The sequence below is a fragment of the Trichoplusia ni genome, chromosome 5, assembly GCF_003590095.1.
Source record: "Trichoplusia ni isolate ovarian cell line Hi5 chromosome 5, tn1, whole genome shotgun sequence".
In the NCBI taxonomy this organism is placed as follows: Eukaryota; Metazoa; Arthropoda; class Insecta; order Lepidoptera; family Noctuidae; genus Trichoplusia; species Trichoplusia ni.
In genome coordinates this window covers 870768-1014946 of record NC_039482.1, presented here as the reverse complement: position 1 = coordinate 1014946, position 144179 = coordinate 870768, and the positions used below count along the sequence as shown (strand labels likewise).

At 35.2% G+C, this 144179-nt stretch overlaps 4 protein-coding genes and 1 long non-coding RNA gene across 11 annotated transcripts; 3 read left to right on the top strand and 2 right to left on the bottom strand.

The window, feature by feature from the left end:
- Positions 1–11629: 11629 nt before the first annotated feature.
- Positions 11630–18368, top strand: LOC113493959 (transcription factor 25-like). 6 transcript variants are annotated; one of them, XM_026872009.1, is made up of 13 exons: positions 11630–12126; positions 12242–12369; positions 14243–14392; positions 14463–14626; positions 14711–14802; positions 14881–15062; positions 15148–15258; positions 15339–15654; positions 15735–15876; positions 15966–16107; positions 16340–16453; positions 16576–16706; positions 17025–18368. In XM_026872009.1, the coding sequence occupies exons 2-13, from the start codon at positions 12247–12249 to the stop codon at positions 17308–17310; spliced, it is 1953 nt and encodes a 650-aa protein (XP_026727810.1). In that variant the 5' UTR covers positions 11630–12126; positions 12242–12246; the 3' UTR covers positions 17311–18368. The 6 variants fall into 6 exon arrangements, with proteins under 6 accessions (XP_026727810.1, XP_026727811.1, XP_026727813.1 ...); XM_026872010.1 differs by having other exon boundaries at positions 11875–12126; positions 14714–14802; XM_026872012.1 differs by having other exon boundaries at positions 11876–12126; positions 14487–14626.
- A 5839-nt stretch (positions 18369–24207) lies between these two features.
- LOC113493961 lies at positions 24208–25004 on the bottom strand. Its single transcript, XR_003400617.1, has 2 exons — positions 24813–25004; positions 24208–24537 (listed from the first exon to the last, which is right to left on the bottom strand). It is a non-coding gene; the product is annotated as an uncharacterized LOC113493961 (long non-coding RNA).
- Positions 25005–26294: 1290 nt separating this feature from the next.
- LOC113493958 (solute carrier family 15 member 1-like) lies at positions 26295–72536 on the top strand. The gene is made up of 15 exons (XM_026872008.1): positions 26295–26536; positions 27540–27681; positions 28891–28977; positions 29704–29788; positions 32860–33049; positions 33700–33782; positions 41356–41535; positions 43589–43825; positions 44178–44423; positions 49030–49133; positions 55265–55411; positions 56481–56724; positions 57566–57673; positions 67687–67830; positions 70421–72536. Exons 1-15 carry the CDS (start codon positions 26455–26457, stop codon positions 70604–70606), a joined length of 2265 nt encoding a protein of 754 aa, XP_026727809.1. The 5' UTR covers positions 26295–26454; the 3' UTR covers positions 70607–72536.
- Positions 72537–72769: 233 nt separating this feature from the next.
- Positions 72770–107485, top strand: LOC113493957 (trypsin beta-like). Of its 2 annotated transcripts, XM_026872006.1 has the most exons (8): positions 72773–72883; positions 74982–75148; positions 75665–75798; positions 77332–77493; positions 78496–78589; positions 83967–84089; positions 105002–105198; positions 106943–107485. In XM_026872006.1, exons 1-8 carry the CDS (start codon positions 72859–72861, stop codon positions 107409–107411), a joined length of 1371 nt encoding a protein of 456 aa, XP_026727807.1. In that variant the 5' UTR covers positions 72773–72858; the 3' UTR covers positions 107412–107485. The 2 variants fall into 2 exon arrangements, with proteins under 2 accessions (XP_026727808.1, XP_026727807.1); XM_026872007.1 differs by lacking the exon at positions 77332–77493 and having other exon boundaries at positions 72770–72883.
- Positions 107486–108841: 1356 nt separating this feature from the next.
- Positions 108842–133567, bottom strand: LOC113493956 (protein scabrous). The gene is made up of 6 exons (XM_026872005.1): positions 132924–133567; positions 124292–124457; positions 123166–123333; positions 112274–112729; positions 111796–111996; positions 108842–110747 (listed from the first exon to the last, which is right to left on the bottom strand). Exons 1-6 carry the CDS (start codon positions 133088–133090, stop codon positions 110034–110036), a joined length of 1872 nt encoding a protein of 623 aa, XP_026727806.1. The 5' UTR covers positions 133091–133567; the 3' UTR covers positions 108842–110033.
- Between the last annotated feature and the right edge of the window lie 10612 nt (positions 133568–144179).

Genomic DNA, 144179 nt, shown 5'->3' with positions numbered 1-144179 from the left:
CGCTATTATGTCATACAACCAGTCCATCCATTCAACTACCGGTCTAACACCATTTGAAGTAGTTTTCGGTCATACGGATGCTTCAAGCACCTTCGCTATTGATTTTCATAGAAATTACACCCAACAATTAGTAAGCGATCACGCTAAACGAACCAAATACTTATATAACGCCCTAACCGATAAAATGTTGGAAAATAAAATAAAAATCAAAGAAAAGCGAAGCGGTGAAAAACGTTTCAACATTAAACCCGGCGATAAAATTTACGTTAAAGGAAGTAAAGACAAGCCTAGATATGAAAAGGCAAAAGTAAAGAAAAAACTTAAACGAAATACAGTTACAATGGAGACAAGCAAAAACAAAATAACAAAAAAAAGTACCCGTTAAAGACATAAAACGTCCTTCACAGGCTCGTCCTGGTGATGGCAGCGCAGTCAGTGCTAAGCTTGGCCCTTCAACTACAAAGGATTGAAGACAATCCAGGAGTTCTCCCTGTACGGGAAGGTCAAGCGCCTCTTAGCCTCTATAACTGGCAAATAATTAAGATTTTAGATTTAGAATTGATACATAGAAATTTAGACTATAACATAGAAAAATATTTGAAATGGTAGCTTATATGAAGGATAAAATTAGTACTTACATGCTAGATGGAAACCTTATCGATACTGAGTTACAAACTCAATATACTATGAATATTACTATCCAAAGATAAAACCAATTAATTTCAAACATTCGATTAAAACGAGGTCTTATCAACCCCCTTGGATCAATTATTAAAGCTTTAACTGGAAATATGGATAATGACGATGCAGTTAGATATGATAATTTAATTACTGACATCCGATCAAACCAGAATGTAATGTCAAATAAAATTACTTTAATTTCCGAAATGGTACTTAGACGCTTTTGTAAATGTTACCAATGCCACCAGAAATAACATCATTATTTTAGAAAAAACCATTAAGGAAATAGAAGAAATTTTAAATAAAACGCAATTACAAAGGACCAAGAGTCTTATCTTTCATACCTTTCATTTGTTAACGCATAACTTCCAGTTATTATTAACCCGCTTAGATGAAGTGGATACAGCAGTTTCATTCAGTAGAGTAAATATATTACATCAGTCTATCCTAGACATTAACGAATTGTTTAGCATATTAAAAAAACATAGAAAAATCGGATAATTTACCATTTCCCGTCACTATGGAAAACTTAATTAAAATAGAACAATGCGTTAATATTAAAGCCTATGTAAAGGGTAAACAAATAACTTTTATTGTGTCAGTGCCAACAGTCCAAGGAAATATTTATAATTATTATACCTTACATCCTTTTCCCATGTACCATAAGGACCTCAACCTATGTTTCCTAATCACTCACTTCCCAATTACATTCCCATATCCTTGCGAGAGGGTTGAAAATAGTTTCACTCTCCCAGCCTTGCAGAAAAGTAGACGAAGGAAAGTTCCTTTGTTACGAGAACGTCGTGTCCTTCGAGGAGAAGACCAACTGCATCAAGGATCTGATGACGTTCTCCTCAAGAATAACGTCTTGTCGCCCTCTAACAGTCGACGCATCAGATGTAAGAGTTAAATATATCCAGCCAAACTCTTGGCCTATTTATGCAGGTTTTCCTATTTCTAACTGAATACTGCGACAGCGAGACGAGCCAGCATGACATCTTGGGTACCTATATAATTACCCTAGACAACGCCTGTGAAGTAAAGATTGGTAAAATCACCTTAAGGCAACGTCGCCTCCTAGTCACCAAAGCCAGCTTTCGTAGCACACCCACCATACACTTACCGAGCATCGTAGCACCAGAGCACATTAAGCTACGAAAAACAATAAATCTGGATAATATTGACCTAGGCAGCCTACAGTTCCTGTCTCATGCGTTGCAGGACACCAGTGCAGTGAATAACAGTGAAAAAATAGTGAATGTGCGTAGTTTTAGCTTACTTATAATTGTACTTAATCTTATCTTAATTATATCATTAATTGTAATTGTATATCGCAACTGACTTACCATTTTTCATAAATTATGTCAAAATCATCAACCTCATACTAATAATTCGGTTGATGATTTTGAACTTATGGAGGGATGAGTTACGCGTCCTCAAACCATACCACCGTCATGGTCAATAGGATGGCCTGATGTCACCCATAGCTTCCGCGAATATTAACAATCTTTTATCACTTAACGACACCTATCCTATATCACCTATCTTCCGCGGAGGTCTGTTGATGTTTTCGCAAACGATTCCTGTAAAACTACGCATGTGTAAGTGCTTATACGGACACACACATGCATACGATATTTTAGTATTTAAGCCCTTGGTTTATCATATATAAGGTTCTTGTTGTTCTCGTTGTTCTGACTGTTTGTACTGTATAACGCTCCTGTAGAGCGCGTGTATTATTAAATAAATATATTTTTAAAATACATACATAAGTGCGTTCATATTTGTCTAGATACAACATGCATAACATTATACAAAAAGTTTGGCTTCGTAGTTCCTGTCCCGATCGAATTTCTGGAATTTCGTTTGTAGAAAAACGCTGTAGGTACATCCTAAGAGACCTACGTACCAAGTTTCATGGTTTTATCTTCAAAAACGACAAACAGCCATACAAACCTCCAAACCCTATTTCACCCCCACACTGGTAAAAAATTAACGGGATTATGCCTCATTAAAAGTTGGCGTTATTGTCACTGACTTCGAAAGTATTCTGACCCGGAGCTGTGGCCAGTATATGTAGAAATTCGTGAAAGGATTAATTTTTTTCGTTAATCGAAACCCGAATGCAGACATAATGTTCTCAGTTTTAATAAATATTATACCAGAACGTAAGAGGAATTCGGACAAAAACTATTCAATTTCTATCATTGTTAGAGTCACAGCAACTGGACTGAATGCAGCAATTAAAGATTCGGAGATCGCCATGCCAGGATATCAAGTATTGCAATGTGATCGCGCGGACGGCCGCAAGGAAGGAGACGCGCTTTTAGTGGCCGCACCGCGATTTGAGTTGCGGCGAGTGGCGATTCCAGGCGACGTTAACATAGACAATCAACAAGTTTGAATTATCGTGTGCAAGCGTGTATAAGGAGAAACGGAGTTTATTTCCATTTTGTGTAGTATATATTATAGGTATTCCCCCACAGACCGATAAGAATGAGTACATGGTGATGGTTAAAATATTAGGAATTATGTATGCAAAGATAAGAGTGTAGTTCTAGGCCATTTTAATTTGTATTCGCGATCTTTATATTGTAAATTACTTTGAGCATTTTATGGAATTTTGTGAGTTCATTCAGTATAATGAGACACCAAATTCTGATGGGAGACAGGTTGACCTAGTCTTCGGCGCGGATGAGGCGCTGCTGCCGATCGATGCCTTCCATCCCGCGCGGCACGTGCATCTCGCGAAAAGCGCGTGTCCCGCGACCCCCGCTCACCTCGTGCCCCTCACCTCGAGCCCCTCACCTCCCCCTCGCCTGTCTATTCGCATACGTCGGATGTACGATACCACCAAGCTTTGTCGTCCATATGCCGCAAAAAGTGGAATTGTAATAAAACCGACTTTCACACTTTGTATCAATCTTTAAGCGAAATAGACTGCACTGATTTAAATCTATATATACAAATGAAATGCTGTTCGTTAGTCTCACTAAAACTCGAAAACGGCTGAACCGATTTGTTTTTTTTTAGTCTTGAAATATTCGTAGAAGTCTAAGGAAGGTTTAAACGGTGAGAAAATACGAAAAAAATGCGAAGAAGACGAAAAAAATAACAAATTTAATTTATTAAGGTAAAGGCACCATGTTCCGATGTATTTAGAAGAAAGGTGTTATCAAAGCAATTTACAAGTTGATTTTGTCTGCACGTTACATTATTCAATTAGTGATTTAGCTGTTCATGTTTATATGAGCAAACAATGCTTTAGTGTGAGTTTTTTTTAGGTTGAAATATTGGAAAGGTTATATTTTTTATCATTACATTTGAGTATTTTCTTCACAAATTGAGGAGAAAAAGACTGATTTAAAATGCAAAGACTTAGAATTTTTAAATCGAAATAAGGTGCCGCAGACTCATATTTAATCTTTTTTATAGTCTGACTATGACTATGAACTGTGACTATAATTCAAAATTAAGATAAATAACACTTCTAATAAAACAACCAATTCTAAAAAATGATACAATAAATACTCAGTTTTTAATGTTCTTATAAGTTATAATGAAAACACCGCGGAATTAGGTGCCTTTTGTACCTACTTTCCTGTCAAACGTTTGACGTATTTTGATGCCTGTCATGTCATTTAGTTTTGTCTTTTAATTTAAATGTAAATTAAAAGAAGTCTTTATAGTTTCACATACAATAAAACCTACGTAGTACGTCAAGTCACTTATCAGATTTTAATTGATCAAGTATCTTATCAATAAAACTATAACCATGCCTAGAAAGAGGTCAATCTTTCCCAACGTTCCAAAGGAGTTAAAGGATTGAGGATCATATATTATGATCCCAAGAATCTACCATCAAGCGTCTGGAGAGACTTGATGCTGTTTGAGAACATCAGGCTGCAACTCGCTCCGTAGAAATTGCGTTTGATTTCTCGGCGTATCTTTGCATCTACTTCTAGATCGCTAGAGACAAGTGCAAAACATGATGCGCGACTGTCAGCTGATCGTGAACGTCACGCATTCTATCGTGAGTCGGACGTTGTTGTTGACTAAAAGAGAATTATACTTCAGTTCTCAGCGAATTCGTACATCTACTAACAGGTCCTTTTAAACAAGTGATGAACGTCATGCACGACTAACTAATGCCCGAGATACAAATTGTACCCAACATTCACACAACGAAATATTCATAATCAATTAGTAAGTGAGAAAGAAAGAATTCCTGGAGAGAGGGAAAAGGGCAACGTTAGTTAGAATTCTGATCGCCTTAGACATTCTCTGAATACTGTTGAAATCATCTGACGTATCGGATGTGTCTCAAAATCTAACTTTTATCACAAGACTTGCTGACATGTCCCCACTTCATTAGACCATGTTTTTTGGGTATATGCAGTGTGTACAACTGACGGTGAACATGCGCGTTGAAATCCTTCAGGTTCCATCCATCCATCCGCTGAAACTTCCTCTAAAAAACTGTGAGATATTGGCAAATTACAGGTAGGCTTCTGCACAATGACACACATTTTTCCCGACTACATACACAATATGCTAAACATAAGTAGTACATAAGCAGAAAGAGCGATCTTGGCAGCTAAATATCTGACATCAATGGGTTAAATTTAAGGGTACAAAATATATTGCCTGGGGACTTGGTGTCATACTTACAAATCTATCGATGCAGTTTGCGATACATCGAGCCTGTGAATTATCCCATTGAGTTTTTAAATTTATTGAACTTGCCAGCCATAGCCATACCACCACATCATTTGAGCTGAAGTTTGGATCTCCGATTATTCTGCTTCGTAGCATAAGCCCACGACGGCTTTGTAGTGGCGCACGATTAGTCATAACAAAATTAATGAAACACGTGATTGAAGCCAGCATCTTGAATGGCAGGTTTGACAATCATTGTCTGTACATGGCTTAAATTTAGAAACACCGTGCTTTCAAACCTAAGCCATGATTTTAAAACCACCCAGTTTGTTTTTATTGGCTAAAGACGGACTAAGAATATTGTACACTCTCTTGCGCTATTTTTTTTTTCAACTGCCGTAATAGTAAAGTTTTGTTGTTTAGATAGCATTTTTTTCTAGATATCATCATCATCATCATCTCAGCCTATCGCCGTCTAGATATAACATAATATATGGCAAAACAACGTTTGCTGGGTCAGCTAGTAATTTATATAACTTAGTGTAGCATAGTCTATGCCTAGCATAATTATGGAAAAACGAAGAGGAAAGTGGCCAGTCACAAGAGCAATGGCGTAGCTTGGAAAACTAGCGCGGGCGGATTCCATACCCAGGGCGGATTCACACCTTGGCGCCAAAAAAAAGCTCGCATAATTTGTCACGAAGTAAAGTTGAGAGAGAAACCTATTTATTCGTGTTTTGTTCGCGCGGGGAACACCGAAATTTTAAAAGATACTTAATTTGCCGCGTTTTCTAAATTTTGCCGCCCTCCTATAGTGGCGCCCGGGGCGGGCCGGCCCTCAACCCCTCGTCGCTACGCCACGGCACAAGAGTCATGTTGCGATGGCTGTTTTACAGAAGTGCACCAGTAGTCACCCTCCCTAAAGTCCAGCTTTTACCCTTCCGATTATTAGTTTTACCCGAAGATGAAAAAAGGAATTCGTACAAAAGAATTCACCGATGATGAAGAAGTCAAGTCGGTAATTTCTGCCTATTTTGAAAGGCTTGAAAAAAGTAATTGTACAAGCTATAAATTAATTAATAGAAAAAACTCAAAAATGATTTGGGGTTAATGGAGAATATATTGAAACAGGAAAATAATTCCTTTTCATTTGATGAACTTTTTGACCTCCCCTCGTAAATCAAAGAAAAATAATAATAACTATAATAGCTGTTCTTTCGCGTACGTCAGTGGGAGTACTAGATATCAATAATCTATACATTTAGCGAACCTCGAAATCCATTTATGTTTATCATTACCTCTACTAACCAAGAGCTTAAATATAAGTACATAATTATGGAGATACATGAAATTTCTGTGGTAACTACTCAGAGTTCCTTATTTTCTGAGTTGCGCTACATCTCTGATTCACTCTCACAACGACTTCATACAGATTAGTTAAAGCCAGTAATTTGGGACTAGGACTCTCGATCCGGAAGGTAAATACGCATTTAATTTGCCATCCCACTATCATCTCCCATCACTCTAAACGAGTACCTAAACCCATCATCAGCCATGTCTCTTAGGAAGGTGCGGCAGCTAAAAAACGAATACATTTTTTAATTCATGCACCGTATCGAGGTTATTCCTACTTTATTGATCACTAAATCGATAACACACAACTGCAGTGGATATTTTATTCAGAGAGAAATTCAGGTCACTTTCAGGTCTATATCCATTAGCGTCTTACCTAGGTTTTTCATTTTTTTGCAAGGTAATGTGATAACTTCAAATGAAAACCATGCATGCTGACATAGTAGTTAGTTGTTAAACAGGAGATCGAGTTCGATTCCCGCCCAAGACCAATGTAGGTAAGTGTAATGATGAGCATTGATGCTGTTTTGTGTCTGAGTTATATTTTTTGTTGAGCGTATGTATGTGACAATATATCCCCATTTCTTTGCCAAACCATATAGTCCAACTGGCACTACCACCGTGTTAGGAGGAAGTTTCTTTAGGAGAAAGGGTCATCGTACACGGGCCACCAGACACAACTACAAACGCCGCTACAGGTATAGTTACTGTTGCTAGTGGTCGCCACACGCTAAGAGACACTGCTCGCTCTTTTATATAAACTGCGTAAAATGTGCAGGAAATATGCCAGTAGTGGCGTTTTGCCCGTGTGCGAACTCTAAAGAACTATTTAATTGTGCAGAAAAAAAATTGAAAAATCTGAAGAGTTGTTTTTTTTATCCTCACCCCATCAATATGGGTTTCAAATGAAAGTCACATACCTATTTCGCCTGACCCACCTTGTAATAATGGCAAATGGCTAAGAAGTATTGTTCATGCTTATACAGAACTAGCGATCCGCCCCGGCTTCGCACGGGTGGACATTTATTTTTTAAGCCTCTGAAAATATTTTTTTTTTGTATGTATGTTTTTTATTCGTCTTACATTTCTATACTAATATTACATTAGTAGAGAGCCGACCGCGCGAGTGAGCCGGGCGGCAACCTGCTTCATAGATGTGCACCCCTCTCCCCTAAGGTTTCGCCGTGCGAGTCGTGCGACACTAATCGGCCGGCGGCCATCATTCATTTTACTACCAATTACAATTTTAAATTCGTAATATCTTTTGAATGGATTGTCCGATTTCAATAAAATAAAAAGCAATTTATAGCTATTGAAACAATCTTGCTCAATAAATAGTATTATTAGTTATATTAGTATTAATTTATTTGGATAAGGATTAGTATTTGTATACTTGGTTAATATGATCAATAAACATAGGCTAATAATTTTAATTACTTTTATTCTATGGAAAAGTTATAATGGCTAAAATATTAATGTTTGGTTTATACTATCGCGGACTTTTTTGTAGGCATTATTAAGATCTACAACTTTTCTATAGAAGTCAACCATACATCTCTAACCATTTAGGCAGCGTTCGCGAGAATCGTTAACGTACGGCAGGTTTTTAGACGATTTACTCCACAATTTTCACTATCACCAAAATCCTATCTATTTTCCGGGATAAAATATAGAGATTCGGAAGAATCCCTCTAAGTAATGGTAAAAGAAATTTTGAAATCGGTCTATTAGTTTTTGAGCCTATTTAATACAAAAATACAAAGGTTTCCTCTTTATAATATTAGTATAGAAATACCACATGATATCATGATTACGTAGGTACAAAATGGCGCCGTCCTGATCTTCCTGTCTACCACATTTTACCTTGTAACTAAGTACGTGGCCTTTTCATATTCGATAAAGCAAAATACACGTGTAACCTTTTCTTTAACTAACTGGAATTTTATTATCTTCCGTTTGGAAATCAATCTCAAACGGCATAATTTCTTTTATTCGGTTCTGTTTCACGTTTCATCGCTTCTTTTTGACCCCCGACGCAAAAAGAGGGATGAGGGATGTTAGGTATATGTATGTTTGATGTGTCTGCCTCCCTGTCTGCGGCATCAGAGTTCATACGAAAGCGCACTGAAATAGATAGATAGATTGAATATTGATTTTTCGTAAATTTGGCGGCTGAGGTTTTTAATTGTATTATTTTTGTCCTACTTTAGAGTGATCATTTATTTTATCTAGTAAATTTTCAACTAACTAGGCACTTAGTCGGAGGGGAGGCTAAAAAGGTAGACATCTCTCGTCTCGGCGTGCATTTGCTGTAGATCTTAATTAAAAAATACTAAAGGTATATGTAAAGCAATAGCAAAAGGTTACTGAATTAAACTGTCGGAATATTTCAGCTGTTTAATTAAGGGATGTGATTATACTTTACCTTTGTGTAAAAATACACACCAGAAGGTTTACCTTATGGGTAAATAATTTAACAATATGGAGTAGGTAGTGACATTGAATTCTTTAGATTTTTTTAAGCGGAATTATTTTAGATTTACTAAAATAAAATTATCCTGCTTGATACTTATCCCACAGTCATTTTATGCAACCATAAGCATATTTGACTAAAATATGCTTACTGACCTAAGTAGCGTTGTAATAGGTAAGTAGGTACATACAAGTAGTACATAGCTAAGTTCTAATTTCTAATATTAAATATAAGCAAGGTTTCACTAATATTTTGATAACTTTTCGTTCACCTTAATAATGTTAGAGATTATGAAGACTTCAGATTTTCCTTATTTTACTATACATTTGATTGGATATTGAAAGGAGACAGATAGGTGGCAAATTTCAATCATCATAACTTCAACATAATAAATTGCAAATGGACGATAGGTGGGAGGGAGGTCTATTCCCGTCTGCCTGTGGGGGGGGGGGGAGCATTGGATGGATGAGTATTGATCGTCCCTATTAATGTCTGGGGTACTTAATAACACACCCCAATACTCTGAGGGGTGGACAGACTTGTTTGTTTTTCGTCATTATTTGAATATCGGTACAGGAAGGGTGCGATATTAATTAATTTCAGATGTATCTGTATACGGGTAAATTTAATGTGTAAAAATAATTTAATTTAACGGGAAATTAATAATAAGTAGGTATTTAAAGTTGATGGTAATGAAATTTATAAAAAACCCTTATGCCTTAAAAAACCCTTTGGTATAGAATCTAGATACAGCCACTAGTCAACAGGAAGACGATTAAAGCAGGTTGACATGAATAATGATAACTTTCATTACGTTGTTTACAAATAAAAGATGCCTATCGTAGTGACCGGCCGCCGTTTGAATGCTGAGCTAAAGTTTACGACGAAAAGTAGACAAATATGTAGATTAGGTAGGTCTACCATAATTGGTCACGTGCGAGTCGGAGGCTGAGAGTTCAGTACAAATAGACGTACAACTAATTCTCTTTGATTTTTAATATTTGTCTATATTATTAGTATTTTTTTGTATATATCAGCTGCTGATAAGGTGCAGCCTCGTGGTACGGGCTGACAGCGGTGCCTTAAAGGGTTAAATTTTTACTCTTTAGGCACAGGACCCTAATAATCTAATCCGATTTTATTAATCAAGACTAAGTATTTATGTTTTGTGTAATTGAATGCAGAACTCATTATTTGTTATAACTGTCTGTTATTAGTTGACCTCTCTTTACACGAAAGCCTCGTAAGCGGGGAGGTCTAATATTTATACTGCGTTTAAGTTTAAGGAAGTACGAGTTGAATCATGGTTAAGCTTAAGATATATAAGTATCTTATTATATACTAGCTGTTGCCCGCGACTTCGTCCCCGTGGGTAGAAGATATAAGTTATGATTTATACCTGCCCGTTTTTTTCACATTTTCCATTGTATCTTCGCTCCTATTAGTCGCAGCGTGATGGTTTATAGCCTAAAGCCTTCCTCGATGAATGGTCTATTCAACACAAAAATATTTTTTTAATTTGGACCAGTAGTTTCTGAGATTAGCGCGTTCAAACAAACAAAAAAACAAACAAACTCTCCAGCTTTATATATTAGTAAGTATAGATTTGTATATTTATTTATGTGAATTAATGTAGTCTTGTCTTAAAATTAAATATATTAATAAGTTTCTAAAAGTAGTAATCCATTTGTCTTCGTATTCGACGTGTAATGCTTAATAAAATAAGTACATAGGCAACCCCGTTCTTTGTTACAACTGCCCATTATTGCTTGAACCCTCTGTATACGGAAGTTTCGTTAGCTCTGAGTTCAAGTCTGGCTAAAGAAGCACATGTTGAATATACTATTCTGTTAAAACGAACCAAGCGTGAATTAAGATTATTGAATACCTATTGGTGTTAATCAATGTAAGTTTGTTAAAAATATCCTTTTTCTAAATTAATTACCCAATTATCTGTACATTGTTATTTTGTTGTTGTTATTGCATTGACAATGTTTTATAACGTTTCATAATGTTAAAAGTAGGTAGGTAACGTTTTTTGGTAAACTTACGCTTACGCTTTATCACATTGACCATTATAAGCTGAGCCGTCTTTACACGAGCGACTCGTAAGCGGCGAGAGCAAGTTCCGCCTATAAGAAAGAAACACGTGTTGATTGTATCCGATTGTTTAGCTTTTAGCTAAGGATTTAGGGTAAATATACTTAATACTAATCATGTATTCGTATACCGAATGCTAAAGTATTTTTTGGACTTAATTGACTAACAAGCCAACGTATCGTAATTTTATAAGCTAATTTAAATTTACATCTACCCTCATTTTATTACTTCTACATCTGAAATTATATTACTTCTTGATTTTTTTTTTCAGGACTTGACTGCGGGCCTATGGCTATATTATTGATATCAAACAGACATTTATCTTAGATAACTCTTTACAATTGTTTTTGCACCAGTTGCATGTAGCGATTTCACAAAAAATATATTTGAGCGCCTTATAGAACATTCCGTGAAACTACTGTCCTGTGACTACTTGGAGTTTTTCAGTAAGTTTTCATTGTATTAAAGTTTGCCGTTCAGTATCATTTAAGATTGACCTTAAATACCTATCCCTTAATTAGTTATTGTTACATGTAAACGACGTCTACGATTTTTTGTTATCTCAATTTTCGTTAATACTTTGTCCTAGAAGCCATGCCTCAACTTTTTAATGTAAACAACATGCTCTCTTTGATTTGTATGTAAGTATCGCCAGACATCAAATTGTATTCCCACATTCAAATTATTCCAAACAGAATATTGCTTCAACCCCAACGCCAGGAAAGTCGTCCTTAGGCACCAAATTATTGATTGGCGTCAGTGCGCATGAATGTTCTAGACATAGCTCAAGCCGTTAGCCGCTGTGCCCGGGCCAGTTCGGTCTCGACGGTTGAGCTGTGAGGGCATTTTGTCAGTTAAAGGTCCGTAAACCAAATAATTTACTGTGAATTTAATTTTAATGGTTCTATTCATTCGTTTATTAGTCCCAGTGAAGTGTGTGATATTGCCTGTGTATTAATTGAACATATTTTTCAGACGAAATGTCTTCGCGTACGTTGCGGAAGAAGGTGGCTCCGCCGCAATCCCCCGTGCTGCTATATGACTCTGACGATGACTTCAGTGCGGCCTTCGCTCAGCCCAAGGCCAAGCCCTGCCACGAGCCTGTAAGTCGAAACGCAATGCATGCAAAGCCTCTCCCTGATCTCTGGCGACTCCTTGTAAGAATAGTTATGTGTGCTGCGCGCAACTGCACAACACCGGCCCCGCGACTTGAAGACTTCTGCGACGTATTTAGTATTAGGTAATGCTGGCGGCTGGTACTACTTCAAAGGTAATTAAACAATGTGATGTTCTATTTTTCATAAAAGGTCATAGGTGCAGCATGTAATGGCGGAGGTAGCGGCCACACCCTCGATTCTCCCCCCGCGCAACTCTGCAACCCCTCGGTCGCCCTCGTGACCTCTCCGTGCGCAGGATGCGCCCCCCGCGCCCATCCCTTGAGTCTCCATTATGCAATTCTGCGCATCTGCATAGAAATCGATTTTCTCTCGCACCCCACAAAATGGCTGCTGTATTAATTAGGTACTTACCTATTTGTATTATAGTTTTCAAACTTTGTTTTGGTTAAAAGCTAGCTTATGCAACAGGTTATGAGTTGATTATTCTCACTGCTTCGGAATTCAAGAATATAAAGTCGGAATACAATTCTTATCGTTCGAATTTGTTTTACAAGAACAATATTTTGGTTTTAAATGATTATTTGAATGCTCTTAGCATTCAAATAAGATGATATGATCAAAAGATATGATCATATAAAGATAAAAATTTAAGAATAACGTTACGTTTCAATTAAAATAAAAATGTGATGATAGGTACGTCATTCTTTGTTTGACATTGTTCTGCGACGCGTTTTCGAGACGATAACGATAAAGGAACGAGTTTTTTGAAATAAATAGTAATAGCTAAAATTATTTAAAACAAACAAAACGTGTATAGTCAGAGATTCGGAACTCACTTGGTGCGGCGCACATGCAACAAGTTGCGCGCGCATCGCCACAAACCCAAAGGCTTCTTTCAATCAAACTCATAATTCGGCGTTAATGATACCGTGTTTAATAATAACCAGTAGTCTAAAAGTAAATATTTTAAAGGACAGTTGTGGTAAATGATTAATAATCTTCGGTGCTGTTCAGTGTGTATGCAGCAAATAACGCGCGTCCCAAACGAGGTCAGTTTTTAATGCGCGCGTAATTACCGCGTTTCTTTCAGACAAACCATGAACACATCTTAAGTAAAACCTTTGAAAAAAAATCTGACAGAATGTTTATAAAACTAAAGATTAATTAAAAGAGTGGCTTAATAGAATATTAAATAGTATTTTTTTTGCGAGTTTCGCGCATCCGCAAGCAAGCTGCGCGCGCATTGCAAACCAAGCCATAGGCTTCTTTCAATCAATGTCATACGTATTTTGTATAATTCAATGAAGAGTATATTGCAATAATAAAAAAGTTTAATAAATTTAACAGTTATCTAATATAATAACAAATTGATTTATTTTCACTTAAATATGGTGGGAAATCGTAGTTCTGGTTTGCGCGTATGCAGTGTCTTTGCAAGTAGCTGCGCGCGCATTGCAAACTGAAACTTTACTGCATTTGCATTTGCCTATGCCCTATTAATATGCTTAAAATACGCGTTAAGTAAAAAAAACACACTTTTTATACAAGTCATATTGAAGATTAGTTAGAAAACATTTAAAAGGAAAGCCATAGTGAAACATAAGAGCAATGCGCGCATGTGCAGTGGTCAAGCTGCTCGCTTTTGCGCGTCGGTCCATGGGTTTCTTTCAATTAAAACCATCTAAGAAACGAATTACAAGAAATTACAATATTTCGCAAAAATATTACTTAATACCTACATTTAGAAAGTTAGACTCCAGTTGCGATGCTAAGCAAAAGTATAAAATTTATTAGGTACCTGTAAAAAAAAATAGTCTGATGGGTTCATGAAGTAAGATAAGATTTTTCTTGTTCACAGTTTTTTTTAAGTTCACCGTCTGATTCTGAACCTGGCTATTCTGAACGTAGCGAGAGCGAGGACCAGGAGTGTACTGGAGCCGTTGCCAAAAAATGCGTGGTTAAGAAAAAAAATCTCAAGAAGAAAGTTAAAGCCCTAAAATCGGGAGAGGTAATGTTAGCAATTCTAAAATATTTTACTTTTTATGTATGATGTTCCAGTTTTGTTCTGCAATTTCCAGGATTATGTTGACTGTTCTCTGAAGGAGGCAAATGCTCAGGCGGGAGCCGCGAAACCACCGAAGCGTGACAACTGGGCATATCGCATTCTACGCGTTGATGCCAAAAATCTCAATGTTGCCTATGAACTAAGGCGTTTATTTGGGCCTGAGGAGGACCCTCGCCGGTAATATACCTTATTTATAAAGTTCAATATTCCTACAAAATCATACATCATATTAATCAACTCGTATATTCTATTATGTTGCAGCAGGCGTCCGCAGCCAAATCGTCTTCTCCTTCTGCGTAGAATTGTGGTTCATCCGAGTAAGGAAACCATGCTTTACGACTACAAGATGCCCGGTATGTAAAGTACTTTTTTGATGAGGTTACTAAAATTCACAATTCAAAAATACTTAATACGATATTTCGAAATTTCAGGGTTGAGCATGGCCAAATTTCGCGATGTGAAGAACCGCATGTACTTCATCTTTAACCATTCTGAGGACTACAAGCATATGCATCGTAACTTCATTGCCATGTTCCCATTATCGCAGCCTTCTACCTTGCTATTGTATTTGGACGAAGCCCGCAAGAGGATGCATGTGGAAGCTCTGTTGGAGGCAAGACCTAGTTATTATGTGAACCTAGTCAAAACCTTGTTTTCGATTATGTTCAGTTTTTTTAATTACATTGATCGTGTTTCAGATTTCTGATCTCCTGTTTCGCATGGAAGAACACGCCGTGGGGAATGAAATCCTTGAGAACGTGGTCACGTTCATGCAATATGTTGCCCATCCGCTGTTTAATCTGGCGGCAGTAAGTTTTAATTAAATTTATTTATTATTTCTATTATAATATTGTAACTTTTTTTAAATTAAAATAATTGCTATTTACAGACTAACGTGCGACTGGAGTATAGGTATTTGGAGAACAGGCCCTTCCATGTGGCCATGCTGAAGTACATGTACTTACTGTCGAGCAAGGGCTGTCACCGAACCGCCTTGGAGATAGCCAAGATGTTGCTGTTGCTGGACCCCAGCGACCCGTTGGCTGTCTTAAACGTCATCGATGCCATGGCACTGCGTGCTCGTGAGCATGAGTGGCTAATCGAAGCAATCAAGTACTTTGATAAGCAACGCGAGGCTGGCTTGCTTTACAACATCAAGTATTCACTCGCTTTGGCGCACTTCCATGTCGCCCTCAAGAATAAGAGTAAGTGGAATATGCATGTAACGTAAACCATCATAACTTACGTTATGTTCTTAATTTTTCACATCATTTTTGTTTTACAGAGGACCTGGGAGACGCCGACAAATTCTTGAAGGATGCTATTCTGGCGCACCCCCACGTGATGGTCAAGATATTTGAAGTCCTCAATATCCCGAACCCTTACATCTATTGCCACCCGGTGTTTGCTAAAGATCCGGTGCATATGTAAGTTTATCCTAACACATAAAGTGCACAGTTTATTACGATGGACAAAATGCGTATTTCGAATAATTATGTTTTTTTCCTGTTTTCAGCGGCACCCCGGGGCTTAATGAGCTCTTCAATATCTATGGGCAGTTGACTGCATGCTGCTGGCGCGAGCGCGAAGTTCTCGATTGGATCACCCGCAACGCTAAGGATATCGCCGAGAGCTACAATAGGAGCAGCCGACTTCGGGTAATTAAATAATAAAAAAAATCTAGATACAAACTCACTTTCTTTCGGTATGACTGTAGTAAAATTTAAGGGCTTGGTCAGTGACCTTTCGCTTTAAAAACTACAGTTACTATTAAGCCGATAAAGCGACTAGTCGCAAGTTACAGTTCTGTCAGATAAAAAATCCATTGTAGTGTTTTTATATATGTCGCGCTATCTGTATGCTAAATGATAAATATTTTTATTTTTCAAGGCTGAGGTCAAGAGCTACAGCAAGGTCCGCCATGGCCTGTTCATGGCTTGGCCTCCGGAATATTTGCGCCACATCTCCGTTCTTAACGGCTTGTCTCGACTGGTCCTTGATGGCGTAAGTATGAATACTATAATAATTATGAATTAAAAATGCCTTACTTTGAAAATGTTTGTCTTGGACGCTTGAGTAAAATAAATGAATGTTTCGTCTAGTATCTAATGTTGACCTAATTACAGCCATTGACTGCGTTCTTCCGCCCTACGTGCGCCTGGGACCCTCTGTTTGATAAGAGTGTGAACCGTTATGATTACAAGTACCGTGTGGAACCACCACGTGCCGTTGGCGGCACAGGCTTGCCTGTGTACAGGTTGGTACCATTTAATACCGTCAGTAATTAAAGTTATCCAATTTGATATCCATTTCCATACTATCTTAAACTGTCAAGTATAAGCTAGTATGGGAATGGATTTCAAATTGGTTTATAAAAAGATATTTTCATTGTCGTAGCCTATCATTCACTGGATTATAAATAAACGAAAACACAACACATTTACTTGACAACAAAAAATCTAGTAGCACTTTATATAAAATAGAAAATGTTGCTAAATAGATTTTCTCCAAAACATAAGAGCGGCCTGCTCGTTTTGGAGAAAAAAAGTAACAAGTAATTATGTTTTGTTTTCAGCTACGACATTCGTAAGGAGTTCATGATTGTTCTGTCTAATATGTCTGACAACCCATCGTGCCTCCCCTTCCTTAGCCTTCACCCTGCCGACGCTGCGTCGCTCATGATGAACGAGGCGTTCTACGGGCTGGAGACCAACCCGGACGACGACGACGACGACGAGGACTACAACACCTACGATTACGACGACGACGCTGTTGCTTTCGAGCACTATGACAGGGAGATTGAAAGGCTGACTCAACTCAGCCGAAACCTTCGCTTCGACGCGGATTCTGATGACGATTAGATACAAGGCTTGAAATGTCCAAATTTTTGAGACTTTTTGTTCAATTTTTCGACTTCTTTATCTATTATAATTTGAAACTAAGACTCAATACTGTGATTTATAATTTACACGTTTTACTCTAGGTATTTTTGATATGTATTTATTGCATCAAGTTTTGGATTAGCTATATACATGTTTCAAAATTTATGGACTAGTAGGTATACAAAAAAAGTAGTATACAATTCATTTTTATTCCACTTTATATTATTTATTTTCTATATAATTTCATCTCTTCTTAACGTTAATTATCGTTTACCTACGTGTAATATAAAAATAATATGATATTCAACTAAATGTTTCAATCAAAGTTTTGAACCGTAGATTTCAGTCTTGATGTTTGGTGTTTTAGATTTCCAAGTGAAATATTCAAATCAATGTTCAAAATGTAATCGACTTATGTTGTCCGGCCTGTAGGATATGGTGTACAGTTATTTTGTAGTTGGGATGAAGCAAGGTAACGATAAGGTGATAGGCAGGCTCATGTGCCGCTGCCATTTTGAAGCATTTATATTGTGCGCTAGACACGAGTAAGGCAGCGTTCAAACCAAACGTGAGCGAGTGTTACGGAATTTAGAGTAATCCCCCACATAATCACTTTTTTCCTCTTCGTGTTATTGCTGTGCGTAGTAATTAGGCCACATGTATACGCTGGCGACTATCGTAGTTTATCTTTCACGCTGGGGCTGCCTTCTATCGATCGGCGGCTGACTAAACGTTTGGTTTGAACGTCGCCAAAGGCTGGCCCCGTAGTTCTTGTAGTGGGTAGGTCAACATCTAATGATGTGCCAAAAAAATTTAAAAATAAACAAAATGTAAAATTCTTGTTTTATTTAACACTGTCCTTGCCGCACGTTCCCCCAATTATCAAATTTAAAAAAATCCTATTACTCCTTCATGCAATGCGATACAGTATTTATATTCTTTCAAAGAAATTAGTTAGATAATATTCAAGAGAATCAACTTGTGGCCCCTACCATAATATGATATATGTTTAAAAAAAATACTCTAACTCAGGTAGATTTCTAAAAATTATAATGGACGTAGTAAATATTACAATTATATTATTAAATTTAGTCGGTCAAAGTAAAATAAGAAGAAAAAGTACTTCAAGGTTGTGAAATATTCTTTATAATTTATCTGATCTCCTGGAACGGATATGCAACATTACATACCCATGCAAAATATGCTACAAAACATCGGACCAAATTATTTTATCATATCAGCTAATTTAGTATGTATAATTGTAATAGTTTAGCTTCAGTAAATGCTACGCCCCCGCCGTAACACTTCTACGCCGTAGCACAAGCAATTTTTTCAGCTTGACGTTGTAAAGCTGTGCACTGACTTGGCAGAATTTCGTATTGTGATATTTTATCAAGCATCCAGTATTTCTTAATGATTTCGTTAGTTATCTGGGGGCACGGCAGCGCCCCCGCCAAGACGAGCCAAGCGAAGCGCACGGGCACTACCTACCTTTTCTCGAAGCGCTTCGTCGTTTTCTTGAACTCCTATAACTTGGGTTTGGATTATGCTAGATCAACAATTCCATTTTCGCCCGGAGTTTTAGTTCCCTTTGTGCATTTCCTGGTTTTTCTACGTCTTATTTCTAAATATTGGATGGTTCCTAATAGTTTTAGATAAAGATATAGCCACGACACTTATGCAGTTTGACTGCAGTTGAAGCCAATGTGTACTGAACTATATTTAAGTGTGAATGCTCTAGAGGTACTCACTCTTTTTTCTAGTCACAAATTAATACATCATGTTTCATAGCTGGCAATGTTTTTCTATATTCGTTTCGTTTCTAAGTTCGTTTATCGATTTCTGACCTAGAGAAAGCATTGCATACGAATAAAATAATGATAAAATACTAGTATCTTAGGGGAGGACAACCCTTAAAAAACAGGGGTCGTTTTCTAGGAGTATGGTTACAAACACGGTGACACGAATTTTTTATTAATACGTAAGATATAGTATACACTATACGATACTTTGAATGACATAGTTATCTTTTTAAAACTAGGTTTTGATAATATTTTATTAAAGCGCCATCTATTGAAAGTTGTCGGAAACTGACTCTCAGGATTTGCTGTACATTTGTCTCGATATTAGGGAGCTTACAGGGGCATTAAGATTCAAGTTATATCCACCAGGTGACGCTACCGTATACTATTTTAAGTTATGCTAATTCTTATTGTTTTTTCTACAGGGTGTCACTACCTATCAATACAACACAATGTGTTCAGCGAAATCTTCGGATTAACAGTTTCAAATAATTTTCCGCCAGTCTTTAAGTTTGTTGTACAAAACTGCCACATACATTTTTTTTCACCACTGTAGGTTAAACATAAGTGATAAAAAAATAGTTCTGTGCAAATTTAACCGAAAAATAGTATTTCTTGAAAACATTCTTGTCTTTGATTGAAGAAAAAAGACTTATTAGTGTGTAAAGTAACTACTTTACTCATTAATAAGTCTTTTTTCTCATTCACGAATAATATGATGTAAAAAAAGTAGTAGCAAAGGTTTTTTTCATTAACGAGATGCTTAGAAATCTGTTTGAAGGTAGAGATTTTGCGTATTTCGGAAAATTATGTAAAACTGTAAATCCGTAAGATTTCACTGAACATATTTTGTGTTGTATTGATAGGCAGTGACCCCAGCTATCACCCCCTGCAGTATGTCGTGCTTTTTACTGGACACCCTGTATAACCCGCTAAGATTATCTTATTAAACTTATATTTTATTTTAATGGAGATGAAGTAAGTTAAAAATCTTGATATAACTTTTACATGGTTATCTTATAAATAATATAGATATTGATTTGGTATTTTAATTATTGTCTTATTCCAAGTCTAAATTAAAAAGTCTGATTATAATATATTCCAAATATGATACATATGTATAATGCCGATTTGGTATGTACCTTTGTGACAAATATACATATTACAAAAATAGATATATTGTACATTTTCAAAACATCCTTGATAGTCTTGTCTAGGAATTTAATTAAACAAAACTGTTTGTACTCTCTTTAGCGTAAAGGTGAGTGCCGGTCGCAAGCTGGGCAGGCCGCCGCATCATTCTCGTACTGCTAAGCTAACGAATCTGGTAGTTTATGGATAAATTCCAAACCAAAATCTATTATCAGCGTTGTAAAGTCTAAATTCTAATGCCTAAATCTGCATCCCAATTTCCGTTGCTAGGTTACCCCAATGAACGTTTGGACAAAGAAAATCATGGAGTGGTACATTTTCTGTATCGCTGTTCAGCAAACCTAACGCAAACATTAGCTCCAAAAAAATTGTAAGCTTCAAGCATTGCATTTATTTTTCGGTTGTTGGTAATATATAATTTTAAAGCTCATCGGCAGTGTCATATTTCAAACGTAGAATGAAAATTAAATCTTTAAAAATAAAAATCAGAAGCGTTCACAGCGACTCCATACATTTTAATGTACCCTTTTGGGCGCGCTCGCGTTTGACGGGTTATCCCACATCCAGTCGGATCAGTTATGTTAGCTAAGTTTGTAATTAAAAGGTCTGCATTCGAATGTATTCGTTCGGACCGAAGTTGAAATGAACGTATTTTAAGAGGAATGTGTTTTGTTGCGGAATTTTGTTGCGTCCATATTGAAATTTCGATTTGCAAGAAACTATTCGTGTGATATTATTGATCATTGTTTCATCTCTTGTATTTGTTTAAGTAAAAATATATTTGGTTGGATTCGACGAAGATGCTGTGTTGTTCAACATGTTATATTTTGTGTAGAGAGTACTTAGTAAATATCGCTACGATTCTATGAATTGTTGATTTTTTGAATTGATCAAAACTTTCTATATCTGATCTATCTATTGTAGTTACTTCAGCAGATAGTATGACTAAAAAATGACAAGAATACTGTGAAAACCCCCGCATCACAAGAAATATAACTTGTCTGGTAGTTTGTCCTTCTGATCTTTGACTTTTTTTCCAGTCTGTACTTTAAATAATGATCGCAATAAATGCGGTTGGTTTAAGTCAAGCACCAAGATCCGATCTCTACATTCGAAGTATTATACCAGAACTCGACGAAAATTTAAATGAAGGTACTCTTCAGATATATTAATAAACTATATTATATCCGCTAGATAATATCTGAATGGCGAACTTTATTTCTTTGTTAAACATATTTTTTTTATAGAAATGGATCAGGTAGAAAATAAATATTTTTAAAGGCATTTGATAAGAATTCGGCACCCACTCAGATTCTTTTTCCTTTTTTTTTATTGGCTAAGTATTTTTAGATTCTCACCCATACTTTTTTTTAGCAGGTTTTTTGTAAACTTTTAAGAAATTTTCTTTGCCGTTCGGATGTTTTTCTAATTTTTATGAACATTTTAAGATAAAATATCGTAAATTAGATTTCTGAAAATCAAAACATACGTGTGCTTCTTTCCTCAAAATGTTTTCCTTCAACGTTTAAAGCAAGTGGTAATTACTATTCAATACGGACGTAAATTCGAAATACATTGAATATGAAGGTTTTTTATAAGGATTTTTATTGTACTAATTATTTTTTGTACTAATTATTGTATTGTCACCAAGTAAAACCTATTTTTGTGATGTGACTATGTAAGACCAGATAGATAACCGCGCAGAACAAGCAAATGCTTGTTCTGCATGGTTATTTGTGGGATCACAAATATTTGTTTTGAATCTAGGTTTCGGATAATTCCTAAACCTGCGAGAGTCGTTTAAAACAACAAAATAAATGAAAAGATTTGCCTATAACTGAACATAATATAAGTCATTTCGAAGTATTTCACTCAAGTTTTTACCAATTGTTATAACGACTATGAAACGTAACGTGGAAAGAAATCTATCATTTCAAATAAAAGGGATAATAGTACTAAAAAAGTTATAGAATTCTCAATTTGCATATTATAATAATAGGGGAAACTTGCCTTATTCGTACCCCCTAAGAGAATATGCTACTTATTTGGAAATATAAATAAGAAATGAACATTCAATTGGTGTTTCAAGAATCTTTATTTATTAAGTAATCAACAAAAATAACAAATGGAACTCAAACTTAGATAACTTCTTAGAAATAATTAAATAAAAAAAAAGTGGAAAAGGTACGATTTAGGCTTAAATCTTCCTAAAACGTACCTGTATATTCCTTAATCGTACCCGTATATCTCTATAACAAACTTAAGATCCTATGATTAATATCAGTCTCATAATCACAGTAATTGACATACATAAGTAATAGTAACTATATTGCTTAACTAATCTGATTAGTTTGTCGAGATCTGTGGTATAATTTCTAATATAAATTTAACATTTTAAGTATGCATAGCATATCTTATTGTTGTTTCTAATTCTTTGCAATCATCACAAATAAAATTACGTGCATTTTTGTCAACTCCGGCACAAAGTTCGTGAATCCAGGTTTCACACTCTGTGCACTGTATCATGTCTTCTTTTTTATTCTCTTTACAGAAGAAACAATACCAGCTTTGTTCTTCGTTCTCCTTTTCTTTTTTTGCTTTCTTCGTAACCTTTCTTTCTTCGGATTTCTTCCTCTTGACGACTTCTTGTCCACTTAAATTTTTACATACAGCCTTCTTTTTTGACTCGTTAGGTTTTTTATTTTTTGAATCTATTAACTTATTTTCTAATTCTTTTTTATAAGGACTTTCTGTAAGTACTTGAGATGTTGTTTTATTTTTTACTACCCTTTTTGGCTTATGTAGACTAATCAATGGAGAAAGGCTTTGTATGGTTGCTCGAATTGCGTTTGATTTCGGACTCTCACTGTCGTGGGTTGCATGTCACTGCTGCAGGGGTCTTCGTTGGTGTAATATCAGATGGCAATGCCGCTGGCTGATTCTGTACTTCAATTACAGATTCCGCTGCCACAGTCGAATGGGAGCTAACTGATGGCCCTACATCTAGTAGCTCTTCATAATTATCTTCCAGTATAACATATTCGTCATCTCTGATCTTCAATCGATTGCAAGGCCATAACCCACAAGATTCAAATCCGTGTATGGCTGTCTCCATACAGACAGCTCGAGGATAAGAAATCCCTAAAATTTCTGATATGTTTGCCTGCTTAATTACGGAGTCTGGGTGATTTCTCATCCATGATGAACAAGCAGCATTGAAATTTTGCTTCAGTGGCTTAAAAAATGACCGGTCTAATGGTTGAAGTTTATGTGTGGTGTGCGGTGGCAAGGACAGCATTACAATACCATAGTCTCGTGCAAGGTTAATGGCATCCAAGTTTTTAGTATGCGTGGAATGCCCATCTAAAATGAGAAGAACCTGTTTTTCTTTGGATATCTGCAGCTTTACAGACTTTATGAAATGCTTTAACCAATCGACGAATAACTCAGAAGTTATCCAGCCACTCTCAGAGCAAGTGTATACTGTATTTAGTGGTCCTCCTCTTTTAAGATCGTCCGTCATTCTTTTACGTTTGAATATTAGCATAGGTGGAATGAATTCTCCGGCAGCGTTCATACAGCAGATACATGTTGTGTTCAAGCCCCGATCACCACTAGTAACGGCACCAACTTGATGTTTACCCTTAAGAGCTAGAACTTTTTGAGGCTTATGCTACCAGTATTAGTGTATAATCTATGGCTTATGCACTGTACTCAAGCCAGTCTCGTCCACGTTGTAAATTTGCTGGGCCGTAAATTTTCCTTCATCAAGAAGAGCTTCGTATTTATCAAAAAACTCCATAACGGTTTTTTTGTTAAAGCCTTTGCAGCGAGCCATGCATGTCGGTTCTGGAGTCCTTAAAGATATTTGAGGATGGGTTTTTAAAAATTTATAGTACTATTTCCACCCAGCTAGTTTAGTTTCCGGATTAAATTTGTGAGGCAAACCATATTTTTCCGCTAATTGGTATGCTAAGTGGCGTAAATCACGTATGGTAACGCCAAAAAATCTGGATTCTAATTCCAATATATGGTTAACTAGTTCGTCTTCCATTGCTTTTGTTAAATATTTCGGACGTCCAATTCCTTCGTGCATATTCAATCCTTTTAAATGACGCCGAAATGTCGGTTTTGGAATATTAAATACACGACAAGTTTCATTAAATTTTAAACTTCCATCTTTATAAGCACTGAGGGCTTTTTCCATATCGTCACTTGACCAAGTTTTGTATCGTCGCTTAGCCATGTCGATCTTAAACAAAAAAAAGAAACAATTATTCCTAATTTGTACCGGTACGAAATAGAACAAAGTGATGAGTACGAATTAGGCACAAGTTAACTAAGGATTTCAAATTTGGCGCGTAACAAAATGGCTGTCAGGCTTAAACATAAATGTACAGTAATTTAAAACGCAATTATGTATAGAATCAAAAAAGATGCTTCGAAGTTACATAACCCAGCGTGAAGAAAATTGAAAACCTTATGAATGAACCAAAAATATTACTTGAAAACAGCAGAATTACTTACTTTTTGAATAATTTTAAAAGGAGCGGCAGCATGGAGTCGTTGCTCGGATCACGGAACAATGCCAACTAGTAGTTTCATTTTCTAGCACTTGCGTCGCCACTGCAGTTTCACGAAACGAGAACTCGATGGGGTACGTTTTAGGAAAAAGTACGATTTAGGAAAGTTTACCCTAAATGTTAAAGTTTTTCGTTAGAGTAGAGTTCGAGAGAGATAGAGTTACACTTTTGACGTGACAACGTCTTAAATTAGGTTGCGGCTGGGAGTCACTTATGAAAAAGTGTAACGCCCGGTAACGTTACGATGAGTCACCGAACGAGAGAGAGGCCCGCCGAATGCCTTGCGTCTCTCTCCCACTCAACTATGATTGGTCTGCCGCGCGCGCAGCACTAGAGAATTAGGCGCATTGAATCGGCGCTTACATGTACAATGTTTTAGTAAACAAAATATATTTCTTTAGTTAAAATTTGTGCAATTCTTATTTTCATTCAATTCCTTGTTCCTATTGTGCAATTTAATTATATTCATATCAATAAATATTCTACCGAGAAAAAGACGTTGTCACGTAAAATCTTCGCCCGTAAAACCGACTTTACACGCAACCATTTTTTTAGTAAGTTGTTCTTCTAGTGAATAAATCTAACGCAACTAAATAAAGAATTCACAACAATAAATAGATAGTTACCGCGTTGTAGTAGACAGACTTCTCTCTAAAATTTATAATTTACATACAACCTTTGGATGGGCTTCTTACTGAAAGGGTATCATTTCTGCAAGTGATCTGCAGTATAAAGTTAAAAATATAGTAAAACAATAACATTAAAACGAGATAATACAGATATAATTGCACAACATTGAACGGCGTTTTGTTCACTATCTACTGTCGAGGGTCTAGAGTCGAATAACTTAAACAGTTTTCTATAAATTCGTCAATTATTTATAAGTTTGTTCTCCATGTTGAATAACTGAATAGCGGAAAAATGCACAGGGACGCAGAGGGCGCCACCAGCGCATTAAGTAAACGAACCTACTACAATGTCTCTCTACTTTCCTTATTCCTTCAACAACAATGTATTTTGTGAAAATGTTTGAAACCTTATTTATTATTTATGTGAAGCTTATATGCATGTACTTTTTACACCTGCATATAAAATACCCACATTGTAACGAATTAATGAGGCAAAGCTGTACGATCGTTTATCTGCCACCAGGCTGTGAGCATCTCATGAACGGTGATAGCTAGACTGTTTAACGTTTCCCAGATTATGCATACCTATTCCCACGGTATCAACAAATACTGAAAAAAAAAGAATTTGTATGCAATATCGTTTTTCTTTGTCTTACTTGAACCCGCAGTTTCGTGTATTTTGTATTTTTATTTGAAGTTTTGTGATACCGAACGACACAAAGATTAAATTAGTTACTTCATGAGTCGTTTAAAAAAAACAACAAATTACGATTTCACTTACTTTACAAAATATTATAACCTATTTTCATATATGGCCGAAACGAAAAAGGTTGTCTATTCTAAAGAGGACAACGGAAAAAAGTAAAAGTTCTGTCACGACTAGTGTCACGGGTTGATATTAATACCCAATAATACTTGCCAAGTTTTTTAGGATTATATTGTTACGATTGATAAATAATGATTCATAGCCACCCGACCTCGATATTTTGTATCATAGCTACAGAGTTTTGTGAAAGATTTTCATTTTGTGGATTGAGAAGTATGTACTGATTTGATTTTACCAGTTATACGATGTAGCTTTATTTACAAGCCTAAGGTATGGTATGGTGTAGTCCAGACTGCTATACCGGAGGTCGAGGGTTCGATTCCCACCCTCAATAAGTGTTGGTGTGATGGGCGCAGTGATTTTGTTCAGTGTCTAGGTTTAATTCATCTATGATCTGTTTGTATTTAGAAATATTGAAGCTGTGAACACTATATGTTATATTTTAATTATGAACAGGTAATGATTGACTTAAATTATTTTAATTATTCATAAGAGGACAAAATCTTTGACTATCTTTACTGGAAAAGCTTATAAAGATTTGGTGTTACTATAGAACATTATGATAAAGCATAAAGCATACTAGAAGCTGAGCCAAGTTAGGCTCAGCTTCTAGTATGCTTTTGGTTTGAGCAGCCGAGTGCAGTAGGGAGCCATCGCAGTATTTCTTGACAACTACCTTCTTCATGCTAGAAACCTTTGTGACTTAACGAACTGAGGCAAAGAACGAGTTCCTACTTACTTCAAATGTTGCACAGTTTTCGTAAATCTTTCTGAAAATAGGTATTATTTTCTATGAAATTTAATATACACTTATATGCACATATATTTTAATATACGCATATTGAATGCAAAAGATCGAAACACATAAAAAGTATCTCTTTTTGTACCAAGATATATTACTGAGCAGACGCAGTGAAAGCTCAGGTTTTCTTAAATAGCAAACAGCATAGCATATTAGATTTCCGTTAGTAAAGAGACCAGCCCTTGTAGCCAAGGTAAACTTCTACGAACGCTAGCGTGAACACGAAACGATCGAATGTATGAAAAGGACAAATTTAATTCAAAATGCCATTTTCATACATTTTAGCGTTGCCTCTTAACGCTAACGGCTTTAAAAATGATTGTCGAAATGACATTGCGCACTTTCGCTGCTTACGTCATTAATTTGTTACTCTACTTTCAATATTTCTTTCACAATACGAAATTTCGTCCACAGCTATATTGTCTTTGTACCTGCGAAACGTGTTATGCCTTCACGAGAACGCGGCCACCGTAGTCTATCACATATTTATAATGATGTGCTACACTATGCCGCTTATGGGAGCCATCTTGGCCGATAATTTTATTGGAAGATACAGGTAAGGTTATATTAATTATTAATAATGTTTACTTTTAGAAGCGAGTGGTTTTGTTAAGCAAAGCCGCTAGTATTCTCTCAATTTTCACAAAATGAAAATCTTTGACGAAATTCTGTAGCTTTGATACATAAAGTCGATGTTTATATAGCCATCTGTCTATGAATCGTTGTTTATTATAAATTAAAACAAATCGTAATAATATAATCCTAAGGAACTGGCTAAATATTTATTTAAAATTTCTTTTAATCAGGCACTTAATAATCATAATCTTTAGAGAGACAGCTACGAATATCAGAACACCTACTTTAATTTTACAATTCAAGATAATAAGATGAATAAACTTATTATATATTATTTACTTAGCCTTAAGCCCAGTCTGTGAATTCAACTCATCTTTGCGTATAGCACCATGTGTGGGTGGCCAACCCTTGTAATTATACAGTGACGTCGTAAACTTTTCATTAGTGTGTCACTGTCACCCAAATTAAAGCTCCAATATTAAACGATTGTTGTAAATTACACGCACACATAGCGCTGTGCGCATAGGTCAATTGATTGAACTATATAGGCATAACATTATGCATCCAGTTTTTTTTCCTGTTACTACATTTCGGGCAGCGGCAACAAAAAATCTGTGTATATCGTGCCGAATTTCGTTAACGTTTTAGAGGAAGCAACAAGCAATTTAAAATAAAAACATCCGTAATGATAGGACCAGATATTTTTATAGAGGAATATCATTTATGTTTACTTTACTAATACTAAACACTAAGAATCTTTTCGAAAGTTCATGGAACAGTTTTTCATTGAGATTCTCAAAAAGTTTTTCACCTTGGTCCTTTGAGGCATACTGTTAAACGATATTGAGCAATCAAAGGCTTTGCTCATACCAGTCAACCAGCCAAAACTCTTTATGCTTACTCATAGAAGCTCACTAATAGGCACGCGTCGTTGGAGACCAAAGTTGTCTGGTATCGGTTACTTTGCTTACCTCGTGTATGAAGGGCTCTAGCCTATCGCGCATCTAAAGATGTTATTTCAGATAAACTGGTATTGTGTTTATCTATAAGGAAAATGTCAAATCGGATTGTGAACATTCCAAATCGGGGTTCGGCACCGATAGTAGACTAAATCGGAAAGTAGATTAAATAATTTAAAATAACGACTACTTATTACAGCTTACCTTATAAAAAAATAATTATTTTTCAGAGTGATATTATACTTTTCTATAATATACCTCCTTGGAACCGTGTTGACTTGTTGTTCTGCGATACCGCCGCTGATGCTGCCGCCAACGTAAGTTGATCCGCGAAACTTAATTAATTGTAGCTCCTGAATGAACTAATTATAATGGGTATGACGTCACGGTAAGTAGTTCTCACGTCTGTGAAATTCACCTCTATGTGTAGAGTCATTAGTTTTGAGACTTTAAAGACTTTACTCGTACCATATATAATTCCATTGTGTATGGTTTCATTCAAGACCTCTTTAAGTAATTGTCGTTTTACATGTTGAAGGGTAAATTATAAAACCGTAATAGTTCCTTGTAATCTTTACTATTTTTAGATCTGTCTGAAAACTGTATTAAGAATGTACCATAAGTATTCTTATCTATAACCCTTGAGTGCTAAACCTCATTATTTGTATCCATTACATTACAGCTTTCAGTATTTTGATTATACACTCAGTTGTTATCAATTAATTTGACAGCAGAAAAATTAAAAGCTTAAAAACCGGCTTTGGTTTATTCTATTCTCCATTTAAGATGTCTCTTACAATGAAATGGTATAAAGCGCATAAAATTGGGTTTTCCTGAAACGAGAGTGCTTCGTAAAATTACTTCAAGAAAACATTGTTCTCACTCCCTACTGAATGTAGTTACATGAAGTACGAACCTGAGATTTTACTCGCAGAACTTTGGACACTTGCTATATTTTTTCAACATATTTAATACAAAGAACCAGGATGAGAAACTGGGGCGAATAATGGAGTTGCAGTGTTTAAGTTTTATATTACTTTTAGGACTACGTCCATGATCGGGCTGTTGTTGATAGCGACCGGTACCGGTGGTATAAAGCCTTGTGTTGCTGCATTTGGAGGAGACCAGGTAACTAATTTTGCTTTTTTGGAACAAGTTTATCCTTGTAATGTAATTGCACTTAGCTTATCTGATATTTCTGTAGTCATGTTTACACTTCTTGTAGATTTACGATGATAGGCTTTTGTTTTCGATAGCTGCTTCTATCCTTTGTATATGTGATAATTAATTGTCACGCGCATTGACTCACCAGACTCTCTAGTTTAAACTTCGATAGTTCCATTTTACGAGATGAACAAGGGAGGAATTGATTATAAAAATAAGTGTAGTCGACTTTTTCAGAAGTAACCAAGTCAAACTCTACGTAGCTTTAATGATCGATCGACTAGTAGAGCTTTCACTTAAATTCGAACCCTCTCAAGTAAATAACCAAATTATGAACTGGTTATTACTTCTATTTAAATGTAAGTCCATTAGTCGCCTTTCACGATATTATAAATTTACAAGGTGGCCAATTTTGACTCGGCACGCTTTGAAACGGAAAGGTTTTGAAATTTAACGAAGTATAATTTCTGAAAACGGTCTATAGGATAATAGGAATGGGCACTTTAATTTAATTGTAATTATAGTTTGAATTGAGTCGAACTTGATACAAGTATCAAATAACATATGTTTACCTATACTCGATGTAAACAAAATTTGAAAGTCAATTTGTAACTTGATATTAAATGTAACAAAATGGGCTAAGATTACATGAGAATTAATGGGCTAATGGTATATTATATAACGAGGCTGGAATTTCCCACTGCTGGGCAAATGCCTGCCTACTTTTGTTTTGTTGTCTCCGTGATGAGCCGACAGTGACCAGGTCATCTCCGTCTAGGTCTGCCTCGCTGACGTCGGTTTTGTGTCAGTCTGACACTACCCATTTCCTCCCCCGAGGGAGTGGGTGTCCATGAGGATTCCCCCGCCTAAACAAAAAAAAAAAAAAAAAAAGGGACCACTTGGTGGTAATTTAAGACATTTTTTTCGAGTCGAAAAAATTTAACCGTTTTAGGATTCATATTTCTAAGATTAGATTTTAGCACACGTACACACGTCAAAATTGGAACCGTTGGAATGCCTTTATATCTGTGACTCACAGATACTACATTTTGTAGAAAAAAGAATATATCCATATCCAATATGAAGTCATTTTCAGGTTTCCGGAAAAGTCGTCGAATGGACGTGCAAAAGTTTACTAGTAAAATAAAAGTTTTTGCATTTCAATTTTTATTATCATTCATTTTTTTATTAGCTTCGTTGGAAATTTGCGGAACGGTACTTAGACCGGTAATCGCAATTACTTTCTTTTTGTAAAATAAAATATTTTTACGAAAATATATAATTGGCACATCAGCTATCTGCCAATAAAAGTCCCGTCAAAATCAGTCCAGCCATTTTAGAAATTAGCCGCAACAAAGAGAAACCATTTTTTTAAATTGGTACTTTAGTTTATGTACCGCAAGTATATAATGTATGTAATAAAACTTGTTTAGTTCAATATTACAAACAGACACTCCAATTTTACCTATAGGTTTAGATTTATCAGTTCGTCTGTAACTTTTGCATCCTATTATTTGACCTTTCCTTATGTTATAGAAAAAAAATAGCCTTCCATGATTGGCGCATTAGCTGGTTAAATACAAAAAAAAGTCTTATCCGAACATAAGGCTATACTTTCTACTTACTCTCACGGGATAAAAGTGAGTAAACTACTCTTCGCCTCGCACCACGAGGCCAATTTGTAAAAAGGGATTTCGTGTAAAAATTTGCCTAAATAATGCATAAAAACATTGCATAGTGAATGGATTTAGCCAACTTAATGGAATATATGCTGAATTCTAATCACTTTTGGAGGTATTTTAAAGATTTTCGTTTAAATGAACTGTCTGTATAGCTAATTACCACCTAAAGTTAAAAAACAAATTAAAATTCAAGTTTGAAAAAGTACAGACTTTGTTCTACTAAAACGACAATTGGCATGCATCAGAAAACACGAGAAATCCCTACTAATATTATAAATGCGAAAGTAACTCTGTCTGTCTGTCTGCCTGTTACGCTTTCACGTCTAAACCACTGAACTGATTTTAATGAAATTTTGTACAGAGATAGAGTTGACCTTGAGAAAGTACATAGGATAGTTTTTATCCCGTACTTTTGAAGAGTTCTCTTGAAATCGCGATATAACCGACATCGGCGCGGGCGAAAAGCTAGTATGGATATAAGTAGATCCACGTGTCAAAAATATGTATAAGTTCCATTCATTAGGAAGCTTTGTTAGGAACACACGGATAATAAAAACCGCCGTTGCCCATTTGCCAGTTTGCCAATTCCGATACCTGTTAAAAAGTCAGTTCACAATTTTTGACACAGAAATGTCTTTTTTTTAACCTGTAGTGGATGTTGGAATTGTATGTGACTCACGGCTGTTATGGATTCGTGGATTCGCAGTATCGAAACTGGTTTGTGCGTATGTCAAAGTTTTAAAAAAGCCCGATTCGCTTGTATTTGGTATTTGTCGAATTGTGTTGTATTCCAGTAGTTACAATCACGCTTAATAATGCTGATCTACTGAATATATTCCGTTTTTTTTTGTGGCTGCGTATCTTGGACAGTCCCGTCCATTTTAAGTCACTCGACCACATCAATTCATCACTTGTATCAGGGTAAGTTTCTTTAAACACTTTTGAAATAGCTTCAAGTAATCTGAGGGCCTATCACCACTGCTCTACTTAATATTATTGCTTTTATAAAAGCAAACAGAAAACTATAGATGATTTCTTTATTAATAATACTTTAAGCATAAGCCAGTCTTCGCCTTCAGTTCTTATTATGATCTTCTACCGACTGTCCTGTTGGTCTAGTGGTTAGTGGCCCTGACTGCTATACCGGAGATCGTGGGTTCGATTCCCACCCAAGACAAATGTTTGTATGTTGAGCACGATAATTTTTTCTGGGTCTGGGTGTAATTTTTTTATAATATGTATGTATTAGAAATATATAAGTATGTTTATCAGTTGTTTAGTACTCATACAAGCTTTGTAATCGCTGTGTGAAAGTTATGGAATATTATGATATAATTTCTACGTTTATTCCAGTTTCGTCTCCCCGAAGAGAACCAGCTCCTTCAAAAGTTTTTCTCCACGTTCTACTGCACGGTGAATCTGGGCGGGTTCATGGGCATGGTAGTGACGCCAGCCCTGCGCAGGAGTGTCATGTGTTTCGGTGATGACGCCTGCTACGCGCTTGGATTTGGATTCCCGGCTTTATTGGTGCTTATTTCTATTAGTAAGTAATTATTTAAATTTGTGAATTATTTATGTCCCACCAATTTTTTACAAACATTTCATAGCATAATACATTATGTCGGTATCATGTTGTTTGATTGACTTAGGCATATACCGATAAACTCTGCATCTATCCATATCTACTTATATTACAAAATGTATCTCAATCTGTCTGACTCGCTTTCACGACAATACTACTGAACCGATTGTATTGAAATTTGGTATACAGATAGTCTGATTAAGGATATGGGCTACTTTTTAAATGGAAAAATTGGTTGTATCGGGAACATCACAAGGGTTTTTGGGGGTTAAAGCCACATTTTATCTCGGCCTCCCCATGGATACGGGGACCACCGCTGTAAACTGAAGTCCACGCTTACGGAGTCGCGGCAACAGCTAGTTGTATCTATATTGACAATATATGTCATTACTATGATACGAGCAATTCCAATAAAATAGAACGAAACGAAAATTCACTCATTTTGATTTTCTTTTTTAATGAAATAATCACAATTAAAATTCCTCTGTTCATAATTCACATTTGTGGCTATACTTTACTATTCAACGTAGTTTTTAGTCACTCATGACATTTTGTTCGACTACAAATTAATGAACGTATTCTTTAGATAATAATATATTTTTTATTTTCAGTAATATTCGTGGCTGGCAAACCGTCGTATAGAATAAAACAGCCCCGTGATAACGTTACATTGAAGTTTATATCTTGTGCTTGGGTGAGTTGAGTTAAATATTTAAATATCTTCTAGCGCGTACAGCAACACTGTAAAAAGTATTTGCTTGCATCAAACTTTAAAAATGAAAAGCTGACATTTAGGAATACAATTGATTGAAACATGTAATCTAATAGGAAATGAGGTTTACTTAGAAAAAATGCAAATCGTCTTGTCAAGAATACGTCTGCAATAGACGCGTCCTTTTGGGCGTTATAACATAAGACCATTACGTCAAGAGCTTGACGCAATAATTCACACGATGACGACGGCAAACTTTTTTCAATTTTTTATTCTTGTGTGTGCAGTTTGCTTTAGTAAAAGATCTTTAGCGTTTCAAATGAAAATTTACTACCGGTCAAACAAGCCAACTTTGCCAATCAAGGTATCTTTGCCCCAAAAGCAATTTATAAACAAATCTTCTTACATAAGAATCAATTTTAGTTTTATGGTAACATTTATAATCAACTTTCCACCCAAATAATAAAAATTGCCATAAAACTAAAATTGATTCTTATGTAAGAAGATTTGTTTATAAATTGCTTTTGGGGCAAAGATACCTTGATTGGCAAAGTTGGCTTGTTTGACGGTACCACGTTTCAATTACAACGCTATCACACGTACACAAGGAAATGATAGCCTAGTGTTATGACTGTCGCAGGGTTGAATCCCGGCACACATTATATTCTTTAAATTCATAAGTTTTAAGTTAGCCGTTTTAAAAACGGTGAAAGAAAATATCGCGAGGAAAAAAAAGTTTCAGGTTGCGTTAAACCACGTCCTACGTGCGAGTCTTGAAAATAACATGACACCTACGTACCTATGATTTTGAGGGTTCCGAACCTTAAAAGGAAAAAAACGAACTTATGTAATAAATTTTTGTCCGTCCTTCATTAGTCTGTCTGCCAGTCATGACCCTTTCTCTCGAAAATTCTAGGTGAAAAGGTGTCATTAAAATCAAATATGTAGGTTTTGCTATCCCTTAAAGAGATGAATGTGAAGATCCATCCACTTACACCGCGAATTTCCAAAAGTTAAAACATAGATTCATTACTTAAGATAAATCACTACAACTTGAGCGTATTTACAGACACCCTTAGAAAAAATGTTTTTTCATTTCTGAGTATCAAGCTTGTTTGGTCATGTTTTTAATCAGGCGACGTGTGATAACATGAGCTTATTCGAACCACGCTTCAAAGCCATCCGCGCCGACCGAATGCAAGCTTACTATGGCCTACGCACGGCCGTAGATTAAAAAATCCTTTCTTTTTTTTATTCGTATTCGTCCCTTTGATCCTTGTCAAAAAACCGTATAGCTTTGGTTCGAATCAACTTTGACGAGTCCTTTTAATTTGCCTTGAGTTCATATTTGTAGGGTAATAATATCTTGAACATTTAAAAGGTTGTGTTGGCTAAGGTAGATTGAAGACCCTGCAACATGAAATAAATTACAGAATTTTCTTTAGATAAATTTAGTTGTAAAAATGTCATACTCCCAAGATATACTGTCCACGTTAATGATTTTAGCTGAAAAAACATTTGATGGTGTGTAATTTTTTTATGTAATGCCGTAGAAGCATTTGTAGGTAGATCATATGTGAAATATAGAATCCTGTTTTTCCTTAGCGAGTGCATACGTAATCGGAAAAGGCAAAGATTTTGAGCAAGTAAATACCAAGTTCACTAACCAACTGCGGTACCTATTGATAGTCGGTTTAATTTTATATGAAAGCTTAATTTAACACCATTTTAATTAAAGCCTAATGTAAAATTACTATAGAACCGTAACGTTTAATTACATGTTTTTACTAATTGGCTTTTGTCGTTGAAATATGTATTAATTATCATTCGATTGAACGATGGATGTGCCTATTTTTGTTTGTATTATAGCAGTTTCTTTTCAGTTGCAGTATTGAGTATTTTTTACATAAAAAAAAAACTGGCTTTAGCTCCTCGTGATACAGAAATAACCTCCATGCCGTCTTCAACTATATCTTCAGTAGCAAATGTTTAGGAAGAGGATGTCTGTTCTAGTATGGAAGGAGATGTCTGAGTATTTATAGTGCTGGTAATATTGGTAATTCGTTTAGGATTTTTTAAAGAGATTTTTAGGTTTTTTTAAGCTGACTAAATGTTTATTGGAACGGTATGACGTGTTGATACCTTTAGAATTTAGTGTGCAGGCGTAATTTACTCGAACGCTGGTAAAATACAGGGAATCAAATGTAAGTCCCAATGCCAAGTCCCAATTAAAAGATATTACTGAGTCTAGTTACGAAAAGTATGTTGCGCTGTGATATCTTGACTTAGCCCTTAAACTTTTTGCAAGATCTAAACTCAAGTTTTTATATGAAACTGAACAATAGAAATACGATTTTCGAATGCAACGCAATCCAACTGTGCGTACGAGTATGGATTTTTATGATACTATTTTCTTTTTAATCTTAACAGAGTTTATAATTTCGTCTTACTATTAATTATTCGATTAAAATTATTATCAAAAGGCGAAACCGACAAGACCTTAAACTTTAATATCTTAATACTATTTTCGCTGTTAGTCAAAGGCATTAATTTCTTCGAACAGGCAATGAGGTTGTCTATAGTGGAGATAAGACGGATATTGTCTGGCCGGATGCCGGATACTCGAGCCTTTAGGCAGTTGTGCCACCGTCGGCGAGTAAGCGACTAACTATAGCTATCGGTTTATTTCTCGATCGAGAAAATGCAATAGATAAACACTCCACATAGTCAAAAGTATTGCTTATAATAATAGTTGATCGATGACTCTTTACGCTGATAAGATTTTAGTTTAGAAATACTCGTTTAGCGTCAATAATCGTTAAAGTGTAGTTTTTTTTCGAATTTAAATTCTCTTAAATTTTAAAAAAGGTAAAATAAATATCTCGCAACCAGTAATCACAGAGAGTGAGAAAAAAGTAGAATTACACACTTTTGGGACACATTTTAGGCAAGCCTAAAAATATCAAGCGACTTGCGATACATTTTCGTCTTAGATCTAACAATTTCGAACTAACCAGAGCTGCGTCAAATTTGCAATGTATTACAAGTCTCATGAAAGTTCTCGGCTTCTCTATCCTTGTCTTTTACTCGCTTTTCGTGAGCGGTGAAGCAAGTATATCTTTGGCGGCGCGGTGGGACTAGCGCCGCGGGCCGGATAGTCGAATATCCGGCCGTATGTAGACTTGGAGTCCTGAACATGAGGCGTCTCGTTTATATCGACGTCTTTTGTGGCCCACGACAGATTTTGTACTTTTTGTAAAAATAATTTCTGTTTAAGAATTTAATATTAGTCGGTTTTAGGTTGATATTGGAATATTATTTATGCAAGACATGTATTATCGTTGGCCGAAGTGTTTTTTTGGATGTATTAGGACAAAATTATTTTCATTTTGCGTTTTTAGTTATAAGTATACTGTAACGGTACTTATTATTAAGACTAATTTGTGAGGTTACTTGAAAAAAGGTTAAGTATACATTAATAAGATTAGGTATACAATCAAATATTGAGTTAAATTAAATCTTTGATATTCGGTTGATCGTGGGGACGTGACGAAAACACATGCAACTAAATTGACTGTGGTGACAGGTAGCTGGACGGCTCGTCGGCTCTGCAACAAGCACAAAGCAATTTAGAACTTATTTCTTAGGGTATAGAGATTTATTTGACTTGGTGTGGTTAGACTTTGCATTTATAGATACGAATAAGATTTTACAATGCTCGATCAAGGAAGAGTTTAGTTTCAAATTGAGAATTTATTTTTATTATAAATGAATTTTAGCCTGTCGCTTTGTTTACACTGCACGCACGTGCACTGTAAATCAATAAAGATAATAATGATTTAAAACGGTCTGCTCTCGCTTGTTTATTGGAATATTCCGAGTAGTTTTCAATGTAACCGGAGTCCCTAATCTTGACCGGACAAGGCGACGGTGTCTGAGCTGGCCCAAGCACATAGCACCTTACCCGTCAAAAACTGCATCTACTTTGCATTCCGCATGTCCGTTCCTTCTTCAGAGTGGTGGGACGCTCTATCATTGTAGATTAAAGTTTTCAACAAGGCCTCTGCATGTTGCACCTGTGTCCCGTGCAAGAGAGGCCTGGGTATCTTCCCATGAAGTTATCCCGTGAATTTAATGAGATAAAGATTATAATTGTATGAGTATGTCTTAGCGTTTGTTTCACATCGAATTTGGATGGAAGAAAAAACCTTCGAACGACAAGGCGAGGTACATCACGGAAAGGTACTTTTTTTAGGCGTTGTTTTACTTCAGCAGTCAAATTGACCCTTCCCATACCGATAGGTACCTAACATTCACTATTTTCATGTAAATTTTACCTAGCTTTCTTGTATTTAACAATAGAATATCGAAACCCGTACGTACACCAAATACTCTTGAATTATTCCAAGATATCAGATATTGTTTGCGAGCCAAGGTGTTTGGGGCGTAGGCTTTGGTAGACAGGCTTACCTATTATCTGCCTAGATCCATATGCATAAGCCTACAGGGATATCCTGTATCAAACAGAAAACCGGCCCACTGTTTCCAGGTAGGTATATTGTGATTCCCGTTACTCTGGCTTAACCAACAGAGTTGTTTTTTGACGGGCGAAATCAAACATTGTAAGCCTTGCACTCGGCTGTTGTTGAAGCCATATGTGTTTCACCCCTACCAAAAAAACGAAAAAAGTTTGGATAATTTTCAAAAGAAATTCTGACTTTATGGTCGCATAAATTCGTTTTTTTTGTATGTAGTTTTTAGCAATGCATCATTTGTAGAAATAGCAACTGAAAAACTACTAAAATTCATGAGAAACAGCGGATATCGTTTTCATCCTTGAGGTACAAAACTTAATACAATATACAGTGATGAAACTATTATAATTAATACGTGTTATTTTATCAAACACAGGTCAAGAACCTGTAAACAAAGCGACCCAACAGCAGGTGTTGTGCTCTGTATAGAGGCTATCTCATGAATAGAGGCTTAAACCTGAATTCGATTGTTCTGTGTTCTGAAATTGGACAAATGCAACTGGATACCAATCGAGCCACGTGCCAATTACGAGTGTTGATGGATTTTGTATTTGAGTAAACAGATTTTAGTTTATGATTCGAGCTCCATAACCAACAGAGCGTGTTTCAGAATTATTCAGACAATAATGACTAGAATTGGACATCTACATTCGATGGCGCGGTAATGTATGAACGTTAGTCTACTAGCATCATTAGAGAAGCTTATATCGAAAAAGGAGCTTCTATGTTAGTTTCAGTTGTCCCTTGAGTTTGGTCGTTTCCCGGTTTTTAATGGAGCTGAAAATTTTCCACATATTATATAGTAGATAATATCACATTATTGTATAATATATGGAAATTTTAATAGATCATATTATGGAGCTATTCTCATTTTCAAGCTTGAAGATGGTCATAGGATCAGAGGTCATAGGATCTTTTGATTGGCAATAACTTTAATCTCGAAGCAATAAGTAAATTAAATAAGGTTAAAAAATGGTTTTGAGATGTAATGTTATTCAATAGTATTGATTCCTACCCGACCTTAAACTAGCACTGCATCGTAATGACAAAAAACCAAAAATACTTATGACTGCGTTCTATTTTAACAAAGAACTACATGAGCTAAATAGTTGCGGGCCAATAAAAACAATTTTTTAACGATGAAATGGCTTACTTATGTTGTTCAGGCAGACCATTTTCTATTGGAGAAAATAAGACCATTAATTGGGAAATCTATTGGAGAATTGGGCTGCTTTTGTAAGACGACTAAAAAATCACCGTGTATACCCGGTCGCTCTCGATCATTTGAAAAAATACAAAAATCTTTTTTCATTATTTCACCAGTAGGTCTCAGAATGTGGCAACATTTATCATGGTAATGTATTTAGTAGGTTCCATTACACAGCCACTTGCCTGCACTATGTTTCTCCTACAGGTAATTGATGACATCGGAATGTGCCTTATAATTCTAAAAAGAGCCATATTTGAGCTCATTCATCACGCCAATAGCATAGCAAGTAAGATGTATCAATCATCGCACTGCCGTGCACATCCTTTTCACAGGTTTTTTTGCGCAATAGACTGTAAAAAAGAAAATATCTGTTATGATTGATGTTCTTCGGTAATCTTTCAGGCCTTTCATCGTTGTATAGAGAGGGCATTAGTGCTAACTATTTGTGTAACCAGTCCGTCCTTGAATGGGCCCGTACATAGGGTTAACTAAAGGTTTTCTTTTGGGAAAACAATGTTGACCCCAAAGTATTAAGGTAATCTTATTAATGGTATAAGGCAGGTAAGTAATATTAATTATGAATGCCGTTTCTGTGTATTCTATTAGTATTAAACTTCCCTACGAACGACATATAGGACATAACCACTTCCAAATATTTTAATTGTGTCTTACAAACAGTCAAATCGCAAGCACGAAAACACCCAGACTCAGAACAAGAATTTGAATCACACACTTGTTCTATGCGGGGTTCGATCACGATGCACGTCAAGCACAGTTGCCTTGGCGTTGTGTCCTAAACAACTCGGCTATCAGTGCTGTCATATATTACATAGAATAGACGTACATACATTTGTGATAGTATTTTCATTGGCTTTCCTTTCCTACGTCTATTGCTAAGGAAAAAACAAAACAACACGTTTTTGTGCCTGCGTCATTTCGACAATTTACATTACTTTATAGCTTCGTAAAAAATACAATTCTAATGAGAATTCTTTAATGTTGTAGAGCATGCGCAAGAAATAGGCATATAAGAAATTCCTTAGATAAACATAACCCTTTTTCCGCTGCTGTTGGTGAAAGTGTACAACTGCACGTTGTGTTTTAGAGTTTAAAACCGTCAAAAGCTCATACTTATACAAAGGTTTAGTGTAGTATTCACAAGAGAATACAGAAATAACATTTTAATTTACATATAATTAAGAATGTTTTTATTTTAATCTGCTTTACATCATATCTTGCTTGATGAGATACTTCAATGCCCAAAGTGCAAAACATATACTTCATTTTGGGAGGAAATTAGTCAGATATTATTGTGCTATAATTAGGAAAATCATAATTTATCAGTGAAACAATACATCCCACACTTACAAGGAAGTCGTATTATATTTCAAATCTAGTATAGTATTATATTAGTAACCAAATAGTAACTGCTATTTATAGTAAATCAGTGATTAATCAACCGCATTTATATCCGGGTGCGAAATCATCGAATGATACCTCCTGTGTAAAACCCACTTATGTTCCTTACTTTGTATTTAGTGAGCCGGGGTTACCCTTCCGGGCCATCCCCTCTGGACACTTCAAATCAGACAATCGGTGTCTGTCAACACATCAGACTTATAAGTCGTTTGTGTGAGCAGTTGCTCGCTATTCCTACTAGACAGTTTTGTGTTACAGTTGACCTTGAAAGAGCATAATTATGAAAGCACCCAGTTTTGTCCCATATCTGCTGACTAACAAAATTGATTGAAGCATTAAACTCACTACTCCCCTATGAGTTGTCAGGTATTGAATGTATTAATTGTTACAGTACGCGATCACCAAACGCCTGAAATATAATCCGGAGTCAGATGGCATGCCGCGAGACCATTGGCTGGACTACGCCGTCGAGAAGTATGGAGAGAAACTGGTCGCGGATATGAAAGTCGTTTTCTCCATCCTCTACCTCTATCTACCAGTGCCTATATTCTGGTCATTGTTTGATCAACAGGTAAATAATATATTTGTTTTGTTATTGAGATTGTTGAAGGTGTTTTATGACATTGCAGTTCGGAAAAACATTTTAATGAAATCTGTATTCCGGATATTGGAAGCTAAAACCGTCAACCCGCATCAAGCGTGGTGATCATACTGCTATACCTTTCCTAAATGAGCGAAAGCCCATTCCCAGCAGTGAGATGTATGCTGGTATACAAGGACGGAATAACTTACAGACTTCTCACAACACTTTAATACTACTGATAAACTGTTCCTCCATTTATCGGGAAAAATATCATAATCTAAGCTATCCGGGGAGCGTTGAGCGCGCTGAGTGAACGCGTCACGAGTGCAACCTTCCATTAAATTAGCACTCGTTACGGTGCGATATACAGGTACTTCAAAGGCTTTATACGTTCTGCAACGTTTGCAGTTGTGCAGAACGAATATCATTTTAACGAGTCAGTTTATGATTTATGGATTCCTGGAGTCAATTCACAGTATCCTCCCTTGACAGTGGCTGCCACTTTTGCACGTTGCTCAATCCTCTCTACGATTTCCAGAACAACAGTGAACTAGGTTTAAAATGTAGCTCTCCACTTGAATTTACAAAGCAGTATGGTATTTAAAGTTGTTTTTTAGCGACGTTCCTTAATACAGCCATAAGCCTCAAGCGTGCTAAGCTGCTTCCCAAGATATTCTAGTCGTTGTTATGCAAAATAGTCTCATTAGATACACTATTAGTGTACTCGTAACCTTATGTTTTAAAAATACAGAATGGAAATGTTTACTACATCATTACTTCGAAAAATCCTTGAAAAGTTTATGAGAGTGTACTTTAAAACCTTTTTAAACTCCGACTACTAGACGTATACAAGATACACATTTGGTACTAAGTGGAATTTCTTCTGCTTCTTTACTTATTACGTACTTTTTATTTTTTCGAACCCAAAAGGTAAAAAGCGGATATCTATTACTTAGGCCCGCTATCTGTCTGTCCGTGTGTCCGTCTCCAGTCATCTTATGAGCCGCGTAAGCTAGATAGTTAAAACATTATATTCACAGATGATGATTTATCAATGATTGTTACGTTCATAAATTTGTTGTAACAAATCAATTTGGGTAAAAACTCACGTTTTTTTTGTAACCTTACCTATTGCTTCGCAAGCTGACAAGCACTTCACCGGTTATTTATTGATTCAGTCAATCTCTTCCATGACAAAAACCTTGACGCTTGCTAAACCTAGACGCAAGACGCTGACGTTCAAGTTGCCATGACCTTTGCTGGACACTGACACGGCCTTCTATTTTAGGAACATCTCAAGTTTTAGGTCAAAACGTAACATTTTCTAAAGATTCTCACAACGTCTCACCTTTGCCGTGTTTATTCAAAGTGAAAATGAAACCTCGTTTTTAATAACGCATGTTTGTTAAAACGATAAAAACGTGCAGAATTTTAACGTTAATTATAAAATCTTGATATGTATCTATCATATTTATTTGTGCCTTTCTATGAAAAGTAAATAAAAAAACGTTGTTTACTTAATAATTCATTTTGTTTGTTTTTTCGCTGATATGACTGTATTTCAGATGAAATTTATAACGTGACAATACGTCCAGTATTCCCAAAATTTATATTAAATACAAAGCTTTGAATATTGAATGAATTTCTGTGAACAAAGTGAAAACGGGATCTCAATATGTAATTAACCAATTTGTAAAGGCAAATATCCAGGTCAACAGAGCACAATAGAGTGCATTTTCTATGGCGTCAATATATATCATGAGAACTCGCTACCTCACAAACATGTTTTTTTATGGAAATGTGCCTTTTGTTATATAACCTTATTTATGATTTACTAAGACGGAAAATATACATATTTTTAACCCCTACACAAAAAGTTGGAGCGTTATGTATGTGCATCGGTCTGGCGCCGTAGCACTTAAACGGGTGCACCGATATTCAATGAATGACAAGCAATCATTTCATGATCAATATTTAGTTTACTGTCAAAATTCGAACCATGGTACCACTGTCCAATAAAAATCTCGATCATTAATGACAGGGATCCCGATGGACGTTCCAAGCGTCAAGACTTCGTAGCGAAGTGTTCGGTGTGACGCTGATGCCTGACCAGCTGCAAGTGATGAACCCTGCAATGGTGCTGCTGATGATCCCGGTCTGCCCTGGAGGAGCCTGGCCTCTCTTACCAGATATGCCTCCACTACAGAAGATGTTCATCGGCGGGATGTTGGCTGCGTTGGCATTTGTTTCCGCTGGCATCTTGCAAATTGGGATTGAGGTAGCGTGCATAAGCAATATACATACATTGGACATTGATTAACTATAGTCTATAGACGATACACAACACATTGTTATAACTTAGTCTTTGTGTTATGGAACAAAATTGAGCATCGAAAATCCACAGAGAATTTGCTGAAAACCAATATTGTAGAGGTTGCTGAACATTTATGGTACTCGTAGTTAGTAAATTTGAATTTGCTCAGCGTCGTTCGTAGCTGACCTAACAAAGAAATTGTTATGTCGAATTTTATTCGCCTTTTCATTTGGCAAATTGACCCCTGTGGCTTAAAAACTGCTTTGTCAAAAACGAACAAGGACAATTACTTTCAATGAAATATTGTCCTGTCCAGAGATCTACTCTGCAAGTTCCTGGTAATCGTCAAACGGGACTGGTTATTATGAATACCCTTGGTTGTCAAGTGGACGTGGCGATTCGTGGCGAAGGCATAGCATCGGTCGACCAGCACGGCACAGCTCTCATGACGCCGTTACCGCACCGCATGCTCATTGTGACTGCCACTAGCCCAGTCAACTGCGCAGGAAGGGTTATGAAGAAACACGTCGCTAAGAAAGAATTGATATCTGTGGCTGGAATGGTAAGAATAAAAATGGTAAAATTATCTCACACTCCAAACAATACGTAAATTGAACTAGTATTTTTGTTGCTTATTTTCATAACTAACAGCAAATTCGATCTCCACTATTATGCTGTTATTAAAATTATTCATTATGAAAATGGAAGTACAATCCGCACGTATTAACATTCACAATCCTGCGTTTCCATTAGTTTGCAGTTGTTTGATTAATATTTTATTCGATCAGGTATTCTAAAAGCTGCATACATAGTAATTAGATGATCTAATATGATACCTACATACCTTTAAAGGATGAGTGAGTGTCGAAATTGGTATGAGTTATGCACGAGTGGGATTGCTAATGTGGATATGCACTATAGTTAATTCGAGGGCTGTGACCATGATGGGTGTAATTAGATTCTGAAAGGATACTTTCCAAATGTGCCGAATATCGAAGCGCAAATATTTTAGCTGATTTAAGATTAAGTAATTGGGATCTCTCACCTCTTTGATTTACAGTGACATATTTTAGAATATTTGTTTGTTACATTCTCGTTGTTAAATCTGATGAAATACTTCGCACTCGTTATCATAGATAAATACATGAGTTGATATTATCACAACTTTATTTTCTAATCATTAATCCATAACTTTCTATGAGTGTCACGATTGTCATGCAGTTAATTTAGATGATAGAAATTGTCAGTGATCAACATTACCACGCTAAAATTTAGAGAAATATTAAATAACATCTAGAATTCGTAGTTGCTAGTCTTTGATTTAGGCAGACTAATAGCAGGAGAGAGCTACAGGAAACGTAATATTAGATACAGAAATGGAACGGCTAAATATATCCAATACCGAATATTGACCGACTTTAGACGTGTCTCAGGCTCTTGCTCGGTTACTCAACGTTGTAGAGTAGTGACAGAAAGGTCTCTGTCGCTATCCTTTAGCTTCAAGTAATGGCGTCCTATATTTTGCGCTCAGAGAAATTAGACGTAGGTACTCCTTACCCATTTATAATGCAAAATGATAATCAGAACATCGGTATTTAACTGAAAATTTTCTCCACCATATGTAGAACCGACCCAAATTCACAACGCAAACCTCCAGGAAATAAACGGAAATATGAAAATGTGTGTATAGGTAAAACGCCTCAATGAGTTTGGGTATTTGTAAAGACGCGCAAGTTGGGCTAACATAAAAGGGAATACGGTTTGGAGATGAACAGCGTTAAATAGTGTGCTGTGAATTAAAGCGAACGATTTATTCGCGTGAATAGCATAGGACGAAATTACGGTGCTTTCTAAATATAGTTCTAAGTAGGTATCTTTTTGGTGTCCGGTTTTTTCGATTTCATTTCATTACGATATTTAACATTTCTAACCCTTTATAAAGTTTACCAATCTTGTTTTTCAAGTCTTTGTCAAAATTGAGAGTTCATGAAACGTCCTCGAATAAGTTCCAACCTTTGATATGTCTTCAAAGGACTAGGTCGTCTTCATACCATCATTTGACCAGTCAGTATAAACAGAAGCAAGATATTAGGAATACATTCTGCAACTGAATACCAGTAAATACAACGCTCACTGTATGTGACTTACGCAACGTTGGTACTATTTGTTTAAGCCGCTCCGTCTTACAGATTTACCGGACGTTCGGCCCGAGCGCCCGAATTGCACATCACATACACATACGTAGGCTCTCGTAAGATCTCTCAGAATTGTATATTAAGTTTGTTCAAGAAGCTTGCATCAACATGGCGACTGGGTTCGAAGTCGCCATCTCTCGATCGCCGTTTACCGCAGGGCTATTGGCGCTCCTGTAGTTAATTCAATTTCTGATCCGACATGATATGTGGAACCGGACAGTAAAGTGGTATCCGTTCAAAAGCAAATTCAGTTATGATTTATAATGTATAAAGTAAAACTCATCCATAACATGTTGGAAAATTCATCTCTTTAAAATTTCATTTGCTTGATAATTGACGGATCGTTTGTGGATTATTTATGTCATATTTATACCTGTATTAGGACAGTAAATCATCTCAAAATTAGAGTCAAAATAAAAAAGAATTCCAGGTTTTCTTTTAGGCGTTACAGCAATAACTCTAGGTGCACGGAGTATATATTATACATTATCATTTGTGTATACTAGAACAGCGTAAAACATCACAACTAGGCACTGTTCATAATGACAAGCTAATCTAAAAAGAAGTTACCTACCTAAATATGATCGTGATAGTTAGTGTTAGCTGATTCTCCGTTATTTCAATATTAAAAAAAAAAACACCGAATTGCCTTCACATTTTTCCCAGTTGTTGTTCGCAGTTTTCGATGAACGTATTTTAAATAACTTTATTATCAGGTTTTTCCTGTAACGCTGTTATTATTTTGGGAACGCGTGAAAAAATATATCTGAGAAGTTATTTTTAATCTCTTAATCATCATACATGTACGTATTAGCCATTTACAAAGCATTTTAAAGGGCGGTTTTGTATTTCAAACTTTAAACCTGAAAATAAATTTCGAACACATGCAGTTTACACCCGTTGCGATATTCAAAGCGAGCACAAACACTAAGTTTAAATTGATTTCAGCACAATATTTGCAGATTAATCTAACTTTTTAATGGCCAAATCGCTTTGTGTGCATAGAATCAGCGTTTATACGTCGTAACTTAAATACGAGTCACTGATAAACAAAGCTTTAGATTGTTAGCCACCGTTTTACCACTTTTATTTTAAGCCTGATTAAGAGGAGACTCAGTGGGCGGAAAGTGCGGTAACTGTGCTAAACTTTGATGCCAAATAAACCATTAAGTTCAGACCGGTAAAACTTTAAACTCTCAATTTACTTTAAGTAGTACAAAATCTATTGCCTAGGCTGAATTTAAATACTAGCACTTGAGCTCCGGTTCGCCCGCGTGAATAATGAATTTGAACGTTTTCGATTCAGAATTCATTTAACAACTTTAATTACGAAAATCGAATCGGTTTCCAGTAAACGCTTTCGATTTGATAAATTGCTTTGAAATGGCGTGTGACGGGAAAATTAGTCTGTTTAGAGTTCGTTTTAGTAGTTAGTATTTAAATCTAGATGTAAGGAAATTACGTACAAACTGATTTAATACCTAATATCTTGTTAGATAGCTTCCTGCTTGTTAACATGAACAAATGTTATTCTTCAGAATTAAGTTTTAAAATTACACAAAGTGGCTGATTCTGTGGTTAAGTTGAGCAGTGATGCCGCGGTTAACATGCTCATTAGTAACTTTAGACAGGGGCGGCCCGAGTTTTGTGTGTTTCTTTGTTAATTTGGAGAAAGAGTATACAACCAGTACCTGACATAGAGTAAGTGAGGATTTACTGTTTATTAAAACCTCTTTTAGCTTAAGACGTCGCCTTTGTGCGGAGGTCTTGGTATGAGTAATGAGTGCTGCAAAGCTTGTTGAGTTTTCCTGCGAAGTGCACGTCGGTACCTCTTTTCCAACTATTATTGCAGCGGGAGTGCTGTACTTTTTCGATAGTTAAACGATTCCTTTCGTAGAATCTAACTTTCAGTGAATTACAGTTTTCTACTCTATATTAAACGTTACTGGAATTTGTTCCGATATTGACGCAATACTTGGTATTTGTACGGCATTGCTATATTTTATTAAGTAAATGTATCTGAATTTAATACAGTTAAACATGTTTCCATGAATATGATACATATGTGCTTTAAACTGGGCAACTCGTCGTTATTTTGCTCGTGTGATTACCGCTGTAGTACAGCAGTATAAAAAATGCATGAGTAAATTAATTGCTTTTTTTGTGACCTCTGATGATAGGTCAGTTGTCGTCTTGGGACGTACGATGGATAAATACAATAGTATAACGTTGCCCCCAAACCTGGTCTAAGTTGGTGCCCAGAGTCGGACAGCCAAAAGCCGTTAACTGGCGGGAGTACCTAATGAAAAAATGACAAAGCAAAACAAACACTCAAACAGCCTGTGTTTCTTGCAACTGATTATGTATATACGATCGTTAGTATAATCTACCAAATTGAACCCTGACCCGTTTTGTCCATAAATCGTTCGAAACCGACAAAACAACACGGCCATTTAAAAGTGCTAAGCTGCACTTTTTAAAATAAACCAAGCTACGTCAATACAGAATACAGGTTAAATATCTATACAATTTCAAACCTTGACATCACAACAGCAGATTACATTTCAGATAAGCGCATAAATTTTAATAAGTAATTTTATTTCAGAAAAAAAAAAATGTAAATTTTTCTTAAAATCATTTTAAAGATCCTATCGAATTGTCAAATACTATAATAGTCTTGTTTTTTTTTCTTACTACAACAGACTATTTCAATATTTCAAATGACAGGTAACGATGTCCTTACTATGTCCATGTGTGTTTACGCGAATGTAAACCTTATTGTTAATAAGAAATAACCTTAGGTGGGTCATGATTCAATTGTGTCTTTATTACGTCTAGGTTCATTCATTTCGAAAACGCTGATACCAGTTGAAATCGAAATAAAATGAATATCGTCAGTTGTTTTATTTACTGTGGCTGTATTCCATTCGTTAACACTAAAACCTCTGTTGACATTACCTCGTTCATTTTCAGTTTATGCCCGTCGTTATTGGCCAGAACTCCGACGATCAAATAGGGTTGTATTTTATGGACCCTAATCCGTTCGTGAAGTCTTTGACTGGGAAACCGAAGCTGAAGTTAGTACGAATGTTTCTTTTTTAGTTTTTTTTATTAAAGTACGCTCTATTTCGTAGACCAAACGACGTTTACGTAGTTTCTCTTTGGTATTTTTTTATTATTATTAGTAACAGGAGGAAAAGCATTTCCACGTTTTTACACACTGTTCGTTTGTGTTTCAATTTTGAGGCATTTCCCGATAAGCCAGCAGGCTGAAATTTGAAAGCTCCACAAATATTTTTTTTTGTTCTGTTAACTAAAACATCTAATAATTCTCACATTTTTTTAGTATGAATATCTTAGACACCGTAATACAAGACGGTGCAAGATGATAGGTGGCAAGAATTACAATGTAAGCGTACAACCTGTAGACAATATAAAAGATTCGATATACTATACGAATAAAGTAACAGAGCAAAGACAAAAGCGTCTAACAGTCTTTCAAATTGTCAATTGTGTATTTATTATACATGTTCAATGTCAATTTAAGACACACAAGAACATACTTTCCACATCGTGAACTCAATACGAAGACTGAATCTTTTCAGCATTCTTTGTTTTGAATACAAGGCAAAGTATTATTTTCATTCATGGTACCGTTACGAAACGTTGACGACAAATTTTTATTTAAAAGTTACACCGATTGTTTGTTAGTGCCTTGAGTTCGATTGTGCATTCACAGTTTTGAATAAAACCGCAGAAATTAATCTATGTTTTGTTATTGAAAATAATTACAGAATCTGCTTCTAACCTATCACGTTTATTTCTTTGACAAATTATGGCGAGTCCAATAATAATAAAGCAGTATTCCCGAAGCACAAAAAAACAAAAAGATGTAACAAGTGCCATTTAGACCGCGGCGGGATTCGAACCCACATCTTCCGATCGTTTATTCGGATGCCTTACCCATCGGCCACGCGGTCTTGTTGTATTCTGGCAAATTTAGCCATCGCATTCGGACCAGGCTCGCTTTATTTGGGGTTTTTCTCAATGTTTTTCTTTATTTCCACGAATAATAAGTGAAATTTAATACTTATTTCGTCAACATTTCAATAATAATTTGTAATTATTTAATGTAAACTTACATTCGTACACTATGAAGAGTCTCGCGAGTAACAGGTCAGTGGGAGCGATATCGATCCACCCTACAGGCCGCCATCCGCTATGACATGTTCGTGCGAGTTGTAATACATTGCGGAGCGGCGTAGCTCTGATATCAACCGCGACTCACAATCGCGGGAAATGTATAGCAACTTGGACGTTATTTGTCGCCAAAGTGAATCAGCTTTAGTGTGAAGGACTTTACTTGTAATAACTATAGTTCCGTTGCTTCGATGTCAAGCCTGTATGCTAACGGCTTTACAGTTGTTTAGCATATTCTGATTATGATTCTTTAATTAATGGATGGGAAGATTGTGTACATCTTTGTTCGAGCATTAAGCATTGCTACGGTCCGCATAAAAAAGTAAGACTCAGATATTCCCCAAATCTGCAACTCTTGGTTCGTTACACTGTGCACTGATCGGTTTACGAGTAATACCCCGTAACTAAAATTTAGCTATTTTTAATAGCTCTTGATGCACCTGTTTTGTTTTTCCACAGTTAGATACACTTCTGTACAAAGTTTCTCCGTTCTTCCAAACCTTTCCAGGTATCTATTCTCCTGTAGTTAGATCTTATAGAGATCTCGACGGCGTGCAATTGGGGAGGCCTATATTCAGTAGTGGACGAATATGGGCTGATGATGATGATGAGATCTTACTTATATCATAAAAAAATAATACAAATAGTCAGTCAGTAATTTCTACAGTGCCGTCTTATTGAGCGACAGTTTATGGTCGTATGCGTTAAAAATAAGGAGAAGGTTTGTAAAATGCATGTTAAAGAATTAGTTACACTCACTGATAATAAACAGTTGTATATTTTTTGTCTTTTAACTTTTGTGACCATCTGATACGTAGGTACTGTTCTGTTTGCTACGAAGATATTTATCAATGTTTTAAATTGGATATGACATCGTTGTTGTGTGAGAGACACGTCGAAACGACGAATAGTTCCTTCGTATACAATTAATATACATATAAGTAATTTCTCTGATTTTTCTAAGAGAACTAAAAGAAAACTGTCAGCTTTTTGCTGGTGTTGTTCTCAAATTCTAAGTGTTTTCTTTTCCTGGTAGCAAAGGAAAAGCCCATCGAACAACAAGTTAAGTTAAGTTTTTTGCAAGTGTAAAAAAATACTTTACATGCAGGTACATAGTCTCGCTATCATTTTTCGCTAAAAGCAGAATGTCCCTAAATTGTTAATTTTACCTCTCAATTGCCTCGAAACGGTCTTAAAAAGACTCCTAGTGCCTCATTATCGATGCACTTTATACCATCATTATGGGTCGCAGAAATCTTAAAAAAAATATTTGAAAAAGTACGATACTTACGTTCATTCGGCATTCATAAGCGATGAAAACTACGGTTGAACGGTATTCACTAGCTCCTTTCAGTTGGGCATTAAAATGTGGAACCATCTAAAAGATAATTGGACGACGGCAGCTAGTTAAATGTTAGGAGATGATTTTTCATTTCTCTAAGTTAGTCTGTTCAATTAAGTATTTACAAATCGAAACCCATATTGAAATTTAGATAACCTTTTCTATGTAAATTGATTGATTAAGGATCATATTATTTATTATGCCCAAAATGATCGAGATTAAATATCACGTTTTTCAAACTTTTCAGAATATGCATTTAAGTAGAATTTAACACAAATTCTGCTTTTAGATCTGTTTCTAGATCTTATTTTAAGCCTGAATGCACATCAATGAGACCGCATCTAAGGTTCACATAACCTTTACCTAAGGAGTAATATGCACTACGATTCTACAACTATTGGAAATGAAATATCAATTCATATTTGTCGGATTGCGTAATTAATGGATATAGTGATTGCAGTATAATTTGCTTGAGTTGACTTTGTAATTAATGCTGAAGTTCAGCGTTCAGTTATGTGAAAACGTGTTTGTAGGGAGAAGTGCCTATATTTATAAAGATGTAGTACTAAAACAAATGTTGCTAAAAACTTAATGATGGAATGCAAAACTTAATCTTCTTTTTAATCCTTACTCCTGCTTTAAGGAATTTAATCCTTGTGTTGTGGGGTTTTTCACAAACATTCAAGTCACCTACAAATAGACACCCAGACTCCGGAAAAGCATTCAATGGATCACGCGAAAGCTTGTCCTATGGGGGGATCATATAGGAACCCGCGACATGTCGCACATAGTGGGTTGGCGTGGAGACCTAATTCACTCGGCTCGGCTATCCGTGCGGTCAAATTACCGAAATCTCTGAGTGATTCAAATATTATTGGCAAGATTACATTACGGAAAAATGGGCCAGTAAAAGCATTTTAAAAAATTATAAAAACAAAACAGCCTCGTTATTACGACAAAATATAAATACTTCAAACCTGCAGATATGCAATCGTCTAGAGGAGAGTCGTTTGCACAAAATGGCCTCCTTGTGTATCGATGGCCACTTATAGCCAAGTTTAAGGGCAGTCAAGCACTCAACGGAACGGCTGACTGGCTATTTTATAAGGAATCCTACTTCATATTAAAAGAGTAAAATTGTTAGCGTCGACAAGATAATATGGATCGACGGGAAAATAATAAATTGGATGTTGTAAGAGCCTTTATTTTTAAGCGACTTCAAAAAGGAGGTTTTCTGTTCGATTGTTTGTATGTTTGTCCGCGATTATTAGACAAAGAGTTATCAATACCTATATGTTAATTTCTGTTATTCGATTATAATTATTAATAAACAGAGATATCAAATTAAAATCCCTAAAAAACTATCAATAATTCACTTAGATGAACTAATAGGTTAAGTAAATTAAGAACCTGTCACTAAAAAGTATAAAGTAAAAATTAAAAATAAAACAAAAATTCTTATAAAAACAAAGACACAATATACACTATTTTTTAGGTAAAAAATGAAGGTTTTGAAGTCGGTGCCAAACCAATTTTCATGACAAAGAAGAACGCTGCTTTAATAGATACTAGCTATTGCCCGCGACCTCGTCCGTGTGTTTGGTGATGTGAAAAGGAATTTTTAAACTCGGATTCAATTTTTATTTCACGCAATTTTTGCTCTATGGTTTACTATTTGATTCCCTGGCGCCTATACAAACCGTCACGTGCCCGCTATTGTCGTTACAGCGGGAATCGCTAAATTGTACTCTATGTCTAGGGTGCTACGTTCTATATTGCATTGCTGATTTCCGACAAAGTTCATGAGAAGGTAAATTTGAAAAATGGTTCCACAAGGCCGCGTAGCTCAGAGGACAGAGCGACCGAACCTAGATTCGGCGGTCGCAGGTTCGAATCCTGTCGTGGCCACCCAGAAGCATAAAACCTTTTGCTACTTTTAATATTATTATATTATCTTTCTAATATATAAAATTCCCGTGTCACGATGTTAGTTACCGTACTCCTCCGAACCGGTTCGAGCGATTTTTATGAAATTTTGTATACATATTGGGTAGGTCTGAGAATAGAACAACATCTATTTTTCGTACCCCTAAGTGAGAAGGGTTGCTCACACTAAAAAGAAATATTTTATTTATTGGACGAAATTTTTATGTTGGTATCTGTCCCATTGTAAGTTATCAAATTTGGCCCAAATTCATTATAATTGAGATGATATTTATTTGCATGCATTTTTATATTGCGTGACACTGCAATATTATGATGCCGTAGAAATTATCTGTTGATGGAGCTAGTTGACCATTAAACATTATGGAGTTTAGGCTCTTTTAAATTGTCTTGAAAAGTACTTTGATGGAAAGAAAAGAAAGCAAGCTAAAAGCTCCAGATATACCTATATATTTTTGATTGTTCCTTACATTAGCAGGCTCGGTTTGATGTCATTACAATTATGTTTCTCTAACAAAACAACAACTTTTGACAGAAGTAATTGTACAATCAAAAACCAGTAAGTATAGCGCGACTAAGATTCGGGACACCAAGTCGAGGAGGGTTCTGTCCGAAAAAAAAAGGTTTCCAAATAAATTGGTTGCTCATCAAGTTTATGCTGACGGGCATAAACTTGTGCAACTTGATTTTTTATTATTTGTTGTTATAGCGGTAACAAAATATTTATACAACTGTAAAAAAAACGACTCTTTGCCTTTCAATAATGTATGAGATACAGCAAATGACAACCGGACGAACTGACAGCGGAGTCTCAGTAATACAGTTCCAATTTTACTCTTTTTCTTTCTTACAAGATAAACATCGCTCTTAGATCTGTCGTTTCTGTAAAAGCTGCAATAAATCAAATATTTTATTTCAACAAAAATAATTGTGCATTTTTCTACAGCTTCCCCTTCACTCGGTTCTCAGTACCGCTCGTATATTTTATCAGATGTTAACAACTTGTTTATTGAACTCACCAGACTTCAGTGATATACTTTTCATTCCTATAGAATTTCATTTGCATTCCCCTCGAAGAGCTTCATGGTTGTATTGGTATTCATGATAATATTTTATAATTCCGTTTTCCGATAGTTCGCTGAACTTTTACTGAACGGCATGAGATTTTTCATAAACTGTTTCCCATATTAAATATCATGTTTGGTTGGATGAAAATGTTTACCGATGGAAAATACTTTGAGTCTTTTGGTAAAATAAATAATGCAAAAAAACTGCTGATCAAGTCTTTTTGTGAATTTGATTTAAAGTTACCATAAATGAATGCTATGTGGAAATTTTATTTGAGTGCAATATACCTACTTTTTATTGTACAAGAATATCTTTTTAATTCTTGTTTGTTTAAAGGGAAATTGCAAGCTAGGAATGTCTTTGAAGCTGGAACTTGTATTGAATATTCTCCTCTTATTCCTTTGAAAGCCAGACCAGAGTTAGAACAACCACAAATTAAAATCAAACAATCGCATTTCTATTAATTAGCTTATTATTTTCAATGGATTTCTAAGAGGAGGACGTTTTTAATTGAAATAAAGGTTTTAAGTTGAATTAAAGATTTTGTAGTCAACATTATATGGATTATTAAAGACAGTAATAATTAAATAAACCAAGAAAAAAACAAACTCGTGAAAAAATTCAGAAATTTAAATATCTCTTTTTTATTCACAGGGTGGTATATGTTGGAGAAACAGGGCCAAACAAAAACGTTTCGATTGCTGTTGAAACTGAGAAAAGACTGAGTGATATTTATTATGTGTCGGATGCTCCGGTCGATCATATCGGGGAGTCTGCTTACATGTGCCTACAGCCTGGCAAGTAAGTGCAGTACTCCTTAATGTAGCTATCAATGGATCATCAACAAAACGTTAATGTCGCTCAAAAGAGAACTGTCAATCTAAATTTAATAGTTTTCAGTGGATAATAGTGTAATGACCTTTACAAAACAGTGAACGTAATTTAGAATTTCATCTGATGATTTAATATATAAAGCAAGAGTGCCTGAAGAAGAGTATTTCTTTCGGATATTTTTTTCTAACATTTCACCAAAACAAAAAATCAATGCTTTTACGAATTTTGGTTAACTGACAATTTGTAACAATTTATTTTACGTGGTTTATGTATTATATAAAATTGAAAATAGTTGCTGAGCAAGCTATTTTCCAATTTTCTCAATCTTTATCGTGTATTTCAAGAATTTCGTATCGTTTGCTTACTATTGGAAGACAATATCAGTAGCTGGAACTTTAGATTTATCCGTAACGGTATAAGCCCTGCAATTCCTTTATAAAAGCTCTTTGATATTGCAAGTCTTTCATATGGTTTATGATTAAATTCTGGTTTAAAGGCATGCCTCCTTTGTTGGATAAAATGCACAATAGTTATACCATACCTAGACGTTAAATCGAAATTGAAATACCTGTAAATATTTAATAACTGTGCTAAGCTTTAATAAAAATCTTTTATTTTTCTTTTTTCTTGGCTTTTTTCGGAAAATCTTTTTTAGAAAAGTTAAACTAAGCCTTCGTCAGCTTGGCCTATTCTTATTTATACGGATTGAGCAATTTAAATTTAGTGAGTTTTCTACTAAAGGTGAGATTGATTAAGTGCGAGAGCCGCTTAAAAGTTTTCAGAAGAAAAACCGAATGACTGCATTTATAATCGAGGGCGGTCTCAAAAATAAAATATTGATTTAATAAAAAGAGTTCTTAGCTTCGTTTGATGAGAAAATTGGTGGTAGGAAAAACGGGATATTGAAATCCGATTGTCAAGTGAGAGTAACAAAACTCCATCAGTCTTTGCGGATCAGCTAAAAGTGATTTGCCATGTGGGTTACTGTCACGGGTTTTTTTTTCTCATTTTTAATTTTATCTCCTGGTTTAAAAAGGTTCAGATGGCGAGCATTAAGCGCGGATGCAGAAATGTCGGGCTCTGGTGAGGGCTACCTGCGCGCTGGTGGCGTGTATGTGCTATGTCTACGGGAACGCCTCGGGAGGCTCGATGCCGCGGTACTCCACGCGCCGAACCCGCCGAACGAGCTCCATCTTGCCTGGATAGTACCGCAGTACCTTCTCGTCTCGGTCGCCGAAATCATGTTTGCTGTTTCTGGACTCGAGTTTTCATTTACCCAGGCAAGTCAACTTCTTGGATACAAATGAAGCTGTTTGGGGACTTTAACATTTTGCTATCGATTTATATCGTGGTGATGAACCGATTTTATGATGCTTTGGATCTAGAAAGTTACTAAGCAATCTTGTTGGCCAGGTTTACGTGGTTGAGTGTGTCAATGAAATTGAATGATAGATAACCAAACCTAATGTGCGCAACATGTCGTGGGTTCGATAGGACAAGCTTTTGTGTGATTCATGAATGCATTCTTGTTTTGAGTTTGGTTGTATGTTTGTCAAACTCCCCGCGACCCATGGAGTAAATAACTCTTATTCTACATGATTCTTTATAAATTTTCAAATTTCCCCACAAGTTGTTTAAATATTTTATTCAAAAGCACTAGCTACTACTACTTTTTTCTTAAATTGGTTATTCTTAGGTAGAAAATAACACGAGTCTAAAACAACGTAATTTTCATTCAAAACTCTTACTTCACCACGTTCAGGAACTTATGCATAGTGAAGACAAGCTGTCAGATTATGTAAAGCATACTCCCCGTGAAGTTTTACTCAGGTGTTTAATTCAGTCAGCGTCTTTACACACTACTTGCATAACTTGTTATTAACATTCCCTTGCTTATCTTACCGCACTTCTGCGTAATTGAAATGTCCTTAATCTGCTGTATTATTGGCTGACAGTATCCCAATAACCACTTACCGTCGGCTTTGGATGTGTATCGATTAGATTAGAACAAATATATTGTTTTTGTTAGATGTAGGTTGTAGGAGAATGTTTTGATCAATGTTGGAAATGGAAGTCTTTTTCTTGCATTATATGTTTTTGAACGTTTCGTTTTAATTTTAGGCACCGAAAAGTATGAAAACTATTACGATCGCTGCTTGGTACGTTTCTGTGGCATTTGGAAATTTGATTGTCATCCTAGTGGCACAGACGAAGATATTTCAATCGAGGGTAAGTGCAACCTTTATAATGATATCTATGAAAATCACTTACGCACCCTTTAAAGCGTTTCAAAAAATAACCTAAAATGGACTTAGATGATTCGAAAATCGTATGTAATTTTTTTTAGGTTTCTTATACATATACAGATTTATGTTATTTCACATCACCCGATGACTGACTGATAAAGAATGTTTCAGGCATATTCATGTATAAGAAGTTTTGACTTTTTGTCGCACATTCTTTTAGTTTAACTGCCTAAAGATGAACATATGTTATAAGAACGTTTAGTGGTAACACAAAAGGGAGTAGCTCTGTAAAATGTTTTAGTTTATCACCTTTTCTCACACCAAACGTCGAACATGCTCGTCATGTTGTTGCAATCTAATTATACATTACAATCCGACAAGGGTATTGATGCAACATTTTGTCGGCTCTTTGTTCGATGCTCGGTTGACTGTAAATTTTCGTTTCGACATTGATTCACGTGTGTTTTATATGGAGTCTTGGGAAAACAATTTATAAGAAAAATAATTACTTGTAAAAATTCTTAACTCCAGCCTTTTTAAGTATTTATGTTTTTGTGTGCGTATGACCCACAGACAAGAGAATTGCCGGTATTATTCGCACTAAGCATATCTATCCCGCTTTAATTGCAATTTTGTTATAGACCGATCCCTATCAGCCTTCATAGTAACCTAGGAGAAGAAAAGAAAACATAAATTAAATAGTATTTTAAAATCGTGCTTTAAACCTGTATTGAATTGAATTTTTATTTTAAAAGTATACTCTAGTCACTGCCTTTGTTACCTCCCGGACGGGGAAGGTTTCTATACAAAATATTTACAAGCAAGTTTTTTTAGTCTTGCTGTTTTCTTAAGGACTATAGATGTAATTTATGAAGACTTCACTTTATGAGACTTGTAGACGGTTCTATATAAAATACCTGTGTTACCGAGGAAGGTAATAGTGATGTTATAATGAAATATCTTTTTTAAATTACATTTAGTATTTTGAGATTTGTTTAATATTGTCTAAGCATGTTGCCCCGGTCAATCACACGTGCTGTTGCTATAACTTTACTATACTTTATTAATGAGATATTTTTATATGCGACTGATAACGTAATAATTTAAGTGATAGTGAGACTGATCTTGTTTTTGTGATACTTGAGAAGATAGTGTACCTTGCCAGTCAAAGTTATGATGAATGATGAAATACAGACTACAATAAAAATAAAACATATACCATTAGATTTAAAACAATTTGGTTCAATTTAATAATACTTATTTTTTGTGCTTCTTAGACTGCAAGCCCATTTTATTGAAATTTTATTACTCAATCCCATGTAATTAAATTCTACGAGATTAATCTCAGTCATGTCCCTATCTGGACGTAACTCGCAAGTTCCTCGAAAGCGTTATTACAATGTTTGGTGTTCGTAAAGACAAAGCTTGTCTACGTGTTAACTAGTCGACAGCTGTCACTGCCCTTGCACCAGCTTACGTGAATATAATAATACCTGGTCATGCAGGGGGCATTATATTTAGTTAGTCAATGTTCTCTCTACCAATGCCTGTCGAAGTAATCCTGTTTTCACAGAGGAAGAGAGATGACGCTGTACAGTTTACAGTGTGCTGTTTCACTTCCACATTCCCAATAGTAAATATTAAGGGCTGGTGGTAGACTGTATAATATTATTAGTGTCCAATCTCTATGAATGATTACGTGACGTCATTGTGTTTGTCCAATGTCCACAGCGAAACTGTAGTGAATCTAACGGAATTTGAATGGCTGCCGCTGCCTCGATTGTTAGAGTCTTCGGACTAGAATACAATCGTATTGTTAAACCTAGAATTTGGTATTAAATTGAAGTGACCTCAGGCATTAGATGACAGATACATATTTAAACTAATATATAAAGCTGAAGAGTTTGTTTGTTTGTTTGAACGCGCTAATCTCAGGAACTGCTGGTTCAAATTGAAAAATTCTTTTTGTATTGAATAGACCATTCACCGACGAAGGTTTAAGGCTATATACCATCACGCTGCGAGTAATAGGAGCGAAGATATAATGGAAAATGTGGAAAAAACAGGGCAGGTATAAATCAAAACTTATATCTTCTAACCACGCGGACGAAGTCGCGGGCAACAGCTAGTTATATGTACCTATATATGACAAAATTAACGGCTACCACGATTAAGTTTCACTCACCGAGGGGGCGTAAAATTATGTAGAATAATTATGTCAAGACAGTCATAAACGTTTATTGCTTTCAGTATCAGCTAATAATACTAGAAATGAAAACTATAATGCCACAATCGAAAGGTCAGGCGTAAGTATTTTGCTTAAGCGCTGTTATTTAGTTTTAAGCCCCTTGAGTTCATGATAACAATTGAAAAAACAAAAATAGTGAAAGGTGAAGAAAAAAAAGGACTTATCGTACATTAAAAACATACTTTTTTGTTGAGAAGATATCTTACTAATATTATAAACGCCAAAGGTTGTACGTATGTATAATTCGATGTAAGGTTGTAAGGATGTTTGTTTCTCTTTCACGCAAAAACCACTCAACGGATTTAGACGGAACTTGGTAAACAGATAGATTATAACCAGGATTACCATAAACGATAGTCTTTTATCTCGTTTTTATGTTCCCGTGCGATTATTTGTAGCGGGCGGGCCCGAGGGCAAGAGCTAGTCTTATATCATCTTATATAAAATCAACAGCTGTGGTTATGTTTTGCTATCCAAAGGCAAACAATAAAAAATGGTTTACATAGGTACATTGTGAACACATACCTATCATCGCTACGTGAGGCTATGTTTTTTGAAAACCAATATAATTGCTTTATTTGTCTTACTTCGCTATGAGTCCGTGATGGATGGCTAGAATTACAGCCTTATGTCGGAACCTCAGGAATGTCGATTGAATTCATGAAGGATAAAATCGATAGTTTTTAGTGTTAGGAAACGTGCAAGAAATTATATGAGACTAGCAGGAGCCGGCGGGCTTGTCCGCTACAAACCGAAGATGATCCCACGACACCATAAAAAAACTGGGTTAATCCTGATTACAAACTATCTGTGTACCAAGTTTCGTCTGAATCCATTCAGTGGTTTTTGCTTTACAGAGGAACACACGCTTTTAGTTTCATAAGAACTTTCGCGTTCATAATATTAGTAGGATGAATGTCTGCAAAAAACAAAATAAAATGACAAGCAAAATAAATTAATTCAACGCCGTACTACCAATGGATTTTAATTAAAATGTTAAGTCCATACAAGCTTGTGTCGTTAATGCAATACATCAATAAGGAACTTTAAGAAAATTACAAAATAATCCTCTGTATCGAATCGTGGTCACGGCAACCGATCTCAGCGGGAAACAAGTTCTGCGTATGAGACACTTTAGATGACATGTTTGTTTTAACTTAGGTTCACTAACTAGAACCTTAAAGTTTTACCTACTATATAAAACGATAATTGAAAATGTAGCGAACTTGTAGAATGGTAAGTATGTACAGGAATAATTCAATATCAATTAATGAAATGTATGTTGCCCTAACTGCGCTCATTCTTTTAGTCTAGAGTCATAACTTATTAAAAGAAAACACCTCAACAACGCGATTAAAGTACACATTTTTGTAGATAATGTATTTCAAGACTTTAGAACGGCACTACAATCTTCATCCATTTTTAATTTTTATTTTCTATCCATTAATCATTCTTATATTTCATTTAATATAAGTATCGTTAGACGATTTTCACAAACATGAATATATTGATATTTACTAATCAATTGAAGTAAGTAATATCACTTGGCACTCAAATCTCGTTCTCTATTATACGCAATTTCAATTGGTTTAAAGGTCAATAGACTAGCTCTTTCAACAGAGTGACATGGCCGTCCAAACCCTCTTCATATGTAAACGGCAATGCAGCTTGCATGTTACATTGCTATATGTGACTTTGCAGGCGCTCTACGTGTGTTTGCTCTCCTGTAGACCCTTCTCGTGATGGGATGGTACAAAACTGAATGCAATTTCAGTAGAATTCCTAAGCTTTGATATCGATACGTTTGCTATACACAGCCGTCTTTATAAGTTACCGTCGTTACGGTATAACGTGTAACTGTCGGTGTATGTATACCTGCTGCGAAGTAGATGTAGTTTAGTAGGTACTTAATTAAAGGTTAAAATGGCTTAAAAAAAGGTCTCAAACTGGACTTGAACCTGCTACTCCTATGTAGGTCCAATTTAGCTTTTCCAACTCAGCTGTCTCTGAATGCTATACCACAATTTCCCCCTTTTTGCAAATTCCATGAAAATAATACAAATATATCTACGGAAAAAAAACTAGTCGAATTCAAGTCAGATAAGTTTTACTGAGGATTCTGCACTATCAGATCACCGATCACAGCCTCATGAGTGATGACGTATAGTTGAACACTCCGCACTGTTCTTACCCTTAGGCTACAAAACTCTAAAGATCAAAACAACAAGAGCTTAAAGTATGTTAGTGTCGTAATACAGTTCCGTGAGGTACCTGCTGCCAAGTGTGACACACGTGAATCAATAGACCCGCTTGTAACAGCGAAAATCTTAATGACGCGACAATCAGCGCCACAATCAGTCAAACAGTGTTGAACTAGGACTGCAAGTCTGGCTGAAAACATAAAAGTATTAAGTATTGGGATTTATAACACTTTATTTTCATAAGAACAAATATGAGAGAAATAAAATAAGTAATGTATCCAATGAGTCAATTAAATTACCTGAATACCAACAAGCACATGTCATATTATAACGGGTGATATTCGGATCTTTAGCATGATTATTATATGAACTTTTTTTAAGACAATGCGGCAAATGACATTTGTGATGTGCCACACGGGTAATACGTGCGACGATCGACGATGGTATCACGCAAATAAAAATGATGCTTCAACATGTTGGGTTAATGCTGAATATACTTCTTCAATATGTAGAATTAATATTGAACATACTTCGGTGTTTGAAACCAAGAGAATTCATGTTCATTTATATCCGCGATGCCTTTATTTCGACGGTACCATCACAGATTAAATGTAAATAAAGCGACGTTGTTTTGCCCTCCAGGCAGGATTTCGATCACAACCACGCAGTTTATAACAGATTTGTGCAGAAACAAAAGATTGTTTGTACGTCTTTATTCATTTCTTATAATGTAGGTATTTAATATTTTGTTCATAAATATATCGTTCAAAGCTCTCGAATAGTTTGTCGGGATGAACTAGTGTTGTTCTAAATACTTACCAACCGATAATTTTATTAACGAATATACTCTACTACCTACATACCTCTCAGCCATTTTTTTTTCAACTAACAGGTATGTGTGTACTCGTACAATAACAGAAATCCACATACTCTTTTATACAAATGTCAAATCTTTTTTCCGGTTTTAAAATGTCCATGATTAAACAAAATAATGTATAAAATCATTACACGCAAAATATGCGCGAAATTAAAAAAAATGTGTATACGCAAATGTCTGTTTAGGCGACTACCGACCGTATTGTATTTGAATATCTTTCAGAAATAAAGTTGTGGTGGGCCATGAATCAATTAAGTTGATGGAACCTACATCTTATAAATTGATCCGTCTACAATCATAGAACGAGACACCGTTCATTCACCAGCTTCCAGACTCTCCAGGTAGCAATCTGAGATGAGTGAGTGGCACAAAGTGACGCTCCGCGGCTGAGATTCAATAGAGCAGTCTTGGCCCGCCAGAGTCCCATTCAATCTTTATATAAAACCTCTAATAGTGGCCCCGTCTGCCACCAGAATGTTAGATTCGATTCATTTTATTCGCATCCTTAAAAGTGATTTGAATTTAGCTGAATACAAATTTTGAGAAAATCTTTTATATTCTATCCCCCTATTCACGATGTAGAAGGTTTAAGAAAAAGTACATCGATTTCAATTATCGAATTAGTTTTCTTGGAAAGAAAATGTAAGAAAATTTTACAGAAAATGTCTAAACGATATCTACTTGAGTGGTCCACTATTTTAGTATAAAATAATAAACAACATTATTTTATATGAAAGCTTAATCTATCTGTTAGTTAAATTGAACATAAATATTGCATCTAGCACTATGTGATACAGATCAAGATCTTCGGAATGAGTCAATCTAATCTATCATAAATCGTAATTAATAGAGAAACAAAGAGTAAATTAAATTTTAAAAGTTGTAACTAACACCGCGCTGGCTGGCAATATAACAAGTGTAGTGTTCTTGATTGCGGTTGGAAAGCCATTAGCTTTCATGTAACTGGCTGCTAGCCATGCATGAAATCATATGCTTGACTAGTAGTATCTTCTTAATATCACAACGGTAGAAAAACAAATCAGTGGGTTTTTCTCGATTAGAAAATTAAAATACTTTGGCGTTGTCTGTCAGGGCCGCGGGCTTGGGATTGGACAGTTTTGTTCTCATAATCATGTTACATATTATTAGTATTTGAAAAGTTACGAGAATGGTCATCGCGTTTTTTTTCGGTTGCGTAGAGGATTTTTATTAAGTATGAACCCGAGATTATGATATTGCCACCCTCGAAAAAAATCGTCTATCTTGAGATAAAGGGTAGAGATAAAGATCAAGGTTTGTTTTTCGTAATAAAACAAAAGGGTTTTTTACAAAATTTAATACTCTACATATTATTATCCAAAACTTGACTCACAAAAAAAAACAAGTTCTAGATATTATTGTATACGATACGAAATGAAAGGAAAATATTTTTCCTAATTTATTTAACATGTCAATTGACTTGTATGACAATATATTATCAAGAACATCTCGAACGTGATGTTTGGCTGTTGGCAACGCATTACGTAATAATTATGGCACTAATCAGGCTGTTTGATTATCAAAGACATAATGATGATTAATGTACAGGGATTCCACTGTTTTGGCAAACCGCACTGATAGCTCAAATTCTAGAGTAAAGGCGCATTCACACTACGTCGTGGAAAAAGATTACAGTATCGTAACTATGTAAAGCCTGTTGGCCGTATATTGTATAGTTTTATAATAAATTGTGTTACTATATTAAAAAAAAAATACGTAGTCTTTTTTGCCATTTCAGCTACCGACTGTAGCAATTAGATTTTAGCGGTCATCTTCACTAATGTGAAGATATAACTATCTCTTAAAATTTCGCATTTTCCATTCTCACAGAGAGATGAAAACCTTTAATCTACTGTCAACTTAAAGTCATTCGAATAATAATTGAAAATGCATACGATTCATTCGCAAAACTCCAGTAATTATGATACAGGCGACTGGGACAACTCTTCCTTTACTCAACACTTATTTTATTGAGACGTGTAGTTGTAAAGATAATTTCAAAACCCGCTGAACCATTTTTGGAAAACCTATCAATAGAAAATTCTGCGAAAACCACGTTATTTGTGACTATATTACCAAACAATTTCTGCCTTTTCGTATAAGCTTTGTGATGTTCAGGATATTTTGTTTCACATGAATACCGAAGCCGGTTTCGTTGCAGCGATATCGAATTGAACTCGACGTCAATGTTGCAACTTATTCAAAGGGACCAACAATATCGAATGCATAGCAAGCAATTATTTTATGTAGATTCACTATATTTGACGCGTACCCTTTTCCCAAGCTATGTTTGTGAATACCGAATTTTACATATAGTGATCTACTTTAAACTCCATAACCCATGTAACTGGTTCACAAACTAAAATTATGTTTTTACGGACTGTTAGTGTGACATGGATTTATACAGAGTATGCTTGCTAATTGTAATAAATTAATGGATATTTTTAATGCTTATTTTGTTATTTTTTTATTTATTTTGTATATAGATTTTTCAGATAACGGTAGCTCAAATATCCTCTAAGTATTGTTTATATATATTTAAACGGTTTGATTTTTATACTTAGTCTTAATCAGAAAAACAATAATAACTCTAAACTTGTCGTAAAATTTAGAGCTTAATGTTATCTACATATTTTCACACTTTGTTTGCAATCATTCAGCATCATTTCTTTGTCTTTGTTCCATAGAGCGGAGTGGGGGTGGATAATCCCTGATAACATTTTAGATTAAGAATGTGATCACGGCCTCTTTATATTTGACCTATATCCCCATGGATTATGGTTTTTGTCTATCAAGAAGATACTTTCCGAGAATTGCGAGAACAAAACATATGATATAATACGATATTATATTTTAGCTATTTATTTCCACTGGTATATAAATTCACAACATATTTTTAACAACCCTGTGACAAATGGCTAGCAGCCAGTTACATGAAAGCTAATGGCTTTCCAACCGCAATCAAGAACACTACACTTGTTATATTGCCAGCCAGCGCGGTGTTAGTTACAACTTTTAAAACTTAATTTACTTTTTGTTTCTTTATTAATAACGATTTATGATAGATTAGATTGACTCGTTCCGAAGATCTTGATCTGTAGCATATGGCCGTAGCAAATGTAGCTAAATATGTAGCATCTATGTACAATGTTGCTACGAAGACTCTGATAGTTATTTTCGTACCGAATCTGTTTTTGCAAAACTATAATACTTAGACCTTTGTTTAGTCCTAGCTACCGCATTAGGTTAAGTAACCTGTAATGGTAGATTAGTGTGATAATTAAATAAATAAACAAATGAAAAACGCTTTAGCTTTGCTATTTTTTGAAGCGGTAGGATTTTGAGTAGTTGCCAAATCTATAATAACATAATATGGGAAGTAATCTTTGGATATATTGAACTGACTTTGAAAATAATTTGTGGATAAAACATTTTGATAAATCGGTTTTCAATTTATGATTCTAAAAAGCATAGGTTTGACGGGCCTGTTGGTCTAGTGGTTAGTGACCCTGACTGCTATACCGGAGGTGGTGGGTTCGATTCCCGCCCAGGAAAAATGTTGTGTGATGAGCATGATCATTTGTTCTGGTGTCTGGGTGTAATTTATCTATAATATGTATGTATTTTGAAATATATAAGTAAGTTTATCAGTTGTCTGGTTACCATAACACAAGCTCTGCTTAGCTTGGGATCAGATAACCGTGTGTGAGTTGTCCCAGGATATATTATTATTATATTATATTATTGGTAGTGGAATTAAATTATAAGTATAAAATAGACTAGGACAACATCCAATTACACACGGTTCTCAAGTACCGCTATCCTTTCGAATATTTAAAAAAACAATGATGGACTTTACTATTATCAAACAAAAATAAAAATAAAATCTTTGAAAACGGAATGTTTTGTATTTGCATATACATTTGTGGACCTTTTAAGCTTTCAGTCCTCGCTCTCTGACAAAGATATTTAGCAGGAGTATTGTTACTTTGTATTTTTCAAACTGAAGCTGAACAATACTGAAAATGACGCCATTGTTGTATTCACGTTTCGGAAAAGTCTGTCGATGTCGTCGAAAACATTTTTCATACGAAAATGGAAGCGGCCATAATTTTGCATGTGATTTATTGAAACTGTAAATTAAAACTGTTTTAAGACTATGCCAATGAATAATTATTTAAATTAATTTTGACTTAAAGTTGATACATAATTATACTGTGAACTCTATCATTACTTTGTTAATATCATAAGGGTAGACCGCAACAAAAACCTTTTTGTTGGGTTTATGAACAAGCATTGAAGCAAAGCAGTTGCAATCGCTAGGGTGCAATATAGATTTAATAGAAACAAATACATTTTTTTCGAACTACTCGAAGCTGGAAACCAAGCTCTCCAAGCGTGTCTGGTGCGCATCCGCTAAAATCGCTATTTACACTGGCGAGCCTCTAAGTGTGGCAAAATGTGGGCTTAAACCCTTTTGGACTCATTTTAGCCAGCAACTTCAGTTTACTTAGCAAAGTTATGAGTTTGCCGGCTGCGAACACTGACTTCATTCAGCCCTCTGTGATTCTCGCTAAAAGTTCGTAGCGAAAACAAATTGAATTTGAATTTTATAGTGAATATTTTTGCAGGCGACGGAATTTTTCGTTTACGCGGCCATGCTGGGGATAGCCATGTTGATCTTCCTGAGGATGGCTCAAGACTTCCATTCAAGGAACATCGACGCGGACGGGTCTTCGTCCGAAAGCCGGCCATTGTTGCACCACCGATCTAAAGTTAGTCCAACCTTTTTTTATTCGACCTACGACAATTATTTTTCCGTTCTATTGTTTCAATCCGTCGGATAGTGTTCCAATAAAAAAAAAAAGAATTGTTCGCGAAATATTGTATTGAGTAATTAAGCATTGATATCGGGTTGCTACATCCCAGTAAACAATCAATCATATTTGTTTTGTATGTATGGTTATATGTATGGACGACCTGATACGCAAAATATGTGATTCGATGCGTATAATATTGATTTACACTTAATTCTATGCAATCGAACTATGTAGAAATTATATTCAAGACATTTATAAAAATAATAGAAAAGTGAAATGCTTGCTGCGATGTTTGCAAACGATTCCGTTTTGTTCTTTAATTCTACTCTGAACAGCTTACACAATTCTATTTCGGTTTAAATACTTGTATTAGAGTAGGCTTTACTTATCTAATGCTGTTTGTTTCAAGTTATTCGGTTCATATATCAGGGAGTCACATAAATTTAGAGAATCACTTAATTTTTATAAGAAAACTCTGTCCGAAGTCAGTTTTTCACGCGACCAAAGTTGTTGGCATAACTGGTCTTTTGTGAAGGAGTCTCAACACCTTTTAAATTTAGACTGTTGCAGTTGTGTTCGTTGTGGGAACGAGACAGTGCTCTAGACTTAGCAAAGTTTTGTTTTTATTCTGAAAACAGCAGAAAGTCTACCTTATATAAAGTCTACCTTATTTTATGTTACGCCTATTGTAATATTATTCTTTCAAACAAATGACTATACGATTCTATTTTACACCTGCAAAAGAATGACGTTTAAAAGTCATAGTTGGCCCCGTTATCTTCTATATTGATTTTCAAATTACGAAAATGGTTTTAAAGCAAAGTTATGTTTGCGATGCTATCCAGCAGTTTCAGTACACGCAATACCCGCGCCATCGCTCATATAACCTAACCTAACATTAGACACATGCAAAGTTATTTCAAGCCTATTAATAATTACAGCAATACTATCTATTGACTTGTACTAATGGTAAATTAGATTGGCATGTCGATAAATGCCATTAATATTAATGCACTGAGTATTTGAGGAACTAGGTTGCTGGTTTCGACTGCTTATTCAAACTGACTCAAAAGGTATATTGCAAACTATGAACTGTTGTATTAGTACAAAAGGTTTCGTGAAGGAGCGGTATTTCTTAAATTGCCGTAGCAATGATGTCAGAATATTGGCAGGTTGATAAAATACAAAATAATAATGATCTTGCTATGAGTAAAAATACCGATAAATAATGATTAAAACAAATAAAAATGAATATAATGAAAAAACATTTTTAGATAGCTTCGTTGGGTTATTATTGTTTAGTTTCGAAACTATTATACCAGCTTACCAGCCCCAGCAATTAAAAAAATACGACCGACTTCAGATTAACGTAACATTGCCCCATGTAAAATATATGCTCAGAATTGAGACAAGAGTCGGTTGAAAGTCAATAAAAGTCTTTCTTAAAATATTTTGTTTTCGATATGGTTAAATTATTCGCAGCAATCCACTTTCTTGTTAAGTAATACCGCAGTCGTAATAATATTTGTTATAAAACATGACCTTACGTTAAATTGTGAGCTAACAGTTTCAGAACACATGGCGGTGGATTGGAGAGTCAATATAGAAAGAGGCCTGTTGGAATTCAATTTATTACGAAATTAATAGTCTTTTGTAGTGTAAATTACATTTTGGTAACATGGAATAGTTGTTTCAACGTATTTGAGAAGTGTATATGACGTAATGAGGTTATTATATATTTAGAATAACTGGTCAAGTGCGAATCGAACTCGCGACATATCGGTTATAAAAAAAAGAATCTAAAGAAATACAACCATCAAATTTATGTCGTATCAATCGTTGCTTACCCTCTAGTTCGATTTTAAATATTTGCATCATCTGTAAATATTTGAACTGTCTAGCTGACACGGGTCATGAGATACAGACAGACGGACGGACCTACAGACAGCGACGTACATGTGAAACCCATTTATTTAATGTCCAAATTGTGATTGAACGCATCTAATAAGAATATTTTTTTCATTATTAAGAACAGCATTTGGGATATTTACTTAGTGAGTGCAGTTGAAATGGAACACGACATCCTGCAATGCAATGCCCTGACGTCATGAGGACCAAATCCCTTTGAATCGCTGTAATTATTTGAATTTACCTACAATTGGTATTTGTCATTAAAATCACATCGTTAGTAGGCATTTGAATAGCTTCACAAACAATATGATTTATTAATTTACACGAAAGCCGTGTCCAGCCTTTGAATATTTACTGTTTTTGCCTATTACGTTTATCCGCGGTATGTTTATTTTATTACTTATATATCCCGTACCTAAACAAACTCTTAAAAATAATTGTAGTACCCTGTTGTGTTGTACAGGGGGCTGTCATTTCATCTCTCGTTATCGATAAAAATCGAGATATTTTCGACATCAATACCTGTTTTCCATTTTATGATTTTTAGTCGATGGGAGTTTTTGGTATGAGATTGTTAGGACTATTTTTTAAAGTCTTTCCAGATTATACTCGAACGAACTACAAATTGTTACAGGTAATATCGGTGCATTCATTGTCGACTTCGAGCACCCGTGCTTTTGGAGGTACCGGCAGCAGTGCGGCCTCGTGTCTTGGGGTCATGGAGCGCGCTAGGCCCGCGGCCTGGCCCGCGCGGGCCTACGTGCATCTCGCCACGCCCAGCACCGGCGAACCAAAGGCCACTACTCTAGCACAGGAATAATAGAATCATCATCACCATCATTATAGACATAGACTCCCCAATAGGACGCCATCAAGATCTTTCTTCGGCTTCTCGCATCCAGCTCCTGTCAGCCATCTTGCACAGATCATTACTCCAACGTGCCTGAAGACGTCCTACACTATGTTAAAAGGGCTATGCTCAGCGTTTGTGTACGGGTCAGAATCAGAAATCAGGTGATCCGGTGAGCCCACTAGATCAGCAAACTGAAGTGGCAGTAATATAAGATTCAGTCAAAATTATTATGTTTTATTAGTGAGTTTTTGGAATGAAGTGTGGTTCGTCGAAATAATTATTCATAATGCCAGAATTATTTAGTAATCTATCCTCAGGCAAAATAGGCATAGGTTTATCCGTGTTCCAGCAAATATTTGGCATTACCTACTAGGTGCATTGGATTTGATAGTATATAAATACTAATCAAATTCAAATTATATTTCGATACCTATTTTATGCACTGACCTCATGGCCTGTCGCAAAGTTTTCCAACGTTAAATTGTCGAATAGCTGCTAATAGCCCAGAGAAGCTAGTGCTTGCATTTAGTGGCCGTGTTTTAATAATACTTTCTACGCGGTTTTACGGTTAAACTTTTACCTTAATTTTATATGTATTCTTTTGGGAGATAAAATGTTCTAGAAAATCTTTTCGTTACGTGCTCCAGCAATTATGTAGTGGCGTAAGAATTTCTAGGGTTCCCTATTATGCAAGCACGAATGGGGTCTTTACAATGTAACTCGGATTTCCTCTCGACACCGGCGGTGGTTGGCTTTACTGTAATAATATGTGGGATTTTGCATAATAGCTCCTTTTAATACAAATTTGATACGAAAATGTTCAGAAATGAATTTATTATTTCTTGGCTGTGAATTATTACGGCGTGAATAACACCAATGGAACAAGAAACACATCGTTATTATACAAAGACTATTCGCAATATACCTGTTGCTTTTTTGATATTAAATCATTCGATAAATGGAATTAAAACTAACAGAAAACATTCTCCATATTAAACCTTTATTCTTTAAAGGTTACACAAACCGCAGCGGTCTACATAAATGTTTTACATATCACTTTTCTTTCTGCTACATTCTTGCTTTTTGTACATGCAAGCTCGCTAATATAAAGGTGGCCATTTTATTATTTAAATCCGCAGAAATACGCTTACCGCGTCAGATTGTCAATTTAATTTAAAGCCGCTTTTGTTTAGCAATTTAGTTCAAGACTTACACAAACGATTCGCAACTAATGTAGAGGCATACAGACTGCAGTAATTCATCATTTTATAACTATTGAATTAAAAAGTTATGGTTATGAAAAAAGTCGTACATAAACTCCGTAAACGTTACCTTTTTTGTCAATCATTTTAATAATTAACGCATGGTACCTATTCCATTATAAAATCGAATTTGTACATCACATATTTCCAAAACAATATGGTTTTTTACGCATGAGCAGAAAACTGTCGATGATAACAATTAGTTGTAATCTCGTGACGTCACTTAACAGTAGACTATTTACTGGCAAGTGACGTAACCTCCCCTTAAAACCTTTCCTTCGTTTTTTTTTCAAAATGAATTCAAATGAGCGATATATTTTTAAAATCTCTCCAAAGGTCTACTTCTTTTTTCAATACAGCACCCGCACTGCTGTGCCATTGTGAACATGATTTTAATTACTATTGTCATCAAATTATATTAGGGGTTTAAGCCTTTGCCATGTCTATTTTGAAGTGTGTGTGGCATTCAGTACATAATACGGATTCACACAGAAATATTAATTAGAATAATACTGGTATTTTGAACAATCAGTTATTCAACATAGATTATGAGAACTTTGGTATTGTCATGTATTTTAGTAAAGATTTTATATTTTGAAATTCGATTTCTAATATTGTTGGTTAGGTATATCTGAGGTACGTATACTTAATATAATAAAATAATAATATTTAAATAGTAATAGAAAACAAAGGAGTTTGAACTCAATATTTTTAAATAGTTTATTTATAAAGTTATTTAGCGTTATTGTAATTTTATAATACAATGGTAAGTTTTCGTAAATAATTATGTATTTTTTTTGTATTTGTAAGTGGTGTGTATTAAAATTAAATCATGATATAATTTCGTTTGATTTTGCTTTGAACGCTACCTTATTTCCAAATTATTGTGTTTCTGAGCCAAATAGATTTCGTAATAACTGCGCACCAGGGCTTGTTGCTGAAATACATTGGATTAAAATGATATTTATTAAGCTAAACCGTTGTAAGTACTTATTTAATGGATATTATTCGAACTAAACAATATTTGTATAACATTGAGAACATATGCATTGAGAAGCACTGCTGCAATTCCATGATGTACAATAAAAATATTCTAATCTATAGAAACATTAGCTAAATACATCTTAAATTAAATTAGCTTTTTTCATCAAAAGCATTCCTTCTTTATACATATTCTTGCATAAACAATAACTGGTGTGTTATTCCAAGGTGTCAACTAATTTCACAATTTCTGTCGATTATAGCAACAAAAAATGTTACTATCCTTCAATGCAGTCTGATTCTCTGATTACATGTGGTAGTGCGTGTAGTCACGTAGTGTGTTACTCCGAGGTGACAATAACCTCTTAACCAAATTTCTACGAAATGCGTCCAGTTTTTGAGCGTGACAAGGTCATACACGTGCAAACACACTTGCGCATTTACAATATTAGTGCGATTGTGTATTTACAGATTTTCATTTCGATCTAAATGCGTAAAGCTAATTTTAGCTTACGCTAAACTCAAACAATAATTAATAATCTTACTTCGCAGACTGTTATAGTAAGTTTAAGAAGGCTTGTAATTATAATAGGACTAATTAAAAATGATATTATAAAGCTTTAGCTATTTATTCGAGTAGGTATAAACGTAAATATATTTTGATCGTGGAGCTCGTGGCTAAGCATTAACCGCATAAGTGAATCGATCACAGGTTAAGCTACACTTGACGCGGTTGGTCCGTTGATGGGTGACCATCTTTGTCAAAAACGAGTTCCTCCGTGTTTCGGAAGGCACGTTAAATTGTGGGTCCCGGCTGTTAATCCTACATCTTTGAAAGTCGTTACAGGTAGTTAGAAGCTTGAAAAGTCTGACAACCAGTCTAACCAAGGGGTATCATGTTGCCCAGGTAATTGGGTTGAGGAGGTCAGATATTCAGTCGCTCCTTGTAAAACACTGATACTCAGCTAAAACCGGTTAGACTGGAAGCCGACCCCAACATAGTTGGGAAAAGACTAGGCCGATGATGATATTTTGATCGTGGCTAAAGTTACGAATTTTCCACACCCTGCATAGCACCATACTATAACTAAAAACCATTTAGACTATCCGAGAAATATCGTGTGAGTTATACATTACGAAGTTACACAGCTCTGGTATCTAAAGTGATAAATCATGACCAGCAATGTATAGCAACATGCACGTATTTCTCGCACCATCTAATTCAGCTTTGATACACATTTATAGCTAGGGAAATGCCCGCTACATCGGAATTTCAATCATCAATTGAAATTGAAGTTGACCTATACATTGGCGAACTCACCCACACAATCATAATACATACTGTTTGGTAATTGCTGTCTGTGGCTTTGATTACGATGTGGATATAACTCATCTACTAGTAATACAATGACGTTGCGGTATAGATGTATGAATTAAAAACCGGTTAAGTGCGATTAGGATAAATAACAAGAAATCAGCTGGTGTCGAAATTTTGAGTTGCCATTGGCAAGTTTTTTGTTAGAAACAAATTTATTACTGCTACAATCTTGTAGCGGTAACAGAAATATATCATGTGTAAAAATTTCAACTGTTGCTACCAACGAGATTCAGCGTTGTGACGGACGGCTGAACAAACAGTCAGACAGACGTTTACGCCGAGAGACGGACAAATAATAGGATTCCGTTTCACTCTTTGGTACGGAATTCTAAAATCATCTGGAAAAGTTTTACATTAACAAATTGCGATTATCAATTTCGTTGATTAATATTTGCATAACATACCACCACAAACCAGCACTAAGCCGCGAACATAAAAGTTTATAAAAATAACAAAATGACTACATCTAATGACTGTATATTATGTATGATATGATATATGGCATCATTCAAACTTTAAAAAACCGACGGTAGCTGTAGTGTTCATCAAATTCTCTATCTAATTGTGCTGACAAATGAGTCCCGGGACTTATTCTTCACACGGACACACGTCTGGGCATTTTCGGGTATAATCCAGGATAATACAGCTTTGCTCCCTCACAGCCCTTAAATATTCAACATCCAATATTCCGGACCCTAACATCGGATCGCTTTATTTTCAGATAACAGTATCGTCAATATATTGCTTATTTTTTTATTTTCGTCCGCTGAATGTTTTAGTCCGGATTTGACAAATAAAGATCGCAATTACTCTAGAGCAGCATTGAAGCCACTCTTCGATGAAAATCTGTTCTGGGTGTCAGGTGATATACCGATACTTAATAGAAAGGTGAGCTGGATCCACTTGCTTACGTATACTGTTATATGACTCTACTCCACTTCGTTTATAAATAATCAGTCTAAAGACGCCCCACTGCTGGGCCCAGGCCTTCTTTAAAAGGAAGGTTTCAGCATTTGATCACCATGCTACCGTAACGTGCGCAGTTATACGTTGAAACACGCTAGTTCATTGATTGGTGATTTCGATTTCAATATTTGGACCCCAGGATTTCTTACGATGATTTCTTTCATGGTTTGTAAGTAGTATCTTGAGTAATTAAAAATATATATAAATATAACTTTCTTTGAAATAGTCATAGTAGTGCTGTGCTTGCGTTGGGATACAAACTAGACTTCGCTCTGACAAAGGTCACCACGACCTTTCAAAAAGTAGGTAGCTAAAAGGAAAGAATTACTTCTACATACGTAAAACGAACTAAACAGTATTCAAGTACTTTGACCAAATTTCCAACAAGTCACCGAAAGAACTCCGCTGTCCAAAAAAAAAATGACAATTTCTTTTCAGGTTTTCAAAGGCATGCGTGTTACGATCCGCGAGCATCCGTACATCGCGAGCGTGCGCAGGGACCTGGCTCACTACTGCGTGGCGACAATGCTCACTAAGAACGTGTTCGTAACTGTAGCACATCCTTTGATCGAGTGAGTTAATGAATGTGATTAGTGCGCGCCTAATACTCGCAGCTAACACGAACCTCACCGAGATTGAGTTACGCCGCGTTCATTAACTAATTACTCGTAAACGAAGCACCTAGTATACCGCCGCAGGGCCGTCGCAGACTATTTTTTTATCTCACTTCATGTCTTCCAGTTTTATAGTAAACTCAATTTTGTTCTGAAGGAAATTTATTGCTAAACCTATTAAAGGAATGGAGGAGCTTTCAGTTGACGACAAAATGTTTTTCAAATCTGCTTAGATTTATCTTATTGCGTGGACGTTTAAGTCTTGTACTTTTTTGATATTAAAACATTGTTTCTTGGAAGCTTGTATCGAAAGACTTGGCTACTAAACGTAGGTACTGGTGAGTCAAAATTAGTATTAAAAATCTGACCGATTGTCACTATAGTGATATACTTTCTGCACTTTCCTAATGATAGCCACACACCGGATTTACAAGCGCTCACCAGAGACGAGACGAACAGCCAATGTAACGAAGGCAATACACACACACACATACGTGAAGATAGTAATGACTTGAGGAAATGGAAACCACTTGCTGCAGCCGCAACAAGAGTCAATCATAAATTCAACAGCTTAACCAAATACTGAAACGTCGGTTGTAGGACAACGTTATGTCTCATGCTATCTCTGGGATTTAACATTCTAAATTATTTTTAACAGAGAATCAATTCGAATTCATAAAATCAGCACATAAAAAAATGCCGATAGATATTTAAGAACGTTTTGAATTGTTTATCTCGTTCAAAAGCCGTAACAGCCGGTAACAATTTGTAAACGATTTACTTACAAAGTTCAATAAATTTTCCAGTTTGTTCCGGGCTTCAAGCAGACTACAACCTCAGTCCCTTTGCTATAAGTGAATTTCCCAGTAGATGAGCCTCAGCTATAAACTATTTACATGGACTAAGCTCGGCTCCGGCTCCCCATGTGATCGTAATTGAGTTTATAAGGCAGTTTCATGCCAGACAGTAAAAAAGTATAACATCATTTTAAAGAAGTTATTGGCAGCCGAGCACACGATAAAGTAGACCCGTTATTTTCGGTTTACTACGGAGTTATCAAATTGGGGTTATAATCTGATTTCGGATACTTGTGTTTAAATGTAGAATTAGTATGTTTTTGAAATTAAAAAAATGCGCGGTCATGGATAAGAGAACTGTAAAATTAACTTATCTACAGTAGGAATAATTATGATGATGACTTTTCTCAGTGTCCAATCTTTTGCATATGCGGTGCATTTGTAACAAATATTCTGTAACGCACCTAGATCTTACGAAAGTATTAAAATGATATTATTACATCGAGGAGGCGAGCAATACCTTCTGAAGGTGACACCTCCAAATCAGTTTTGAATAAAGAAGCGAGAGACCGTTCAGCCCCAACTACTGCGCCCTTTCGCTTCCAAAACTAAAACATCCACTTAAAAGTTGTTAGGCATCCGTCTACTAAAACCAAGATATGCTAATTTCTGTTTGCAAATTGATTGATTCCAGCATACCAATATTCGAGTTCACAGTAGTTGTGGGCGAGAACTACGCGGACCGTGGCTCTGGCCTCCTCACAGTCACCATAATAATCATTCACGAACTTTTCGACCGATACACACTGGCAAATGATGTAGCCTTAATAAGAGTATACGAAGACACGGCATACAGGTAACGATGTGCTTTCCACTTCCTTTTTAGCTAGCATTTCAAACCAAGGAATAATATTACCTCAGAAGTTATATTCTTGGGAATATGAGGAGGGTTTATTTGGTGTCTTGGACTTTGAGGCTCGCGTTCAGCTGGAGTCGGTGTACCGAAATTAATATTGAAACAGTTAGCATTCTGTAAATGTCAACTATTTGTTAACTGTTATACGCGTTTGGAATATTTACAGCATTCTATAACAGGAAAATTATTGTGTTAGGATTATCATGACGGAAACTCAATGCTTATTAAGACTTTCTGAAAAAATTGTGATATAAAAGATTTCCTTGTATTCCTTTTATTTTATTTTTTTGAGATTCGACCTTCTGTCGGTATTCTGGTATTCTGATCGTTATTTTGTGATAAGAGCCTCCACGTGTCGACGAATAAGCCGAGTTATCTCGCATTAAAATGTAGAGCATCAGCTGGAAACTTTAAAATTGATACCGAAGCTAGATTTACTAACAACCTCGGTACTAGAGCGCAAACATATTTGTGTAAACTAAACATTTAACAAGCAACGTTTTAACTATAGGCTCGTAATTATAAAGTTATGTTACGTTTATTACTGAACCGAATAATACAAGTCGTAACTTAAGACTACATTTCTATAGTTCTATTATGTTGGATGTTGTAGTATGACACAGTGACAATATGTCGTGGTGTCCTATTGTTGCTTATGCGCAGAATGTTGGCGAACTTGGTCATAAATTGGGTTGACGTAAAATAATAATAATTTATCTGTAATGTACTTGAATAAGACTCATTTTTGTATACCGTCAGAATCAACATATTTTATTGTACTTCCCTTTTTTTAAGAAGCCAAATATTTTTAGGGCGTTTATAAACTTCATGTAAATTGTTCTTGATATCTGTTTAAATAATGTTGTATGGAGTCAAAATCTACCAATAAGGAAAGTTTTGGTTCCTTGGCTTAAACAGTTCTTTACTTTACATTATTTTCAGATGTTCTGTAAAGTCGATCCAATTGGTTCATCCGAGTATTCCGTTGAATCGTGCGCGAGCTTTCGTCACTGGCTGGGGGCGCTGTGATCGCACGGTTTGTATATCTAATGCTGTTTATTTCTGTTAAGTATATTGTTTTGTTGTAATATTTTTGTTGTAAGATATGTACAAAGAAGTAAACGATCTAATGAAAATATATAATAGCTAAGAATTTTGGAAACGTGAAGTAATCGGTATTTCCCAACTATATGAACTTTGAAATTTCTTCTACTCTCAAATTCAAAAGAAAAGAAAAAAGAAAAAACCCACCATGAGAAGTCACCTACACGGATTAATAAAAACATAGAGTTTTGTCAGCGTAGGCAACTAATCTAGTTCAAATCAAATTAAACCCACCTTTTACGAAAATTAATGTTCATATTTATATGAAACCAATGGCAGGATGATATAAATGCATACCATCTGGTTTTAGCTGAAGTGGGGAATCGTACGGGTTTGGGGGAGGCCTTTGCTTAGCATTCAGACACTGATCATTTATCATCCATACATTTTGGAATCGAGCGTCCGATATCATAACTGTAATGTGCTAAAAAATCCTGGAAAACTGCCTACTTGTAATCGAAACTTTTGATTTTCATTTTGGCCACAGGGAAATAAATTAAAAACAACTTCTACCTAGATAGAACACTTCAAATTATCATGAGTACAGGTGTGCAATGTGACATAAATTGCTTCTTAATGCAACCAACATGGCTATTCCATTTACTAGACCGTAGAATAAGCCTACGCCCGTAGACTTCCGAAGCAAAAAAGCGAGCTTTAATATTCTTTATAACATTTTCTTCCAATAAGGTTCTCTACCAGTTTTCAAATTAATTATCTGATCAAAAGACGGTTTGCTTTATTTTTAATGTTTCGAATTCTGAATATCTATATTGAAACAGTTTTTTCCAATCGTATTAAGTCCTTTGACTTGAACGAATCAATAAATTAATTAAGGGATTTTATATCAAAAGTTTTTCTGCAACCTTTCGAATGATCCTTGTAGACTAATATTTTTATATTTTTTGAGTACGGATACTTTGATTAATTATGTCCTGATGTCCTCTCCACGATATCCCATCAAAGAGTATTTTGTAATAACATTTGGATGGATTTCTGTATCAAATATATTTTGTTAATTACATTCGCAATTCGAGGAACACTCAATTTTGGTCCTGTTTATGAGCGTGGAGTATTTTTAGAACAGCAGCGAGACAAATTTGTTAGTTGTAAAGTAAAATCTGAACCTGCGTAATAAAATCTGATAAGTCTTCACAAGCTTAGTATGCATTTTAGTATTATTCTCGAATATAAAACATATTCGACTTCTTGGTGGAAGAGTTGTTTGGTCTCACGACTAATTGCCAATTAACTATTCTGCTGAATTGTCATAACGGTACTTTTTTTGTTTATCTTGCAATAAAACTTAATTGTTCTAAGTTTTAACTAACAATTGAAAACATATCTCAATAGTTGTGATGAAGCACACTCCTAAACACTAAGAGAATGTAAACAGGTCTAAACAAAAAACATTTTTTTTGAGTGCTTTCGAATGATTTAAATCAATTAAACACAATAACACTCTATTCAAGTCCAATTGAAGCGTTCGTTTAATATAAACTATTCGAAAGTAATTGTGTAAAATGTTTAAATTGGAAACCGTATTCAGTTGTTTACAATCATTTGTTTACAAATGTAAACTGTTGGGGTAATTGATCGGGCTTTGTTTAAAGAGTGAATAGTTTCAAAACAAATATTGTAAAGGTCTTTATTTACTGCTAAAAATAACTCGTCGAAATCATATTGTGGTTCTCATAGTATAATTTTAACTGAATCGATTCTGAAAATAATCGAACATTGTAATATGTATTTGTAGATATATTCGCGTAGCGTAACGATGGTATAGATCAGCAGTAATAAATATTTTCTTTATTTTCGTCGTACCAAGTCGATTCTACTTTTCTTTAAACTTTATGGTAATTATATACTTATGCGTTATGTAACAACAACGAGTCGCTAGCTCTAACTCTCTAATCTGTCACACGTTCGAGGACCAAAAATTTCATACAGCTTTTTCATGTGCGTAAACTGTACGGAGTATGTTCAGAATTACAACGAAACGTTACGGATGAAAACGCACTCATACTTGAAAGCATTTTCCCAATAATTAACACGAAAAGAAATCAAGGCTCATCAGTAGGCAACAAAACTTTAAAAATATTTTAAATACAAGATTTAGCAAGTTTCACCCACATGTAAGACCTGTGGAATTTTATTAAAATAATAGGACACACACAACACCAAGACGCGCAGACCCATATGGTCAGGAAATTGAAAGCAGTGATAAAGGGTACCTCTATAGTACAGCTTAACGAATACATATGGATAAAGGTCATTGCCCCAGTATTGTACTAACCAAGGAGACGTCATATTTTACGCATCTCCGCCAACTAATTTAGATGGAATGCAATTGTGTAATCCATTTTTCAAAGAGACTTTGACAACATTCACGAGTTTTATTACGTTTACCTGTCCCTTTGACTTTAAACAAATATTTTGAGTTAGATTTGATTCACTTCCCCTTTTTCAATTAAGCTTAAATTTCTCTGCTGCCATGTGACAACGAAATATTATGATATGGATTTGATGTAGAAGAACAGTGTTGAGTTAGGACTCGGGTGATTAAAAAAAACCACACTAAGATATTTAATCCTTGTATTGCGAGGACTTAACAAGCATTCAAGTATCATGTACGTAGCACCCAGACTCAGATCTTTTGTGGATTTCACAAATGCTTGCCTTACGTGAGGATAGAACTCACGACATATCGCGCACAGTGGGTTTAACGTGAGGACTTAAACCACTCGGCTATCCGTGCAGGTATTCTGATAAGAAGTGAGCAAGCTGAACTAGACTAGGTCTACCAGCTTAAAGCCTTTATTATTTACATTCAAATACATGCAAATGTTATACGTATGCAAGACGTAATACAATCGTAATAGGTAATTGCTATTGGATATGCATTCGACAGTTACCTAGATATTGGGATAGGTTGCCGGATCTAATCGAGTTCCGAGATGGTTTAATTTACGTTGCTATATAATGCACAACTATAAGATCGTATGTAAACTTACTGTATATTATTATATCGATCTGAACTTTAACACTGACTTTATTGTTTTATGTGAATGCTAGCTAAATCCAAATAAAAATGTGACTCAAATGCAAAACTAATTACTCAGCAGGTTATACCACGAAGCTTCTTCTTTCAGTTATTAGTAACAGATACATATTTAAAATAAAAGAGGAAATATCAACTCTCATCGTTGTTTAATTATGGTTTAATTTGTTTAATATTATCGTATGTTAACACATTGTATATTATTATGCAAATAAAAGAGTAGCCATTCTAGTGGAAAGGAATAAAACAGTTGTTATCAATATTTTTTTTTATAACCACGGGCATTCTTATTTCAAACTTTGTCTTTTCGGTCTGCTGCTTGATCACGGAGGTTAAGAGTTTATATAAACCTCATTTTAGTTAAGTTGGTTTTGTTTTTAATTAAAACCACGCTGCTGGGGAGTTTGTTGTGCCCCTTCTTCCGGAATAAGAACATTTGAGAAGCAGCTTGTAAGAGGTAGCCAGGATCTTTTAACCATACATAGAGCGATTACCTGTTCCATTACATATCTTGGTCAATCAGCTTGGTACACACGTCGTACAGCCATTTTTGTTTCACATTTTACACGTTTAGAACTAACTTAAACTTTTTATTTCGTTCTTTCTAGATTTTGCTTAAAAATATAAGCCAGTAATTTGCATATAGAGGATAATTTTAATTAAATACTGTTTTGTTTGAAAAGTTTTAAAAACTGGCTTTACCTGGCGTATACAAATTTTAAACTTTATCAACAATTTAAGCCGTGTTCAGTTTGAAACATAATGAAGCTTCAAAACAATATTATATTAACGGAGCCTGAAGGTATTGCTGACAGAGGGGAGTCTTAAATAATGATGTCGTTACGTCATATAACCTCGCCTCAGAAGGTTTGTCACACGGCTTTATATTACTTCAAGGAATTTAAGACGAAGCGTCCCTTTCTGGGATTACCGAGCGATTATCGTACCTCTGCGGTCAATTTACTAAGTTTAAAGTGAAGCGTGAACCGATATTACACGCTCTACGCGCTACGCCGTAGGCTTGAGATCCTTGCGTCGTGCTACGTAGGATAAAATATTTTTATATAAAAAGTGACATATTTTTTGAGCTTTTATTAATGCTACCAGGTGGTTTGTAAGGATCAATGGGATAATATCGCTTTTTTACTTTTTCTGCTTCACCATGCTGAAATTGAATAGCCTATATTTTTATGTACAAAAACATACCTATCTATCATTATAGTTTACGAAGTACGTTTATAATTATTCCATCAAATGTGTAGTTAAAGTGCAATGCAGACGATATTTTTCAACTAAAAATAACGTAGTAAATAAAATTATCCTTAATAAAACATTTTAGTTCATGACAATTATTTTATACTTCATTTGGATTAAACACTGACTACAAATTGATTAAGTATGCATCTTACTTGTTAAAATAAAAAAGAAGTACATCAGCTAGCATTTAATACTTTTCAAAATTCATTTCGAAATATATTTTTCGTCATTTGACAAAACGTAAATGTTGTATTGTATTTCAATGCTTTTGTCATGTAATACTTTTTCATTGCAAATGAGGCAATTATTATAATGAGGCAACAACTTGGTTTTCATTTGTAAGACGTCGCTGTGAGTCTGCTTGTAGAGAGTAGGGCGGGGAGGTAAGATGATTATAACATTGTGTAGTTCGAGGTAATTTAGGTTAGGTCGAAAGCCCTACAATGTATTTATGTGAAAGGGTTAATGTGATAACGTCCTTAATTGCTGATATGAATACGCTTTATTCGTCAATTTGAGTGAAGTTTTTTCTCTGCAATACGTTGTTATTAATGATTACGATATAAACTTTCTATTATGCAATTTGAACTAGCAAAGCATTACTTTATGACAGGCATGGTGCATATAATGTTGTTTATTAATATAAATTACTTCGAGTAATTTTCCCATATTATATACATAGTTATTTGAAAGTTGTTGAATATTATATAACAACTAGCTGTTACCCGCGACTTCGTCCGCGTGGTTAGAATATAAGTTAAGATTTATATCTACCCTGTTTTTTCCACATTTTCCATAGTATCTTCGCTCCTATTAGTCGCAGCGTGATAGTTTATAGCCTAAAGCCTTCCTCGATGAATGGTCTATTCAACACAAATTGACCAACACTAATTTTTCAATTTGGACCAGTAGTTCCTGAGATTAGCGCGTTCAAACAAACAAACCAGCTCTTCAGCTTTATATATTAGTATGGATTATTTATTGTTTTTAGGGCAGAGAGCTGTGTTTACCTCGGTCAACGAAGTTTACGCCCGGCGAGAAACTGGACCCCATGTTAAGAACGGTGTCCTTCATTATAAAACTTCCGAATTACTATTGTGAAGGCTACAAACAAGTAAGTTAATGATTTTACTTTAAATATGATGAATTAATTCCGTAGTGAGAAAATGTAGATACATAAATGCAGACGCAAACGCTTGAGGGTTACTACTATCGTGCATCGAATTTAACAAAATTCGGGTAACATAAATATATTTTCCTCCTCCGAACAAAAACAAAATTAAAAGATAATGTTTTTTGTCAATATCCTATTAACAGTCTAAAAAAGAATAAGAGAAATACACAATTTAAAACGAAAGACACTCGATGAACTATTTCGAGAATAGTCCTCTTTATTGAAATGAAACTACTTTTACGGATTTTATCGCGGTTTAATTTTTGATTTTAGTTCCCGACATTTCGACACCTTTGCAGGTATCATGGTCACGGGCAGACTCAGTCCTCTTTATGCCATTAGATTTCAGCTATTCAGAATAACTCAGTACAGACAGTTGCTTTTCGTAATATACAGAAATTGGTGTTTGTTAGTACGTTTTAACGTGCGTACGCACGCACTAGGTACGTTTTTAATAAGTATCTAGTGTCAGTTCAATTTTTAACATTATAGCTCTACAGCAGATTAAATAATTAAAATTGCTTACAGTTGTTTTGAAAACTTTATTTTTCAAACTGACTTTTCTTATTGACCGTATCAGAAATTTCTTGTTCGACGCACACATTCACTGCGGTCATCTATATTTGTTATCATTCGGTGTCTAGAAGTCTAAACTTTAAGTTTGCGTCCGAGTAGTTCCTTGTTGCTTGGACCTCGAGTTTGTCTCGTGGTGAGACTGACTCAACTTTCATTTTATAATATAAAAGTTTTCTTTCGTCACTTTAAGGTAAATAAAGTTATCTTGGAAATAAATACGAGTTTAGCTGCTCAGATATTTCGGTACTTAAGTACTGATAATAGAGATATTTTGTAGGATTTAGTAGTAAGAGAAATTAATATAGGTACGTCTACTTTACCACTCACAATAGATTTTCTTTAAAAATAAGGACCTCCGTACTCAACACTACAGCAATTTCATCCTTGCGACGGGGGTTGGGGGTTTTCCAAACATTCAAATCACAAGCACAAGGTGTCAGCTATCTCATAACAATTCCCATTCGAAATCGGTCCAACCATTTGAACGTTAAGAAATAATCAATATATACGCATATAAACATACACACATAATTTCGCTTATGTACAATATTACAGGCCGACTGCAGGTGAATTTGACCTCAAATCTGCAGCTGTGCATAGGCAATTTCCCTTAACGTCAATTGAATTCAACGAGGAGATAATTGTCAATGTGGCTTCTAACATAGATAGTTCGCAATGATAACCATTTGAGTCTCATAGATATTTGTTTGACGGATCGATAATTTGACAACATCTTTGTGGTTAACAATTGGTGATTTATACAGACATTAACTCTTTTCTAGTTTTCTAAGACCTTTATACATTGTGAAGAGCAAATCAAATATTGTGTACAGTTGTAGAGATAACAATTTCGTATCTAAATGAATTTCGTCAAAATAAATTATTGAAATTAAACAGAACATATCAGTGAAAAAAAAATTGTGATTTGGTCGAACTTTAACCTTTATTTATGAAATGCTATTTTCTTGGCAAAAAGCCTTTTTATTAAACTTAAAAATAATTTTATTTGTAAGTTATTGAAAATCAAATGTTTAATTTTACGTTAAAATTCAAGTTAAAGATGTGAAAAAAACTTGGCGATCGAAAACCTTAAGATTATGCCGCAAGACCATTGAACGAGTCATAATAAGGTACGGCACGCCTGAGCCATGATTTAGGCTGGGATCCTTAAAATAAAGCAACAAATATTTATTTGAAAAGCAATAAAAATTGAAATAACTTCTCCGCCACTTTGTAGACAATCTGGTAATCTGTAGGAACACTGTCCTCAGGTCGGACAATGCATAGTTCAGAAACAAATACTCCAACTCGACTAGATGCATAGTATGAATGGTATGATTGAAATCACTCTATGACGTGGTTATGCGTGGACAGACGTCGAGAGTACAACTAATACTTAGAGTACCTGTACTGGGATAGTGCGTAAAAACTCGGCTTAAAATCCATTAAAATTTGAGCACTACCCGCAATGGCCTTTGAAGTGTAAAATAAATCAGATTTTTATATCCCATGGAAGCCAGTTCACTTTGCTAGTGGCTGATGCTGTAAACTAATCTGATCATAGTGCCCGCCAGACACTTCATGCTTTTATCTATTTATATCTGGCTCTGGGTAACCAATTACTAGCCACGTCTAGCGTATAGATCATCGGTAACTCGATTTCATCGAACAAATTGTTTCTGACCGCGCAGTGTCGTTCGTAAAGAACTTAATAAAGCTATGTAGGTGTTATTAAATGTCAACTTGGGTTGTTTACGACGTTTATTACCTACTGACTGAAGAACGTATTAATTGACTTGTTTTTCATTTGAAGAAGTCTCCATCTTGGAAAGTGAAAAATACAATTTCTGACATAAATAATGACAAATGTAATAACTTGAACATAATTTATACTTTTTAATTAACTTACTATTTTGAAATATTTATGACAAAATCCAGTTTTCCGATCCGATTCCGAATAGAATTGTTCACCAATTTATTTATGACCGCAACATTTTATCCGCCGTTTCTTTTTGTTAAGTTTTTATGGTGGCAACAGATACCCATCATTTGTGAGAATTTAAAATTTTTAGCAATCACACTTTTGTGTGATACAGCCTGGTGGCCTAGACGGTCTGGATGACAGACGAAAGAGCCTTACTAATAGGTTTTAGTCTTTGGGTTTTGAACCCTGACAATATTATTATAGAATCTAAATAACTTAATGTTCGCATGTGTAATTGCATAAAAAAAATATTTATGTTTTGAGAGTCCAGTCTCTCTGGCCAAATGACATCTCGATCATTAACTTGACATAAATCTGTCATTTATGCACATTGAAGCATTTCCTTTCATTTGCTTTCATACATTTCCTTTCATTTTCATTTTCATTGTAGCATGCCTGAAAAAAATAATATTTTTTATGACTCAGTGAAAAACTACTTTTGAATTATTTGATTATGTTATACTTCACATCCTTCATAAATAATAAACAAGAGTATAGCTTTTAAAACATTTCAACAAACAACTCGTTACGGCTCGCTTTGTGCTATTGTAAAATTTGAGCATACGGAACGTGCTATTATGAATGTTACGTTCGTACGTGATACTCACTGCAACTCGCCAAATCTCTAGCAAACCACAGCTCTTTAGTCGGATACCATATTATTTCAGAAATATATCAAAATCTGTACGGCGACAAGATACGAGCATTTGTTATTCATAGCAATTATTTTGTTATTTATAAATTGTATTTTTTAACTTTTATTTTATAAATAGAAAAACATTTTGAACCATGAGAGTTTTTATACCTATTTTTTTCTATTCATATTTATATTATTTTATAGTTATGTTACACATGCTAACACAAAATATTTGCAAACAAAAATTTAGCAAAAATACATATTTTATAAGAATAAAATAGAACCGATTAAATATCGAAATTTATCTTTTATTTCCTGTTTAAGCGGGAATTTGGGCATAAAATATATCCAATGTTATCCCTGATAGGTTAGCTTTCATTAGTAAAATTACTTTGAGAAAGATTAAATAACAATCGCATTCTTAAATGAACAACGTTTCACTCACGCGTATGGGTCTGAACCCAACCGGCGTCCTTAATCATGAACTGACGCGGTGACAGGATCTTGTTGAAACTACTGCCTCAACTAAAACTAGTCGGACAATCGCAACTACAATTTTGAAAGCATCATCCTCTTGAAGAATATTCAAGTTCAGGTTATGGATTAAAATTAATAAACCTGATCTCTGTCGTTAAATGAATAAGCCAACCCGTTTATTACAAACGTATTTTGTGTAGTACCTAATTACTGCTACTATTTGATCTGGTACACTTTTAAGTTTATTTATTTTAACTTAAAAATAACCTTGTCATAAATGGATTCATATTAAAAAAAGATATAACTTGTTTCTCTTATAACGTTTCCATTTTGCCCGTGTCTGAGAATGCCATAGACTTAATCGTGTCATCTCGACCAAGTTCTTTACACATCTATGTGAATAATTTCATGCACAGTACGTGTTCAAACTATCATTTTCCGAGGAGACGCTAGATTCATAAAGCCTCATCGTTATTACTTCTCGCAACCATAAATCTAAACTAAATTTACGAACAATATTATCTAAACTATTGCACTTTGGAACTTGCACTCAGCTCTTAAGGCACAGTATGTCTTTGAGCAAACTTCGTCGGGAATAAGTTTTAAAGCCGTCATATTTAGTAGTTTGTGACACCGGACTCAGTCCGAACACCTGCTCAAAACCCAGATGCCTATGAAATTTAGGAAGTTGCTGCATTTGTTGAACAATGTTGATGGATTTATTTATTGTTTTGCGAAATTGTGTTAGTAAAATAAATTACTGGGTCAGTGCTACCTCTTAATAGCAAGACGTGTTAGCAGTTGTCGTAGCCAAACATGTTCTACACTGATCTGCGTGTAGAACATGGGCGCGATCTCTCTTTCACAGTCATAGAGCTAATATTTTTATTTAAGTACATCATGTATTTCTTATATAATAACAGCCCATTTTGGCCACTTACAAAATAGTTCAAAATAAACCACAATAACTTCAGCATTGCACGATTTCAAAATATTGAACCAAAATTTCCAAATACTCCGATAAGTACATTAAGAATTCATGTTTACGTTTATCATATTTGGAGTTCAAACAACAATACAAGCAACCCGTGTATTTTCCAATTCTCTTCAATTTCTAAAACCTCGTAACACTCCGTGAAATTCTACATTTATGAACTATGCTAGCGGTTCGTATTTTCGGTTCCGTGGTTTTAATATTCCGGAACAATATGCTTTATTAAGAATGATAGGATAGTAAAATTATTTAGGCGAAATTAAGTCGAATAATGTTATATGTGATATGGAGCAAACATCGGTCATAGTTAGATTCTCTGATGAGACAATTGTCGACCACACAAAGTGATTTAACAGAAAGTTGCCCATGGTAACATTCCAATTCTGTTAAGTATAATAACATTAACTTAGAAGTATTTATACTAAAGTAAAGATATAAACTAGTCTCACAAAAAAAAAATATTTATTTCTTTATCAGTAAACGGCATTTACAAAACCAAGTATAATCATAAATACAGGTTGATACCAATATTGCAACTCCACCGCTTTCCAATAACGTAGCTTCGAGAGACGACAGCGATGTCATTCAGGCACAGAATGCTATACAAGAGATCTATTAACTAGATTCAAAAAGCTGCGGTTACCACTGCTTACCGACTGACTGCTTTCATTAAGCGAGCCCCTTTGTGGTCGAACCAGGTAATATTACACCGGTTTAGGCAACACGCTTATTAATATACCAATACAGATTGCATAATTCTATAGATTGAATAGTCTGCTTTGAGCTTGCGCTCAAACAGTACAATTAATTTATATGTCCTATTGCAACGCTGTTATTAACCAAAACGTGATCAGACATTTTTCCAGATGACTGGCACTGCAATTAATAATCATTGATTATATCCGTCTGGGTTGTTTTAATATTAATACAATATATTGTCTACAAAGGTTTGGTACCTTAACTAAGTATATTACCTTACAATACAAACTGTGTATGGATTGAGTATAGGTCTTTAAAAAATATATTGTAAGGTTAAATAAAAAAAAATCAAATTCTCGACATTAGTCACGCACTTTTATTTAGGGAACTATTGTGCGAATATCTTAAGCCCGATTTCCAGTCATAGTTTTAATTATCCAAACTATTTCATTCTAAAAAAAAGTAATACCGTTCAGCCGATCTGGCGAAAAGACACCACAAACACTTCTAAGTTCGAATCGAAATTTAAGTTCATTTAAAACTATAGATAATGATTTTAACTATTTTATTTTTCATTTTAAGGAACAGCAAATATTTACATTATGAAATCTTACAAATTATATGAAAATGACTTGTTATGCTCATGATATAAACTGAATGGCAGAGCTCTACATAATGTAGTTCCAAACATTTAAAAGTAAAACAAAAAAGAGTTAATTTTTAAACTACGTGACCTTTTCGAACAGACTTATACTACCTTGAAAACAAGTGAAATATACGTTGCCTTAGCAAATACAAACGGTTGTTTCATAACCCATTTTAAATCACCTCAGCTCAGTAAATAACAGTGGACGTGGCTGCTACACGTCTATGGCCGACTACAGCCATAGATATATAGAAATACGTCGAAAAAAAGAGTATGTGTAACCGTCACAAGCGACTGAAATAAAACTGTTTTTTTTTTAAAGTGATTGATATTATTATGAACAGCGAGTTCCGTAAAGTCGTACAATACGTCTAATCGCATGACACACAGCGCCGTGTCGAAGACTGCCAAACTGACACGACGTTAGACGATGCACGGCCTTCAAGCCACACCTCCGTGCCCGTCAGAGTGGGGAGCGTGAGGTTTTTTCGTTACGGAATTTCTGGGTTTAGTCCCCGCGCTCAAGGCCTGCGATAGAAGCTATGCAATAGCTTAACTGGATGGTACAGGAATGTGACGCCATATTGCTGTAACGGTCTTCCGTTGCATTGTCGTCCAGTGGCTTCCTAGTCGCGCCTAAAAAAGTTTTACTTTTTACTTCAAAACACTTTGCACGGAGATGACTTATTGAAACGAAATTTCATTTTCCAAATTTTTAACAAATATAATGCGATTTTATTTAGAATCTTTACGTGGAGTGAGGCTATAGTGCTATTGCGCAAACAGTAAACCATGAACTAAGTACTTCGATCGATTTGTTGGTTTTAGGATTCGAGTTTGCAGTTCACAGATGAATATTAATCAAGCTAGATAAACTTCCTTTGCAGTGCTGTGATCAGGTAAATAGCTTTTGAATAACATATTTCGCACAGATTTGAACAAGGATTCATTAACTGTTATAGCCCGTTTACACATAGACTCCTTATAAATGACAGATGCGGCAAAATCATTGTCTCGTTATCGGATTCGATGTATATTAAGCAAATTCGCGAAACACCGAACGAATTTGATAAAAAATACATAAAAAATAAATCTGTTTAATGCCCCAATATCCAGCATTTGATGACAAACGGACAAATTATTATTGTACTGAGTTGTTGACATTGTAATGTCGCTCATACAGTTTTATACGTAAAAAAACCCGTATCCGATAAAACGGACGAGTAAAACGGAGACCATGTGTGAACGTGCTGTTAGTCGTGGTTGCTACGAACAAACCGTATTTTGCTGTTAGTCAAGGTATAATCCGGCATTAGCTAACTTTATATTTGAACTGAAACGCTCTGTTTCTTAGCAACAAGCTTAAGCAAGCTAACAACTTACTTATGGATCTAGTGATACCCAGAAAATCCGAGTTAAAGTCATAGTAATCTGTTGGATTTATGTTTAGGACGAACAATACAGACCAATTTAATATGAACTACTTTTCTTTAGGCGTTACTCGAAAAAGGAATTATAAGGACATGATCCAGATGTTTTTTTTTGTCACAAAAATAACTGTATTTTTTAGTTTTTTCTGCTAAATCTCCAAATCGGTTTAGACCTATGTGTATAGCGAGGTCGTGCGCAAAAGAAAACGTTGTTTTTTTTAAGCTATTACGAACGCTATATCACCACCTTTAAAAGTAAGATCTTCGCAATAGTGTAAGAGAAACGCCACCATACACCATGTAGAGCTCCATCGCTCTTCCTCAACTGTAATTCCAATCCTAAGAATTTAATAAACTGCGAGACCTATTTATAACTTTAGGTATACACTAGTTAATATATAACAATATTCCTCATATTCCTTTCCGTATTAATCAAATGCTGTCCTACCTTCATCATTTATCCTGGCACCTTCAATGGGCTCATGCAAACGGGGGTCAGTGACCCGGGCAATGTTGGCAGCGGCGGGAAATAGCTCTGCTACCCAGAGTTGGGAATAATGGAAAGTCGGTGTTAGTTTTTAAGAATAGGCCGTAATAATTATATTAACTTAACGTTCGGAAAGAATAGTAGAAAAGCTGGGCCAGAACTCTTTTAAAGCCAATAGTAGCGAGTGTATTTTTAGTAGTTATTAGTTCTATTCTACATTAGAAGAGTTTAAGAAATCCGGCCGTTGTTTTAGTTATTTTTAAAATAATAATATCTATGAATATTGAAAAGGGAAATCTCTACACTAACTTTTAAGGATTGTTTGCGATGTGTCCTTCTACAAGGATTTGTTTTAACTTAACATTAAGCGTTTGATTTTTTCGTCAATCACTTCAAAATCAAAAAAAGTTAGACTTATTTAAAGGTAAAGACACAAATGTTACTTTCCTACATGAACGAAAACGCTGGCGTAGCTAGTTCATAAATAAAAAAAAATAGTCTTAATTACATCATATCAATTTCTGACTAGACTAAATCTACGTATACGAATTGTTTAACACAAGATGTGGTTGAAAGCACAATATAAATGAGACACTCACTGGTCTTTGCTATTTCCCATATGTAAGGTGTATTCTTTGCTGGCGACCCAAATAATAAATAAACAGCCTGAATAAACAAGCCAGTGTTAGTTTGTCAAACTGAACATTCTCAAACTAAAGGGCTTGTAGAACTTTTTTAATTTGATACGTACTGCGGAGTAGCGAACGGATTACAAGAGAAAAAACACACGCGTGCAGTTGCATTTGGCAGCGTGATTTGCAAATCCCAGTTTCGCAAATTATTTTTAAACTTTTCCAAAGCTTTTTACCTTCATAGTTTTCATTTTCCGCATTTTCCTTTTGATTTAATTAACACTGAATTTTGAAAATAGCTTTTCTGGTTAACGAAAATAGTTTTCGTGGAAGGCAGTTTTTTTCGTTTATCTTCTTTTTTGTAGAGAGCAGCCGCAGTTAGCCTCGAGGGGCGGCTTTGACGGTGCCGGACTACGTTCATCTTCCTAAAATGTAATGTCAGGAATAAAAGTGACAAATTAAAAACCGGCCAAGTGCGAGTAGACTTGCGACACAAAAGGTTCCTGAAACAGGTGTATGAGAAACAAATTTATTTGTCACCCAGCAACAAATTTGTGACCGTTGCAAACGTTGCCTAACCTCAATCTTTAGTTTTAGTTTTTGTTGTTTTAGCGAAGGCAAAAATTCATCATCTGGAAATTCCTACTGTCTAGCTACTACAGTTCATGGGATATGGTCAGACAGACGGACAGACTAACAAACAGACAGCCTGCGGACCATCAGTACGGTCTAAATAAAATGGTTTCTATTTGTTCGATCGGGAACAGAATCCTAAAAATTTACTCCAAGCTGGCTTTCATAGATAACAATGGGTTTAACTGGTTATGTCAAGGCTATTTCCCGCAACAACGACTTTATTTATGCTGTGTTTTTATTTGACAGTGTCCATTCTCTTTTGTCATCTGCATTTACGTGATGATTTCAAACCCTAAATTTTCCATTAAGAGAGGTTCGATCGATATCTGAAGATAATTTATATTGTATTTGCTAATTGAATGTCGCAGCCAAAATGTTCGGCTTGTATTGACACAGCGACTAAGTGTGTGCTCTCGCGCGGAGTATGTCGCGTACGTAAGTTAAGAGTCAACACGGGGCTTACTGCGGTACCTACCAGTTTGGGATTATGTCGGCATCCCGTGCTTATATGCTTGCACCAACTTTCCACTATCACCAGTATACCGGGATAAAACAACCGAACAAACTGTGATGTTCAAGTTTTGTTTATTTTTTCATGTTTGGATTATAACTTAGAAAACATGTAGTTTATATTTTGTTTGGATTAAATCCTCTTTTTACTAGATTAACTGACTATTCGTAATCGGCATTAAACATGGGAGTGTACCTATTTTTGTTTCAAAAAGCGATCATCCGCCAACCTTTAGAAAATGTACCCCATAAAATGTTTGCTAAATTTTTGCTTATTTCGCTTTGAGATAGATCACAGTCTCTTCAATTCGTTTTCAAAGAAGGTAGAGAACTTTCCTTGAGACTACTTGATTAATATTTCATTGTTCACATTTTACTCAAAGCTCAAAAATCCATCTTATCCGTAGCAATTTCGTGAGCCTTTTATACATGCACTTCCCTTTTCACAATATCGAGTCATATTGGTACTTGAGACTAGTTTCATGACTGAACAGCGTTTTGTTCAAACTCTTGAATCAAAGGCGACAGGGGTGACGCAGTGACTCGCGAACCAAACGTATCGGGAAACATGGCGGCACTGCAAATAGCGACGCACACTGCCGGCTTCATCGAAACAAACTTTACAAGAGATTATTGCTTTCTCCGTATCACATTCGCAGAATGTTATTTCAAAACAAGTTTCTGAAATACTCAACAATTTAGCGTTCTAATAAGGAAGAAATAACGACAATTCTTAATCCCAGACAATATTTTACGGTCTAAGCTTTACTTGCTCACTTAATTTTATTGAATTTCTTCTTATCGCTTTTTTGTATTCTATGCTCAAAGGGAAAACAAATCAATAACCATGCGCTTGTTTAAAATCAGTGTAAGCTAAAAAAAATCTTTTAATAAAATTGAAATCATGGCAACAGTCGAGTGATTAAATATTGTGAATCCTTTTTTTAAATGATATTAAAAAACCGTTCAACATATATCGCAGGATGTTTTTGAAAGCGAAGAGCATTTATCATGTTACTTTTTTCGACGTATCTGTCGGGGCCCTGTAGCGTTTTCTGTTTCTTAGTCTTTGAGCTATTGACAGTGCAGACGACACTTGTTCACGTAAAGGTCTCTATCGGACAATGTGATACGTACCGCCAAAAGCCCCAGGCTTTCTTTAGGCTGGCAAGCTTATTGTATCGAAAATTTCAACAGGATTTTTAACTAGTTTTAGTAAAACTTTTTATAGCCAACCACATTTTTGTACTAGTTTGTGATCCATTGATAAAAAAAAAAACTATGTTGATTAGCGAATAAGAGAGGCTATTGCAAGTTGGTGAAAAATAATTAAATTTTTATTTTTTTTATTTGGCACTAATGGCTTTCTTTTTTTATATCAGATTTAATGTCCTTCTTTTCATGCATGAAACGAAAATAAAAAAGAAAAACAAGGTTGTTCATTGGAATCGCGGAATAAAAGTATTGAGTTTTGAGTCGTAATACTTACATCTAAGAAAGCCGTATAAAAATAGAGTTCATGTGGTTCAATTATGAATGAGTCGAAGTGAGATTGTGTGTTACGTCCAAAGATGCTTCCTCTCTATCTGATATGTATGTATTTGGCAGGCAACAAGGGATTTATAAAATTTAAGAGACACAAGATCCACATAGGTTTATGTCATCAACCGAGTTTGGGTAATTCCTTGATAGTTCTCTCTAATAGTTTGAGTAATTAAACAAACTGTGCACCCATAGATCTACTTTTAATCCCTAAAGGCTCGTAAAAAGCAAAAGAAATTTTTAATAAGCTCGCATTTTTCTTTTGCTCGAAGCTCAAAATTTTTAAATAAACAGTGAAAATTGTGCACACAACGCAGCGGCGAAGAAAAATATTAACTTTAAGTACTTATAACTATCCGGTGACGGGTGCTCTGGTTCCGGAATGAGAAAGGTTTTTATGTTAACGTCGTGAATGTTTTAGTTTGAAAATGTTTGATATTATGTTTGATAAAATTCGTTGCTACGAAAAGAGCTTGTTTGAAGTTTAATCAACACTATTCTAACCATACTCGTATGAGCAACCTTACCTAGTAAATAGCTTATATTTTTCCTGAATAGGTCGTATTTTGAACAGTTGATTTCAACAGATAACCTATCTAATATCACATTTGGTTGACAAACATTGTAAAGAATTATAGCTACAGTTTTCTGGAGAATTTTCTTCTCAAGGTATTTGAACTAACCTTTTCTGTGTGTATAACTGCGAAAGGATCTAGTAAAATGAGCGTTCTATTGCTAAATTGCCGTTTAAAATATATATATTTTAACAATTCTATGATAGGTTCCACCGCTAGTGAAAGGCTTCCAAATTATTTCTTACTTCATTCCCTTTTGTAATGTCTACCGAAAATTTTAAAATAGGTAATATTCAGAGTATGGTATGAGTCGTGACGCATCGAATAGCGATTCAAATCGATAATCAAAGAATGAAATGAAAACGCCTCATAAAGGGAACAAGTTTTTATTTATTTGAATCCTACGGAACCCTAGTCCATTTCCTCATACCCTTTACGCAGTTACAAATGTCGTGTAGTTACGGATTTCCACTGCGTTCTTGTATTTCCCCGCTTTGATCCGTTCCCCATCTCAAAGTTTTAATGTCAGCCTGCATAGTTTGCGTTGTAACGTATTTTTTTATTATTTTGCTTTTTAATTTTTGCCTTTGACATTTATGGGTAGGAAGCATTAATTAAAATCAGAGATGAGATAATATTTTTATTTAAATCTACGACAACTCTGCTAGAATAAGATTAAAGAAAGCAAGAGAGGAAGGAAATTTTTAATGGCTTATAATGTTAGCTGGTATTTTTTTATACTTGTGATGGTGTAGAGTCACGTGTGTCTTCAACATCTGCGGTCTCATTTTAATTATTAATTTTATTCCTTAGTAGCTAATAAGATACAATAATTGAATTGAGCCTTTACTAAGGAATAATTTATAATCAATAGGCATGTATAGGCTCATATGTAAAAAATATAAAAGGAACCTTACTGAAAAAAAAACAAAATCTTTTGTAAAGACTGTAGTTTCTCAAGGACCCTGGGAGTGAGAATTATATGTATATTCGCAAGCTATTGTTTGAAAAACACCATACTCTACATAAAAATACATCTATTGTATTATGTGTCAATTGAAGTCCTTTATAGTTTTAATACATTTAGATATCCTATTAAAATACATAAATAATACAGAAAGCACTTTTTTCTATGCAATAACTATTCCGATATCTTTTCAAAATCGAGCCTTCCCGTGTCAAGAAAAATGCTCATGACATTATTTTATCGAAAAGAACCTCAATATCCTTGCGAGCCTTAAACGTAATTTTGTCGTGTTATCCCTCAAACTTCTAATTCATAAACAAAAACAGTTCACATGCAGAGTAATAATGAAAAGCATATAAAACTTTTGATTTCTGACGCATCACTCGCGGGACATTACACTGTACCCGATAGGGCTCCATTTTTACCTTTCGAGTATGGAACCTTGAAAACAAACCGGCAACAAAACGTAACATGAGTGAGTCTCTTTTTTTCTCTAAATGTTTATTTTGATTTTAGTACGTTGCAGTGTGATATGTGACCAGATATGCCAAACGGTACTAAGTATTCGGCTGTAGAGCCATGAGACGCTCGTACAGCTCTCAAATACCTCTCTGGCTTTAGTAATTGAATAACGAAATTCAACCGCATTTCAGTCTCCGCTAACGCGGCACACATCATCAAAATACGGGAAATGGGAATAGTTTGTAGGTTGACGATACAAACTGATTGCCCTTCCAACATGTTTCCTGCAAAACAGGCTGAAACTGCAAGCCGCAACTGCGTTTCCGAGATCCCGGGAGTTGTGATTAGATTTTACCAATATTCTGTCAAACAGAATGGACTTTTTTCAGAAACAGCTGAAAAAAATATTTGATGGAACTTGTCGGTTGACATTTCATCTATCATGATCGTTAAACCTTTGAATATTGGAACGAGATTCTATTTTTAGTTTAAAATAAAATCAGGAAGCTGAATATGTCAGGTCAAATAAAAAAAAAATAAACCTCGAATTTTATCATGAAGTATATCGGCCAGGAATTGGATTGGATCTTGCCATATTCAGTGCTTATACATAAAAAAGAAAGGTTTCTTTTGAGAAAATTAGATGTCTAAACATAATCACAGCTCTATGTGAACCCAAAACTAGACTTCTACTATCTTTAGATAAGATACATTTTTCAAAAGTATTATCATGAAAGAAAAAGACATAAAATTAGTTTGTAATTTAAACATAATTTACGTGACCAACAAGTATTACACTGACGTATATCGCATATACTAGCTTAATTGTTTGTAGTCGGCATCCTAAGACGCAGGCAGTATTCGCAATAAATTAGTAAAAACATGACGCTGTTAACAGCGTGAGTTTAGTGCAGCTTGCGACACAAATTATAGCATTAATTATAGAGATCGCTTCGTAAGTGGTTCCCTACTACAACAAGTCAACGAGTAACGTTAGATAAATGCATGCGCTTTACTTCCCAATCGTCTAGGAATTCTGCTTAGAGAAGGCAAGCTGGATGCTGCAGACCGTAATTTAGATAAAAAGTTCCCGACTTTTTCGTCACAAAGACCCTTTTAAATAAACCTCTAACGATATATCTGTAAGTATGCTTAGTGTACTTACAGAAATGTTTGTATCTCTCGATGGTTGAGACGCACTTCCAAAATACAGGAGTTACATTTTAACTTTAATAAAGTTTGATTCACATGTGTGCTTTTATAACATGCGAGTAACGAGGTTTGTTTAGAGTTTCACAGGCATGTTATGATTAATAACGAAAATACTTAGTTTGGAATCAAATTTTGTAATGTATTTTTGGACTTTCAGTGTTGTGTTCAAGAATGTAAAAAAAATTACTGATACAAAAATGTGGCAGTCGCATATAAAATTCTTGGTCATATGTATTTTTCAGTGGTTTTACTTAGCGCTCAGTTTTCTCCGTCGACGAAACTTCATGTCTCCAACAGCACCTAAAGTAGCGTAGATCGTTCTCGGGATTAAAGTAAGTTTCGATCCAAAATTAGTGGGTACACAGTACTCTAGCCGCAAAACTTCCCAGACACAGCGACTTACATCTATAATGGTCGTATCGATCAGAATCGGCAGAAATCACTTGAGTTTTTCAGAAAATTGTAATTGCGGAGCCCATAAATTATAGGACTTTTAACAAGCTTTTAAGCGGCCGACTTCGCTTATATCAATTTTGACGGTAAATCGATAAATACCGACGTTCACAAAAGCGGCATTTTAACGTTGTTACCGTGTTTTACGTGACTTAAAAATGTGTTTAAGCCAATATTTTTCTACATGCTTAAAAGCAACCAACTAGTATAAGAGATGCGTCGACAATTTATACTTTACGACAAATAATTAGAATAAAGTTCTTCACAAGGCCTCTGCGAGTTGGACCTGTGTCCCCATGTAACACAACAACCTTTAAGTACCGAATTTCTTCCCTTGAAGTTATACTGTGACATACAAGATATACTAACACATCACTTATTTTGGAATTGTCATAGAATATTATAATTAATTGATCAAAATTATGAATCGAGATAAAAACATTTTTTTCCTAAAAAAACAATAACATTTTCAGAGAACGTTGATTTTACTCCATGGATAAAGAATTACGTTAAAAATTTCTACACGCCATTCCTGTAATAAGTAGTAAGGTATGTCTGGAGCTGTAGGAATTGAGAGCAGCTAGCAATGTTGAATGACTTTATTTTGTTCTGCTCCACGTAAAGTTAAGCATGGGCTAATTAATAAGCTTAATTAAAAAAATCTGAAAAGTGTAAGAGTCATAATTAGATATTTATTTGTTAAAGTAAATGGAATGGTATTATTTGTGGTAACATTTATATTTAATGGTACATCGTATTAGAGTAGAAACTTAAAATATTTAGGAATTTCTGTTCGTCGACTGACGTGACTCAGACTATTCAGCTCAATGTATTAGGACGCATTTTCATTTGTCGTATGTTTGCCCAAATTCGGGGACAACCCGCATGCGGGCAAGCGCCCAAAGTTATTAGTCAGTCAATAACTTCATCTATACATTGCAAACGGGGACTGCCTTTCCTTCTCATAGCACCTATAGATTAGACGCTGACAGCATTATTATAGAATACAAAACTTAACATTTCTCCATTTTAAATATTTTTTGGCTAATAGGTACCTACGTCAACTTATGATGTTATTTTTTTATAATACCTATCGTGAGACTGATTCATTATTAAATGATGTAGCGGTTTACTCACGCGTATTTATCAGAGGTGCCCGACTCAGTTCGACTCGCGGTTGGGTCCGAAACTAGTCGGGCGCCCCTGATAAATACGCGTGAGTAAACCGTTGCATCATATAACTTATGATGTTCTTTCAAAGACGAAGTTCTTTCGCACCTCGCATGTGGGCGCTACCGACCGATGAAAATTGATTCCCATGACGTTCCAGATTATTTGTACCCAAGATGGGGGACTTACAGACTAATAAAAACCATTTCCTCCGTACGGGTCCTGCCGCACGTGTTTCAAATATCTGTCGTACCCCGCATGCGGGCGCTAACGACCAATGCAATGAGCCCTCAGATTAATTCGTCAACTTTAATGCTCGGAGCAAAGCCACTTGTCTGTGAGCACATACACGGATAAACAAAGATAGTTGAATAATTGCAATTTATTATTTTTAGTATATGAATTATGCATTAAAGTAGGCTTAGTAATTCTCGGTATGTTTGTAATAATGCGGATTATACAAACATACAAGTACGTTTTAATATGTTTTTGTTCTAGGAATCAGAACGCACGTTGGTGTAGAGTACTTAAATGGAATTGAGTTGGAAATTGGAATACACTACAAAATTAATTTTCAGAATTTAATTAATATTTTTTAGGGTTCTGTACACGAAGGGTACTCCTATTCACGCTCGATTGTATATTGGTCTATCCTGATTCATATCATATATATCATATCCTGATCTCATATATAGTTAAACTACAGTTTTTCTTACATATGATGATCAGAAACGAAAAAAACACAAAGAAAAATCCTTTAGTAAATATTCAACAGGTATTCAATACAACAAACATGATTTTGGACGTTTTTAGATAGAGTTGCGGTACCCTTTTGTGCACAAGCTCAACTTTTAATTGACCGGATTTTTATTTATTTCGCCACTATGTATTTTATTTATTTGTTATTGTGAATTGTGAGTACGTTTGAACGCTTAAAATTCTATCGGAAATCCCTACATACATAATAAATGTGAATTTACGTTTTTCTTGCTTTACGCTTTTATGCGAAAAAATGAAAAAACATAGGTATATCCACTTAACCGATCATCTTGAAACTTCATACACATGGTCTTAGAGGGATAAGAAGTAAAATACAGTTCGTCTTACTAGACTCGATTTAAAAAGAGAAGTAATATGCATTCGGTGACATTTCACGCGGCTGAACTCGCGGTCTATCGCTGGTATACTACATTTGGAACCTCTAACGATAAAACCATCTGTTTTGACCACTGTAACAACTGCCCAGATCAAAAATCAGCAAAATCCTATAATTATACCGAGAGACAAATCGAACAAAAACATACATATTTTTTTTGCTTTAGACTAAAGCGCCTATTCTAATTTGTCTGTTTCACTGGAAAATGAACGGAGTATATAATAATTATGGTTATGATCATATATGGCAATATTGTATACCTACTAGTATTAAATTAATTTAAAAGGTGAAGCTATGTTACTAGAAAACTCTATCAATAAACTATTTCTCAGAACGTTTAAGTGTGGACTAATATGACGTCTTACAATATCAAAGGTTGTTTATTTTTCTACTGAAACCTAGAATGCTACTTAACTCACAAAATCCAAAGGAAAACGGTAAGAGAATTTCTTTTCAAGAATCACAAATTTATTTTGTAACTGCAAACGTGTGAGCACATGACTCTAACATCGTCATCTCCTGACCAGTTAAGTTGACCGACCAAAGAGATCTCTAAATACATTTGAATTCCAAATTTAAGTCTTTTTAAATTCGTCTTTTACTGAGCAGTCTTTTCTTAAAGCGTTGTTTTTTTCATCATCACACAGAGGAATATGAACAGCTATTGATTAATTGCTAAAGGCCATGTTATTGAGTTAAGGTAACACGATCGGAGGTAACTAATTCAATTACAACAAGAACATTAATTGATATGTTCCAGGCTAAACAAGAACTAGCAGACTAGTTGAATTCATAACAGGAAATATGATTACGTAGCTAAGTGTTTTATAACTAAACAACAACGCTCCGTAATGAACTACTGAGAATTTAGATTTAACTTTGTAATTTGCTCAGTTCCCACAAACCGTTTCGTTTGTTACGTCATAAAACATAGGATAGTTAAAGGAAGCACTTAGATTATCATGCCTGTCACTATTAGGAGCAGTTGATCATCAATCTTCCAAACCTTCATCATCAATTCAATATTTTTTCTGCTGTTGTATTTTTCGATGTTAGAACCAAATAAACAGGTAATTATTTTTTTACTTATTTGTAAGTAAGTTAAGTGACCCTTTTCTTTCGGATTTGAAAAATCATGAAATGACTTTTGCGCTTTGGGTTCAGCTGAAGGGAGTGCCAGACTTCTAAGTTCTACATATCTCGGGTAGTGAGCTACCCAACTCACCGCGCGCAGGCAAGCGCTTGTCGCGTGGCGGGAGAGCCATAACGTGAAACTTGGCGATCCTGGTTTCAATTAAATGGCAGTGGGGAGTAGGAGCAGCGAGCACTTCCCACTTTTTAACATGTTCTGAACTGTGCCCGTGTATCCGGACTCGTGTATCAGCGACTTTGCAAATATGAGAGTCTCTATCAGCAAACTATACATCAGGTACCGTGCACGGGGGTGTTTGTCGTCTGTTTATAGCACCCCGACGGGGGGCCACATTTTGTGCAGTGGATGTGGTCCTAGTTCTTCAATCTTTTGAAATTGACCCCTGATTCGGGTCGCAGGTTTGCTCGTACTAAATATGCGGGTAGTAGGAAGTATTAGTTTCAGGGTGCATGCTAAACTTCTAAGCTTGCAACACTGTTGGCGTCGAGTACATTGACGAATTCCGGCTGTTGAGCTTTGTTTCTAGAATCAGAATCTTCAGGGATGTTTAATGACTAATATCCTTGTCTAATATGCGGTAAATGATGTGCGTCGAATCGGGCAGAATATTGCTGTTCAAAAGCCAGAATTTTATAAATAATGATTTCGATTGAAATTGAATTCTTACATTAAACATTTATTTCAATTGTTTACGGAATACAGCATTATTGTATTTCACCCATTACACAATCCAATGTTACTTAAAATAAATGTTTTGGATTACAATCAGCTTGAATCAAACAGAAACCAAAATAACAGTTTCGTAGAAAATCGGAAAGAATATTTATATTCAATTGTATTTATTGAATGCCCAAATAAAAAAATCATTTAACAAATTCATATTTTACACATTTACATAACGCGCTCATTTCTGACTATCTTTGAGCTCATTATAAGCCCATTTTGGAGTTAACAGATCATCATCTAAGACGTTTTTTATAGTAGCACACAACACGTTAACGTCGTTGCAAATCGTCAATTCTTACAAAAATGTTGCAAAAAGAAATGCTTTCAGAAACACACTATAATTACTTAGCAACATTCACTGGAACGCATTAACGACCCTTTAAAGATGCAAAACGCAATTTTCAACGCCATCAAACAGCCTACAATCACTCTAGAAGTAAGTCTTACATTGGCGGAAAAGAGACAGCGTACTACACATCGTATACGGCGTCTCTCTTCCACAATCGCATGGTGGTTACACTGGTCCCTTATCTTTCTGTTGTAACTACTTCGGTCAGTACTTACTCGTGATCCTCTTTGCGTACGTCGCAGTCCATTTACAAAATCACTTTTGTGCATCCCAGACCCTTTTCAGATGATACTGCAAAGAGTACTTTTTCATAGGTTGAAGCAAACCCAATTACTTTGCTTACATTAACAGATTTTTGTTGACGTGCGGTTTCAAAACAGAATTAATTGAATTCTGGTTCGAATGCAAAATCCTATGTCCGATGTATTCTCGTTAGGCAGATAATTCAACAGAACCATTTTAAATGTTGTTTGAGTGATAGATATATTTAAATTGCTGCACTGAATCTAAACCTGTGCTGGATTTTTTTTATTTTTTGTGTGCATGTACTTTTGTATTTAGATATCGGTGTTCCGGATTGTGTTGAGTTCCGTACGTGGCGTCTACCGATGGGCAATTTTATAAAATATTGTCGAACGCTAACTTTATTGAATAGGTTTTGGAAAAAAGGCTTCTTGCTGCCTTATAGAAAAAAATGACACTTCTAGACGGCAGAATATTTAATTTACTACTGATCGCTGTTTATTTTGTTTATTATTTTTGATTGAATGCATGTAAGTTACCTGTATGCTCTAAAAGCTCAGGTATTTTAATTAAATACTGCATACTTGCTCGCATTTAATATTGTATTGGCGAAAACCGCTCCTCGCTCATCGTTTTTTGTTAACCGATATTCAGTTAAATTTTGGCTCAATAAATTACTGGCATTTTTTAACTTAGGGTTTTGGATGAAAATAAAGTGTTTAAAAATATTATATGGTGAGTAGAAGAATGCCTCATGATCAAAAAAAACTCATATTCTCATCTTAAGCTAATGATTGTTGATTGACGTCTCCACAAATTTTCAAAAATATTGCTTCATGAAGATAAAGCAACATTATATTTAGTGAAACGAGAGCTCTATTATATGAAAAATAAAATTGAAGTGAAGAAAGTGAAGATTTGTTTGAATCTGTCATTTTCCATTTTAGTTTTATAAGACGTGTTATGATTGATCGAAATAAGTAGATTATTTAAGATTGAATATTACCAAAATTGTCTCTATGTAACTAAAACAACACAACGGCCCTACCAGAATCAGTTAAATTTCAAAATCAGTAATAAGATAAAGGCCGTTTTAATATCAAATTACGATAGTATTCAGGGTTTATTTTTTCCAGAATGGTGTTAACTTCAGTCCCGGTATGATGTGTTTGGGGCAAGCGCGTGAGGAAGACAAGATGGCGCCGTGTCTCGCTGCTCCTGGGGCACCACTCGTGGTGGAAGCACATCTCGCGGGGTTGCTGTCTTGGGGCTACGGCTGTGGATACGATAACGATCTCCCACTCGTCTATACCAACATACAGCATCACCAACCGTGAGTACTTTCTACAAGATTTTATTTTATTTATTAAGATTTATACCTTTACATAAATTTTAATAATTTGTATTCGATTATTTTTTTTAGTTTCTTGTGTTTCTTTGTATGTATTCAAATCTTGCAAGTTTGAATCGATTTACGATTGTTCTTGGGTGAATTTCCCGGACCCAAAAATTGCGTGGCATCGATGAAATCGGTACTAAAAAGCATTGTTATAATGTTCTAACATTTTTTTTTAGGTAGATGACATAAAAATCTATCTGTAGCACTAAATATTTTATTAATATAATTAATAGGTTTTCCAAAAAAAAAAGTTAAACCACATAATCTTTCATCGCCGTGTTTGTCCACGACTCACCTTGATGTATTAAAGTCATCATTGATCAAAAATGTATCGTTATTTATATTAAAACTTAGTTTTATTTGGTTCGTGAATAGTTAGAGTATTGACTCGGAATACATTTATTCAAATATTTACACAATACAACGTATGGTTAATAAAAAACCATTTGTCCCAGAACTACCTTTCATCGCCATGTCCTAAACATATTTGAGAATATTGCATATTCTAACGTTTTGCGTCGCTCCCGTTTTGCGTTAAACGTTGCATATAAGTAACGTCGAAAGGCTAGACAAGGAACGACATGTGTACGTGCCTGCGTTTTCGAGCTATAATTAAAAGTATTCAATTTTTTTGGTACTGGACATTTTTTCTTTCATCGCCGTGGATAGGTCTAACTTCTATTTCAATAAGTTTTTAATCTCGATTGAGCATTCAATACAATGCCATTTATATTTAGCTTATTTGTAAAGTGTTCATTACTGTGAATTATTACCAGTTTTTTAGTAAATTGAATTATACCCCTTGATTTTCATCGCCGTGCTCTCATTTCCGTGGTTTCCGTGGACAAAATTTGCTATGGCAATGAAAAATAATACACGGGAATAAAAAAATATCATCGCCGTGCCTTGTAAAACAGTTTCCTTTCATTGCCGTGGCCACGTGTTTCATTTCCGTGACTTATGTTTGTTTCGCCACTAGACAGGAATGTATCTATTTATAGTTATATTATAAAAATAATATCATGTGTGACTGGATTTTTACACATTATATTCTATTATTATTGCGTATAAATTAATAGTATTTATTTTTGTTTCAATGATTAACTTTATCATTTAAATATTCTTGTACACTATAATAACATTTCATTGCCATGGACGCCTGTTTCATTGCCGTGCATGCATGTTTCATCGCCGTGGCACGGAATTTTCAATCTTGTATATCTCGTTAGTTTTTTAAGCTATCTGCTAGATATTAAGCAAAACTGCATATCTGATCGAAAACTTGAGAAAACACTATTTTTTATTGTTCTAAAGTTGAAGAATAAAAAATCCACGGAAATGAAGATTTTTTTGGACCTGTTGAAATTCACCCTCTTATATTTTGCAAGCTTGTGTTACTATCTATTGCCACAGATTAAGGGCACTTGCTTAAACTTTGTCCATAGTCCATAGTCCAACGAAATTTTTCGGTAACACAAGACAGGGATGAGGCGTGAACAGTGAATAATTTTTCTCCTTTTCGTCCTCCTATCGAATATGTAGCGAAGATTCCATTTTTCAACTATAACTAATAATTTATTTTTTACATTCACACAAATGTATTGTTAAAGTTAAAACTTTCACTAATCGCACTACTTAATAAAAATTGATGTGATTGATTCATGTAAATGTTTCTCAGATGGTTCCTCCACAACATCCCGATACTGCGCCGCATCACTCACTCTAACTTAACCATACTTTTTGAAGCGGAGCGCGCTTTCGTCATGTCTATGTGGCTAGCTATGACCAGGATACACCCCCCACCTCCTCTAACCGTCCTCGATAAACCGTTGGAAATGCTGAAACTGGACCGGGAACTGGCCAAGTTAAGGGGAAAGGTCTACGACTTGAGGGACTACCTTTTCAACGGTATACAGCATTTGTATAAAGTGAGGTTATATGAAATATTAAGGCAGAGGATACTTGAGAGGCAATTCCTGATCAAGATAAGGAATGAAGCCATAAAAATGAGTCCTGAACCGTTTTTGAACTTGTCCTTCGACTCGGAGCCTGAAATAATGCAACAAATGAAGATCCATGAAAAGCCTCGAGTTTTGGAGGAACCCGAAGTCACTGATACTGAAAGTGACAATAGTTACGGAGACTAACTGTTATACGAACCGTCTCTGATATTTTTAATAGAAATTGATTAATTTAAATAATATAATTACACTAGTTGCTGCCTGCGACTTCGTCCGCGTGGTTAGAAGATATAAGTTAGAAATTTTTGAACGGAAGCCCTCGAAGATGAATATTTTGCCCCGTTTTTGCCACATTTTTCATTGTATCTTCGCTCCTATTAGTTGCAGCGTAATGTTTTATAGCCTAAAACCTTCGTCGACGAATGGTCTATTGAACAGAAAAAGAATTTTTCATTTTGATCCCGTAGTTTCGGAGATTAGCGCGTTCAAACAAACAAACAAACTCTTCAGCTTTATAAATTAGTATATAGAGTATAGATTAAAAAATGTTGTGTTATTTTTATACCTCATTTTAATCAGTGGGACACCTACGTATGGTTCGTTTTTGATTCTAAAAATAGGATTCAAATAAGTAATTTATAAATATCGTAGTAGCGTACAACCTTATTTTACAAAATCTACTTAGTATAATAACAAATTTTCATCACTAAAAGCAATAAATGAGAATATGATCTATGAAAAATCTCAACGTGAATACATCCAGAAATCGCATGGATAATAAAAAGATATTTTATATCTAATTATATAATTAACATTATGACGCTTAGCGTTTCTTAAAACCTTGTGTCTAAAGTTTAGCTACTTTACTAGAATAAGCGCTAATCCAATACAATATTTACGTCGTAGCCGAGTCAATTCTTTCGACTTTGCATTTTTTTTCGAATGTTGCACATCGCACAAGTAAATTTGAGCTCTCAAGCCCTTTCAGGTATTTATGAGAGAAAACATACTGCGATGGAGTTTTTTTACGGACTATTTTGGACGGTTTTTTATTATACTTACCAAAAACACTAATTCATCCTACAAATAAAATGTTTTTTTCGTTCGAGAACTATGACACCACATACAGTTTTTAACATTACCACCATAAAGACCATTTAAAAAATGGCGAAATGACCAATCTTATAGTGAAAGAAAGAAGTAAATGGAAATCAAAGAAAATATTTTGTGAGTTGGGCCTAATAAAGTGAGGGTAAGTTGCTACAAGTTCAACTCTGCCATTTTTGCAGCAAAAAAGTATTCTGGTGGTAGCAAGTTTTCTTTTTAACCGACTTCAAAAAGGAGAAGGTTCTCAATTCGACCCGTATGTTTTTTTTTTGTATGTATGTTACTCGATTTCTCCGCCAATTATGAATGGATTTTAATGATTCTTTTTTTGTTTTTAATTGTTTTTTTATGTGTTTTGTTTTGCTTTCTTTTAATGAAGGAGAGATCATTCATAGGATGTAATAATTAGAAGTGCTGTTACGCTATTGATGTAAAAATAAGTAATTTCCTTTCTCCACATTTGTGTGTAATAGGTAAGTATTTGGTTAGGAAGAGTTGAATAAAACATCTTTTTTATATTTTTTACTTTATTTGGTTTAAGTTTGATTGGTAGAACATACATCGTATATATGTGTAACTAGTACTATTAATTTTAAACAGATTAATTTGAATAATGGTGAGTATACATTTTCTATACGGTTACATGCAATTTTATTCTAATTATTAAGATTATTATTGATAAACAGTATTGAGTTTCCATTTGTGCCAATCAAATATAAATAAATTAAATTAGTTTCTCGTAAGTTTTAATGTTACGTATTGAAAGCCAAAAATGAACTTTCTGCAGACAGTCTTAAACTCTTCATTTCTTTGAAAAATTACTATAATTACAATGTCAAATCATGATGAAATAAATTAATATAAAAATTTAATTTAATACAACTTATAATAAGGCAAATAAACAATCGTCTCGCTAATCAAAGTTATTCGCCTGCCATCGTTTAATAATATCGAAGAAGTCTTTCGAAAGCATTTAATGCTTTCAAAGAAAGATACTTAAAATGTAATCGCTTAAATAATTAAAATCATTCACATTCACTTGACTAACACTGGCATGCGAAATTATATGGCATCTTAGCCTTTTACAAAATATTATTTACAAAGTGATACTACATTTAATAAAGAACAACTTATAAGAGAATGTAACGTAGGTATATAAACAAAAAAGGAGACAGTGCACGAGCGCAGCGCAAAACCCGGGTTAGTGAAGATTTCTCTAGTACGAGTGGCACACTCGCTCAAAACTTCTTTAATATAAAACGGTAGGTACCGTTGACATAAGTACACTTCTCGGGCTGCTCATAGGTTTAAGATAAACTCAAATGTTCATCGCTTTCTTCTCTCGCGAAAAATAATACAAAGAAAAAATAACCTAATCGAAAATTTTAAATAATACAAAATACGAAGCCTGACATAAATTTAAATTAACCAACTTAATATTACATGGAATGTTACTCTTAAGATGGAATCTACATTGAAGTTATACATAGCTATATAATAAGTATATTGGTGTAGATATGTAATACTGTCTATAAAACTTCCTAGTTTTAAATCCGTCTATTCAATCTAATCAAATAAAGTACCCTTGCTTATATTGATATCTTTGGTATGATTGAAAAGTGAAATAACATTTATATTACGTATCGTGAAATTTACTAATTAGAATAATATGATTAAAAGCTCCGGATAAGCAGTGCTTATTTAAGAGCAGCCGGGTCTGCGGTACATGCGCATCTCACTGGTGGCGACGGCGATCCACTCGTTGCGGGCGGCGTCGAACCAGGTCAGCCCGAGGGTGTACTTGCCGTTGATGTTGACGTGCTGGCAGTGAGAGAACCACCAGCCTCCTTCGTAGTTACCGGCGCAGTGGGTGTTAGAGATGTCCCTATCGCGGTCAATAGCCGAGAACTCCATGTGGTTCTGGTACTCAAATGCATCGCTAGCGTTACCCTTGAAACCGCTGACCTCCAATACGTAGCCAGTGTCGGCGCTGCCCACGTGGAAGTGTTCGTACTGAGCATACCAGAAGCCGCCGTAGATGTCAGTCATGTCGATGCGCATGGAGGAGCAGTTGTCAGCGGTCAGCAGGTGCATGGATTCCAATCCGAGCCAGTATTCAGAGGAAGGATCACCGAAACCGTGGACGTATTCTGCAAACTTCCTGTTGAATTCGATGCTTCCATTGTAGCGACGCTGCACTAGAGTGCTGCCGTTGGTGCACCAGGTGTCGAAGGGTGCCTGGCCGGGATGGATCAAATACACGCCAGCGGGTCCTGAAATGCTGGAGCAGTCTCGTGGAAGCTGGTTGACAAGGTCCTCGTACTCACGTTGTACCGGCTGCAATTCCTTCACTTCTCCCATCAGCTCAGGAAGAGGGATGGTCTCGGTCTGGTTGTAGTCCCCGTTGGCTTCACTCTGTTAACAAAGAAAATTATTTTTAGACATTGAATACCTGTATGAACTTCTTAATTCTCGTAACAAATACTTCAAATAATAATTTCGATGAGCTGTCCTTTTATTCAAAACATTAGCCGCTTAATTAGTACCATTAATGTTCTGAAAGCGAAATTCTAATGAACGAACATTTTAATTAAGATCGCTGGAAGCGTCTTTGATAATTCTTGAAGAAAGTTTGTGAACCGAGTAGTGTAAAGAACAGCATTATTTGTAGTTTGCTTTAAAGCTGTCATTACCTGCAGGCTTAAAACTTAAAGCTTAGTCAAACAACAAAACAATCTAAAATTTCTCGGTTTGTCAAATCGACCTGCTGGAAGTAAATAGCTAAGTTCGAAACTAAAAAGTAAAAACAAAAGAAGCGTTTGTTTTGCAAATGACTACAATACTGTGTTGAAAAGGATTCGTGTGCGGCATCGATTACCTTATACGTCTGTAATGGCCGTCTGTTATGTGCATTTTGCACGAAACTTAGCATGCACGTAATAGTTTCATAATGAGGTAAGATTATTACGTATCATAAAGCTAGACACATGATGCTACCAAAAACATTCTGGTCAAATTCAAGGACGTCATGTATTGAACCGTAGAAGTCAAACAAACGCGAAACTTTCCACATCTTTACCTAAAATGTGGCTGAGTCCAAAGATTTGGAGAGGCAAATAAATGTAAATTGTGTGTGGCTACCTAAATAAAAGCTTTTATATAAGCAAAGCATTCGCTGAAATGTAAAGTGATATGGTACCGCAAAGCCGATAGTCTCCAAACGGCTAGCCTGAAGTGATACCGTCTCAAGAGGCCCTTACTTAGTCAAGTGCCGTAACAAGGGAATTTCTTAGTTTTAAGAACTCATTTCAGATTTAGATTACGTTATGAAAGCTGATTTTGATCTGAACTTTCATATTCTATGCATTTCATTTTTAATACAGAATTTAACAGTCATAAATAATTAGATGTTGATGTATTTTCCTGAAATTCACAATCATAGCTTTTTGGATATTGGACTTACTTTTAGGATATGGTCGTTCAGCCTGTAGAAGTGCTGACGGGATCGAGTTTCAAGTTCATCAATCGAATCGTTGATCTTCTTCATCGAAAGGCGGTCCATCTCAGCGCGGTCAATAGCGTTGCTCACACTGACGGCGATAGCCTTCACCGACTGACGCAAGTTTTCCTGGTCTTCCTTCAGGTACGAGGACTGAGCATTCAACTATAGAAACAAACAAAACATTTTATTAAAGAGATCCCTTTATTTTATTTTTTCATCCGAAAGCCCCGCAATCCCTTTAATAGAAATGCCAGGTTCATTTTGCCGGTAACTAGACACTTTACGAGAAATGACGTTGCGGTGGAAAGGCGGTACGGCAGCTTCTTAGATTTGAAACACGATCAAGTCTAAAATGTCTCACTATATCGGTATGAAAGATTGATCATTGTAATGATTGCAATTAGGGATAACCGGTAAATTTGTAGGTATAGACACCAACCTGAGCGTAATTCACATCCAACTTCGATATCTCCTTGCGGAATTCAGGGATAGTCTTATCAGCCTTGTTCTCAATGCTCTCGACGTCTTCACGCAGTTCTAGGATGGAAGCATGGACTTTGTCGAAGTCAGAGATCTTTTGGGTGGTGTTTTTCAGTTGGTTGTTGATGACCTTGTTCTCCAGTTCGAGGAACTCGACTTTGGCTGAGAGGAGATTCCAGTTGGGTTCTTCGAAGCGGTCGAGGCGGCGCTGGACGTCGAGGAGCTGGGTCTGCAGGCTCTGTTGGTACTCATCGAGCTGGTCCTGACTGCGAGCCAGGCGCGAGATCTGAGCGTGGATCATTTTGTTATGGCGGTACTTGTGGTTGTACACCGGCTTCAGCTCACCAACCCTGTTCTCATGCGGTTCCAGCACATCGTTTCCAGAGTTCATTTCTTCAAACTGTTTAGCCTTTACCTGATTGACAAAATTTTACTGTTAATTAAGATATTTATTTGCCAACAGTTTCAGAAAACAATTATAATTACTACAATCCCTCTTAAAGTTAGAGTTTTTATGTTTTGAAACAGCGGTTTTATACTTTTAATTTTTAATCAGTATATCAAACAAAGAAATAATAAGTAAACCGAGCGCCTACGAATAATTCCTGACAACACTATCAATACACAATGAGATCCGTAAATATTTAATTACCATTAACGTACGGATTTAAAAAGCTTGAGGATAATCCACACAGCACACTCCATCCTATAATTAAGCCGCATGCATTTTGATCCATTATCGCTTAAATTCAAGGGAGGCGGTAAGCCTATCCATGTAGAAGGTATTAAACGTCGATAAAAATATGTAGCACGAGTTAATATTAAAGTATCTAAAGCAAGATGGTACCTGCCTACTATAATTGTACTGGAATTTGTGCTTAAAGTTGTTTAGGTCCAAATTATGACTTAGAAAGCGTTGTAAAAATTACATTAACACGCTCTCAGGAATTGCCAAAATAAATATTTATCTAGTAATTTTTTGCACGTTCAATTGTATGTATTTTAATAAAACTATTGTTCTCATTTAAGATACGCGAAAGTTATGTCTTACATACATCTTAAACATAACAAACAGTTGCCTTGATATAAAGTCAAATCATTATTATTTTATGTTTATACTCGCTTTAATTAATGTAAGAAGAATTTCCTGAACATTACTGAAAGCTTTTTATTAATTATTAGATTGCACCGAGATGGCGATGGCGGTAAGGAAATTAAGCTTTATTTAATTCAACGACGTTGTGAACGCTAACGACGGCACGGTGTTTAATCAAGTGAGTATGACAACAAAGTGCCTGAACGTAGCAGTATTGAGCTTTAAATATATCGATATTGAACAATACAATTTTCCACAGTACAGCGGGGAAAGGAAAGTTTTGAGAACTACGGATACAATGCTATGATAAAATGAGACACTTGTAACAATACAGTCGCAGATTGCACTCGCAGCAGCGACATGCCAGCATCGTTTGGCGTTTATATTTTATAGCTGCAAAAGTCCGTGCGATAGTCGTGTACACCGCGGCGACGCAGGATGTGCCTCACAAAGACTTGGCGGCTAGGCGGTGTTTATGGTAGGATAAAAGGCCCCATCAGATTTCTATGCTGCACTATTCACGGCCGATTATTAGGCTCTACGCCGGTAAGCTTTTTGATCCTAAAATCCCCTTCCCTCCATCATTCACGTCCATGAAACATGCCAAAATCTATTCTACGTACTTATAACCTTATTTGCTTTTAATAACACTGAACTCCCGCTGAAGGTCAAGAACATTGTAAATCTAGGTAAAACTTTCGGAATTTGTAATTGAGGCTTCATATTGAATTAGCGTACCTAAATGTTTTACTTTATGCTACACAAAATATTTGTATTACAATATTTTGTCTTGTAATCCACTTTACGCCTCTACAAAAACATGAATGAAAAATTCAGTGAGAACAGGTAAAATTGTAAAGGATGGAATGGGAGAGAAAAAGGGAGAGACAGAATGCTAATGAAGATTATAACGGGTTGCGTTGCGACAACATAGCGACGCGACGCCCAGAATATTCATACCGTTCGACCAAGTTTTTGCTTCAGTGATTTTCCTTGTGACCCTTAAAGTTCAGATCGTAAAGCCTACATTGTAGTTTCTACGATTTCACGCGTACGTACCTACTATTAGACGACGTAGGTAACGAAAGATTTCGCATGCAAAACTTCACGGGAATATTCAAACTTGGCGTAGGCCGTATACGGCGTATACTACTCCAGTGCCCCTTTAGCTTTTGCATTCACAAATGTTTACCATCGTGCGAAAGAATAAGGTCATGAGAAAATGTTCGTGGTTTCTACTATACGGGGTGTAAATCCCAGATTTAGGTGGAACCTCATTCAAAACATAAGTCGGCTCAGCTCTCTACAATTCACACGGGCCATTATATATGAGAGCTTTAATTTAATCTCTAAATTTCGCGGAATATTATTTTCGTGCATTTAAGAAAATAAGCTTTACACGTTGCCTGAATGCTTTTAATTACCTAGCGGAGTTTATTAAGTACTATTTTTATGCAATCTTTGCCTTTGACATTAGGGCAAAGTGAAAACAATAAACTCTTTATTGTTGCGATGAGTAATGCAATATAAATTGAGTAGCCGCTGCCATCTGCTCAAAATCGCCGCCGAGCGTAATTAACGTAGTCCGCCAGAACTGGTTTGACCCAGGAGGTTGTCTCGAACCCTGTGCGCTTGTCCATTGCGGAGATATTGTTCGCGCGGATTGTTTAATCAGGTACTATTTCACCGCTCTCGCTTGTTAATTTCGTTGAGAATTTTTAGACGGTTGATTCTCTAAGGGATTACCAAAGTTTTATTATTGCAATAAGGTATGGTCTCATTCTTAGTTGACGTCACAAGCTGGAATTACGACGGGACACTCGTTACATAACAGGCTATGACTTTTTCATTACCCGTAAGAAATTATGAACCTTACTAATTTTCGATTACGGTATTATACAGGGTTTTTCCTACGAGACATCTTAATAGTATTTCAAATAAAGAATTACATGATGTCCTCCTTGGTTCAAAACTAAAGTAATGAATCGGCTGTTGCAAAACAGTATTCCATTCAGTGTAATTTGAAAGGTGCGTGTCACTAGAACAATGTTGCCCGCTGTTGTTGATGTAAACTTCGCGCATACATTAATGCCGGCCGTTTTAGTGATCGAATAGCGGCGTAATGGCCAGCCTCACTTGAGCGTGCACCTGGTGAGCGCCCAGCGGCTCTGGCACACCACGCGATGCATATTTGTATTTTAAATACAGGACATGCTGTCGACTTTTGAAGTTCGAAGGTGATCATAATATAAAAACTCTACATAAGATGCTTAAAAATTAATCATTGCTAAAGAAAATGACATACTTTTTACAATAATAATTCAGATTATTTTCTGCAAAATTCTCGCTAGAAAATAACTCAACATAACCTACGTAACATCCATTAGCAAAGTGATTTGGATTACTTGCACGTTCATTTTAGATACGCCTCTCTGAAAGATCTGTGAGCGCAGACACAGGGATTACCTGTGCCGACAAGTACCTCAATCTCAGGAAATTAATGTTTCACTGTTTGATATTACAGCCACTGATATATTCAAAGTTGAGTAACAAGCGACTAGTTAAAGTCGAGTTGGTAAAGTTGCAAGCTCCTGAACATATTTAAGCCATTCATTCGAATTAAACTAAAACATTTGAAAGCGGCGAGAGCGGTTTCAAAACAATTTAGTTGTTAGAATTTCTCGAAACATTTTGTATTGGACACAGATCAAAAACCCATTTGTCTGAGGGAACAAATAAAATACGAATGAATTCTTTATGTACAATTCTTGGCGACGTATCGTATTCCACTAGGGCTCGTATACTTCTCATAGACAAAGATATTTATTTTTCATAACAATACAGACAGATTTTTTGTATTTACAATGGTATAGAGGGAAAATACACGTCGGCTGTTTGTTAAATTCGCGCTCGGCAAGGGGAGCTGTGTAATAGTCTTTTATTTGATTTGGCAGAATTCCGCCAAATGCGGTCTCATTACCTATGTTCTGTACATGCTGTTGTTATTCAATAACACAGTCTGGTTACAAAAGTGAGTGTTTAATTAAATGTTTGTAATAACCGTGTAATCTAAAATGTATTTAAATGCCCTAACCAATCCACAAACCATTTGCATTTGCAACATCGTCCTTACAATTAGCCCTTGGCTGACTGTCGATGAAATGGTTCATTCAATGCTAAATAGTTGACAGTAATGCTATTAACTTCAAATGACTTAGATATTCAGCTCAGCTCCAAAGTTTATGAAGTTGGTTTAATCTGGTAATATGAATTGTATGCGAAAATTAAATTAAATTTGATTTCTTAATATAAAGGGAGTAGTCAGAGTTATTCGATACTATAAATATAACATGAATAATGAATATTTACGTGCATGTTCTTTTTTTCATTTACATGCTTTAAATACGACTATCATTCTATTGATACCGAAGAGTTCAAGATTATTTTGCATATTTTAACATCAGTTGGCACGAATTAATTTCCAGTGGTCAGTTAAAGGCCAAACTGTTTTATTAAAAGTAGTGTTTCAATGTATTTCTTTGGGCTGCATAACGGCAAATTGATCGTGATGGATGTGGCCCAAATTTTAGGCCGTCAATCATTAATCGGTTGCATGCAAGGAGCCCCGAGTGGCGCTGTGTATTTGCATCCACGTTACATCCGATGCCCTCGGCAATTGACGGGTCTCTTCCGCGCTGATTGGCTGACCGTTCACCAAAATACAAAAACCAACCATTGTATTCGGTCAACCGACTTTTAGACGGCGTAGTTATATGACAAAATATTTTATTTATCCTACCAATAAATCACCGCATGCACGTTATTCCAGTGCATAAGCGTGATTGTAGTGTATGAATAAACCAAATTATTCGGTCGCAAACAAATTACATTTTGCAACAGATTCCCACTGCGTCGCAATGCAAACTCACAAAGAATAGTTTTTGACTCGTCGCGACTACATCCGCTCTCATTGTGCGGTACACAGGCTGGCATGTGATGTAAGAGAAAAAAAAATCAAAAGCAATGACGTCGATCGGCCGTCCTTAAATGATACGGAAGCAAGACCTGTTTGGAAGTTTTCTCATTAACGTTCAAACGTTAACTTAGAGCAAAGCTGAAAGCTCTTCGGTATTAGTTATCTATTCACGATACTTTTAGACCGGACGGTGTCATTACGAGGTATAAAAAGAAGAAGCTTGCCAAAGATGAACTTATTTTAATAACCAATACATTTTCAGGGCTCTTTTAAGCTATCTTGCCAAACCCAGAAGAAATACGAAAGTAACGACCAACTTTATACCGAGCGAAAATATATAACTGGGTAAATATTTGACGTTTAAAAAACTCCAAAATTTTCTTAGATTTTCTGTGATTGTGTATGAAACGGAGAAACCAAAAATAAGCGGCAGCGAGACAATTTTTTTCTTAAAGTAATACTTTCGGAATGACGCAGGAAAAGAATAACTCAAATCCCTTTTCTTATTATTTGTGAAGCTTACATGTCTAGAAACTTGATTCCTCGCAATCATGAATTGTCTTCTACTCAAAATATAAACGTATATTTCTGAGTAAATTTATAATCCATTGAATGCTGCTATTATTAAAATTTGTTTTTAGAAAACAATGTATTATTCTGCTCATATGTATCTATTAATAGCTAAAGGTGCTTCGTAATAGAAACTTAATGTTCTTTAGTTATTTTTATTCAATTTTAATATTTGCGACCTCGATCACTTTTTCCAAACTTTACGTATCACATGTCATGGGAGGCACCTTACTACGGTGGCCGATAAAAAGTGATCATTGGCTTAATTAATTACCCGGAGATATCGGATTTCGTGTAGTAAGTACTGTGTGAGGTCTGCCCACTTTTTGCTACCTCCAAAGTGCTCCAGCGGTTCCCACAGGCATTTCGGAGTTAGTTTCTCACGGCTCTACACAAATTAAGTGGCTTGGATTAAATGGCTGCACGGAAATATACTTACTGTGTTACTACTAAAACACTTGTTAACATTACGTTTCACGTAGCATTGCACACTTTATAAAGAATGAATATTTTATTCCGAAGCATTTTCTCTCATTTAAAACAAAATGAACAAGTGCACATTGTTAAATTGTAAAAAGCTTTTAGAGAAATATAGATCCAGTTGTTTCAAATTTAAATAAAAACAAGAGAGCTACGAGCATTTGTTTCATCATGAATCGGTCGAGTGCAGTGGTTTATTTCTTTGAATAGAGTATTAACGTTCATATGACAAACGAACAATGCGATGAATATTCCGCGTCATTTTGCAAAAAACAAAGACATATCAATGGCATGGTCACAATGACTTGTTCAGTGTACGTGTCCTGTAAGCTTATCTCGCAAAAACTTCCCTAATTCAGCGTCACAGAGGCTCAGGGGCACATTAACTCTTTTCTTTCACATAATGAGTAAAAAGGACGAATATAGAGCATTACGTTAAGATTACTTCTCGCCGCAAACAACGAAATGGCTGCGTATCCTTTTGTGGATCACGAAATGCCTTCTTGAATTAAGGTTTCCAATCTATTTTAGTTCGCTATAGGAACGTTAACCCGCTCTGAACCATTGTCGCGTCGTGTGCCTATTACCGTGGGACGTACGGCGAACAAAAAGCCACTCGATGGCTCGTACGAAACATTGATTGTGTTTTGCAATCACCGCACTCTATTTTTTTTTTAATATGACGATGATAACTTTAGCCTTTGTTGTCGTTCGTTTGTTTTTCATTAATCAATCTATTCAATTCAAATGTACTACAATTAAGATAGTATAGTTTGAAAATAGAATTCCTTTCAAAAGAGTTTTCTACGGTAATGGTTTTGTACGCTGCTTTTCTATTGCAACACATTTGGACTTTTTGCTTATACTCATCGTCTTTATTCACCTTTTTATAAGATTACAAGAACAGTTTTCACAGTTTTCACTTTGGCACAAAATGCGTGGTAATATCTACATTCACATTTAGAGATAAAATAATTTGGATGGTACAGTTATTCGGTATTACTAAGTATTTGTACTACGTAAGTTTTTGGGTATTTACTATCGGCAAAGGTCTTTAAATTAGACCTTTAGGCCGGCCTTTCCGGCACTTATTCATTTAAATTGGAAAAATTTACAAATTTATACAGCGCTTAAATTAAATAACTAATAGAAAAAAAATGTTTACGAATTATGGGATTAAAAGTACATGAAATGTTAAATTTATATTCAAATGAAAATGTTCACTAATAACTATTGAGTATAACTGTTTTTACGCACTAAAAAGTATTGAATAATTCCGTTTTAAGTACGTTCACAAATAGGCTTTTTATAAATTATTCAGAGGTTAATTATTCTTTAGCGTAAAGTCACCAAAACACGTTATACAAATAGACACTGAAAATGAAAGATCTGAAACCAGAATTCCAAACGGCTCATTCAATAAAAAAAAGGTATGAAAAAAAAGTTTATTTAAAAAAGCAGGAATGATTTCAAAAAGAGCAAAAAAAATGTAGCCTAAAAATCTGTGTCTGAGTAGGTCAGGCAAGTTTTTGAAGAAGTAATCACGAAGAATGGGCCATTTCATGCCATCTCATCACTTATCTTAGGGCTGCAAGTTGGAAGCGGGCCAGCTACGCCGCCGCCGCCTAGCACGTATGCTTATAATAATTGCGAGTAATTAGAACACGGCTGAAGTGGTACAAGCCAGAAAATCACAGCTACTGACACGCGATACGTTGACAAACCTACCACAAACTTGATTATTACTAACTATTCTACTTCGTTCTTAACGAGAGAACCACTTGAGAACTTTTCAAGCAACGGAATCCTACCTTTCGAAAACAAAAGAGGTTCGTCACAATTAATTATTTGGGTTACAAAGCCATCGTGAATTTAGGTCAGACTCAAAAGATCACCCACTTCGAAAACTCAAAACTATTTTGCTCTCAGTCATAATTTGAAAACTGGTATTTTACTAAGCAAAACTTGTGTCTCATTAATTAAATACGATATAATTACATTTTTTGAGAAGAAAATTGAACGTTGTCAATTTCAGTTTCAATCAATAGTTCTTTAAATACTGAAGTAGAAAATAAAATACCTAATTACTTTCTAATTAAAAATGTCCGGTACACTCGTTCTGGGTAATCAATAGGCATCTTGGAACAAAATTATTTAGCTCCTACTTTTGCTAACAAGAATATCCTGTCTGATAATAAATAAACAAAAATAATATAATGTATGCAATTATAAAACAAACGAGTCTTTATAATTGCATTGCATGGGAACATCTCCCCCATCCAATAGTTTGTATGATCCAACAATATTCTAAATTGAATAGCATATCGACCGGTAAAATGTCGTGGGTGCAACCACGGTGCAACGGTCACCGGTTGGCGGTTACAATCACCGACCGTGAACAGACCGCGCACCTGTTATTATCGCGGTCAAACCAATAACAACCCTACTTCTTAATCACACACAATATAACCCCCACAATATTAATGCATCAAACATCTTTTTTTAAACTAAGCGCAAAAATTTCATCGAACTTTCTTTTTTTAAAAATGTCTGAATAGCAACGCTAATTTAGGCCAACGCTCGACGTCACAAGCCGAAATGAAAAATCTTTCGCATTCAAAACCAAGCCTTCATTTGCCACTATTTTGATTATCACGAAAATGGAACAAGCGCCATAAAATCGACAATTGCTATAAGGAAAGGGTTCTTTTACAATATTCGCTACCCTCGGTACCATTACGTCAAGACCTGATCCGGGGCCAACCGGACCGTGAATCATCATGGCCAGCTATAAATTTAGGGAAAATAGCGCAAGTAACGCTTCTCTTCAGAAAATCTTGTTAGGTGCGCATTGAGCTTGGCGGCCAAGGTTCCTTACCTTTACGAGACCGTGAAACGGCAAAATTTATGTTACATGTACTTAACATAGTCACGTCAGAAATTCGAAGTATGAAAAGTAATGACTCAATTAACAGACCACCAAAAACCTAAAAATGTGATTAAGATTAACAAAACCCCTGCAAATTAGCTTAGCAGGTAAAGATTTAAATAATTTAAATCCAACTCCTTGTTACAGAACTCCAAAAATAAGGATATTAATACAATTCCCAGAAACTTCTAAACCGGGTAAAATTTATCCATATTACGGCACAATACCTTTTTGTGTTGTAACATTTCCCAAAGTTAGTTATGAGCTGGTAAATGTAAGAAGCACAAGAAAGCTTTTGTTATGGAAACCTAATAAAGCTTGAGATGTGTATACGAGACTTAGAGCTAGTCTCATAAACCTAGTATGATTTAAAAAGATCGCTCAAGTAGACAACAGCGAAAGTAAGATTCAGTTTTGAAAATAATCTGTTAGAGTTCATTATTTTTGAAGAACATAGGTTGTATGTCAAAGTACCTAAAACCACATTTCCATATTTAGATATTACACCTCAGAGGAATATTTGTATTGTCTAGTAAATTTGAATGCGATCATCCGACGAAGTTGCGGCATGCCATACATCAAGCATTTTGAGGGTAAACCTTGTAGGTGAGACAATGCCCGGCCTTGCTATGGACTAGTTCGTTATAAGTTCGCCTACGCGCAAATTGATACCGTCTTCGTTAACAAGGTGTTAGGACCCTTTATCCTTTGGTTTGGAATATTCTGCTCAACACAAACCCAGATTGGATAGAATTTCCAACCTCTAATTATAGCTTCGACCGAACCTGCCGAGAATGTCCGCTAGCCTTTTTTCATTTCAACAATAATTTTAATGTCAACCGAAGCGTCGGTTTACATTCTTATGTGATCGCGGGTACCTAATTTCCTCTCGTATATTTCTCCTGCACACTTTTTCATTTCATTTCCGTCAGCGTCCGCAAATGCAGTGATGTAATCGGACTCTTTACTTCCCACTTCATATTTCAAAAGTCCGCTCTATTATTAACTCTCCGAATCCGCGTCAAACAACGTGGTCGAATAACAGAAAATACAGTTCAGCGGTGGGGAATAAAGGTCGACATGAAATATTTTAAAAGGATTCTATTCGGTTTGAAGTAAAGTTCATTACTCTATTGAAATAAAGGTGAAGCCAGATGAAGACTCTCGAGATATCCTGCGTAAAGAGGCTTGAATGTTAGGTCGTCAAGAACTTGTTACCTTTTAAGATGATTAGTCTTACAATGAAGGGTTGTTTTTTGGTAGAATCAAGACTACACGAGAATAATGGAACCTTTATTAAGTTATCTTAATAAAGTAACCGGCGGGAATGTTTTAGGAGATATTTGTTTAACGAACTAGAATGTCTTGTGACTCAGAATACTAAAACACATACGTCGTAATGAATAACCTATTAGAAATATTTATGAGCAACACGGCCATGTATATCTTGAGCTACGGTATTATTGCTATTTCATATGCTTATAATATTGTATCAGGGAAATTTATTATTAATTGAATGATTTTTTTCAACTTTTTCGAACAAAATGTCTATTTAACTATGACGTGTATATTATTTTATGTGGATAAATGATTATAATCTTTTTAACTATGAGTCTGTTTTACTTAATTTGCATTATAGAATATTATAGCTGTGTTTCTTAGCTCGGGTTAATAAGTAACTTCCATCGCCTTTCTAACTGTGTCACGACTTTCTGATAAGATAATTTACTTGCGTTCGTTCGTTGATAGCTGTTACTCAAAATCAAACATCTGAAAATTCCTAAATTCCTAAACACTTACCTCTTTAGCAAGCTTGCTTATATGCGTGCGTTGCTCGGCAACCATTGTCCTCATCTGTTGTTCTTCGTACTTGATACGGCCGACTTCGTTGTCCAATTTATCAATTCTTGCCTCCTGAGTCCTTGCTAATTGCGCCAGGTCCGACGTCTCCATTAGAGCCTGTTTCAACTGTGAAAAAAGAAAGATTGATAAAGGAACAGTAAATTGCTTATATGATAAAAAGCAGCGTTGGGCATGTTATAGAGATAGAACCTCAATATACGAAACGTGGAGTCGATGTTTTTTTTAAGTACGCTATCGGAGGACGCCCGTCTATTAAATTTCTATTAATGCCAAAATGGTTCTCTCCAAAAAGTCCAATTACCTTTGTCTTCCGGTCCCTACAATTTATGTCCTCTTTCTCAATTTTCTGTTGCGCAATACACAGTAAGTAAGCTGGTCTGTCATGAGAAAATGAAATTTTTATTTTTCAATACATAACTGACTAGATACCTTATAAAAGGGTGAATTTAATAGAATACGAGAGGGGTTTTCGAGCGCTTTCTGATATTCAATTTTTCCGTGTAATCCGTTTGGTAGACATTCGCTTGGGTGGAGCCCCCTGAAGGCGAACAATAACTAGCTTTCCTGAACAGCTACCCGTCTTCCGCGACGCTACCTGGCTACCGGACTATAATAACGTAACAGTTAGAAAATGAGTTTTCTTTTAAAGTACCCTACTATGTTACACTACAACTTATAGAACGATATCACGGCAAAAACTAACTTTTTTGTCTAATGCAACTATAACAAATCTATTAAGTGATAATTGGATAGATTTTACATTCAATCGGTACTAAGTACATACCTATCGCTCTAAGAAAAGGGACTAAGGAAAACCTGTCTGCGTTGTGCGCGAATTATGAACAAAATTGTTTGAATGAGAGGCGAAGTCTTTTATAATATCATTGGCGGCGTTATTTTACTGACTTTTCATTAGTTCGTCTCTCTATCATTATTGGTCATTACAGCACGCCGAGAGCGAGCAAATCCCTCCGCTTGTCCTACAGGGTTCTTTTTAACTGCACTTGGTTGGCACACGTGTCTCATATTAAATAAAGTTAAAGTTAGTGAAGTTAATTCGTACCTCGTTCCTAATGACATGCAATTGTCGCAGAAGTTCAGAGTTATTGACGCTTTCGCTGAGCTCTCTCATTTCGACTCGAATCTCTTCCATGGAACGTTTGGCCCATTGCAGAGTGGTGCGTTCGTTGCGGTCATGATTACTCGTCGTGTGTATTGCGGCGACTTGTCTGTGAAAGAATGACTCATTAGAAACATTGCAAAGTAAACTCTCTATATCACATTACATTAGGACAGTATTGATAAGTTATAAGTTAAATTATAGTTCATTTTTCAAGCGCATGTTTATTCAAGCGTGTCTTATTCATACGCGTACGCGCAGGATGCAATGTTATGCAACAGCGAACGAGCAGCGCCGTGTCTCCTGCATGGCGACCCTTCCGGTTCCATTTTGTAATAACATTAGCTAATTATACAATATCCCCCATTAACATGTCGCACCATGTCGCCGTGTTACAATTCTAATTATATTTCATTAGACAGCTAACACGATTACGAATTTCCATGTCTTCGTATACTAACACCTACATATCTTTACCGGCTATAACAAAATATATTTTTATTTGTATTTCAATGCAAATACAGGCGCATGTAACCACACTTTTTAAGTGAGTATCGATAAAAATAACCTTATCGGACTTAAGGTGCCGTGCTGTGATAGCAAACGCCAAATATTGGTATAGTTCCCAAAGATAACACGTTACTTCCAGAATGTAAGTACCTAATGATATTTAATCTGGCGTATCGTATACCGGACATAATATTGTCAGGTGTTGTAGTTATTTCTCTACGCCGGGCAACGCTTGCTCTGTACATTTAATATGTTATAGTTAATTTTGATTCATGATGTTTGCAAAAGCTCAAAGCCAACGGAAGTGAGTAGAATCGCCGTGTTTGGTTAGCGAAACGTGTTTACCTCACTGTCCAGTCCGGAGTTATCTAAGTTCATAATTAAAATACTTTGCACTCATAGCATATAGACCAGACTAAAGTCAATGAGAAACTCTCTCACTTTGGCAATCATTGTGAGTCAATGAAATGGAGCTTAATTATCAACTTCGGTAATGAACTTTTCCGAATAGATTGAATTATTCACAAAGCAGGTGGCTTTTATTCCTGACTAGCTATTACCCGCGACTTCGTCCCCGTGGGTCCCTGTTTTTTTCACATTTTCCATTGTATCTTCGCTCCTATTAGTCGCAGCGTGATGGTTTATACCTTAAAGCCTTCCTCGATGAATGTTCTATTCACCACAAAATATTTTTTTAATTTGGACCAGTACTTCCTGAGATTAGCGCGTTCAAACAAACAAACTCTTCAGCTAATATTAAGTATAGATTACATGTGCGATTGTTAATGAAGGAGCTTTTGTTTGCAATTGTTTTTTTTTATGTGAAAGTATATTGCGGAAAATAATATCTCTCTTTTTATCATATTGGACGTCTGATAAACTATGTATAGGTAATGTTCATTCCGATTTTATAATTCATGAAATGTAGGTACGAGTAGGAGGTTACGAGTACTTGCTTGCACGTTATGAAATACCTAAATCCACACAACTATTATTTCATTAACAAATATGTCTTACATTCGCTATTGTTTGAAAACCTATTGATCTTTCACAAGCTCGATCGCAAGCTGAATAGTGAATAGGTAACTAAAGATGTTTTGTAGTTTAAATAATGATAATAAAGGATATCCTGGTCGGTTTTCAATTTAGCATTAACATTAATATAGCCGGACTGGTTTCAAAGCACAGTTTGTGTTATATAATATCCCTTAGTTTCAATCCTGTAATTATCGTATTTCGAATGATTCTGTTCCGTTCAGTTCTGTCCTAGTAACAAGGTAACATAATACTTAAATAGGATCGTTTCGGTATAATCATTGTTATGATAACCGGGAAGTCGACAGCTGGACCACACCCTCTACTGCAATAAATTTCCATAACGAACGCTTGTGAGTCCTCATGAATAAGGTTCTATATCCCCATATCCTTGAGAGTAGTTGAGACGATACTACTGTATCCATAGTGTCAATGTTCAATCAATTCAGTGGTACGAAAGCTTGCAGTCATTCTATAGTTCGATTCGTGATATATTTGTAGCGAATGGCCTATTTAACGAGTTCCCTACATGAAAGAGGCAGTAAAAAGTAAATTCCCAATTAACTTCGTCAGGCACTCTGTTAACGTTTGCTATGTAATGAAGTCGATTTGTTACTTTTCCAGACATTAAAAGAGATTGTAATACAGCACATTTTTATGGCGGCAATAATCTCCAAACGCGAAGGATGGAGACCAGAATTTCGGAAGCATTATTAAAATTAACAATTTGGGGAGAGCGCTAAATTGCTTTTTTCGGAGAAGTTTAAATGTAAATTATATTTTATTGAACTTCGGTTTTCAGTAACAGCGAATAATAACGACGAAGTGCGGTTTTAAGGGTGCACGCCACGTGCCTCAGACGCTAATCTTAAGCGAAGGGATAAAGAATAATCTCTATGAGGAATTAAGATTATGGACGATTCAATTGGATGAGAGATTTATTAAGAAATCGGGTTTTTAAAATCAATTCTAAAATCTACCATTTTATACTGATGTTTAAGTCGAAAGTATAATTAGTAAAGTATTACTTCATTATTTTGTCATTACAATAAATTCCACCTAAAGCATTGGACGGAAATACCAACATAATAGGCATGTTGTAAACCATCGCTTTCGGCACACGTCCTTAATAACACTGAATACTCTATAATCACCGAAACAGTATTTAAGTGGCAAAGTATGCGCACAATCGACCCAAGAATATTCATTCAAGTTTAAAAAAAAACATCGACCAGCTTTCATAGTCCCGGCAGATGCAAAGATGCCATATGCTCCTCAAAGTATTAGAAAAAATCAAATCGAATATCACCCTTATAACAAAAGCACGGGCGAACTCTTGATAAACATCGTCTGAATAAAAAAAAAGGTTTTAAATTGAGCCTCTTTGGCGGTTAAGTAATTTCACCCTTATTTCAATAGGCCGCAGAGTTTTTTTTAGCAGTCTAAAAACTATTGTCAGTTGGCCAAATGCCGTCGAAACAGAATGACCGTCATTAGAAATAGCACCTGCCTTTTGTTAGACATTAGAAGTTGAATAATGTTCGTCCTTTACATGAGGAAACCGAGGGACGGAATAGCCGAGCCGAAAGACTGGCGCGAGTAAATTTTAATATTGGGAAGAAAGGTAAAAGTAGGATGATGTAATTTATTGACGGTTTTTCTTATAAATAATGTAAACCAATGCCTTTCAGTTTGGGATAAATGGAAAGGAAAGTATTTATTGTATTGTAAGTGTCTGCCTAAACATAGACATTTAATAGGTACCTATTTTATTATTAGTAGTAGATATAAAAATGCAATGTTAAAAATATTGTAACAATAAAATACCTCGATATCCACAGCACCAAAATAGCTCAACAAAAAGCTATTTTTCATATTATTATTGGGGCCATATTTGGTGGTCGCTGCGCACGCGCGCCGCTACCCGCGCCCGGATGTGGGCTCCTAGCATATACCGGGACATAAATAAACATCCAGCCAGATGTTTACCCCCATTGCCGTTACTGTTCTCACCGGTGACAATTACACAGACAATGTATATTGCGGAGGATTTATTCTCCCGAGTAAGGTCACGTAATTTTGTCAGCTAATTTCTTTGTTGTCTTAGACGTAAGTTTCGTAAAGGAAAGCTAAGCTAGGCTAAGGTTTCATAATTAAAATTTTAGCCAACCAACACTGTAATTACTCTAGAACGTAACTTTTTTAGGTACTATAAGAACTCTATAATACCTATCTAAGGAAATGTCAAGGTATAAGAATTCAATGATATGTTAGTAACGATTCGTAACACGTAACAAAAGAAAGCACAGAACGGGATTTCCTTTTATTTTTACATGAAAATATTCTGAATTTGAGACATCGCTCGTAAGAGTCAACGAATCGCGATCCCCGCATATATTGCTACGTCTAAAGCTTCATATATGTACATATCTGAGCCCATGAGAATAACCTGTACAATTATTTTGCGAAGATTGGAATGCATTGCTTTGAGTTCAGCTGTTCATCTTACGGCCGATGACTTTTACCAGTTTAATACGCCTATATAAATACCTCTACCCTTCTCAACTCCTGTATTTATGCTTAACAATTCCGATCACGATCTGTTATAATAATCACATTATATTATTATTGGTCAGGTCCGAACCAAAGCCAAAACGCTGAGCTTAGAACTAATTAATTGACAATTATTGACAAATCATGCGCTTGTAATACAACTATCAATTAGTTTAAGTAATTGGATTCAATAGCAATTATATTCTCGGAGCCAACCTGAATAGTAAGCTGAATTGGTATGATATAAACATTTAGGTATAGCACTAATTGCAATATGGGCTTTCACACTGTGGTAAACCAAATTATCTTCCAATGTACATACCTACGTCACGGTTGGTTGCTACGCTGCTATATATACATACGAATCCTATTCAAAACATCTGAATGATGATATAGAACATAGTTCTTATTACGAGAAATAAGTTGTAAAAGTTCAAAAACAAATAAAGACAGTTATCAATGCAAAACAAATGCAACCATTAAGACTCACTTTCAAGTATCATAATAACTCAGCTGCAAATTGAATGAGAGTGCTGAACAAGTTATTTTATAAATTGTTAAGTCTTTATTAATAATAATGTAAGGAGCTATATAAAGCTGCAGTCGTTATAACCGACTTACACGCATCAAGGAACATAACCCTACTGGATACAACACCGATTGCATAATTAAACTTTACTATTAATAATAATAATAATTGACCTGAAATAATATCTCTTATCAGATAAATTAATTTAATGTAAATGTGTTCAAATATTTATTTATTAAAACCTACATAAGAAGCTCCATATATTTTAATGAGCTTAATTCTAAATATGTATGGCAGCACGACGCTTAAACAAAAGTGTATTTTTTGCAATAACAATATGTTGCCTATTAAGTTAATGTCCGCGTATTAATACAACGACTATAACTAAAAGGCTGTTGCTGTTCTCAATGTAAAAATAAACTGAGACTTAATAAAAATCGATGAACAAAACTGATATCTACAGCTGGCGACGTTGAATTTCAAGTATGCAAACGGGTACCTTCGTTGTTCCCAGATGCACACTCATCTGGCACACGAGATGGCATATTCAATATAAAGCCACTTTAAATCTTACACCGCGGGAATAAGGATGAAATTAGCGCGTTTCCTACCCCGCGATCAAGAGCCACCACTTCTCACTAGGCGCAGGTGCTTTTCATAGATAGAGCTTAATTTACTGCCAATTACACGTAACCAACATATGGTATACCAATCTCTTTACATTTGTAGACGCAATAAAAACTATGTTTATGAATAATAGAATACTAAACATAGAAACCCAAATATAATTTAATTCAAATAAGTAATAAAAGCAAAGCGAATGAATGAGGAAGACTTTTTATCGGAAGTCGCGGGCACTAATTTTTTTGGGTACATTGTGAATTAAAGCAAGGATTGTGAGAAATTGTTCTGAAAAGATCTCCTGTGCTCTATATGGTAAACGAGCATCCTCTTTTTTGTCGTCAAATGTTCAGGGTTTGCTTTCGTATGCATTATAAAAGCTCCCGCAAACTTAATCAAACCGGAAATAAATCGCTCGAGACCGACTATTTGATGTCATACCGACAAAATTTAAATATTCAAAACGTTTTTATAAATATACGTAAGAACAATAAAGAAATACTATGAAAATCTCAAGAAATGTTTTTTGTATAAAATCAATGATGTCAAAGTGCCGCGAATTTCTTTTAATTGAAAAAAATATCTGAATCAATGACAAAATTAAAATAGCAACAGAAATAGGATTCGTTGGTAAGTGCGCATCCTCGAGCGACCCTCGAGCCTTAATTTCTGGGTAGCGTCTCGAGAAAGAAATAAAAACGACGATGTCTTTTAAAATCCCCCTAGGGAAAGACGAAGAGGAATAATCGTGTCGATCAGATGCCCTGGTTCGCTACAAGAGGCCCTTGTTCCCGGCCATCTCGAACCACTCCTGCGTTTACAAGTTTTATATTATGACACGTCTTGCGAGACTTCAAAGCTTCGGGAATGAGCCATTACAGGTCCTGCCGACACGCTGGCTGGAGAGGTCGCACCTATTATTCTCCTTTAAATCACATCGGCGTCTCAGCTACACCTAATTTCGAATATTGAAAATGGATTTGCTATACCGAACCGGATAAAGCTTGTCGTGTTGAAATAAAACTTTTTGGACGAATAAATTAAGTGCGCCGACATATGTAAATGTCTTTTCAAAATTTCATTCATGTAAACCCTTACGATACATGATATGACTGTGTCCTTAAACTAATTAATCCTTAATTGGAGGTATTCTCCGAAATTCGTATTTGAACAGGCCAGGTTTCTCTATTATTACAAACGTATGTGCGTGTATTGATTGTATAAATGTTGAATGAAACAATTTCTGTTTGACAATTCGGATATAAAAATTCGGAAACACTTCATAAAATTCGGGTTTCCTTCCAACGTAAAAATGACTCTTGACCCGATTCTTGTTCAAGTTCTTAACAAGTTTGCGAATGTTTTGTTGTTTTCGCAATACTTATAATGAATACTGCTTCGCTGTCAAAAGTCAATCATGTAATCTTTTGTTGCCTTAGTAAATCGACTGTTTTTCTTCCTGTTAACGTGATTAAAAGATTTAATCTTGTGATTTTTAGGTAAATCTTGGTTTATGAGTGGCGCTATTTTTACGCAAGTCCTTTCTTTTTTTATGGTTAACGCAAATTACTTGTATTTTTTATACTGAACGAGTCCGTCTTTAACTTTTGCTCCGAGTAAATTAGACAACATAAATGCATACATAACAGATATATTGCTTTTGTTCCTCGTAATTTCGCATAAGGTTCAAAACACTATTAGAAATTCCGAACCGATAGGGACGCAGTGGTTGGAATGGTTAACTCCATTGTTTATTTAAGGGTTTCCGTAACAAGATAATGTTACCTTATGTTGAAAGTATTTAGCATGTGAAGCGTTGTCTTAAAGGAATATGTCACGTAGTCTTATCGTCCATTTGCAACGTCGTGGGGCCACCTGCGCTAAAGCGATCCGCGCTTATACGCATATACGCGCACGTTTTTACTATTTGTCATATCGACATATCTAAAGTATAACATATACCAGATATACCTATGCATTTAATATCAAATCGATGTCTGTTTTAGTAAAAAATCCATTGCAATTTTATTAAAGGATAGGCTTTAAATACCTCAACAGATCTCTTGGAATTTATAAACGAAATGGGTGTACCCGAAATTACATTCAATGATATTATTACGATGCGTTGCCTCACAGAATTGTTTGCCATCCGTTCGCAAAATTCGTCTCATTGAGATTAATATGTCCATGGTCCTTAAATTGGGCACAAATTAGGGTATTGTGTGCAAGATCCATGACTGAATTAAGGCCATGCAGACTGTAATGACACGTAATTGGTAGGTACACTTCATATCTCAGTGCACCCTTCAGCCGCTGATTTTGGGAAGAGTTTATTCATGATACGAATTTAAAAAAATGTGTTTTGCTTACGTAAAACGTTTTGGAAATTCAAAATGTTCCGATAAATGTTTAATGAGACTACAGCAAGTTAAGCCCCTTCCGGACTTCTCAGGTGCAAAGCGAGTTCGTTCCATCTTACAATTTTATTAATTAAATTTGCGAAAAAAATTGCAGATGCTTAGCAATGTACCCTTTACTGCTGTTATTACAAGATACTGTCATAAAAGGTTTGCTTGCCAAAACAGAATAGCATGAGAGCTCATAAATAATGCATAATATAGAAGACCCAATCATCTGCGATAACCGAAGTCGTAAAGGAATATTGTAAGATACTCAAATCTATTGCCGAGACCCATTTGTATATTACACATACTGTATAAACAATATAATATCTAATAATTTGATCGCCTCTTTAGAATACAGAACAGCACATTATTTTATACTATAAATAGTATTTATTTCATTATTTTGCCTGTTACCTCTGCGTAGGTCTGCTGGTAGAGATTTCTAAAAGAAATCACATAATTTCCGTACTACCGATTTTTTACATAGTATATTGACTTTTTAATTTTTAAACGTTTCGGCATTTGGATTGATAAATCAGAATTTATTATAGATTTTAAATATTTAAACAGCACTATTTATTATTTAAAATACTCAGAATAGCAATTTTATATTACAATGAAGGCTTTACCATTTCGCTTGAGCTTTTATTTAATTAAATCGCAGTTTAACGCACAAGAAAATTATATAAAAGAGGCACAGCAGTGTAGAGTTTTAGAGAAAAGTTATAAATGTAATAAACCGCGAATTTAGGCACAAAAACTTGGTAATAACTGTATTTAAACTCAGCTGCAGATGAGGCTCGCCAATCTAAAACTACATAATATTTTTCTCGGGCCACAAAAAATAAAATAAAATTAATAATAATTATCAGGAATCTGCAACGCCATCCTGTAACAAATCTTTTTATTAAGTTTAACTTACCTCACGTCGTCGAGTTCTTTACGTATTTGGCCCACCTCTGCAACATGAAGACTCTTCAATATTGCAACCTGTTCAGCGATGGCCTGCAGTTCTTCTTTGACTTTAAATTCAGCAGCATGCATGGAGACAAACAAACTCGTCACTAACAGTACACGGAAGGCGCACATGATGATCGTTTACGATTGTAAGTTGCGGGGGTCGGCTGTGCGCGAAACGACTGACTCGCTCGGCGTTCGAGACAGAAATGGCTCGGAGTTGACCCGCTCGTCTATATTATACATCAGGGAACATGAAGGGGCAGATGCGTTCAACAGTTGTCCAGACGCCCGGAGCCTACGAACGCAGCCTGTTCTTCAGATATCTAACCTACATGTAACAGATATACCTTTTTTTGGAACCTCATTTCAACTGATAAGTTGTCATTTAACACCTTGGCAGCCTCCTCTAAAAAAACTTATTCCTTAAGTTATACAGAATGAACACTTATTATTAGCGCAAAATGTGTCTCCGAAATTACCTTTGAAAATGTATTTTGATGACAGGTTGTTATCATTTTCTTAATAATAAAATTATAGACAACATCGATTATACTTTGTGTAATAGACGAAATCTGGATAACGTAATTCCTTTACATCAATGCCGATGCTTTAGACGGATAATTAGAATAATTTAAAACAATTTTATTAATTAAATATCATAAAATTTGTATTCTTTTAATAAATTGGTTACCGCATGGTATTTAAAGAAACCTCATAATTAATACCGTCGTCTAGCGTTGGAGTCCTCGCGTTTAAGACGTTTTTATGGAGATTACCCCATCGCGGCACCAAGTCCATCGCTTATGTCCGTGTTGGGAAATATATTCACCCCCTAATAGGAGCGTGGGGTAACCGACTGAACCGCTAAATAGAATTTCATTAGTTATCTACGTACAGTAAAGTTTACTCTATTTTCTTAGTGATTTGAGGTGGTTGATAAACATGTGTTGTATCTCTGCGAAGATTGGCTATATTGTAAATGCTTCGGAACATAGAAATAAAAACTTTCACGGAAAATGCGATGATCTTGGTTTTAAAATTTGGATCTCCATTCTCGAATCTTTGGAAATAATTCTTCGTCGTCGCATATAAACGGTGTTTAAAAGGGTAACAAATTCATATTGGTAACCTGGGTCTGTTTAAATCAAGCAAGGATTTAATATGTTTATATAAATATTAGCCTATAGACCTATATATATACCTCACACTACTAGGCTCAGGCTTGCAGGTTGGTAGGTTTGAGCATTAATCACTACCATAGCTAAAAGCGGATTGACGATTACAGATTCCAGTATATTGCAATCCGGGTTTCTTTACGATTTTCAATCCATTTTAATAGCTGTATAAGCAGCAAAATAACTAAATTGATTTTTAAGTTAATAAATATTATATGTATATAAGAAATGTACTGATATTATCGAACTTTACGATCTTCTCTGCGTATTCCTGTATCTGCCTGTTGGGGTCACCTTTCAGCTTCACCGGATACAATGAATTTTACATGTTACATCAACCTATGTGGACCCCAGAAGCGATGTACGGGGTGCACGATGAATTACGGTATCCCTTTTGGATGCTGTCAGAATTTTATTTAAACTTAAATATCAATGCGTGGTAGACGTTTCCCGGTGGACGTGCCACGTGTTTTGCTCAAGCAGATATTGATATAATCAAATAATCGTTGCAAGCTGTTCCAAAATGTTTCAATAACGTAATTATGTTTTTTGCTATGGCTTTGTTTTCAATAAACACGTAGTACAGCGATGCCAAACGCTTTACAAAATTACCGAGGTTCTCTTTATATAAATGGACGGTCGCCAGACATCCAACAAATAATTGTCATAAAAATGTATTCAATTCCATCATTTCTATTTTCCCATCCATAATAAGGGTATTTAAGTAAAAGTTTTTCTTGTTATTATAACTTTTTTGAACTGCTATAAATAGTTTGATATATTTTTATTAAGTTATTCACGAGTTTACTTTACCTACGTGCCGAGAAATACGAAAAACGCTCTGAAGCCCAATTTAATATAAGAATGTATATTGTATGAATCCTCGGTTCACTCGAATACTCCAAGCTGTAAAGTTTTGAAAAGGCTGGAATTATTTCGTCTATTCTCAGAGGGAAAACTTAATATAAGACTTCGATTCAATCCATTTGTTGATAAATCAAGCATGAAAATTAGGTTACCTAAATAACGGAGTTCGTACTTCTAATGAGTTTCTCTTACATGCATATAATTCTTGATTAAAGATGCAAGACTTGATCTTTGATTAAATTCTATCGGTAGTAATGATTATCAAGACTGGTTTATTGGTCTGGTTGTTATTGGCCCTGACTGCAATAGCGGAATTCGTTTGTTAAATTCCCACTCGATCAGCACTAATGTTTTTATGTTGAGAATGATCATTTGTTCTGTTTCAGGGTGTCATTTATGCATAATACGTATGCATTTCAAAGATTTATGTACGTTTATGAGTGCTTAGCTTGAGACTACATGGTTGTGTAAAAGTGGTGGAATGCAGCTTGCCGGCCAACTAGCATTTATCGTGTGTTCTAAATTCAACTTACCATTAAGAACTGAGTCCCTATTTTGAAATGTTTCTTTTTTTACTTGGCCAGTGAAGCCCAGTTCAGTTCCAGCCAATGTCAAAGGCAGAATGACACATAAATCAATGCACCTTTTTACTAAACCTCGTTCTTAGGTGTTCAATTAAGTATTCGTAAAATATTACAATTTGTATTGAGATTTTGAATTTAGAGCACCATTCTCAAGCAAATTGGGTCACTTCGATACGACTAGTTTTTCGATAGTGTTTACCAATTAGCTTGTCGTGATTTCAGTTGGGTTCAGGTTTTCGTCTATTTATTACAGCCTTTGTTGCCTACCATCAAACTCTGGTGCTTTCAACTATTTATTTGTTTAAATGTTTAGTTCAATCAATAGTCCTAATCTACCGGCAGATTTTTTTTAAATTCATCGTCTTTTAATTGTGGACGATCTAAGTCATTTTCCTTCGTTGTTTACACCACTTATAATTTTAGCTTGATTCATGATAAATAGATTATCAAACGTTTCAAACGTTAATTCTAACCAGGGTAGTGATAATAATAGTTTTATAACATTGATTAGCATTAACTTGTTTTCTAATAGTACATAAACTTGTATAACGTAACGCTTTGCATGCTTAAGTTTACATTCAATTTGCGTCGCTTAAGCGATTACAATGTTGGAACACCGCCTTCGGGATAAAACAGTTTTCGTTGTCTTAATTAGCTATTTCACGTCGCAACATGTCTTGTTGGTACTTTTACCAAGATTGGCGACTTGAGATATATGTTTTCACACTGAAATGGAATTGAAATTGTACGGTTATGACGTTACTAAGTATATAGACAATAAACTAAGATTCGACACATTTGAAGATATTTTTTTTGGAGTTAAGGATACAAGGATTTTAAGTAATAGAGCCCTTCTAGTTTTATTTGCAAACGGTTTTTAACTAACGATTGAAATAATTGGAAGAATTCGGGGACTGGATTGAAAGAACCGATTTTAGTGATTATTTTTTCATTTAACGTATTCTATCATTGAGCCCGTTAATACAGTTTGGTTCAGAGGTTTTTTTTCAATGTGAAAATGGTTGATTATTTTTGTTGCTAAAACAATTTTGTACAATATTGTTTGACAACAATCGAACGATTACCTACCAGATGAATTCGAAATCCATAAAAAAGTCGACATACAACATTGTCAAAACAAGAACAAATTAGTCGGAAAACGTGACGAATTTCAAAACGAAATTAAGCAAGCATTCACTAATTTGCCGGATAACAAATGCAAAGCGCGACAGCTCTTTAGAACGAGGCAAATCTCACTGTACAGAAATGAGTTGACCTATCAACTCATTTGTGCGTGCGGCGCTATGTGTGCGTGCGATTGACAGCGACTGTTTATTATAGAAGCTCTAATTTGTGTGACAGTGACGCACAAATCAAAGCTGTATTAATACACATCGTCACTGTGTATTTACAAGGACCTACCCACACAGGACACCGTAAATGTGAGTTGAATAAACTATACAGATTTAATATACTATATTATACCTGTCGAGTATATTAAGAGGCTCTCGACAAAGCAGGTTAACATAATAAACATTGCTAATTTGAGATTCGAGATGTTGACAGGCTGAATGCAGTGAAATAGTTGGGCTAAACAAAGCTCCGCCGGGATTGGCTATTAGCGTACCGGTATTATTGCCTTTCTGGACTTGATTATATGTGTTCAACTAAATGTAACTAATAGCTAAAGCCGGTTTTCATTTCATTTCAATATTAATGAACACGACATACTTGGAGTCTACCAAAAGCTTATAAAAAGTAATTTTAAATTTTACTAGTATTTACAAAAACGATAAAATATTGTTTTTAACCTGCCATGACGATTACGACAATAACCTCTTTAGTGTTGGAAAAGAAAGAATGTTTTTCTTTTAACCTCAAATGATGAAAAGAAAGACAAGCTATAATTTACGCATTACAAATAAAAAAAAAACACTTGACTATTGGTCTACGATAAATACCACTTTTACATTTAGAAAGCAAATCAAAATAGTACCCATCGTAGAGTAAAGTTATTTTTTCGAATCCTTATAAATGTTGTGATGTCATTTATAAAGTGTTTATTATATGCATACTCACATGACAATGAAACTTCCTGATACGTCAATATTAATGTATACGAAAATACATACATATTACATTTGTCAGGGTTTTACAATACCTATATGTTACAAGCCTAAAGGTTCTATTAATCCCTAGATTGTGTTTCTAAAGCTTTGGTAATTAAGTTATGTTTGTATTTAGTGATTTACATACAGAATAACTTAAGTTATGGATGTTTACAAAAAGGCAAGTTTAAATACCTATTATCAATCAGTCAATCAATCAATAACTTTATTGCATAACATAAAGTGTACAATGTTGGTGGTTAAGTTTAAGAGGAACAATTATGAACTCTGTCGGGCACAGATAATCTTCTTCTTCTTCTTATGTATAAAAATGAATTGCGGTTCGTTAGTCTCTCTAAAACTCGAGAATGGCTGAACCGATTAGGCTAATTTTAGTTTTGAAATATTCGTGCCAGCCCAGGGAAGGTTTAAACGGTGAGAAAAGATGGTAAAATTATGGCAAAGAAAAAAACTACTACGCAGGTGAAACCGCGGGAAACAGATAGTACTGGAATAAACATACAAATCATGTGCGCACCGACACCCAGACTCAGAACAAGCATTCAATTATCACACAAATGCTTGTCCTATGCAGGGATCGAACCCGCGACACGACGCGCACAGTGGATTTCGCGTGGTGACCTCAACTCTACTCGGCTATCCGATTAGAAAAAAAAAGAAGAATACATAATTAGGCATCCAGATTAATAGTATAGGCGTTACAATAACGATCTTCTCTATAAAAATCGATCATACTACATCCAAAGAGTCTGTACGCAGTTGATTGTTACTGGTTTTCAAGGTCATCTGACAAGGTCGCATCGCTTTCTTAGCTGACAGTTTTGCTTCAATAACATAATATGTAAGAGCAATTTAGTCATCATTCGATCGTTTAAATTGAATGCCCGTTAAGCAATTTGATACGAAGCCAATGAAACTGGCTATTTTAACAGTTGGTTTCCCACGACATGTGTGTGACTGCTACCTTTATAATATAGCCCAAAGATATTGTTACAAATTCTTTGGAAAACCCAAAAGTTTAGTTTTGGGTATAGGTACTTACTTTTAGTCTCAAGGATTTTATGTGAATATTGACCGAATTAGTTGCGAGATTTTGAGAAGCGAAGACTTGGGAAAGGAATGTAAATCTTATATCTCTGGTACTTTCTTTACACGTGTATGTTCTGTTCCTAGATTGAAATTTCTAATTATGTCTTGTATATTTTTTTATTAAACTTATTAGGCTTTTAATTATTCGGCTTAATGAATTCGTCTCATTTCCATACCTGGGAAAGACGATTATAAGTTTGTGAGAGATTTGTAAAGAAGATCGTTTCGTAATTAGCGTGGCTACAAAACCTTTAAATTCTTTGTTGTGTCTACATTTTAAATAGGTATTGCTTTAATCATCAACGGTGTTAAAACCTAAAATATTATTATTAAATAATTGTGGAAACGTCACTTATCAAAAGCTAGTTTTATTGCTTCGACTCACGATCGCAATAAGCAAACAACCACTGATTATTTTTAAAGTATCTTTTGTGGGGACTATTCATTATTAAATGGCGCAACGACAATACCCTATCACCGCGTTTCTCATGATTAAGGACTCCGGTTGGGTCCATAACTAGATGGACGATCTTGAATACACCTGAGCAAACCGTTGCATCATTTTATCTGTTTCGGTAATTATTAGAAATAAGCGAAGTTTGTCATTATCACTTTACAACACGGTATTGGTAACAATGTGTGACTTAAAAAAGCATTTGACAGTCTCGATATTAATGTGGTGACTCTTTGTGACGCGCATATGAAAGACCAGAAGTTGAATGGGAACGGGCGATATGGACGCTGAACAATTTAAATAATATACACAGATTCCCGTGGAGACGTATAGGAATTTAAATATCAATATTTCAGGGTAAATTTTGTGATTAAAATGAAAAACAACAATAATGTACGTACAGCTGAATGTATGCATGCATGGATATAAAGTCCACTCCGAATAAGGAATTTAATCCTTGATCGATTGTCTTACAAATTAAAGCGACAATATAATTATTATCTGTCAATTCCATAGTTGAACTATTTGTACGAAATTAAGATCTGTTTTTTATATCTATGCCCTTCAGCATTCATAATTAAAAATCACCGACTGGCCGGCACCAAGACTGAGAGTCTATTCGATCTCATAGAATAGGACTTTAAAGTTGTAGAAGCGAGATGGCCATCTACACAGTCCAGTACGATGTCTTGCTCACAACTACGAAAGTCAAGAAACGAGGACGGGGCCTTTAAAGAGGTTTGAGTTCATTATAATAAAGAAATTCCTCCCGTTAAAGTGTCGAATCGTTTGTGAGATAATTTAGTTTCAATTTTCAATGACCTCTCATTTATATAAGCACCATCCTCAAAAAGGTCAAGTTTTATTTTCTTTTTGTAATAAAGGGATCGAAGGAATATTCACAGTGACTGAGTTATTCACATTTAATAATGTACCTAAAAATATAAATGCAAAGTGAGTTAAGAGTGGTGCAAAATTTTGAATATTTTTTTAACGTTCTATTCTATTTTGTACCCTTTCGCAACGTGGAACGTTTATTGAAATGACGAACATCACTTTCGTTAAATAAAATAGTTTTAGACTTAGCGTCCTAAATGTGACAAATAATAGTAGCGTTACATATATTATATAAATCATAGGGTCTCGAGTCTTGGGTAACTTAACGGGTTAATCACCTACTATACTATGACTTTCAACAACTTTCACGAAGCGACATCTAGTCTCAAATTAAGCATGGCTTCTACTTTGAGTACTTGATGTTTCTCGAACTCTATGTAGCCTGGAGGGCCCAGACGGCGCGCGAATAGACAGTAAATGTACAGGGATGACATTCCTTTTTGACAAGTGACGTGGCTTTGACTTTTCAGTTCAATACATTTGAGCAATTCGACGGTGCGAGCGCTCGGTGGAACTTAAATGTTTGGTCCCTTCATTGTTATCTTCAGAAGTATAGACAAAAATCACCAACTCACAATTGTCATATATTAAAACACATCTTCTAATATATAAAATTCCCACGATGTTAGTTACTGTACTCCTCCGAAACGGCTTAACCGATTTTAACCAAATTTTATATGCATATTCAGTAGGTCTGAGAATCGACTAACATCTATTTTTCATACTCCTAAGTGTTAAGGATTGCTCACACTAAAAAAATATTTTATTTTTTGGACGAGATTTATTGTTGTTATTTTTTTATAATGTGGCATTAAAAAATACATACAACTAGAAATAATTCATTAAGCAAAACAACGTTTGCTGGATCAGCTAGTATATGCATAGATGACGAATCTTACCTTAATATCTATTTTATTTTATAATAGATATTAAGGTCTTTACTTAATGAAAACACTTGTAAAAAGTATTTATATTTTTAAATTTTATTTCTACATTACATAAAATGTATTGTTAGTTATCTACCTTCTCACTGCTGGTCAAATTCGTGTCGTCAAAAGGAGCAAGGAGTAGATTATAAACAATTGAACCTCGTTCTTTATTGTATTTCCTGAAAATTTTCACACTTCATGTATATAAACTGGATAAACATACGAGCATTAAATTCAAATCGTATACTATAGAAAAATGTATCGTGTAGTAGTCCGCGAATGATTGCAAGTTGTAAGCAAATAATTATGCAGCTTTTTATACTAAATACATTTACTTTGTTGAGTAATTATTCAATTATTAATTACGTTACCGCATCGGTTTACTTAAGATATTTTCAGTCACCGTTTCTAGCTAGAAGAAATTTATTGATTTCTAAAAAACATTTCTGCATGGCGAGATTTGAAAAAACAGGTTTTGATTTGGCAGTCATAAGACAGCTATTCTGCTTATAACCTTATTGTTTTTTAAAGCTTTGAACAAAGGCACGGTAACAGTAAAAAAGTTAATAATTATTTTTCTGTCAAAAATTTACAGTTTGTTTACAAGTGATCTTACATCACTGCTTAAATATAAGACTCTAGGGATAGAATTTTCGCTTTTCTTGGCCGCTTTTCAATTGAATTTTGCCTTTGAAGTCGTGTTTTACTATTTAAAAATAATAACAATATGTCTATCTGTTTTACAGTTTCAAAAAGAGTGCTACAATGCACCCGACTTCGACTCGACTAAAGATTACTTCCGAGACACTAACGCTTCCTTTTTATGCTCAAACAATGCACGCTCACTAAACTGTCTAGTTAATATTGACCCGGGTAAAGAGCAAGCCGGTAGAGCTGTCCAATTAACTATCCAACTAAAAACTCTTTGTAAAAAAACTGCTTTTCCCCGTCCTTATTGAGCTAATAAAACTTTACAAGTATTTTAATACGACCTCGGTTTTTCTGAACGAATTGGAAATGTTTTCGCTGGATGCTTAGAGTGAAGTTATCTAGTCTGTCATTGCATTAAACTTATTAAAATTGAGCACTACTTTTTTGAGTGTCTTTTTCAAGTCTGCAAAGATTTATAATAGCTTTTCGAGTTTACCTGTATTAAAATTATGATTGTTTTTTTTTTGTCATGTGTTTTAATTAAAAGCTATTTATTTTTGTTCAGCTTACGTCCTACTTAAGGTTATAAACATCGTGGTTAGTGGGATTTCTATTATTGTCATTCATAATTTCATGTGCCTTGGATGTTTGTAGTTACTCCTACGACATAAGGGTAACGGTACTTTTTTAAGTAGGTATTAATTGTACAAATTAACACTTAATTTGATCTGTGTGCAGTAGCATTTTTCTTTCGATAAGTCGTATGACTTAAATTGGAATGCCATACATTTTTTTGAATTGATCAGGTTTATAATAAAAGGTCCTTCAATAAACCACAATAAATAATAAAGTTTACGTTCCAAAATACTGTCATTTGAGCACTTCGAATCGACCATTGTGCAAAAATATTAAATCAATCCATCATCGCATATTAACGCACCGTTGCACACAACCCATAGGCCTATCATAGCTGGTATCAGAAACGCAAAATGCTGAGATAAATAATTTATATAAATTATTGCAAACGATGTATATAATTTACAGGCCGATAGCCGAAAGTACAATGCAATATTAGAAGCAAGACCATACTCCTTTAATTTCGAGTTAAAGTATGTTTATTATATTACTTAGGAACCCACTCCCACTTAAAACCATGCTTTTGCAAATGAGGGAAAGAGACCTCGCTATAAGCAGTGTGTTGTCAAAGACTTTGTTGTCACAACACTCAGACAATATTAATACATATTTAATTATTTCCAAACAATCAAAACCTAATTATACTAAAATAGAAGGAATCGTCTGTTTATTTATTAAACGAGAAAAGTCTTATCTAGTCTAGCTCGCTTGCTTTGTTTTAATTGTCTAGAAATCAATACAAATGTATTATTAACTTAGGTTTGCCTGAATGGACCTGATTTATTTATTTAACGCGGTTTGAATCGCTCAAATATGTTAAAGTGACTAGATAATATCATGATAGTAACTATCGTGAGAATGATTCATTATTAAATGATGTAACGGTTTACTCACGTTTATTTATCGGGTAGCCCGACTAGTTTCGGACCCAACCGGAGTCCTTAATCATTAACAGACGCAGCGGGATCGCGAGTCGAAGTCGAATATCACGTGACAGACGGAAATAATTTTCTGCTATTTCAGATAAATGAACAGTTTTTAAAAATGGCACTTGCTAGGAGAAACGAATCATAAAGAAATGTAGCACCGTGCCATATCCGACTCATTTAACTTTTAATCCTTAAAGAAGACACCAGCTTTTATTGACCGTAAAGTGCAGGATCAGAATTATGTTTATAAGTTCTCTAGTAATAATAATAGAAGTTTTGTTTAGTTTGAGACTAGATGGCTTTGTGGATAATTGTGGAATATTATAGTATTATTATTTCAAATAATGAAAGATGTTTTCCGGTATTTAATGTAAATATAAACAATAAGTTATAATTCCAAGTATTTATATTTGCCGATTTTTGTTGTACTATTGAAGCAAAGTCGTCCTTTAAAATAAGACTACAATTAAATGGAACAGGTATAGTTCACTATACAGGTAGGTGTGAACATAAACTTAATAAGAACTCGTCATATTATGATCTTTTGAAATAAATATCAAATACAGATCAGTACAAGTATCGGAAAACTTCTCAATGGAAATGTAATATAGTTACATGCGATGCCGTGCAATGTGCTCAAGGAAAATATTCAGTAATAAAAGTTAGTATTGAATGTATATGACGAAGTACTGACAGCAAAAGAACATGAAGATATTAAGAAAGTGCCAGTACTTTTCTATGGCTCGTTGGGCTCCATGATTAGTGTGATCTAAGATGTATAGAATATTTTATTAGGTACTTAATAGTACAATGGTAAGTCTTTTAGTTTATACTTTTAGGCGCGTTGTGAAAAAATTACGAGTGACGTGACACGTGAC

Bases quoted from the DNA above. Each gene is read 5' to 3' on its own strand.
- LOC113493957 (XM_026872006.1), top strand. From the start codon at position 72,859: ATGATATTTATTAAGCTAAACCGTT. The intron at 72,884-74,981 runs GTAAGTACTTAT...CTTTATTTTCAG, and splicing joins ATTTATTAAGCTAAACCGTT to ATAACAGTATCGTCAATATA. The intron at 75,799-77,331 runs GTGAGTTAATGA...GATTGATTCCAG, and splicing joins GTAGCACATCCTTTGATCGA to CATACCAATATTCGAGTTCA.
- LOC113493958 (XM_026872008.1), top strand. From the start codon at position 26,455: ATGATTCATAGCCACCCGACCTCGATATTTTGTATCATAGCTACAGAG. The intron at 41,536-43,588 runs GTAAATAATATA...CATTAATGACAG, and splicing joins GGTCATTGTTTGATCAACAG to GGATCCCGATGGACGTTCCA. The intron at 56,725-57,565 runs GCAAGTCAACTT...TTTTAATTTTAG, and splicing joins TCGAGTTTTCATTTACCCAG to GCACCGAAAAGTATGAAAAC.
- LOC113493956 (XM_026872005.1), bottom strand. From the start codon at position 133,090: ATGTGCGCCTTCCGTGTACTGTTAGTGACGAGTTTGTTTGTCTCCATG. The intron at 111,997-112,273 runs GTTGGTGTCTAT...TTGTTTCTATAG, and splicing joins TGGATGTGAATTACGCTCAG to TTGAATGCTCAGTCCTCGTA. The intron at 110,748-111,795 runs GTAAGTCCAATA...CTTTGTTAACAG, and splicing joins TGAACGACCATATCCTAAAA to AGTGAAGCCAACGGGGACTA.
- LOC113493959 (XM_026872009.1), top strand. From the start codon at position 12,247: ATGTCTTCGCGTACGTTGCGGAAGAAGGTGGCTCCGCCGCAATCCCCC. The intron at 14,627-14,710 runs GTAATATACCTT...ATTATGTTGCAG, and splicing joins CCTGAGGAGGACCCTCGCCG to CAGGCGTCCGCAGCCAAATC. The intron at 15,259-15,338 runs GTAAGTTTTAAT...TGCTATTTACAG, and splicing joins CGCTGTTTAATCTGGCGGCA to ACTAACGTGCGACTGGAGTA.